The 136,212-nt window shown below is 44.7% G+C and overlaps 5 protein-coding genes across 6 annotated transcripts; 2 read left to right on the top strand and 3 right to left on the bottom strand.

Moving 5' to 3' along the window:
* Nucleotides 1–15,329: 15,329 nt before the first annotated feature.
* On the bottom strand, nt 15,330–91,238 carry LOC121879932 (protein groucho-like). The gene is made up of 15 exons (XM_042386750.1): nt 90,895–91,238; nt 81,285–81,326; nt 65,660–65,698; nt 49,172–49,273; nt 44,375–44,410; nt 43,115–43,159; nt 42,173–42,235; nt 41,385–41,460; nt 40,627–40,901; nt 28,049–28,181; nt 27,329–27,456; nt 23,440–23,700; nt 23,085–23,170; nt 22,014–22,887; nt 15,330–20,051 (listed from the first exon to the last, which is right to left on the bottom strand). Exons 1-15 carry the CDS (start codon nt 90,922–90,924, stop codon nt 19,944–19,946), a joined length of 2,298 nt encoding a protein of 765 aa, XP_042242684.1. The 5' UTR covers nt 90,925–91,238; the 3' UTR covers nt 15,330–19,943.
* A 6,965-nt stretch (nt 91,239–98,203) lies between these two features.
* On the top strand, nt 98,204–101,882 carry LOC121879938 (oplophorus-luciferin 2-monooxygenase non-catalytic subunit-like). The gene is made up of 4 exons (XM_042386756.1): nt 98,204–98,925; nt 99,034–99,192; nt 100,659–100,766; nt 101,057–101,882. Exons 1-4 carry the CDS (start codon nt 98,295–98,297, stop codon nt 101,191–101,193), a joined length of 1,035 nt encoding a protein of 344 aa, XP_042242690.1. The 5' UTR covers nt 98,204–98,294; the 3' UTR covers nt 101,194–101,882.
* Nucleotides 101,883–103,254: 1,372 nt separating this feature from the next.
* Nucleotides 103,255–115,338, top strand: LOC121879971 (trifunctional enzyme subunit alpha, mitochondrial-like). Its single transcript, XM_042386845.1, has 8 exons — nt 103,255–103,380; nt 107,587–108,998; nt 109,235–109,357; nt 110,308–110,479; nt 111,042–111,152; nt 111,761–111,867; nt 113,670–113,765; nt 115,038–115,338. The coding sequence occupies exons 1-8, from the start codon at nt 103,314–103,316 to the stop codon at nt 115,236–115,238; spliced, it is 2,289 nt and encodes a 762-aa protein (XP_042242779.1). The 5' UTR covers nt 103,255–103,313; the 3' UTR covers nt 115,239–115,338.
* Nucleotides 115,339–116,802: 1,464 nt separating this feature from the next.
* On the bottom strand, nt 116,803–123,965 carry LOC121879972 (cilia- and flagella-associated protein 298-A-like). 2 transcript variants are annotated; one of them, XM_042386847.1, is made up of 8 exons: nt 123,896–123,965; nt 122,444–122,614; nt 121,767–121,905; nt 120,679–120,775; nt 120,112–120,282; nt 119,321–119,419; nt 118,936–119,052; nt 116,803–118,583 (listed from the first exon to the last, which is right to left on the bottom strand). In XM_042386847.1, the coding sequence occupies exons 2-8, from the start codon at nt 122,580–122,582 to the stop codon at nt 118,473–118,475; spliced, it is 873 nt and encodes a 290-aa protein (XP_042242781.1). In that variant the 5' UTR covers nt 122,583–122,614; nt 123,896–123,965; the 3' UTR covers nt 116,803–118,472. The 2 variants fall into 2 exon arrangements, with proteins under 2 accessions (XP_042242781.1, XP_042242780.1); XM_042386846.1 differs by having other exon boundaries at nt 123,837–123,957.
* Nucleotides 123,966–126,292: 2,327 nt separating this feature from the next.
* Nucleotides 126,293–135,620, bottom strand: LOC121879939 (acidic mammalian chitinase-like). The gene is made up of 10 exons (XM_042386757.1): nt 135,498–135,620; nt 133,872–134,050; nt 133,265–133,451; nt 132,688–132,824; nt 131,660–131,809; nt 130,602–130,757; nt 130,306–130,401; nt 129,564–129,952; nt 128,509–129,153; nt 126,293–128,110 (listed from the first exon to the last, which is right to left on the bottom strand). The coding sequence occupies exons 1-10, from the start codon at nt 135,553–135,555 to the stop codon at nt 127,975–127,977; spliced, it is 2,133 nt and encodes a 710-aa protein (XP_042242691.1). The 5' UTR covers nt 135,556–135,620; the 3' UTR covers nt 126,293–127,974.
* Between the last annotated feature and the right edge of the window lie 592 nt (nt 135,621–136,212).

Genomic DNA, 136,212 nt, shown 5'->3' with positions numbered 1-136,212 from the left:
GTCGTTGTAGTGCTTTTATTTACCCATTACACATCTCACCATACTTAATAATATTAACTATCTTCATGACATTATTATTGTTATCAGTGATTGTGGAATTCACGATGTTATGCTCCACCTACACAGCCTGTTACTAGACTGACCCCCCCCACACACACTACAGTGGGCGACATCTCATACGACCATAGCATTTCCCCCAGCTGTTTCGAAACTTCAGACTCAAGGCAATTCAAACCCTCACTGTGGCTGGGTAGTGGACACGACTTTGGTGCACGATAGTACAGTTAGCCAAGGAGCTGCTGTAGTGCCGCAGATAACGTTACTCGTCCTCCATGTTCGAGTGTCACCTTAGCGCTGGAGTTATCATTATGGTTTGTGTCTTATGGTCGTCCTACATGTGGCAGGAACTTTATCAACCATCTCCATCACTCTTATCATACATCTGGCCTTAACACAAAAGATTATCATACATTTGGCAATATGACAACAAGGTCGTCATCATCTTGCACCTGACAACAGGATCATCGTGTTATCGGACATTTGGCAACCACGTCGACACAGTTGCCTCTGAAGATGTCTTGAATAAAGACGAAAGCTAAGGTGCTCCGTTGTTTCCCTTTTCCCGTGTGATTCTATCAAGATTTATCTTATCCACGTTTTCATTGTGGATCTACATCCCTGAAGATGTGAATTACACGAAAGCGCTTGGGAACTTCGTGTTTTCTTCTTTCCTTGTGGTTATAAGCATATCCCTGGATCACGCGCACCTACAGTGATTTACTTGCATATATATATATATATATATATATATATATATATATATATATATATATATATATATATATATATATATATATATATATATATATATGTGTGTGTGTGTGTGTGTGTGTGTATATATGTATATGTATGTATAAATAAATAAATAAATAAATAAATAATAAAATAAATAAATATTGAAGTTATAACCGCGTAACATTATGAGATGTTCTTATTACCACCATGCTATTGTACTATTCCAGATGATACTAAATGTTACATAATACTTCCTTGAGATAAATGTACAGTATGTATCAGGTGCAGCTCAGGTTCTCAGCCATGTTAATATTGTTATTATTATCCACTATGTATCTGGGTTTTTCTGGCTAAATAAAATGTTTCAATGTTTCAATCAGTTCGAATTATCTTGCCTCTGACAACACGGTCCTCGTCACAAGTGGGTGGTTACATGGCCTTACACCCCGGCACCACCATGGCCGGCCCTGGACACCACAATGGCTGGCCCTGGACTGATATTTTCCCTTGAGTGGATTAAGGTGATTATGTTGTTGATGTTAAAGACCAGAGCAAGAGTGTGTGCCCTCACCTGTGTCTGCCGCTGTCTGCCTACCTATTCCTCCCTCCTACCCATCCCTCCCCCCTACCTGTCCCTTACCTTCCTTCTCCATGACCCTTACCTACTTCCTACCTGCCCGCTATCTTCTTCCACCCTTACCCGCCTCCCTGCCTCCTCCCAGCCCTCCTCCCTGCTCCCTCACGCGAATAATTCACCGCTGACAGGACGCTCTAACAACTTGGAGGCAGCCCGTCTCGTCGTCAACCAGGTGTGTGCAGAATGTGGCCTGAGAATGTGACGATGAGGGTGTTAATGTCCACGATACTACACACTTAACCACGTCGACTACACAACCTGTATTTACCACCAGATTCTAATAAAAACTGGTTCTTAAGTGTAATCAGTTACATTAATTTTGTATTTTGTTATGATCTTGTGGAATTTTATTACTGCACTTAATACAATAGTACTTTTATAACAGTCGATCCTGCTGGTAATTGTATTTATTGAAAGAAACACTTGTAGTACCTTCTTATACTTATTTAAGTAGGTGGGGACGAGAGACAAGTAAGTCGACAGTGATAAGTGTTACTGAGGCCATTATTAATGTTTGTACTGCTACTTAATAACAGTCATGTGTGTGTGTGTGTGTGTGTGTGTACGTTAACTGGGTTAGTTGGCTGTGAGGATGAAGGGAAGGGAGGAAAGATGGAGGGAGGGAGGGAGAGAAGGAAGGTTAGAAGGAGGGAAGGAAGGCTAGAAGGAGGGAAGGAAGGAAGGAGAGAGGGAGGTAAGGAAGGAAGGAGAGAGAGAAAACGTGGGGGAAGAAGGGGAGGTGTGAAAGTTAAAAAAAAAGTGTACAGGGAGGAGAGACAGAGAGAGAAGGGGGGGGGGGGCAGAACAATGTGAATGGAGTGAACAATAAGATAAACAGATGACAAACAACACGGAAAAAAGATTGAGGCTATGAGTCTACTGATGGTGTAATTATTTACCTTCCTTCCTTCCTTCCTTCCTTCTTTCCTTCTTTCCTTCCTTTCCTGCTTCTTTCCTCATTGTTCCCTTCTTTATTTCCCTTCTTCATTCTTTTTCCTTCCTTCCCTCCTCTCTATCCATTCCCTCTGCTCCTCAACCCCCCCTCTCTCCAACCCCTCCCCACCTCCTCACCCCACCACACATCCTCCTTCACCACAGCACCTCCCCCTCCCCCACACACCTGCCCCCAATAACCTAACCCACCACACCCCTAGCACCTCCCTGCGGCTGGTGGTGGCTGCGGCTGCGGTTTGCGGTCATTGTGGTGTAGCTCAACTTGACTATTTTTTTTGGCCCCCGCACTGAAGATCCACATTTTTTTGTATCATTTAGACTAAAGCCGAGATTTTTTGCTCTCTCTCTCTCTCTCTCTCTCTCTCTCTCTCTCTCTCACGAACGAAAGCAAAACGAGAATAAGAGATAAAGAGAATAGTGATATCTTCTTTCTCCTCACCTCTTCTTCTTCTTCTTCTCTCCTATTCTCCCTTCTCTATTCTCATTTTCCTTCAATTACTCCTTTCTGTCACTTCAGAAATAGTGTTACAGGTACACATCAGTACACACACATGTACACTCAGGTAGAGATACAGGTACAGACACACAGTAACCTACCTATACCACGTCAACTCTTACACAACACCAATTATCATTTTCTTAAGGATAATATGACTTATTTACTTCTATTTGTATTTTAGTTTTTAGTTTTAATTTTAGTTTTTTGGTTTTATTTTTATTTATTTTTTATTTTCATTTATTTTTTTTTATTCTTTTTTTTTACTTTTATTTTTTTTACTTTTTTTATTGTTTGTTTACGTTTATTCTTAGTTTCCACTCTACCTATTTTGTTTATATTTCTTTCCCTAGTTTTTTTCCTATTTTTTCCCTCTGGTTCAGGGTTTTTTCCCCTGGTATTCATCATCCTCTCGTTTTCTCTATCGTACCCAGACCGCAGGAGACGACCGCAACCGCAAGATGTGGTTAAGTGAGGCTAGGGATGGAGGAGGAGGAGAGGGAACAGGAAAAGAGGGATGGATGGAGGGAGGGAGTGGGAAGGAGGGAGGGAGTGGGAAGGAGGGAGGGAGTGGGAAGGGGGGAGTGGGAGAGAGGGAAGATCCATAATGTCTCAGGGGTTGTGTGTGGACGATTTTTTTGCGGTTTAAACCATTCTCCCTTTTTTTTTACCCTCCCTCTCCCAACCTACCCACCCTCCCTCCCTCCCTCCCTACCCACCCCTCCCTCCCTACCCTTCCCTCCTTCCCCCTGGCTCTCCATTCGTTCACGGGCCGCGTGTGGCTGTTTATGACGGGGGAAATATGCACGTCCAAGTGGTTTCCGGATTGTTTGACTGCCTGCATGACGACTCTGGCGGCCGCTCAGGTTTGGCTCAGTTTTACGGGATCACAATTTTCAGGCGCTCTTGTTATACGGGGAAGATATGGGGGTGAGGGGTTAAGGGGGGGTGAAATAACCTGTGAGTGATGAAGAGGAACAGGGGAAATCTTGACAGCGTGATGGATGTAGTATTAAGGGAGGTGGTGGTGGTGGATGGAACACAAGAGTGACTGTGTAGCTCACGGGAAGGGGGGAGGGGGTGCTGGGATTGTCAACAAGACTCTTCAAGGGGGAGTTTTGTAGCTCATAGTGAACATATCTTGTGGTGTTATCATGAGGGTGGTAGTAGACAAGTGGCAGCAAGGGCGGAGTGGCTGTGGTTGGAAGCTGTGGTGACGGGGTGGGCCTCTGTGGTCTGGTCCCCTCCCGCCAAAACCCTACCCGCGCAAACCACAGCCGCTCATCGGTGGGTGTGGGGTGGACCTGCCAGCCAACCAACCTGCATTCCTTCCTTTACGTAACTGAGAATTTCCACCTTCGTTATCGTTATACAGTAAATGTCTTTGTTTACTTTAGTGTATTATAAAACACATCAAGCCTCAATAATGTTCTGTGTTTTGTTATGAATGTACACAGACGTTAAGTGGTGTTTGTATACTATTGTGTTATATAGTTCGACATAATGGAGTGAATTGATCTGTTTTATGAGTGACCGGAGTTGTGCCCCTCTTAATACATTCTTACAGCATGTTATTGGAATACTTTACCACAGTATGAGTTATGAGAATTATTCCCAACTTGTAAAGAAAACAAATAATGTGTAATGATTTTCAGTAACTTTGTCAGAATAACTTGTATTTGTTCCTATGTTTGTCGAGTCAATTTTCAAGTTGATAATAACTTTTGTTGTCTTTCTCGACTCGTGGCTCGTTCTAGTACAACTTCCCCCTACACTGTGACCCCTACACCATGACCCCACCCCCACAACATGACCCCCCCCACACACTGTTCATGTCTTGTGACTGTATCTTGCTCTTGTGAGACCACACCTGGATTACGCAGTTCAGTTCTGGTCACCGTATTACAGAATGGATATAGAATCCTTGGAAAGAATTCAGAGGAGAATGACAAGACTAATCCCGGGCATTAGGAACCTTGAGTACAGAGACAGGTTAAAGCATCTTAATTTGTACTCCCTCGAGAGACGTAGAGCGAGGGGCGACCTGATAGAGGTGTATAAATGGAAGTCAGGGCTAAACAAAGGGGACATTACAAAGGTACTCAAATTATCCAACCAGGAGCGAACTCGTAACAATGGTTTTAAATTAGACAAATTTAGATTTAGGCGTGAAATAGGTAAACACTGGTTTGGAAACAGAGTAGTGGATGAATGGAACAAGTTACCAAATATCATCATTAACTCGAATACGCTGAATTGCTTCAAACATAGGTTGGATGCTCATATGAGCAATAGGGGTTGGGTGTAAACGGACTGCCCAGTATGGGCCAATAGGCCCGCTGCAGTTTCCTCCATTCTTATGTTCTTATGTCAACCGTACACAGAGTTGTTGAGTATTACTGTAAACATCATGACAGTAAAGTATACATGCAGTGTCTCAGCTTGACTCTCCCACCAGGGGGCAGCTACCGTGTGTGTGTGTGTGTGTGTGTGTTAGAGGTGTCACAACAGGGAAGGCGTCTGTGATAGTTTGGATCACATGAAGATTAGCACCCCCAGCATATTTCACCTGATGATGAAACACCCTCACATTACCTGGGGTGGTTAGGTTAGGTTGGCGTTATGGTGTTAATTATCACCTGAAATAACCCGGAGGTGTTAATTTTCAGGTGATCCAGTGAATGTGAAGTTTCTCTCTGTTCAACAAGACCGACTGCTATAAACAAAACATCAAGAATCAGTCATTAAAGTACAGTAGACGTATTTACTGTTCTATATTAAAACGGTAAAGTTAATTATGAAGGAAAAAACAAAAGATAGAAACGAGAAAATGTTAGCGTGACCTTATGAGTTATCTTACCTAACATACGAGGCGTTTAATGTATTGTTAGTCCCAGTGAATAGCCAGGTGTGTGTCATGCAAGGAGGGGTAATTACTACAGCCAGGGAATAGGGTTGTCAGAAGGAGATTATACCTCTCACCTTTTTACACACCTGTGAGTAATTGTAGCTTATCGTGATGCAGGTGTTCCGTCTTAAGGCAGGTATAGAGAGGATGAGAGGTGAGGGAAGGTAAGTCGCCAGGTTAGCGTGTTGATATTGGATATATTTCAAGGGTTGGTTGTAAGAGCAGTGTTTAACAGGTGTCTCGAGTAACCACCAGTCCGGTTCGGCCCTCTACCACTGATTGGAAAGGTGACTGAGGGAGTTAAATCTTACCGACAGTCTAGTTAGTTATCTAGAAACGTAAATTAGGGTGAAGTATTGTCTACCATACATGTTCTGCCTGGTGACGCCTACACACACACACACTGAGATTAACTGAAGGTTTGGTTTGTCGACAGATGTGAGATAAATGCTTAATTAAACGTGTATCTTCAGTTTGTTGTATTTCTCAGGCGAATCAGGTGAAATCTAAGGAATAAGTGAGACATAAAATCATCAGCGGGATTTTATTGGCTCATGAGACATCAAGAAAACACGTAACCTGGTGCTGGAATTGAGACATTTTTCCTTAACTGACTGAGGAACATAGTCGGGAGAACCCAGATAACATGCCACTGAGGATTCTTTGTTTAACACTCACTAAATCACTCCAGGTTATGTGATTTATTGACAGGTAGGTGAAGGAGTGTTTGTACGTGAGCCAGCTGTCATTAATTAGTTGGTCTTTGCCACAACCAGCTGACAGGTGGTGTTTACTTACCTGTGTGGGATTTGTTCGTATCGTGTTAAAAATGTCATGTTAATTTGTTTACGTTTACTAATTTAACTTTATTTTTAACTTTGAGAAGAATATTAAGATGGAAATAAAAGTCAGGTTTGGTATTGGATAAAGTTCAAGGTCAAAGGTCATTATTGAAGGTCATCCCAAGCCATCGAATTATGACACGCGAAAAAGAATTAAACTTCCCCCAGTGACCTGATGACTCCACTGACCTGAGCTCAAGGTCATTGGAAGTTATCACGCTTTAAGGTTCAACAATTATTATACCATCTTTGCTAAATTTCACACTGTATTGTTTTTTCGGGGTCAACATGGGTCAAAGGTCTTAGGGTCCCAAGTGTGGGGACTGGGGTCGGGGGGAGGGGGCACATAATGGCTAGTGGGTCAACGTTAACATAATCGAGTGTTGTTGGTGTCTGTCTGTCCGTCCTGTACTCATAATTAAAACAAAATCATAAAATTTGTGACTTAACCTCAAAAGGCACATAAAACCTTCTTGTTTTTACACTATAACAATTTATCTGTATACCTGCTGTAATACCTGTAACTCAGTATATACCTGTATTCTCAATTAAAGGGAGTGAGGTGGTTACGTGTACAGGTGTTGTGGAGTACCTCTGTTGGTCTGTTACCTGTGATGTACAACCTTAATATATTGTCCTGTTTGCATGTGTGTGTGTGTGTGTGTGTGTGTGTGTGTTTTATTACTTGGCACACCAAATATATATTAAGTTATCTATATACTAAGACCTCTCCTTCTTTACCACAGAAATAGCAGTGTATCAGTCCAGTCCGAGACACACACACGGATAATGTATTTTGTAGTTATATCGTCAAATACATTATACATTATACAACATACAGTACTCTCATATTAATACAGTTTTAGACCGTATATTTTCATTCCTCAATACACTATTAAAATTGACCAATGATATACCAACATTACCTATTCATTGACCTAACTCTTGTCAATAGCCTCGACCTAAGTCCTTGTCTCGTCTTGCTCTGCGTATACAATTTTCATGACCCAAACGCGAATTCGACCTTATGCTACAGGTACAGAAGCTAATAGTAGTGAGTTGCTTCCACCCCACCCTTAACCCTACCTCCCCACCCCCCTACTCTCCCACTCCCTCGCCCCCCCTTTACACACAGGGCGCTAGGGGCAATACAGTGCTATACTCAGGGTAGGAGGGGGGGGGGGCGTCAACATACCTCTGGGCATAATATGTTTAGGGAAGGTGTGTCGTGTTGACCTTTATTTCGACTAATCAATGAAGAGCTGTGTGTGTGTGTGTGTGTTAAAGGAAGAAAAATAATACGTTACCTCTAAACTTACCCCCACCACACACACTGTACTAAACCTAAACTGCTAAGGGGACTTAACCAGGTCAGGTTTCTCCCAGGGGTCAAAGGTCACAAGGGGGAGGGGGGAAAGAGTGAAAGGGGAGGACCCAGCAGTCATAAAAAGAGGGAAGGGGAGAGGGGGAAGGGGGCAGAGGGGAGGGGGCAGAGGGAGGGGGTGGTAGGGTTAGGTAATAATAATAATAATAATAATAATAATATCTAAACCTTTGGAGGGAATTTTTGAAAACATTTTGCAAACAAATTTTTTTAGGTGGGGCGAATTTTAAAAGTTTTAAAGAGATTATTACTTAAGTTTGTTTTTGTTTATTCTGAATCATTAGTAATTAAAATCTTTCTAATTAGAGGGCGGGCTGGGTCAATGGTTGTTCCAGACACCTGTTATATACCGCTCTCCTGTTATGACGTCATCAAGCTTACCTGAGAGTTCTTCCAGCTGTACCTGTACCTGCCCTAAGATGGAACACCTGCATCACGATAAGCCCTAATTTACCCACAAGTGTGTAGAAAGTTTTGGGGATTTTTTTTTATTTTTTATTTATTGAAGTATTGGAAAATATTCGTATATATATATATATATATATATATATATATATATATATATATATATATATATATATATATATATATATATATATATATATATATATATATATATATATATATATATATATATATATATATATATATTTTTTTTTTTTTTTTTTTTTTTTTAAGTGGTGAATCTGTCCTGGGAACTCGGAATTTTTTACTTGGGTACGGAAAAGTCTCTCTCTCTCTCATATAATGGAATACGACCTCTTTACCCTCTCACCCCCCACCTCCACTCCACTATTTATTTACAAACTATTCCATCTGGGTTATGTTTAGGTTGGTTACCCGAGATCTCTCACCTTTGACCTGACCTCCTCCTCACTCCCTCCTCCCTCTCCACACACCACACATCCTCCACCTCCCTCCTCCACCTCCCCTCACCTCCACCCTCCCTCACCTCACCTACCTCCACCTCCCTCACTCTCCTCCCTCCTCCCTCCCTCCACCTCCCCTCACTCACCTCCCTCCACCTCCCTCACTCTCCCTCCCCCACCCACCTCCCCTCCCTCCCTCACCTCCTCCCTCCACCTCCTCACCTCCTCCCTCCTCCCTCCACCTCATTTTACCTCCCTCACTCCTCACTCTACCTCCCCCTCACTCTCCCTCCCTCCACCTCCCTCACTCTCCCTCCCTCCCTCTACCTCCCCCTCACCTCCTCCCTCCACCTCCCCTCACCTCACCTCCTCCACCTCATTTTACCTCCCTCACTCTCTCCCTCACCTCAATCTCACTCCCTCCCTCCCTCCACCTCCCTCACTCTACCTCCCTCTACCTCCCCTCACTCTCCCTCCTTCCCTCCACCTCCCCTCACTCTCACTCTACCTCCCTCCACCTCCCGTCACTCTCCCTCCTTCCCTCCACCTCCCCTCACTCTCCCTCCACCTTCCCTCACCTTTTCATAACTCACCAGAACCAAGAACAAGAAACAGTGGCCATAAGAATGGACTCGCTCTGTAAATCAGTGGAATATAATGCAACATAACGTCCTTCACTGGAGAACTAATAAAATCAATTTGTCCAGCCAATACAACCAAGTTGACGCAGATATTATACTCATAAACTCACACGGCCAAAAGGCGGCTGAGGAACTGAAATTATTTGGTTACAGGATCTATAAATTCAATCTATCAGAGGAGCCAAATGACGGGGTAGCCATCGCCGTAAAAAGAGATGTCCACCACAGAACCATAGACGACTTCACCTCTGAAACTCTCGCTGTTCAAATCAACTTGACCACAGGGCCAATTACAATAGCCATAACCTACCTCCCACCACTACCTGCCTTACGGGAACTTCCACAGACTCCTATCATACCACCACCCGACCTACATCATTGGAGACATGAACGCCAGACATCCTCTACTAGATGGTAAGAGGACAACTAACAATGTTGGAAGAGGCCCAGCTAATAGGCCCAGACTTCCCCACGTTCTACAGAAGGAACTCAGCCACTACTCCAGATATAGTAATAACAAACGGCAGATGCTTCCACAACTATCTCTTTGAACAAGGCCCTGTAACCTCCAGCGACCACCAACCTTCTGGAGGAAGAGACACGAGGATGGCAGGGAAGGGAAGGAGTCAAACACTAAATATACAGACTCTAATATATCCTAACTAGCTCTCAGATGATCAATGACGTCAGTAAAATAAGAGAAACTTGTTAGACAAATACAAGGTTGAGGTATACATACAGGTGTGATGTATACTGTATCCATACAAGTGTTCCGCTCAAGACCCCAGCACAGGTGTTCCCGTTTACCTGTCAGCACCACACCTGTATCGTCCGGGCAGGTTCGACTATGTTCCGTCCATTTGCTGTCAACTTTGTTAATTCATTAATATTCGCTGTCAGGAAACCATATTGGCGAATACATTATTTACCCTCATCACCGATATTTTGTTTTTCAATATAAAATAGTTTTCACCTGAATTTGAGTCTAATTAACACCAGGAGGAAAAACATAACAGTAAATTTGTCGGTGTGGCAGTGACTCGCCTGACACACGAGCGACCAATCAACGTGTGGGGATTAGAGTGGTTGTTAAGGGCGTCACTTGTTCGCTGGAGAGTTAAGGATGAGCTGAATCACGTGATCATCAGAAGAGACAAGGTTCTCAGTGTAGGAACCACGGTAGTTTGTATTTACATTCTAAAATTTATGTAACAGAGAAATACGAGAAACTATATTATAATTAATATACAGAAATGGTCCCTCAGCTCTGACAGGGGGTCTAGTGGTCTGGAAAACCTGGAAAAGGTCAGGGAATTATACAAAGAAGCTTGAAATTTTATTGAATTCAGTTCAACTTAAAAATAGTTATTTTAACAGCAATCTCACCATAAATTAATGATGTACTGTATAATAGGTAAATAATTAAACTTTTACGAACAAATTCCAGTAAATAGTCTACTCCAATAACTGAATTGACATAAGAACCTGTCATATTTATGTTAGTGATCAAATAACAAAATATTACAGGTTATTACTACTAATTCTGTAATGAGTATTGTCAGAGATGAATTGTTCTTATAATTAAGTGACTTTATTTAAGTGGATTATTCCACATATTTATCACGAATCATATAGGTGGATCAGGAGTGTGATTTTTCGGTTTTCGTCGGATTTCCGGCTTTTTTGGAACGTCCAGGTCGACCCACGTGAATTGCGCCAATCCGAGGAGAAAAATATGGAGGAGGTGTTTACCGAGATTCATCACGAGGGTCTTCATTAATATCATTTATATCATTAAATTTCCCACATAATTGAAAACCTCTGATTTTGTTATTCGGTCGTAATAAAAACCGGATTATTGTTCCTGGAATTTTTTTAATTTACACCTGGAATAGTAAGGGAATTTTTTGTTTGGCCAGTAGAAACCCTGACTGAAGGGGTGTGTTGGTTCCTCACAGCACTGAAGGGGTGTGTTGGTTCCTCACAGCACTGAAGGGGTGTGTTGGTTCCTCACAGCACTGAAGGGGTGTGTTGGTTCCTCACAGCACTGAAGGGGTGTGTTGGTTCCTCACAGCACTGAAGGGGTGTGCTGGTGGTTCTCACAGCACTGAAGGTGTGTTGGTTCTCACAGCACTGAAGGGGTGTGCTTGGTTCCCTCACAGCACTGAAGGGTAAAAGGTCCCCAGCACTGAAGGGGTGTGTTGGGTCCTCACAGCACTGAAGGGTGTGTGTGTCCCTCACAGCACTGAAGGGGTGTGCTGGTTCTCACAGCACTGAAGGGGTGTGCTGGTTCACAGCACTGAAGGGCAAAGGGTTCTCACAGCACACAGCACTGAAGGGGTGTGTTGGTTCCTCACAGCACTGAAGGTGTGCTGGTTCCTCACAGCACTGGAAGGGGTGGGGCATTCTCTGGCACTGAAGGGGTGTGTTGGTCCCTCACAGCACTGAAGGGGTGCTGGTCCTCACAGCACTGGAAGGGGGGTGGTTCCTGCCACTGAAGGGGTAAAAGGTTCCTCACAGCACTGAAGGGGTGTGCTGGTCTCAGCAGCACTGAAGGGGTGTGTTGGTTGCTCACAGCACTGAACTGAAGGGTGCTGGGTCCTCACAGCACTGAAGGTGTGCTGGCTCCAGCACTGAAGGGGTGCTGGTCCTCACAGCACTGAAGTGCGTGTAAGGTCCTCACAGCACTGAAGGGTGTGTTGGTTCCTCACAGCACTGTGCTGGTTCCTCACAGCACTGAAGGTGTGTTGGTCTCACTGAAGGGGTGCTACACACTGAAGGGGTGTGGAAGGGGTGTGCTGGTCCCTCACAGCACTGAAGCACTGTGTTGGTCCCTCACAGCACTGAAGGGGTGTGTTGGTTCCTCACAGCACTGAAGGGGTGTGTTGGTTCCTCACAGCACTGAAGGGGTGTGTTGGTTCCTCACAGCACTGAAGGGGTGTGTTGGTTCCTCACAGCACTGAAGGGGTGTGTTGGTTCCTCACAGCCCAAGATGGTCGAGGCCTTGTTACGTACGCTAAGAAATCATGTTGTTAGAAGCCGCGTCCCTCGTTGAACTGGCAGGAAGACTCACGTGAAAATAACCACACTTGTTAAGTCATTATCGAAGCTACCAGAGAGCGCCAAGTAAAGTTAACGATATATACACACACGCGCACACACCACTTCATATACTTTCATCGCCAGGAAGATCTTCAATTTAACATGATAATTTACATCATTTGTAGGTGAAGAACATAAATGTATATAAATTACGAGACAAAATGATAACTTTTAAAGAAAGAAATTGAACACTTGAGGTTTGGGTAATATTTCCCTTCATGACGATTCAATAAGAACAAGTTGACGGTGTGGGAATGCGTTTATTTCAGCACCCTTAGCCGCCCAGGACAAGGAAGGAATGGTGAGGTAATACTGGCATTTTTACCATTTTTTTCTCTCAATTCTACGTATTATTTGTGATATATTGTGGGAAATGTAGAACTCTATATCGGAACGTTGATATAATATATTCACTGGTGGAGACAACAGGTTTATGAGGTGTGGATACAATCAGACAAAAAAAGAGAACAGCCAAGCGTTAAGAATCTGAGACCTTAACATAGGCATTAATGGATTAAAGTTGTGAGCAGAGTAAATAACCAGAAGAAGACTGCCAACAACTGGTTATTACAGTCCAGAGTTACAGTGGCTTGTGAATCAACGACAGTCCTCACCCAGCACAGCACCTTGACAAATTTACCTTCTGACCATAATAAAGATCTAATCTTATCAATAATTGGATATCTGTATAATTACTTATCCCAAATAACATCTCAATAATTTTACTTTTATTGGCTCATTATTTTCTAACGCTAATCAGTCGCCGCCTTTGGTAGTCAGGGTCACTTTTTGGTGAATAGTTTGACATTAAATTTCTTATCACGCCGATTTTGTTCCCAAATCTCAATACTGTATTGTATTATGTACTTCTGAGTATGTTGGGAAGACTGAGACAAACGGTGATAACTAGGCAATAGGGATAACATACAATAACTTAAGCAAAAGTAAAATATATGATAGTTATGTTGTTATTCATGGTTCACTGTATAACGGAGACACGATGAATATTTTACTCACGACAGAGAGAGGGAATTGATGACGCCTTAACGGTTCTTTATTGAACACTGAGATATTATCTGCTTGCTTCATTATTTGTGACCTGGCCAAACATTTTAAGATTATTTGAAGTATAAAATTTTCTTGTGAATGAATCAACATAAAACATTGATAACAGTTGCGTTATTTATACACTTGCATTTGTAATTCATTTTATTGTACATGAGAATAGTGGCTCTGTTATATAAATTATGACGAGGCTAACTTAACTCAGGTAACAAATATAGACATAACTTGTACACAACATCCTTTTGTCTTCTTCTTTGGTCACCACATTACTAAAGTGACCCAAACTATTGCTTACACATACAGTACTCAACAAAGAAATTAATTATTAAAACTACTTAAGCCGTGGATGAAAACCTCCCTTCCTTTAAATCATCGCTTAAAAAATATCTATTGTCTAAGTATTAATATTTCTTGTATTACCTACTATATTTACAGTACCTGCTTTTATTTTACCATCAAAGCCGTTTTATCGGCTGGTCACCTGACACAGCCAAGACTAACACCCTGGTCACCTGACACAGCCAAGACTAACACCTTGGTCACCTGACACAGCCAAGACTAACACCCTGGTCACCTCTAACATTGTCTAACACCTTGGTCACCTTGACACAGCCAAGACTAACACCCTGGTTTAAGACTTGTCACCTAGTACCTCACCTACTAACACCCTGGTCACCTGACACAGCCAAGACTAACACCCTGGTCACCTGACACAGCCAAGACTAACACCCTGGTCACCTGACACAGCCAAGACTAACACCCTGGTCACCTGACACAGCCAAGACTAACACCTTGGTCACCTGACACAGCCAAGACTAACACCCTGGTCACCTGACACAGCCAAGACTAACACCCTGGTCACCTGACACAGCCAAGACTAACACCCTGGTCACCTGACACAGCCAAGACTAACACCCTGGTCACCTGACACAGCCAAGACTAACACCTTGGTCACCTGACACAGCCAAGACTAACACCCTGGTCACCTGACACAGCCAAGACTAACACCCTGGTCACCTGACAGCAAGACTAACACCCTGGTCACCTGACACAGCCAAGACTAACACCCTGGTCACCTGACACAGCCCACCCTGGTCACCTGACACAGCCAAGACTAACACCCCTGGTCACCTGACACAGCCAAGACTAACACCCTGGTCACCTGACACAGCCAAGACTAACACCCTGGTCACCTGACACAGCCAAGACTAACACCCTGGTCACCTGACACAGCCAAGACTAACACCCTGGTCACCTGACACAGCCAAGACTAACACCTTGGTCACCTGACACAGCCAAGACTAACACCCTGGTCACCTGACACAGCCAAGACTAACACCCTGGTCACCTGACACACCCAAGACTAACACCTTGGTCACCTGACACACCCAAGACTTACCTGAACAGATGGTGTGGTGAAGGCCAAGTGTGTGGCCACCATCATCATGTTCACCTCCCGGGTGTTGAGGACACTGTGGGTGGCTCCTACCAAGCACGACAGGCAGGCTTTACCACCCACCTCGTTCACCGCTGCCACGGCCTCACTGTCTGCCAGGCAGATGTAATGGAGGAGGAGATGGAGCGCAGGGATATTATGAACATAAATACAGTGATTGAAGGTTAATAAAGTTGTTAATGTCTTTTATGTTTTATTGCAAATCTCTTACACATTGGTGTTGCACTATTCATTGTTGAGAAAAGGGCATAATACATTCACTAATTGTACACTTCTGCGAGACTCTTGTTGGTGTATGTGTTGTGTACACAGCTGGGCCTGTTACGGCAACAAGCAAACCACAACAATTCTTGGCTTCCTACTATGCAATGTAGTTTTGCAATTACAAATAAGACCAATTGGTGCTTCATTACACCTGTACATAACAGTACTCAGTCAACATGAGAACTATGCCCCGTGGATGATGATTCTTCTAATATAGAAGAAAAAGACCCCTCGTGTGTTTGGGCAGAGACCTCTTGTTTTAATGCCCCAGCCTGGGCCCACAGCTGTAGTAAACAAACACCAACACGACAATGTTACGTGTACAGTCTCGCCGCCATCAGGGTGAAGAGGCCATCACAGACAAGGGTCCCTGGAGAACAAGGCTTACCAGGGACCACCAGCCACGTCACACATGAACCCCACAACTCAACACCTCACAAAAATACACAAATAAAATAACTACATCTTAATTATTTTGTTTCAACTATTACAAAAAGGATTATTATAAAATTGAAGAGATCAGGTTTCTGCTGAAAAATGGTCAATTGGTTTTAAAATAAGATCAGTTATAAACTAAATGGTCATGGGGAATAAGTTGAAGTGTGTTCCTGCCAAGACACTTTACCTGAAGCTGTCTACAGCCTGGAGTTTTAAGGTTTACCTACATAATGCCTCAAAGATAACCGCCACGGCAAGACAAAATGACCATTAAACCATACCTCCACTCGGCTCATTCTCTTAAACCTGAGGTAGCGTTTTGTGGGCCATTCTTACTCGCAGTGCCGCAAAAATGTGTGCATCTGAGTCTATGAGGAATTCCATTGGAGAAATACTACCGTTTATTTATATACCCGTTTTGTAGATCCAACCTATGCTACAAGGTTCCTCGCAACAAGGAGGTGTTAAGTATATGGTAACTGTCGTGAGGTCAACGTGTCCACCTGACCTGGCCCGACCTGATCAGCTTTACAAGTATCACGGGCAGCGGGCCACGGCGCCTCCACCTCCAGGCGGCCATCGGTTATCACAATGTACGTCCACTTACCACCCACCACAGCTTCCTACACATTTTCTCAAGCGGCATATTTCTGCATGATTTTAAATTCCACGTTTTGTTTTATTAACACCTGTTATAGAACACTGGCCCAAGACAACGTTATAATGTACAGTAGAGATGTATTAAGCGAGGCACGCTACACCCGGAACACCTTACAAGGACTGAAGTGTCCTTATGCTCATGGAAATGTCTGTCATCGTTATAAAGACCTTACAGAGATACTAGTCAACATGTCTTGATGATGAGACATACTTAGGCGGAGGTAAACATAAGTCCGTCTCGGTGAGAAAGACTATTTGGGGGGGAAATGTTAACGATTTCTTAAAACAAACAGCCAATAATTCCCGCTGAGGATGACTTCATTAATATCCTGCAAGAAGCCCCGAGTCGCGTGGGGGACGTCTCGTGTAGCTGGCGGAAGTCTCAGTAGTTACGTATATAACACGTGATAATAAAAATAAGTGTTCTGGCCAGGTACACGAGACGCGCCCCGCCCCGCCCAGGCTGTCACCCTCACCAGCAGTAGTGAGAGCTCAAACTTGTATAATTTTAACCAGTTGTGCAATTTAAAATTTATAGACCAGTAAAAAAAAAAGATATTGCTGTATGGCAAACTCACATCAAGGAAACTTGTAAAACACTGTTCGGGTAACGTTGGTGTGAAGCGGAGGTCAAGCACCCTTAACGCCCACACACAACGCCACATGTACTTTGAGAGTCTAACACCCACACGCCACTTTCCCCACACTACATTGAACATGTGGGGAGAGCAACAGGTGGGGGCTTTCTTCACATCTGTCCTAGTTGTGAGCTCATCATACGGCGGCCGGCCTCCCTGCAACAAATACTGAACACTTCACTCGTCTTGACATAAACAAACGATTACAATAACCAAACACTTGTTGCTTCTCGGCTGTGTTCAAAACTCCCAACATTCTCAATTTGTTACACTAAACCATAATATAATACTGTATACTCAAGACAACTCTATACAACGCTACACAGAACAGTGACGCCTAGTAAACCATTATCTTCCTTAGTACTTCAGGCATCCACTAAACATAACCATGCTTTGTACTTTATGATATTTCTCGTGTTAAACAACATTAATCCCCACTCTTGACCAGCCAACCACAACACCCAGCCTCACCTACACCACAACACCCAACTACAGGCGCCGTCTGACAACATCATAAATTACGGCTTTAAATTCCTTGCCCCCCCACAAAATTAAAAGAACAATTTCTCGTTTAATAAAAACATTTGCAAGGTCTGTACATGACAACGTGCGCCAGGTGTTAGGTGTGGTAGTGTTGACCGAGGGGCTGTAATCAGCTTCACTGCCAGCTCCGACACGCTACATACTGCACTGCACATAATACTAAACCAAACTTTTCTTGCACTTTTCTGTTAAGGCATAGCAGCGAGTATCTCTATCACGTCAAAGTTTTCACAATAGTAATGAAAAAAATCATCTGCCTGACCAGGAATACACAACACCTAACCTCCCAGACGCCTCAGTGCGCATTACCTGCATCCATTCCTTTGTACGTGTTAAGGAGCTTACGCTGAGGCAACACCCAGTGACAGCAACTCTGGCCGAGTGACGACCTTAATACTGTTCATAATTCACATATGGTTCCTTGCTCCTCGCCACATCTCAGAGAGATCAGGTTGATCTTCCACAGATGACTTGTTAATCGTGCTGCCCCAAAACGGAAGGAAAACTTGAAATAAAAGTATATAACCGGCAGTCATTCCTATTGTGGTGTCAGGCCAACAACCAGTGTAAAGTTACTCAGGCATATTAACACGACAAGACATTTATAGTACCATTATGCAACTTAACTGGTGGTGTAAAGGCGCGAGCATCAAGCTCCTAGCTGACAATAAAGGCCACGGCCCGGCCGGGTCAACACCACTAACCACAAAAAACAACTTGATGGTTTACGGAATTACTGAGTCTCCTTTGTATGTTAAAACAGCACCACAAGAAAAAATACTGGAATAATAATATTTCCGAAGCACAAGTGAGGGACGCGTGTCGCAGCTGTGTCTCAGGGGGCCACCTCTCTCACCCGGGCCACACCAAGCCAACGAGCAGTCTCTCTCTCACCCGGGCCACACCAGGCCAACGAGCAGTCTCTCTCTCACCCGGGCCACACCAGGCCAACGAGCAGTCTCTCTCTCTCACCCGGCCCTCATGTTACACAAGTGACCAATAAATTATCATAATTTTACTTTGACTGGGTAACTGACCATTCAAATTACACCTTCTTTAGGGGACTTGGACCTTCGTTTGAGTTAACTAATGACAGTAAGTGTACACCCTCTCCCCATTAACTACTGTAGGGGGGGGGGGAGACTAACGACGTAGCAAGATGACAAGATAAAGAAGAGACATTGATAAAGAGGAACAGGAGATAAGAGGAGATAAGGATACCTGGAAGTGTTACAAGAGGTAAAATTTGGGCGATTTACTTATTTTTATCCCAATGTACGAAAATATATATCTTAATCTTTCTCATCATGCCATCTTACAAGGAAATATCTCCAGCAACATAATTTATATCCCTGGACCGTAAAAAGAACCACGTTACCCACTTAAAGATGCCGCCATACCCCCCGTCATAGTGATTTAATTATTTCTCTAATGTTCCAAAGATCAATATAGATTTATAGTATTCAGTATCCAGTAAGTCCAAGACAGTATTAGTAAACACGGCCCACGGGAGAGAACGTTAGTCGCCCGCCAACAAGAGAAGGAGGAGAGAGAGAGAGAGCTGGCTACTATGACCAACAGGACAGCCAAAGTTACGAGTGGAAAGAGTTAAAAACGCGACCTTCAGGATTCTCACAGCCTCGGTCAAGTTATGAATCGGCAACTATCCGCTGCCTTTTTATGAGCAAGACCTTGGGAATAATACTTTACACAGGATATCTCTTATTAATCGAGACAAATTAACTATAGAACCTAAAATGGCTCTAAAACGGACAAGGACAACTAAAATAGGTGACTTAAGAGACCTACTAAAATTATCCACCGAGGCTGTCCGGCTATACTTCACACTACAGTACCTCCCTAACACCATCACGCCTCACTCACTACTCGAGGCGGACCAAGTTTTTGCTGCTGGCCATTATCCAAGGAGGAGGTCTTAATCCGGCCACGAGCCACTTCTTACCCCCCTGTCCGCAACACAAACTCAAATGGCAGTTTCTTCCACCACCTGACTCGCTCTTTCATCGCATACTTTGCTTCCTTTTATACATATTAATATTGATGCTTATCACTTGGGACACGCCCGGCACCTGTACACGCACCATGTCCTGCACAGCTACCCAACACATCCTCTTGACATGCATGTGTGTCCTAATTCGGTGTCAGTTGTCAAGCATTTGCTCATGACACCACTTGACACTGTCACTCAGAATAGTGGGGTTAGTTCAACAATTTCAAGACATTGCCATTTTTAGTAGATGACCTCGTAGACGGTAGCCTTCTTGTCCCCTGAACCCGTCACGATGTACTTGTCGTCGGCAGAGATGTCACAGCTCAGCACCGACGACGACTCCTTCGACTGTTGGGAAGAAGACCACATGTGTTATGGTGTGTTACCTTACTGTGTTACGTGTTACCTTACTGTGTTACGTGTGTTACCTAACTGTGTTACGTGTGTTACCTTACTGTGTTACGTGTTACCTTACTGTGTTACGTGTGTTACCTTACTGTGTTACGTGTGTTACCTTACTGTGTTACGTGTGTTACCTGTGTTACCTTACTGTGTTACGTGTGTTACCTGTGTTACCTTACTGTGTTACGTGTGTTACTGTGTTACCTTACTGTGTTACGTGTGTTACCTTACTGTGTTACGTGTGTTATCTTACTGTGTTACGTGTTTACCTTACTGTGTTACGTGTTTACTCATTTACTGTGTTACCTTGTGTTACGTGTTTACTTACTGTGTTACGTGTGTTTACCTTACTGTGTTACTTGTTACCTTACTGTGTTATGTTACCTTACTGTGTTACCCTTACTGTTTTACGTGTTACCTTACTGTGTTACCTGTACCTTACTGTGTTACTTACTGTTTTACGTGTTACCTTACTGTGTTACCTGTGTGTGTTACCTTGTTACTGTGTTACGTGTGTTACTGTGTTACTTGTTAATTTTACCTTACTGTGTTACGTTACTCCACTGTGTTACCCTTACTGTGTTATGTTACCTTACTGTGTGTTACCTTACTGTTACATGTTACCTGTGTTACGTGTTACCTTACGTGTGTTACTGTGTTACGTGTATCCTTACTGTGTTACATTGTTACCTTACTGTGTTACGTGTGTGTTTACCTTACTGTGTTTACCTTACTGTGTTACTTGTATCCTTACTGTGTTACGTGTTACCTTGTGTTACGTGTGTTACCTTACTGTGTGCATGTGTGTTACCTTACTGTGTTAACGTGTGTTACCTTACTGTGTAACGTGTGTACCTTACTGTGCAGTTACCTGTGTTACCTTACTGTGTACGTGTGTTACTTTACTGTGTAGTGGTGTAGGGAAGGAGACATGTTATGGTGTGTTTACCTTACTGTGTAACGTGTTACTTACTGTTACGTGTGTTTACCTGTGTTTACCTTACTGTGTTACGTGTTACTTACTGTGTAGTGGTGTAGGGAAGACCTGTGTTATGGTGTGTTACCTTACTGTGTAACGTGTGTTACCTTACTGTTACGTGTGTTACCTGTTTACCTTACTGTGTTACGTGTGTTACTTTACTGTAGTGGTGTAGGAAGGAGAGACCTGTTATGGTGTGTTACCTTACTGTGTAACGTGTGTTACTTACTGTTACGTGTGTTACTTGTTACCACTGTGTTATGTGTTACTTTACTGTGTAGTGGTGTAGGGAAGGAGACCTGTGTTATGGTGTGTTACCTTACTGTGTAACGTGTGTTACCTTACTGTGTTACGTGTGTTACTTTACTGTGTAGTGGTGTAGGGAAGGAGACCTGTGTTATGGTGTATTACCTTACTGTGTTACCTGTGTTACCTTACTGTGTTACCTGTGTTACCTTACTGTCTTACGTGTGTTACCTTACTGTGTTACGTGTGTTACCTTAATGTTACGTGTGTTACCTGTGTTACCTTACTGTGTTACGTGTGCTACCTTACTGTGTTACGTGTGTTACCTTACTGTGTTACGTGTGTTACCTTAATGTTACGTGTGTTACCTGTGTTACCTTACTGTGTTACGTGTGCTACCTTACTGTGTTACGTGTGTTATCTTACTGTGTAGTGGTGTAGGGAAGGAGACCTGTGTTACGTGTGTTACCTTACTGTGTTATCTTACTGTGTAGTGGTGTAGGGAGACCACCTGTGTTAATGTGTACTTATATTACAGGACCTATTACTGGGGAGAGGAAGCCGCTTCTGTTGAACGTTTACTGATGTATTAAGTCAGTGGCATCATGATAAGTGAGAGTACAAGTTTATATATACATGTTGAAAGGTAGAGAGGCTATTGCTACAACATGGTGATGAATTACCTGGAAGATGGAGGCGCCGTAAGGTGTGCGCCAGGCGTTGAGCAAGTTGTCCTTGCCAGTAGACACGAACCACTTCCCCGCGTTGGCAAACTTGAGGGAGAGAACACAAGACTCGTGCAGGTGGAGCTGATACTTGTCTGGTTTGTTGACGTGCAGAACTTCCACGTTGGAGCTCTCCATACCCACGGCGAGCCACTCCCCGGTGGGGCAGTAACCCAGCGAGAAGATCTGACTCGTGAAGTCGTGTTGTTGCAGCTGACGACCCTCGCGTAGGTCCCATGACCTGACGGTGTTGTCGAGGCCGCCCGTCCACAACTTGGTGCCGTCGGGAGAGATGTCGATGCAGGAGGCGCCGTCGGTGTGTCCCTGGAACTGTCGCACCAGAGTCTGGTTGTGCAGGTCCCACACGGCAATGTTGCCATCACTGCAACAGCTGAAGCACACCTTTGAGTCCGGGCTTATGGCTAGGGCGTAACACGCTGGCGCAGAAGATATCAACTCAGCCTTGATCCTGGGAGTAGGTGTAGCCAGATCCCAAATGCTAAGGGTGGACGCCTCCCCGCCCACAATAAGGGTGCGCATGTCCGGCAGAAGTTTGACAGATCGGATATAGTTGTCTCGCTGTAAGCAGTCTAGTTGGGAAACGGGGGACTTAGACCCAGGCTGGCTGATGTCCCACACCTTGACACAGCCCTTGCCACCCGTGTAGACGTACTTGGTGGGGTTGCTGATGGTGACGGCACACACCACCTCGCCGTGGTGCAGCGTGTTGATCTGTCGCGCGTGCCGCGGGATCCCCGGCGCCAGCAACGCATCCGAGGGGAACGGCACCGGCGCTAGCTGACCCTCGCCGTTTACATGAAAGCTGTAGGCCCTAGATAAACGGAAAAAAGTATTAACGTGACATAATTGTATGGACAGTATATATCAGGTGCCACTAAGAGAGTTGAGGCTCTCAATTGTCTCAGCCACGTTAATATTGTTATTATTGTCCACTATCTATTTTTCTGACGGAATAAACTGTTTACACATCAATATAGGGTCATGCACTTGAGGAGCAGAAATACTTACGGCTTGCCAGCAGAACCATTAGTGGGAATGCCATTGGAGGCGAGCGGCGGAACCCTGACACCGCTGTGGGGGTCGTAGCCAGTGACCTGCGGGGAGACCAATGTAGCATTGTCACTCACTACCAACTAGGGAGTGGACACAACTAACATACACACACACTGTACTATCACACAAGCAGTTAGTGGTGCAGTATACAAAACAAGCAAGAAGCTAAAATATAGAGTATAAGCTGTGCAGGTGAGGAGGTGCTTCTTATGGCCACTATAGAGACGAGGGAAGGTACGGCAACAGAGGCTATTGTGGGTGTAGGTGTGAACAAGTGGCGGGGGTCTGGGCGAGGGTGTGCTACACTTACCGGCGGCCGGAGGTAGTTGTTAGCGTGTCCTGGGGGGTAGGCGGCAGAGGGCGGGAGGTCAGGACGGGGCGGGCCCGGGGGCAGGTCAGGTCGGGGCCCAGCAGCGCCGGGGGGCAGGTAGGGGGAAGGGGGAAAGTGAGGGGACGGCCCGGCACCCCCAGGGAGGACCCCGGGGGGCTTCACACCGGAGGAGCCAGGGGGCGCGGAGGGGGCGCCGCTCCCCCCACCAGACTTGGACGTGGGGGTGGAACGAGGGTCACCCTGCAAAACACAGAACAAAAACAAACAAAACAAAATGAGGGGCGGATCCACAACAACACAGGCAGAGAAAAAAAAAATAAACATCGACACTCAGCGGTGGGCACCTGATTCCCTCACGCACGAGGTCTACACAAACACACACACAACATTATTCACCATATCTCTAGCTTATACAGTATAATGTTTGGGTGGTTAAGATCAATCAAGACAAGTCCAGCGATAAGTTTGTAACACACCATGCAGGTCACACTGTTACAAGGACCAACCAAACATCTGGGTGAGGTGAGGAGTACAAGACAGTGTGGTGGGGGGGGCAGGCAGGCATAATGAGACAAGGAATTTAAATGCCGACGGTAAAACTATACAAGTGCCCCAGCGAGATGCTCTCTACCTACACCCGCCCAGCCCTCACACCCAGCCCTCACCAGCCCCCAACACAGCCCTCAGTCCTAATACAGAAAATGATAAGGCTGTAAAACACACAAAGGCCAAAAGTAAACAATAAACGAGACTTTTGTGTGTGTGTGTTTTTTTCCCCATCAAACAGATAAGATTATTGGTGAGTGATGGAAGAAGAGGTGGGTCGAGTCGGGGCATGACAGGCACTACCATCAAGGTGCCCCCCCCCCCTCAACTACCCTCACTGATAAGGGAGGTTGTCTGGCTGGGTGGGTATCTCATCAGGCTGTCTCTCGTCCTCCTCACCAGCCGGCAGTAACACCCACCACCTAGTTCATCTTAGTTATTTCCACGCTAACTACCATGACGTGTAAGGTCGTTAATCACTTGAGAATGATCCACACACAACACACCGGGTATTGTAGTGTGCCCCAGGATGAAAAATATATTGAGTTAGTTATTCTTGAGTAAAGATGCGAGGATGGGTGTCCTCTTGGGTAACTAATGACTGCCGGCTCCCACACCTCCCCTCCTCCACCTCCCTCCTCCCTCCCTCCACCTCCCTCCCTACCTCCACCTTCCCTCCCTCCCTCCCACCTCCCCACCTCCCCTACCTCCACCCTCCCACACTCCCCTACCTCCCTCCCATACTCCCTCCCTCCACCTCCCATACTCCCCTACCTCCACCCACCCCTCCCTCCCTCCCTCCCTCCACCTCCCTCCCTCCCTCCCACCTCCTACTCCCCTCCCTCCCTCCACCTCCCATACTCCCTACCTCCACCTCCCCCTCCTCCCTCCCACCCCTCCCTCCCTCCACCTCCCACCTCCACCCTTCATTCTCAATTCCTCCAAAGTCTTCTGCCTAAACTCTCTTCCTCCTTATTCTCGTCCCCAACCTTACTATCCTCTACCCACCCCCTAGTCTAGCCAGCCACACCCCCTCACCCCCCCATCAATTTCTCTCTCCTAACTCATAATAATACAAACAATACTCCTACCCACCCCACCTCTCCCTGCCCCGCCCTCCTCACTCACAAGCGAGGGGGGGGGGGGCGGACACCTTCCAAAAACCCCCCTCACCATGAACCACCAAGCGACTTAATCTACAATAGAAGCGGATGGGTGGGTGGGTGGGCGGCGTGGGCGTGCGGGAGGAGTTACTACTGTAGTGAAGAGAACAACTGCAGGTGCCAATAACATTCTCCCACCACCAACATTCTACCATTGATGTCTACAACTCAACAGTGTGTGGTCTTATAAATAGCAGAAGCTTACTAATAGCATAACTTACTAGCACTACTACTCCCACTATTGTCATTTTAAACCCTGCTGCTATTTTGTTTTTACTAGGGAACGATGCAGTGATAAAAGGAAAGTCTTTAAATAGGGTTAATACCATCAGTTTAACCCCCTTCCCCATGGTTGGTCAGGTCGTGGGGTGAGTAACCATTATTCAACAAGTTTAGACCAGACAATGAGTGGTTGCTGCTTACAGTAGTGTGGTGTGGTAGTTTAGGTGACACAGCTTAACTCCTTGACTGACACACACAGACACAGACAGACCTCTCTCTTCTCTCGTCTCCAAACCACTAAATTGTGTGCAGTTCTAACCAGCTTTGTGGGTGACGGTCTAGATATATGTGGATAGATGTGGGTAGTGGATGTGTGTGTGGTAGATGTGGATATGTGTGGGTGGGTGGTGTGAAGTGGATGTAGGTGGTGTGTGAAGTGGGTGGTGTGTGGTAGGTTTTGGGTGACAAGGATGGATGGCGGTAACTGTGGTGGTAGTAGGGGGTCGGACAGAGGCAGACAGGTGGACAGGTGTTGGGTGACGGGAAGTGGGTGGTGGTTCGTGGGTGAGTGTAGGTGTTGTTAAGCAGCAGGTGTTGAGCAAAGGTGGTTACTGCCCCCCCCCCCTCCCAGTTTTATACAATACCAACATAATGACGAAACCTACTAAGTGCCTGTAGTAGTAGTAGTAGTCGTGATGGTGAGGTGTAGTAGTCGTGATGGTGAGGTGTAGCAAGAAAATAGTGTAGGTGTAGCAAGAAGAGAGAGAGTGTGTGTGTGTGTGTGTGTGTGTAATGGGGGGAGGCGGGGGAGTGTTGGAAGGGTGTATCAAAGGAAACCAGGAGGTGGAGAGGAAGGGAAGGGAGAAGGTAGGGAGGGTAGGGAGAGAGTAGGGAGGTTGTGTGAGGGAGCTGTGAGGGGTTAAGGCTTGACCAACTGTCGGCTCGAGCAGTAGGTTACCGGTACAGGGATACATATATATATTTGACGCAACTAGAGGTGTAGTGTATGGTGTAGTGTAGTGTATGGTGTAGTGTAGTGTATGGTGTAGTATAGTGTAGTGCTTTGGTGTAGTGAGGTAAGAGAAGGCCGTTTCCTGCCACTATGATAAACTGTATAGTGTTCACCTGGCGAGGAACGTAAGGTACAGTACAGGTAAATAGAATTCTAATTAGCCTGAGGCGCTGGATGTTGATGGGAAGACTGCTGTTGTTTATGGCAAAATATTGTTGTTGTTTATGGCAAAATATTGTTTACTCACTTCGTTATCGTTTTTAATATTATTTTTTCTCCAGGTAAATAAACGGTTTCAATTTCACCTGTGTAAATAAACAATGCGGTGAAGAAATGAGATAAACTTTGAGGAGCATTGCGTCTTTAGGTGGCTGACTATCACACACACACACACACACACACACACACACACACACACACACACACACACACACACACCAAATTGCATCGACTGACCACGTGGGATGTTAGGGAGCGGTGTGTACGTGTGTGTATGTATGTGTGTGTGTGTGTGTGTGTGTGTTACCGAAGGCCTTAGGTGCATCTAGTACATATTATTACACACTTACATTGCGTATCACCACCCACTACATAATCACTACACCTCTACCTCACACACCTGTAGATCACCACACAAGAGAAACCTTTAACACTAAAACATCATATGGTACTAAGATTAACCTGTGTGTTAAGTTTATAAGCATGTAAGGTATATTCACACACACACACACACACACACACACACACACACACAGGCTTGGGTAGGTACCATTCCCATAAAGAAGCAAGCGTGTGTGCAAACGTGCGTGAGGAGCGAGGTAATAAGTAAAACTAACACCAGCAGGAGGAGCGGCAGTGTGGGTGAGGCAACACGAGGAAGCAGCAAGAGGTGGAGGTGTAGGAAGGAGTGGCCAAGGGAACGTACCTTCTCGTGTTTAAGCTGAGGCGTGGAGCGGGAGGAGGAGGATTGAGAAGGCGGCAGTCCGGTTTCTTCTCGCCGTTCTCTCGCACATCCCGGTGGTCCCCGTTGGCTTGTGGCGGAGTGTTGGGGTCCTGCAGGAGACACAAGGAGGAGACGTATTATTACACCAAAGTACTGTACATAACACAAGTCTAACCTAACCTCAAACGCCTCTTAAAAAGATATTCTCCAACACCTACACATGAAGATAACAGTAATATAACTTCTAAATACGATGGTAAGTCTTCAATAACTCCTTCAACTGTCCCCTATAAAGGTAACTGACGGAAGAACTAGACAGGTGAACAGTTACAGTTAACCTACACGAGGACACCATCCTCCCTCCACTCAGTAACAAGGGGGAGGGGGGAGGCACTGCACACATACCGGTAACACAACTGGTAGAGTCACTGACATTCCCACCCCTGACACACAAGATGGCTCTACAATGACAATCACCACGGGAAAAATTTATATACACGACTGAACAAGGCAGGGGGGATGATGGAGGAAGATGGGGGGGAAGAATGATGATGGAGGGATAGATGGGGAGGAGAGGGCCGGCGGCAAGGTGATGGTGGGATAGATGGGGGGGTTGAGAGAAGAATGGAGGAGAAAAATGGCTGAATGAAACGGGAATAAGGAGAGAGGGGAGAAGGGAGAAGGAGAGTTGAAGCACAAGACCCACCTCATTAGCCACGTCCACAAGGTCTTGACCACCTTCCCGACCAAAGTTCTGCCTCCTTCCGGCGCTTGGCATCGTGGTCGTCCGGGGTTCGGGAACGCGGCCGACTTCCCCCGGGGAACTACTATTCCGCTGTAAACAAAAAGACAAAACAAAAACACGTCCGTTAGTCATCCACAGTACACAACACTACTATAGTAAACAAGATTCATATAACCAGTTGACACAAACTAATCAACAGGTAGCCCATACATTAATTAATACTTTCATTTGGCAGCCAACACCAAGATAACATTATTTACCTCCATCTGAGACTACCCCCCACCAACCACAGGTGAGAGATAAACACCTGGACAGGTAACGTGGCCACAACCACTGACCTCCTGACCCCCGGGAAAAACACGCTAATTACACCAACCAACACAACAACTCGACACACACACACGGGAGGTTATAAACGAATATATTAACCCACCATTAAACTCACATAAAGTGGAATGTCACCTAACCTCACCTATTAAGTTTTAGTAGCGCGCACACACACACACACACACACACACACATAACATGGACGCAACATACCAATTGAGGGAAGAGCGACGCACACACACACCAATAACAGAGGCGTGGTAAAGCTCACATGAGAGGGTGGAGTGGTGAGCGTGTATGAGGGGTGCTGACCCTCTTGTTGACATACTGCCCTGCCTGGCCTCTCTCTCACACACACACACACACACACACACACACACACACACACACACACACACACACCACTCTTAATATATCACCCCACACACACAAAGGGTCAAATGCAACTACAAATAAACATATATATATATATATATATATTTTCAAAACACAAAATGAATTTCACTCTGTGTGTGTGTGTGTGTGTGTGTGTGTGTGTGTGTGTGTGTGTGTGTGTGTGTGTTTGTTTTAAAAGTGAAGCCGAAATATACTCCACGCGTACCCGGGAAAACTCTCCTTTTTGTCGAGTATGGAGAGAGGGGGAGAGAATGGGGAAGGGAAGGGACGAAAAAGAAAATGGGGTTAGGGAAAGGAGAAAGAAGGACAAAGGTAGGACAATTATTCGTGGAGAGAGAAGCGCCCTCAGTTCAGTATAAATGTTCCCCCACTAGACTGTAAACTGAAGCAAATTTGTTTAAAATGCTTAACCACTTACATTGTTGGAGGTGACAGTCTCTCTCTCTCCCTCTTTTCCTCTCTCTCTCTCTCTCTCTCTCTCTCTCTCTCTCTCTCTAAGCCTCCTAATAACCGCGACAATTGATTAAGGCCTGTGTAATATACGAGGCGGCTATAAAAAGGGAACCAGAAGAGGGAGGCGAGGCAAGAGGGAAGTGAGGAGGAGGGAGAAGTGAGGAGGAGAAGTGAGGGGGAAGAAGTGAGGGAGGAGTTACGAGTTAAAGTCACAAGTGAGGGTAAAGTGGACACCCAGATCGATCACTGCATGAATAAGATGAGGGAAAATCAGTGGGGAGGAGGGGAGAGGGGAGGGAGGGTAAGAAAGGGAGAGTAAAAGATGGAGGGGGAGGAGAGGGAAGAAGAGACAGCAAGAACACAGGGTGGGTGTGAGGGGAGGGGAAGGAGAGAGGAGAGGGAGAGGGGAGAATTGATTACAGTCTATAAAGGGGAGGAAACAAGAAAGGGGACACGGGTCGATGAATGAACCGGGAAATATTAACGCAGGCGAGGAGAGGGAGCCAGAGAGGGGAAACGTATTCTAACTATTACACGCGGCGACTGTGGGGGAAATTATTCATTGGTACCAAGGGGAGAGGAAAGGGGAGATGGGGAGAGGAAAGGGAGATGGGGAGAGAAAGGGGAGATGGAGAAGGGGGGACGGGAGAGAAAGGGGAGACGGGGAGAGGAAAGGGGAGACGGGGAGAGGGGAGACGGGGAGAGGAAAGGGGAGACGGGGAGAGGAAAGGGGAGACGGGGAGGGAGAAAGGGAGACGGGGAGAGGAAAGGGGAGACGGGGAGAGGGAAAGGGAAATGGAGAGAAGAAAGGGGAGACGGGAGAGGAAAGGGGAGACGGGGAGAGGAAAGGGGAGGTATGGGAGAGGGGGGGGGTATGGGAGAGAAGAAGCGGGAAAGGGGAGAGGGGAGAACGGAGGAGAGGGGGAGAAAGAGGAGGTACACCCCATATATTCATCATGCTCCCCCTGACCTCAACACAACAAAGTATTCAAAGCTCATCCAACAACTGACTTCACCGCCAGACAGTCACGTGTGTGTGTGGCCGGGCTATAAACCATGTGTACACGTCTGTAAGTATGTACTATATGTGCGTAGTGGAGGCCTCTGTACACCAACACAGTGTAAATAAAAATATGTACAGTAACACACACACACCAAGAGGCAATACAGACTGAACATCGTTAAACATCACACCTCCCCTCTCACCCTCCCTCTCACCTTCCCTCTCACCCTCCCTCTCACCGACCACGCTAATAATTCACCCTCACTCGCCACGCCTCATTACGTCTCCTCTCAAACGGTCTCCCCATATGGCGATACTCACACACGGCAAAAATCTGATTCACCCTCAACCCTTGTGTGTAAAGCTTCCCTCTGTCCCCTCACCCTTCCCCGTGCCCTCAACCATGGACCTACACCCCTGGATTCCCTGCCTGTCCCACCGCTGCCACCAATAACGTCCACAAATGCATTACCTCTCCCTGGCCACCCTCCCTACTCCTCCTGCAGGTGCGGTACGTGACTTATGATAAAACCATCATTAGAACTTAATCTTCTTTCAAGTCATCCCTCCCTCTCTCTCTCTATCTGTCTATCTGTCTACCTCCTCTTTTTCCTCCTCGTATCTGTCTATCTGGTTCTCTTCCCCCCTGTCTTGTCTGTCAAATCATCCCCCCCAGCTCCAGCCCCCCCATGTTGATCCTTACCCATCCCAGCGACTCTACATTATCCACGCTCGCTTCACTGACCCTCTGTTACAACGGCTGCCTCCTCCCCACACACACAGTATCCCCCTAGTTAACCCCACCACTACCAATCTCATTCTTACACCAATATGACACCCTGACCCATCATCTAATCCACTTCAACCCCCTCTTACACCCCACTGACCCACCTCTATCCCATTACACCAAAAATGCACCGTGACCCACCGCTACCCTGGCCCACCCTATGTTTTATAAGCCCTTTAACCCACCCCCACTTTCATATAACCCACCTAATGTTGATCCAATACTACTTGACCCACCCACTCTGACCTCCTCCCCACCTAGGGAAAGAGTAGAGATGATGAAGATTTTACAGACCCCCACCTACCCCCACCTCTCCTCCCCAGACACCTCCACGTTTATGTCGTAAAATAACAAAAAAAAGAGGGTGGAAGTGATCCTGAGTTCTACCAGGGATTAGCCAAATGGCGTCCGTCCGTTCATCTAACCGTGAACCCCTCACAGCACTTCGCCCTCCTCCCTTCCCTTCCTCCCTTCCCAGCCACCATTCTGTTCCATCACCCCTCCCTACCCTCCCCAACTACCCCTCTGTTCCATCACCCTACCCAACCACCCTTCTGTTCCATAATCTGCCTCCTCACCCTACACCTTCTGTTCCATAACTCCTACACCCTTTCCCAACTCCTCCCATCCTCCCTCCCTCTCATCACCCAGGAATGTCACCATCTCTCTGTCTATTTTCAATTACCCCATTATCGATTACCAGAAGGTCGCCGGTCATACAAGTGATTTCAACTCACTACCTTCATCTCAACCCCCACTCATCCCAATTCCCAAACTTCCACTCACCCTTCAACCCCTTCCCAAATCCTCACCCCACTTAACTCCTCTCAACTCAACTCACCCCATCCTGCCCGAGTGTCCCCTCTGTCCATCGACGGTGCTGGTTGCTGTACATCACCACTACAGACGAAATACAGACACATGTACTTTATACACACACACATATGTACTTTAAACACACACACATATGTGACTTTAAACACACACATATGTACTTTATATCAATTCATTTATAGTTCATCACACATTATAAACTACAATACACTGATATGTTTTTTTTCATTATAAAATTTGTTTATAATCAAACCAAAAACAGCATATATTTTGGGTCTTCATAAGTCAATGTATACTGGATGACAAGGACAGATGGGTGGGTGTGGTGGGTGGGTGGGGTGGGTGTGGTGTGGTGGGTGAGTACACTGTGGGGTTGGAGGCTAAGGAGGGAGGGGGGGGTCATAAGTACACTTGACTTGTGTGTGTGTGTTAATTTTTAAGTCACCACTAGTTTATGGGTCTAGAATCGGTATAATAATGTGTGTGTGTGTGTGTGTGTAAAGGAGACGATTTTAATATGTTTCTATAGCACACATTATTATAAAACTGTGAACTAACCTTTAAAACACACACACACACACCACCACTATATATATTAACACGTGTAATTAAATAAAACAGTGATTGGATAAAAATAATATATAATGACGTTAAACAGTGATGGCGGTACAGTAAGAGTGTGTGTTGTGGCGGCGAGGCGGATGACTGCACCGGTAAATTATTCATAACATAATAGAGTGCTGTGAACACCGCGCCCCTCTCTCCCCTCTCGGTGCATATCATTTATCCATTTAATACAACGTTATCCTCGGATTTGTACACCCTTCCCCCTCCTAAAGCCCCTGTCCCTTTCTCCTTTTCACTGCTTACAATCAACACTGCCCATCTGGTCATGAGTGGACAACGCACAATAAAATTATTAAAGGAAAAAAATGGTGAATATCATATTATCGTACACGTTCTCCACACACACACACACACACCACACACACACACACACACACACACACCACACACACACGCCCACACACACACACCCCAAGACGAGAGCCAGAGTCAAACAGTCCCTCCTCCAGGCCTGAGACCATACCCCATCAGCCTCCTGCACGACCCATGACCACCCCAGGTAAACAAAGTAGCTTGAGAGGTTTCACTTCCACCCACATTGGATTAGAGAGGGGAGAGGGAGGGAAAGGAGGAGGGAAGGAAGGGAGGAGGGGAGGAGGGAGGGGGAAAGGGAGGGAGGGAGGAGGGTTATCTCCACACCACTACTCAATCCTGGTTCTCCTCCCTCCTACCCCACCCTAACCCCTCCTTCCCTCCTCCATTAACGCCATTATCCTTCGTCTGTCTTCCACACACCACAATCATCAGCCATTTTATATATATTCTTCACTTCATCTCTTACCTCTCCCTCCTTATTTCCCTTCCCCGCCACTACTCATAGAAACAAGTAGGGGAGAGAGAGAGAGAGAGAGAGAGAGAGAGAGAGAGAGAGAGAGAGGGTGAGCGGGGTGAGAGGCAGGAGGGGCGGGTTGAGAGGCAGAGTGGGCGGGGCTGAGAGGCAGGAGTGGCGGGGTTGAGAGGGAGGAGTGGGCGGGGTTGAGAGGCAGGAGTGGGCGGGTTGAGAGCCACGCCCATCACGTGCGGGTGTTTACAAAGGGACAACAAACACACACGCCACAACTTACTGCCTCACCCCCTTATACTCTGATTATCCACCTCACCCCTCATCCTCACTCTCCTTCCAGCCCTCACCCTATTCAGCTCCTCCCTATCCATCCCTTTCATTCCTTTTCCTGCCCGCCACCCCCTCAGGAGGAAGCAAAGGGGAGCAGGGTAAGGGGGATGAGGATAGGAGGATGAGGGGTAATGAAGTGTGAGAGTCGAAATAAAGGAGAGAGTGGAGAGGGAGGGAGGACTGAGGAAGAGTGTGTGTGTGTGTGTGTGTGTGTGTGGAGAGAGGTTTCAGGTACTTGAGAAGGTGAAAAGTGCTTGGGGTAAGGAAATGAGGGAGAACGAGGAAAGGGGGGGGGGAAGGGGAGGGAAGGGGTGGGGAGGGAAAGGGAAGGGGGGAAGGAGCAACAACAGTAATGGTAGTAGAATCGACTACACACACACACACACACACACACACACACACACACACAACACACACACACTCCACTAACCTAACTTAATCAATGTGTGGAGGGAAAGAGGGAAAGGGCGGTAAGGAGGGTAAATATCCTAGCTAGGAAAACTTTAAGGAGAGAGAGAGAGAGAGAGGAGAAAGAGGAGGAGAGCGAGGAGGGTATTGTAGCCGCCTCTCTTTGATCCAGCCAACTCTACATCACATCAGGCCACTAACCCTGACGCAGAGAGAGAGAGAGAGAGAGAGAGAGAGAGAGAGAGAGAGAGAGAGACCCACCCACCAAACTCAACCAGAGTTTACACCAAGTTTACTTCTTAGGACTCACCCCCTCCCACCAAGATGTAGCGGGCGTGAGGTGATGTCCTGGGTGTGAGGAGTGGATGGCGGGTGGATGGATGGGGCAGCCACACTGAGATACGGGAGGTGGAGGAAGGGGTGGAGGAGGTGAGAGGGGGTGGAGAAGGTGGAGGAAGGAGGAGAAGGTGGAGGAAAGAGGGAGAAGGGAGGAAGGGGTGGAGAAGATGGAGAGAATTGAGGAAGAAGAAGGAGGGGAGGAAAGAGGGTAGCCAAAAGTGGAAGAGGGGAAGGTGATGAAATGAAGAGGATGGCAAAGGAGAAAGATGGAAGAAGAAGAAGAAGGAAACTATCGCGAAGATGAAGACAATAAGAAGAAGAATGAGGAGAGGAGGAGGAGGAGAGAAGAATAAAGAAAGGAGGAGGAAGATGAGAAATGAATAAGAGAGGAGGAGGAGGAGAGAAAAGAGGAAGAAGAGGGTAGGGAGGAGAGAAGAAAGGAATAAGGGGGAGGAGGAGAGAAGAATCAGTGAACAACTTAATAAGCGAGGAAGGAAGGAAGGCGAGCGGAACAGGAATGTGCGGTCAAGGGGAGAGAGAAGTGGAAGAGGGAGATAGAGAAGAGAAGAGAGGTAAGCGTGATGGACAGAGGGAGAGGGGCGGAGTGAAGGAGAGGCCACAAAGGAGACGTAAAAGGTAAAGCATAAAAGGTAACGATGGGAGGGAAGGAAGGAAGGGAGAGAGGAAGAATACTAACTAGACATGAGAGAGAGAGAGAGAGAGAGAGAGGTAGGAGGAAAAAAAGGAGGGGGGTGGGGGGGGGGTATTAGCAAAGTCATCCGCAGGGGTCCTGAGCCAAACCACCAGGGCTAACTACCCAGGGACGGCTAACGACCAGCGGCTAACAATTAGTGAGGCACAGATCGATTAAGAGCGCCTCCATTACACCCCTCCTTCCTACTCCACTCTCCTTAACCTCTGAATTTGTGTGCACGATTAAATGCTCAGGTGTTCTGCCATGGTAATTACGCAAGTTTTTTTTAGTCACACTCACATCGCTCCCTCTCCCTTCCTCTCCCTTTCAACACCAAACCACGTCTACACTCCCTTCCTCTGTCTCACTTCCTCCCTCTCACCTTACATTACCGTCCCTCACCCATATCCCCCCTCCCACACCCCCCACCTCCCATCCATACAAACCAGGTGAGATCCGGGCTTAGACACCCAGGCGATGGTGCCAACACCCCCACCCATGACAGCCTCACCCCCACCTCCAACGCGCACGATCCGCCTCCCACGTCACCGCCTAGTCACGTGACCGACACGCTCGTCACGTGACCGGGAGACGTTGCTCTAGTACCGAGGAGGGGGGGGGGGGGAGGAGGAGGGGAGAGGGGAGAGGAGGAGGGGGGGGAGGAAGAGGAAGCAAGGAGGAACTGGAGGAGGAGGAGTACATCGACACAGCTGCCATATGGTCACTCCAGCGTGCAAACAGGGGGGGGAAGGGGAAGGAAAGGGGTGGAGGAGGGGAAGGAAGGGGAGGAGGAGGAGGAAGGGACCATGAAAGGCGAGGTGCACACAGACAGACACACACATGTACAAGATACACATACACACAGTGAGAGAGAGAGAGAGAGAGAGAGAGAGAAGGCTTAGCTACGGATACAAGTGATAAGAGTTATCTCTCTCTCCTTTATCAACATTGCCAACAGGTCATTTTCTCGCCTCCTCTCTCATGTCCCCAGTGACCCGTAATACTGAACTCTGTACCGTTATTACCGTTGATCCCACCTGTTGTCCCGTTAACCCACTGATCCGTCTCCCGTTTAACCTACTACCCTATAAAACAGTCGAACACCCCCGTTGTCATGATTCCGTTGCCCCCGTTAACATGATCCCGTTTGCCCCAAGCTCCTCACACCTTGTGGTCATGGGAACCTGGAGAGAGAGAGAGAGAGAGAGAGAGAGAGAGAGAGAGAGAGAGATAATTGGGTTAGTTCGCCCTCACACGACCTAATGACCATCCAACCGACGGGGACTGTGTGTGTGTAGTCCGCCATACATAAAATTTGTCGTGAGGTCATAACGGCATATTTTACGTGTCGTCTCAACCATGATCATAATTATTCACACACACACACACACATACACACACACACACAGAGTCATCACAGGCCACCAGCACTTGTTGACAAAAAACAGCTGATACCGACGTGTTTACATACAACAGCTGTTTCTCACTTGTTTACATGTAACAGCTGACTGTCACTACTCACAGTGGACAAGATCTACCACTACTACCACCATCAACTAACCAACCTACCACTACTACCACCATCAACTAACCAACCTACCACTACTACCACCACCATCAACTAACCAACCTACCACTACTACCACCACCATCAACTAACCAACCTACCACTACTACCACCATCAACCACCTAACCAAACTACCCTCTGTACTCCCCCACGCCCACAGCCACCTCCCTACGCCCACAACCACAACCACTCCTCCCAAACAAGATCACTGAGGGAGGGAAGGAAGGAAGGAGGGAGGGAGGGAGGAGGGAGGAGGAGGAGGGAACACTACACCACCAGTATCATGAGGGGCCTGTAGTGTCACCTGGTGGAGGGAGGAAGGGAGGAGGGGGGGTGAGGAGGAAATTGACACAGAAGGAAACAGCTACTCCACTTCCTCTCTCATCACCTCCGGGAGGGAGAGGAAGAGGGAGACGAGGACGGGAGAGGAAAGAGGGTCGTCCGCATCAGTGAACACACCAGTCTCTCGTTATGAGGACAACTAATATGGAGGAGGGGAGGGGGTGAGAAGGGAGAGGGCGAGGGGGAGGAGGAGGGCGAGTGGGGAGGAGGAGGGCGAGGGGAAGAGAGAGGACGAGTGGGAGGGAGGGCGAGGGGAGGGAGATGCGAGGGGAGGGAGAGGGCGAGTGGGGGAGGGAGAGGGCGAGGGGGAGGGAGAGGAGGGAAGGGAGAGGGCGAGGGAAGGGAAGGAGAGGGCGAGGGAAGGGAGAGGGCGAGGGGAGGGAGAGGGCGAGGGGAGGAGAGGCGAGTGGGGGAGGAGAGGAGAGGAGGAGTGTAAGGTAGCAACACATTACGGTGATGAAGGAATGGAATTTGATATGGGTGGAGACGTCACACCATCATACTGTCCCACCATACTGGCTCACCATACTGGCCAATTATACTCTCTTACTATGATAACACCATACTAGCTTCACTATATCACTATAACCGTCACCATACTCTCTACCATGACAACACCATACTAGCTTCACTATACTTACCACCATAACTTTACCACAGTAACATTAAAATTAACATAACTGACAAAATTGTTAATAAAATAATAACCTACTAACCTAACCTAACCTAACCTGACCTAACCTGACCTGACCTAACCTAACCTAACCTGACTTAAACCAAAATGTTATCACTAACATTAAAACAAACATAAAAAACATTAAACCAACAGGAAAAAAAAAACCTTAATATCTAAGAGTAAAAATTGGAAGAAAAAATCAGGGAAAAATGTTTTTTTGCAAGGCAAAATAAAAGCTTTGGTCCGAGAAGTAAACATAAAAATCTCTGGGGGGAAAAAAGTATATATATATATATATATCAGACGGGAATTAATCTTTGGTACGAGTTCTTCCAAGGTAAATGACGGAGGGAGGAGGGGGGAGGCGAAGGAAAAAGATTAAAAGAATTAATTTAAGCTACCTGGGAAAAAAGTCTGAGGGGAAATAAAGTAAAGGAAAGAAAGTCATAGATTACTTTAAATTACTCAGAAAGTCTGGTTCTGAGATACTTGCCACAGAGAGAGAGAGGAGGGGGGCACGACAGGACAGACATCCGGTCGGACGATAGAGGCCAACCGTCTTATCTGTTTACTGAGACAGGGAGAGAAAACACACACACACACACACACACACACACACACACACACACACACACACACACACTGAGGACGGGGAGGGAAAAGAACGGGAGAAAAATGGAGAGGGAGAAGAGGGGAGGTGGGGGGGGTGGAATGGGAGGAGAGAGGGTTAGTGGGAGAGGAGAGGGAGGAAGGGGAGGGAAGAAAGGAAGGAGGAAAGCCCCCCCACATGACAGGTCAAATGGGTCCCTAGCGTATTCTTAAACTGGGTCCTATAGTCCTGTGGGCCCATTAGATCTGGGGGGCCCACAGATCTGGGGGGTTCTCTTTGATTTAGCGTTACATATAGTCTGCCTAGAGGTGATAATTTTATTCTCTCCTCCCTTCCTCCTCCCTCCTTTCTCCCCCTTCCTCTCCTTCCTCCCCCTCCTTCCTCCTCCTCCCTTCCTCTCCTTCCCTGAGATAAATGACAGTATGTATCAGGTGCAGCTCAGGTTCTCAGCCATGTTAAATTTGTTATTATTATCCACTCTGTGTCGGGGTTTTTTTAACGCTAAATAAACTGTTTCAATTCAATTCTCCTCCTCTTCCCTATTCCTTCCTTCTTCAAACTCTCTCCCCTTGCTCACTATCCCTTCCTTTCATCCGTAGAGCCTCTCTCTCTGCCTGCTATTAAAACACTCATAAAATTCCTCAGTAGCTCTCACCCTCACCCGTCGCTCTCACCCGTCACCCTCCACCTCACCCTACACAACACCTCTACTAAACGTCATCACTACGCCCCTCGTTCCCCCTTCCTCCTCATTTCTTCCTTTCCCACCACCGCCAGTCTCACACCCCACCCTCCCCCCCGCCCTCTTCCCCACCCCCCTAACGACCAAGAAATCGGAGCGGGCGCGTAATTGTCAATGAATGGCCAGAGATGACTTCATGGACCACCTAGGCAGCCGGTAATCCAACTGGGTGGGCGGGCGTGGGTGGGGGGGAGTGGGGTGGTGTGAGGTGGGAAACAGGCCGCCCTACCACCCACACCCTAACAAACAGTCCCCCGAACGCCCACTGCCAGCACTCCAGATAATATACAGAGCTCTAAAACACCCCACCCACCCACACCCACCCAGTCACACCCACACGTTCCACATCATAATTCCCGACAATCGACTTCTGTTCGCTTGTTATTTACAGACTAACTAGAGCATCGTTTATAAGGTAGACTGAGCATTATTTATGTGGCAGAGGGAGCATTATTTATGTGGCAGAGGGAGCATTATATATGTGGCTGAGGGAGCATTATATATGTGGCAGGGGGAGCATTATCTATGTGGCAGAGGGAGCATTATATATGTGGCAGAGGGAGCATTATATATGTGGCAGAGGGAGCATTATTTATGTGGCTGAGGAGCATTATATATGTGGCAGAGGGAGCATTATTTCTGTGGCAGAGGGAGCATTTATATATGTGGCTGAGAGCATTATTATACGCAAAAGACTTGATATACAAAGCTTGATATACAAAGCTTGATATACAAAGCTTGGTGTACAAAGCTTGATATACAAAGCTTGGTGTACAAAGCTTGATATACAAAGCTTGGTGTACAAAGCTTGATATACAAAGCTTGGTGTACAAAGCTTGATATACAAAGCTTGGTGTACAAAGCTTGATATACAAAGCTTGGTGTACAAAGCTTGATATACAAAGCTTGGTGTACAAAGCTTGATATACAAAGCCTTCAATCTAGACATTTAAAAAGATAAGCCTCTGTTCTTTCATCATACTCAAACTGACACGGGTATGATGTAGGAAGCTGATACCACTATAAAATCTAAGCTTAAATCACTAAAAATTTAAGCTGAAACCACTGTAAAGATTCAAGCTGACACCACTGGAGAAATGTAATTATCATGGTAATAGGAAATAAGGAGAGACACTTCAGGTCCTGTTCCCATGAGGCCGAGTGACCTACCTTGCCCTCACCACCTCCCTCCTCACTACCTCTCCCCACCTCCTCACTACCTTCCTCCTCACCCTCCTCACCACCTTCCTCCTCACCACCTTCCTCCTCACCACCTCCCTCACTACCTCCCTCCCTCACCTCCTCCTTCCTTCCCTCCTCCCTCACCCCCTGGCTATACCACCACAACCCACACCTGCGAGATCACCACACCCTTACTATAGCTGAAGGGATGAGGGAGGGTATGTGAGACAAGGCACGTGAGACAAAGGGGGGTACGTGAGACAAGGAGGGGGAATGGAGGTACAACCAAGCAGGGGCAGGTAAGGGAAAAGAGATAGAGAGATATATATACATTTTGAGATGGTAGTCGCCTGTGTCTTGAAGTCGAGGCAAGAGACAATGTAGAGTTATGTGAGACTAAGGGAGAGAGAGAGAGGAGGGTGTTAGTACTCACGGCCTGCTCATCCAGGAGGGCAGCGGCGCGGTCCTCGGCTCTCTCCCGCTTCTCGTCAGATCGTCCCAGGTCAGGTTTACCCAGCACGGAGAGGGGTGTGGGGAGGCCCATGATGGAGGCGGACGACACAGCGGACAGAAGGCCAGGCGGAGCTGCGGTGGACGGAGGCAAACCCGGCATGCCAGCCAAGGACGGGTGGGGCGCCATGGGCAACGTCGGGGCGTGGGCACCATGGGGAATGCCTGCCTGGGCGTGCATCTGTTGCTGCAACCAAAAACCACCACCAACCATCATCAATCAGTACTCGCCTTGACCACCAGTAAAACCTAACACTCAAATCACAGTAACCAGGCTACAGTTACTCTATTTCAATCCACTACAGAATTTATTAAGACAACCATTAAGCTGTAGTTATTACTGTCTGATGGCTTAACAGCTTAACTCTTGAATCACTACATTAAGACGTTAAAAGTGTTCAGTTAATGCTAAGATTATGGTAAACAAAGTAACTAAAAGAGGAACAAGTGGATAAAGGAGGAGAAGAGGAGGAAGAAAGGGAGGAGCAGGAGGAAATAAGATAGAGGGAAGAAGATAAAGGAGGAGGAAGAGAACATGAGAGAGAAGGAAGAGAACATGAGAGAGAAGGAAGAGAACATGATAGAGAAGGAAGAGAACATGATAGAGAAGGAAGAGAACATGATAGAGAAGGAAGAGAACATGATAGAGGGAGGAAGAGAAGAGAAGAAGGACTAACTCACCCCTGATGATGGCGTTCAACCCGTCATGGTGACCTGCTTGGCCTGCTCCACCGCCGTCGACTTCCTGCTGCTGGTGCTGTAACAACAACAACACCACCTAACCCACTTACCTACACCCACACACACACCTCACCACACCCCCCCCACCCACCCACACACACACCCCCACCTCCCCCACACACACCTCCTCCCTCCTACCCTCACCACCACCAACCCTCCTCCCCCACACCTGTAATTAATCTACCCCATTCACCAAATCCTCCAACAAACACACAAACAAACACAAACAAAACAAACACAAACAAAACAAACACACAAAACAAACACAAACAAAACAAACACACAAAAACAAACACAAAACAAAACAAAAACAAACAAAACAAACACAAACAAAACAAACACAAACAAACAAACACACAAACAAACACACAAAACAAAATACAAACAAACAAACACAAACAAAACAAACACACAAACAAAACAATAACAAACAAAAACAAAACACAAAACAAAACAAAACACAAAACAAAATAAACACAAACAAAACAAACACAAACAAAACAAACACAAACAAAACACAAAACAAACACAAACAAAAACAAACACAAACAAAAACAAACACAAACAAAACAAACACGCAAAACAAAAACTCTCCTTGTGATGTCAAAATTAATTACAACTAACTTCAAAGGGGAAAAATAAACCCTAAGTATATAGAGGTACCATTAACAATATAACTACACCACAGTACACCTGACCTGACCTGACCTGACCTGACTTTTACTCACCTCCTGGGACAAGAAGGGAAGGACCTGACCAATGATGGCGTTGAGCCGCTTGGCGATTTCTGTCTGTTGGCGAGAGAGAGAAAGAGAGAGAGTTGGATTATTTTCTTTAATTGTGGATATGAGAGAGAGAGAGAGAGAGAGAGAGAGAGAGAGAGAGAATTTGATTAACTTTCATTCTTATTTTCTCATTCTATTTTGGACTGTAGAGGAAAATGGAACAGCATTTAATAAAACTCACTGAAAATAATAATAATAATAATAAATTCACTTAACGTAAGACTTATTAAAACTTCCTAATATACACGAGGAATTTATTTCATTTTTGTTCAACCTTTAATGTAGAAAAGCTGTTTAGGTTAGTTGTTTTATTAAAGCCTCTGAAGAAAGCATTAACTGTCAGCTTCACACACACACAGTTTTAACCACCATGAAGTAAACAGTAAAAGCTTAAGCTGAGAGAGAGAGAGAGAGAAGGTGAGGGAGAAGGGGAGGAGAAGGTGAGGGAGAAGGGGAGGGAGAGAAGGTGAGGGAGAAGGGAGAGGAAGGAGAGGCGGGGAGGAGACGCACGCCATCTTCATATTAATAATGTTTTTCATCGTAGAGTCATTCTTGCTTCGTAATTACGTGTGTGTGTGTACGTGTGTGTGTGTGTGTGTGTGTGTGTGTGTACGTGTGTGTGTGTGTGTGTGGTACTCAGTCACACTCACTAACCTAATCAAATCTGTCTGTCTTAACTTGACAACAACACAAGGGAGAAAACATCAAATAACAGGGAGAGAAATGAGGGTGAATAAGGCAGAGAAGGGAGAGGCCAGGGGGAGGATAAGCGAGACGGAACATACCCAGGGCGAAGGGTGAAACAAGGGAGAATAAGGGTGAAATAAGGGAGAAACTGTAAAACAAGGGAGAATAAAGGGTGAAACAAGGGTGTACAGTACTAACCTGCTTGTGCATCTCCACGTTAAGTCCATACGACATCTCATAGTACTGAAAGACAAAAACAAGATTAATATTATCAAGAGTAACACACACTAACTATCTCCCTCCCCTTCACCCCTCTCATCACCCCTCTCACCTCCTCCACCTTAACACTCATTATTATTTACCTCACAACTTATCATGGCCAACTTGTCTTTAACACCCACCCCTACACCCCTTCTCCCCCACCCCTACCCCTCCTCCCCCACCCCTACTCCCCTTCTCCCCATCCCTCATCCCCATCCCTACACCCCTTCTCCCACCCCACTCCCCACCTCCCCCATCCCTACACCCTTCTCCCCATCCCTACAATCCTTCTCCCACCTCCTCCTCATCCCTACCCCCTCCCCAACCCCTACTCCTCATCCCTACCCTCTCCCCACCCCTACCCCACCCCTCACACCTCCCTCCCACCCTACCCTCCTCCCATCCCCACACCCCTCCCCACCCCCCTACTCCTCCCTCCCCATCCCACACACCCCACCCCTACTCCTCCCCATACCCAACCCTCCTCCCCACCCCTACACCCCTCCTCCCCACCCCCATTCTCTCTCCCATCCCCTACACCCCTTCCCATCCCTCCTCATCCCTACTCCCCTTCTCCTCCTCCCATCCCTACACCCCTACCCTCCCTCCTCCCCATCCCTACCCTCCTCCCATCCCTACTCTCCTCCCCACCCCCCTTCTCCCCATCCCTACTCCCCATTTAACCTCCCCCAACACTCACTATTAAGATATCACCACTAATGCTCATAAGTCAACCTCGTCTCTCCTTCCTTCCCTCCCCCCTTCCCTCCTCCCTCCCCGTGTCGCCCTCTTCCTTCCTTCCCATCCTTCTTCCCCTTACCAGCTCCGTTCTTCCTCCACCACCTCCCTGACCATCCTCCCATCCCTTGCCCCCTCACAGAATCGAGGGAGGGGTGAGAGGGATGATGGTGAGAGGGATGAAGGTGAGGATGATGGTGAGAGGGATGATGGAGAGAGGATGAAGGTGAGAGGGAGGGGTGAGAGGTATGATGGTGAGAGGGATGATGGGTCGAGGGAGGGGTGAGGAGGGTATGAAGGTGAGAGGGATGATGGTGAGAGGGATGAAGGTGAGAGGGGATGAAGGTGAGAGGGATGATGGTGAGGAGGGATGATGGTGAGAGGGATGAAGGTGAGGGGGACGAAGATGAGAGAGGGATGATGGTGAGAGGGATGATGGTGAGAGGTGTGTCAGCTCACCATAACGTAGTGACACTGCATTCCGTCTCTCACTGGCTAGCTTCACACTCCAGCCTTCAACCTGTGATGAAGAAAAACGTCCCTGTGTTAGTTGATGGTGAGAGACACTATACCCTGGCCTGGTGTGGTGTTGTGTGGTGTGGTGGGGGGTGTGGTAGTAAAGGTGTGGTGTGGGGGTGTGGGGTGTGTGTGTGGTGGGGTGTGGTGTGGTGTGGTGTGTGTGGGTAGTAAAGGTGTGTGGGGGTGTGGGTAGTGTGTGTGTGTGTGTGGTGTGTGGTGGGTGTGTGTGTGTGTGTGGGGTGTGGTGTGGTGTGGTGTGGTGGTGTGGTGTGGTGGTGGGGGTGGGTAGTAAGGTGTGTGTGGGGGTGGTGGTGTGTGGTAGTAAGGTGTGGTGTGGGGGTGGTGGGTGTGGTGGGGTGGTGTGGTGGGGGTGTGGTAGTAAAGGTGTGGTGTGGTGGTGGGTGTGGTAGAACATAATAAAAGAAAGATGGGACGGTAACCCAGCGTATATAGAAATATCAAGAGGGAAGAGGGGTAGGGGGGAGGTGGGGTGGGGAGGGGTGGGGGAGGTGGGGGAGGGTGGGGAGGTGGGGTGTGGGGAGGGGGAGAAGTTAGATAGAGGAAGGGAGTGTAGGAAAGGGAGGAGAGAGAGAGAGAGAGAGAGAGAGAAAAAAATAATGTATAGTATAATCTGGTACTAAAATAACAAGTCATTATTATTATTATTATTATTATTATTATTATTATTATTATAGACACAATCGCATACAGACAGCCACAGACAGACAGACAGACAGAGACGATAGGGTAGACGGTAAAAACTTCACAAATAAAAGCAAGAATAATAATATTATCCTCAGTTAAATTGTACATGACGCAGAAAAGTGTACATGACGCAATAAAGTGTACATGACGCAGTAAAGTGTACATGTGGCACGGACAGGTGTACAGTACATGATCGTAGCAGTGTACATGTGACAAGGGAGAGGTGTACAGTACAGTCGTGTGATGCAGGAGGTGTACATGTGGTCCAGAAGAGACGTACAGACATGTGTACAAGATGTATATAGGGCAGGTGTACACGTTCCATTGGAGGTGTACATGTGATCCAAGAAAGGTGTACACATTGGATTGGATGGTGTACATATCCCAGGAGAGGTGTACATAGGTAATGCATTGAGGTGTACATGAGATCGGAGAAAGGTGTACATAGGTAATGCATTGAAGGTGTACATGAGATCGGAGAAAAGTACATATTGGATTGGTGCACATATCCCGGGAGAAAGGTGTGTACACGATGCATTTGAGGTGCACATAATGCCAGGTAGAAAGAGGTGTACACATGACTTAAGAGGCGATGACCATAGTGACCACGACACCTGGACCGGGGGGGAGAGGGAAGGGAGAGGGGAAGGGGAGAGGGGAAGGTGCCTTACGCCACACTTAACAACAAAACATCTCTCTATGACTTCCTCCCTCTCCCCTCTCCTTCCCTCCCTCTCCCCCTCCTTCCCTCCCTCTCCCCCTCCTTCCTCCTCTACCCCTCCCCTTCTCCCCTACCCCCTTCCCTCCCTCTACCCCTCTCCTTCCTCCCTCTACCCCTCCTTCCCTCCCTCTACCCCTCCCTTCTCTACCCTCTCCTTCCCTCCCTCTACCCTCTCCTTCCCTCCCTCTACCCTCTCCCTCCTCTACCCTCTCCTCCCTCCCTCTACCCTCCCTCACCCCTCCCTTCCCTCCCTCTACCCCTCCCTTCTCTACCCTCTCCTTCCCTCCCTCTCCCCTTCCCTCCTTCCTCCCTCTCCCCCCTCTCCTTCCTCCCTCCCCCTCTCCCTTCTCCCTCTCCCCTCTCCTTCCTCCCTCCCCTCTCCTTCCCTCCCTCTCCCCCTCCCCTCCTTCCCCCTCCTCTACCTCCTTCCTCCCTCCTACCTCTCCTTCCCTCCCTCTACCCCTCCCCCTCCCCTACCCCTCTCCCCTCCTCCCTTCCCTCCCTCTCCCCTCCCCCTCTCCTTCCCTCCCTCTCCCCCTCTCCTTCCCTCCTCTCCCCCCTCTCCCCTCTCCCTCTCCCCTCTCCTTCCCTCCCTCCCCTCCTTCCCTCCCTCTACCCCTCTCTTCCCTCCCTCCCCCTCCCCTCCCTCCCCCTCTCCTTCCCTCCCTCTACCCCTCTCCTTCCCCTCCCCTCTACCCCTCCCCTCCCTCTCCCCTCTCCTGTTATGCACACCTTGTAAACTCACAAAAGCTACACTATGAGGCAATGTGCCGTGTTCTCTCTCTTCGTCGGTGTTCAGTAGGTGGGGAAGGAGGGAGTAGAAGAGAAGGGAGTGGAAAAAGGAGAAGGAAGGAAAAAGGGAAGAGAAAGAAAGGGGAAATAAAAGAACCAGTCAATTCACATCACAAAAACAAGATGACTCGATCGTGGAAGAAAGGAATCCTCTCACTGCTTATCATGGCTCCCCAGGGGTTCCTACGTTCCCTTGGCAGGATTGTGTTGCTCTCTCTCTCTCTCTCTACCTAGCCGTCCCCTCCCTCGCACCGCACACCCTCTTCATATACTCTTTTTAAAACAACGCCCTAAGTGTGAGTGATCTTCAAAAGGGGCGCTCCCGAGTTCTACCCGCTGTTGAATTGAGAGGTTCGTATGTAATTCCCAGTATAAACCTTAAACCTTATCTTGTTTTATGGTGAGGAGGAGAATAATAGGTAGCTACACGTCTTAAACCTTAAACCCTTACATATGTGTGCGTGTGTGTGTGTGTGTGTCAGTACTAAGGGGGGTCCCAATCCACACACGTCCTCCTTACACACCATAAGACCTAGGTGTCATGACACTTCTATACGACACACACCCAACTCAGGCATCTTCCACTAATATATGACACACTGGCGCCTGATAAAGCGCCTTGTAACTGGGTATATGACACGGTGGTGAGGTGTGACACTGGTACATGACACACACACACACGGGGCCACATCCTTCACTGGTCGATGTGTTTGTATATATCACCATCAATAGGGTGATTCAGCTCAGACGACGGCGACTAACACACACACACACACACACACACACACACACACACACACACACACACACACACACACACACACCTCAACACGTGACAGGTGGCCTTAATCACCAGGTAGACCACCCCCCAACACACTGTACTATAACGCCCCACAACTGCACTACACGGCAAAATTTCAACTTAATGACTCCTTCCCTGCACTAATGACCCACAACTGCTGTAAGACTTGCGATATAAACTACCGTCTCTGTGTGAGGGGGAACTACTGCCCAAACTAGTTTATTCCTCGTGTGCGCCGGAGCTCCCCCCACCATGCTTGTCACCCTCCACACCTCCCATGTGTGTGTGAAAGGGGTGATATCGCCTCCTATCACCCTCCCCCCCCTCATCACCCCTCACCCCCCTCATCCACCCCTCTTAGCCTGGGTGGCAGTTCAGACATCTTCTACAGTCTAGGGGATAATAACTCAGAACGTTAAAGTACACCCAGTTAATCTAATTATAGATCCATTGATCGTCGGAGGGGCGGTGGCTCACCCCCACTATCATCCTCTCCAATTATCATCATTATCACTCTCCGTTCCCCCCTCTCTCCATCCCCCTCCTCCCTCTCCCCCCTCCACAATAACAGTAATGGGAGCATCACATGTGGCCAGAATATCATTTAGCGTGGTGGATGATGCCAGGAGTAGTGGCCATGTGACGAATGGTGTTAGTGGACCTGAGGGACACCACCATCACCATCCATCACCATCCTCCACCACTACCATCACCATCCTCCACCACTACCATCACCATCCTCCACCACCACTACCATCACCATCCTCCAACCACTACCATCACCATCCTCCAACCACCACCTTTACACCATTAAGTTAGGACCAAATTAACTCCTTAAAAATTTCCTCTCGGTTCCTCTCCTTCCTTCCCTCCTCTCCTCTCTTCACCTTCCCTCCTCTCTTCACCCTTCCCTCTCTTCCTCCTCACTACCCAAGCCCAGCAGCAGCTTGTTATATCACCCTCCATAAAACGGCCCCTCCCCTCTCTCCCCACGCCTGGCTCAATAATCCCCCACAGCACTCTACCCCTTCCCCCCCCCTTCATAATCTTACTTTTTTCCCCTCTCCCCCTTCCATAATGAGCCTCATAGTTCGTGGAGTGTACCGGAGAGGGGTGAAAGGAGAGAGGGAGAGAGAGAAAGAAAGTGAGAGGGGAGGTTGGGAGAATGGGGTGAAGACGAGAGAGGAATAATGAGAACAGGAGAAAAAACGGTAAGGGAAGGGGAAGGAGAGAGAGAGAGAGAGAGAGAGATCCCGGGAGTTATTTGTCAGTAATCAGATTAAGTCAGACAGCGCCATCACCTCCAACACTACCTCCACCCAACCCCACACCACACCATCCCAACACTACCTCACCACCATCTCCAACACTACCTCCACCACCATCTCCAACACTACCTCCACCACCATCTCCAACACTACCTCCACCACCACACCACCATCTCCAACACTCCCTACACCACACGCCACCACTACTACCTCCTCCACCCACAACCACCACCACCCACCAAACGCCACTACACCACCACCATTCCCTCCACCTCACCACCACTCAGGCGGACACCACCTGCCAAACACGACAATGGTCTTTCAAAGAGGGGAAAAGGACACAGCCAGCACGTGAGAGGATTACTAAGAAAGGCGGGAAAGCACATATATACAGTATACATTAATAATTGCACACACACACACACACACACACACACAGGTACTCACGCATGATACTGGGACTGTAGAAAGTTGAACTCTTCCTTGATACGGTCACAGGTCTCGGCGATGGTGAATTTAAGCTGACCAGGACCGGCAGGCGCCTGGGGACCCTGTAAACACAAAACAAACACGCTATAAACTCCACTTGTTTACGTCACTCTTGCTTACACATAAACAAAAATATGCCCTGACAGTTGTTTGCTTTCTTATAAATGCAATAGAGACTAAAACAGGATGAATCACACTGTTTATGTCTCACACACTCGACTACAAACAATGAATCAATTTGTTTGCCACTTTACAATTTCGATAAACATAAAAAAAAAAACATTATTACTTTTGGGATTATATAGTATTAAGCTTGACCACCTGAAGAATCTCCACCCCAGCTTATTTCACCTAAATATTAACCTAACTTAAACTAACACTAACCTACCCTCCCTCCCAAATAGTGTTACGTTAGGTTAAGGTCAGGTAAGGTAAGGTAAGGTAAGGTCACGTAAGGTCAGGTAAGGTAAGGTAAGGTTAGGTAAGGTCAGGTCAGGTCAGGTCAGGTCAGGTCAGGTTAGGTTATTCTTCAGGTGATTCCATTGACTTCCTGGAATCAAATATTTTTCAACTCTTAAATTAAAGATAAAATTACCAAACAAAACATAGGTAAGTAAACAACAAACAAAAACAAGCAAACAAACAAACAACTACTACCTACTTACCATAGCATTACAAAAAAATTAATCCCACCTTCACCTCAATAAATCAAAATACATTATTTCCCGTCCGTGTTGTATTAATAAATCACAATACATTTACCTGTCAGTCACCTCATGCCCTGTCAACTGGCCTAATTAACCTGTAAATCCCACCTGTCCATTAATGTCACCTGAGCCATTTATTTCCCTACCGTAGAATGGAATGGGGGAGAGGAGAAGACAGAGGAGGAGGAGGAGGAGGAGGGAGCAAAGAAAGAGGAGAAGAAAAGAACAAAGAAGAGGAGAACAACACGAGGAGGAGGGAGAAAATGATGATTATCCCGGTAGCTGTTTCTCTCTCTCTCTCTCTCTCTCTTAATTATCCCAGCACGAGGAGTAAAGGATAAGAGGAAGACGGAAGAATAAAAATAGTGAGAAATTATTGTAGGCGAGAAGGAGGGGAGAGGGCACACACACACACACACACACACACACACACACACACACACAGTACAAAGGAGAAGAGGGAGGAAGGACAAAGGAAGAGAATAAGTAGATGGAAGAGTGAAGAACAGGTAAGAGGAGAGGTAAAACGGGATAAATGAGGGAAAATAGAGCAACAAGAAGAGAAAGGAGAAGAAAGAAAGGAGGAGGAGGAGGGAAAGTGATGATATATAAGACAAAGGAAAAAGAGTTAAACTAGGAATAATGAATAAAATAGAATCAGAAAATTGAAAGAAATACGACGTCCCTCTCTCCACCAATCACCACCATCACCGTCTCTCACACACCACCAATCACCACCTCTCTCCATCACCCACTCTCTCCACCACACCACCAATCACCACCTCTCTCCATCACCGCCTCTCCATCACCACCTCTCTCCATCACCACCTCTCTCCATCACCGCCTCTCCACCACACCACCTCCAACAATCACCACCATACCTTCCCCACCCACACTACCAAGAGAGAGAGAGAGAGTAAACACGGAAAGATAGGAAGGGAAGATAAAGGGGAACAAGGAAAAAAGGGTGATTGAGATGGAAGGGGAAGAGAGAGAGAGAGAGAGAGAGATAGAGGCAGGTAGCGGGGCTGTGTTGATTAAGAGGTAAAGGGCGGAAGAAGGAGATTAACACGGCATATGAAGGGAGGATAACAGGGAGTAATAAGGGAGATTAACACGTAGTTAAGAGAGAGAGAGAGAGAGAGAGAGAGACTAAATTAACACTTACTAACACCAGTCTTATACAGCGAAGTGGGTTAGCGCTATCATGACCTTCCTTCCCTCCTTACACACACACCTCAGCTGTCTGCGTGTCTGTCTATCTGTCTGTCTGTCAACCCACTCACCAGACCAGGCACGACCCCCTTCCCTACTGTCATCTCTTATCACTGTCATAAATCAAAGAGTTTGAATGAGCGTTTCACCACCTCACGGTTTACCCTGGTGTGTGTGTGTGTGTGTGTGTGTGTGTGTGTGTGTGTGTGTGTGTGTGTGTGTGTATGAGGCTGGAGTCAGTATCAGGGAGGGGAGAGAATAGGGCGAGTGAGAGGGAGAGTAAAGGGAGGAGGAAGAAGGGTGAGAATAGCCTCTCTCTCTCTCCCTCCTCTCTCTCTCTCTCTCTCTCTTTAAAGGAGAATTAAAAAACCATCAAACACCAGTAAAAATGTTCCCCTTGTCGGCCAGCAGCGGTCATTGTGTAAGTGGACGGAGGAGAGAGAGAGAGAGAGAGAGAGAGAGAGAGAGAGAGAGAGAGAGAGGGTGTGGGGAAGAGGGTAATAATCGGAGGAAGAAAAGGAATGGGAAAAGGGTTGATAAATATAGGGAGAAGGATGGAGAGGAGGGAAGGGAGGAGGAGGAGGAGGAAAGAGTGGGAAAAGGAAGAGATTAAGAGGAGGGTGAGAAAGGAAGGAAAGGGAGGAGAATGACAAGGGAAAGGAAAAAGGGTTAAAAGAAGGAGGATAGAGACGGAATGATAATAACAACAACAACCATAACCACAACAACCACAACCACCACAACAACCCACCACCATCACCACCACCACCACAACCACCACCACCACCACCACAACCACCACCACCACCACCACAACACCCCAGGAACAACACGCGCCGCAACACAGAACCAAAATGAAAAAGTTCACCCAGTCAGAAAGTTTGGGCCACACATTGTATATATTATATATATTTATGATATTAATACACATACGACCCACCTCTTTGGTACACCCAGTTTGACATTTACAGCGACAAACAAACAAAATATTAAAATAACTGGGAGGGAAGGAGGGAGGAGGGGGTGGGGAGGGTGGGGAGGGGTGGGGAGGGTTTATACGGCATATTCATATACTGTGTAATATACTGTATGCTGGTATACACACACACACACACACACACACACACACACACACGGGTCAACAAAGTCAGTACATAACAGTATGATACGGCCCGCACTTTAGGGAGGAGGGGGTGGGAGAGAAGGGGATGGAAGGGGAAGGCATCAGCTGCTAACGCCATCCGAAGCACCTGACCATTACACCAACACAGGTGAGAGTCTTTCATTAACTCTCTCTCTCTCTCTCTCTCTCTCTCTCTCTCTCTCTCTCTCTCTCTCCACCTACATCACACACCTGCTGCTACCTGCTCTTGCTACCACCACTACTACCTCACACACCTGCTACCACCACTACTACCTCCCACACCTGCTCCCACCACTATAATCAGCTGCTATCATCACTACATAACTAACAATCACCAAACATTTGTATATAATCTTAAAAACACTCATCCTATCCTATCTAACCTAAACCAACCTAACCTAACCACTCCCCTCCACCAACCACCCCCTCCCTCAACCACAACTACCACCACCAAGAACATTCCTTTGGTTAATAATAAAAATAAAACAAAAAAAACTCGACCCACAATGAAATATTAAACCCAACACGAATAAAACACACACACACAGGCCCGGGTTTAACATGATACAGGAACACAGTAGTGAAGATATATAATATAAACACAATAAACCAATCGGGTTTATAGTCTTTCCTGTTAATAAATAAATAGACGTAAATAAAAAAATTAATGGTAGAGGCGAAGTTAAGACAGGGGAGGGGAGGAAGGGAAGGAAGAGGAGGGAAGTCAGTAAGGGTGAAGACAAGTTACCCCCCTCACCTCACCTCCAACCGTACCCACAGAAGGACCACAACTCAACACCTGGTCCATGTTCCCCGACACCCACCCCTCTCCCTCCCTCCCTTCCCCCCTCCCCACCAGTCTCCCCCCCCTCTCTGTTAAACTTCATCAGCCCTCCATCAACACCCTTTCCCCTCCTTCTTAACCTCGTCTCCACCTCCCTCCCTCCCTCCTCACCTGGTCTCCCATCCTATCAATTACCATATTAGCCCACCTTGTCCTAACACCGACAGTTACTTTAATGGACGGTAGCGGTGTTCCTAGGTACTACCCGTCTATTCTAGCACCCACCCGTCCAAACACCCCCCCCCCGGCCGTCGTTTTAATTCTAGTCTTTTCAATTTATTTTTTATATATTTATCTGTAAATCTGCATAAACTCACTCTCTCTCTCTCTCTGCTAAAGTACACACACACACACACAGTCCCTCCCCCCCCTCCCCCCCCCACCTCACCCCTCCCCTATTGTTACGACCACAATGAGAACCACAGCTCACCACCAAGCTTCTTACGCTCACTGGATAAAACAAAAGGCCGCTGAGGCATAAAAAAAGAAAAAAGATCGTATTTTCCTCTCGTCACATCTACCGGAAACGTGGAGTGGGGTGAGGGTGGGAGGTGGGTGTGGGGTGGAGTGTGGGGTGGTGGAGTGGGTTGGGTGTGGGGGTAGGTTAGAGGTGGGTTGGAGTGGTATGTATGTTTGAATGCATGTATATCTATGAATGTATGTATGTATGACAATATGTCTATGTATGTATGTATGTATGTATGTATGTATGTATGTATGTATGTATGTATGTATGTATCAGGTCCCCCACCACATCCAATATAACAGTTCACAATGGATCAACTAACCCTGACAAAAATTACCCCGTGTATCCAACAAATTGGGAGAATGACATCCTGAAGCGCGCGTGTGTGTGTGTGTGTGATACGTGGTGGCGGTAACAGCCTGGATGATCCCACAGGTGAAGGGGAGGGGACGGAGGGAGGGGAGGAGGGAGGGGAGGAGGGAAGAGGAGGGAGGAGGGAAGAGGAGGGAGGGAAGAAGAGGAAGGAGAGGACACTAGGGTGGAGTGTTAGCGTCCACAACAGTCAGCTGATCTCATGTCAACAAGTCTGGTTACTACTGCCCGGATACCTACCTCACCACCACCCCAGACCCCCATCTATACAACTTTCCCACAAACACACACACACACTTACACAGAGTACACACACACACACACACTTACAAACGAGGGAGGGAGGGAGGGAGGGCAGGGCCGCCTTAACTTGCTCAGCTATTGAGATACCACATTTGTCTATTGACGTTAATGACCTTGAGAAACAAGTTGAGACCACCCATCACGACCACTCTCCTCCTCCTCCTGGGGTGAGAGGTTATCTAATGGACAGACACTTACTCCATACTCCTGTTACACATAATATCACCCCCCAGAAAAAAAACTTCTCTCTCTCTCTCTCTCTCTCTCGTCTCCCATGACCTTGAACAATAGATCATGGTCACGCATCAGTTATAAGAAACGGGCTCTCTCTCTCTCTCTCTCTCTCTCACCCAGCCTGGAGGGTCGTGTTCCAATCCTGTGATAATACGACATGGCGATAAAGCACAGAAACACAACTTTAACTCCAATACAAGTTTTATTTACCGGTGGTCATTGTCAACCCCACCCACCCCACCCGCCCACCACCCCATCCCACCCCACCAGGCCCGTCCACAGTAACCATTAATGAAGTTATCGAACCAGGACAAATAGCTCACCACTTCTCGTTTTTTGTGTACACGTTTCAACACTCTTAAGAGGAATAAAACAAATTTGTAAAAAAATATATATATATATATATATAAACCGCTCACTGCAAATCCCGGAGAGAGAAATTGTGTAGGAATGTGGGGGAACGAATGTGTGGAGAGTTTTGTGGTGTTGGGTGGGGTGGGTGAGTAATTTCCTCGGCGGGTGTGTGTGTGTGTGTGCGGGTGTGTGTGTGTGTGTGTGTGTGTGTGTGTCCCCCGTCGCCCCCATCCCTCCCTCGCAAATGCCGCCTCCGCTTTACTGTGGGCCCGAGGGGTGTACTGCACTATTTTTATCCAACCCCACCACGGCAAAATGTGTACATGTCCCCCCCCTCCCCCACCACAGCACCGCGGGTTTGTGCCATTTTTGATAACAGTCCAGACAATAACTCACAACACTCCAACAAATTTTATCTTTTCGAATTCATTTATTAACCAATCTGACCCGACCCCTAACACACATCTGGTCATCATCAACAACCAGGTCTGGGCTTGATCTAGTCCTTCTCTCCGCCTCCCGTCGACCCACAATGATGAGAACAACAAGTCAATTTTTTTTCATTATATGATTACTGTGTCGAGTACAATGAACACGGGAGCAGGATGAGAACATTGTAAATTAGGGGTTAGGATAGATGACTGGTGTATAATGTGGGTGTGGCGGGTCGTATAATAACATGTGGGTTGGGTATAAATGATAATAAGTCTCTGGTGAAGTGAGGGCTAGGAGGAGGGGCTACCTAACTACCGCAGGCAACACCACAGGCACGACGATAACACCACACCACCACCAACACCACAAATGTTACATAATGGTGCAGACAAGAGGACTGTGTGGCGACCATAACACCACTAAACACACAACTGGCGCTCACTGGTAGTTACCCAGATCATGATGACCACCCACCCACCCACCTAACCCCTGGGAGGATTGTAAGTGTATGTCACCACTGTTTGTGTCAGTGGTGGTGGTAGTGATGGTGGTGGTAGTGGTGGTGGTGGTTGAGGCGATAATGGTTGCGGTGGTGGTTGACAATTTGAGCTGCTTCCCTGAACAACATTAATAACTACCTCAATATAGTTCCCAGGGTTAAGGTCACTTAACCTCTAGTGGGTATTTATTTCTCCAACAATTCTTGTCTCCGATACATCAGAGTAGAAGACGAGTTAATGGACTGGCTTAGAACACACTAAACGACCACTAAAAGAAGAATTAAATAAACTCTTAATTACATCTACATAAACCATACAAATACCCAACTGATATTACAAGCCGTATGTAGACAAACACAGGCGCTCCAGTATACGAGATGTAAACCAAAACATGACCACGACGCCATAATTACGGTAACTACACTAGATCTCTTCACCTACAAAGAACGCGACTCGTGAAATTACCGTCATATGATAAGTGGTGATTGGTAGCATTTTTACCCCATTCTTTCATGCCCTGCCCACTAACAATTGAAGGATAAACTAAAAAAAAAAATGCAAAAAAAAAATACTACAATATTTTGCTTCCATTATTCAGTATCATCGAAAAAACTGTGAAAAATATATATAAACGCGTCAGGCTATTCACCTTCACACCAAAGTACTTAACTCATTTGAAGACGTGACGAGGTTCTCCAGGTTGATGTGTTCAAACTCATCACACCAAAAAGGTTCCATCAAATAAACTTTATCTTCACCAAAACACAATGACCAAGAGACTCCCCCAAAAATAGCCCACTAGGACCAATAGCCCACTAGGACCAATAGCCCACTAGCACCAATAGCCCACTAGGACCAATAGCCCACTAGGACCAATAGTACACTTGGACATAGCCCAGGACCAATAGCACACCAGGCCAGCCCATGAATGACAGCCCACTAGGACCATGGCCCTAGGACCAGCCAGCACACAGGACAACAGCCCACAGGACCAATAGCCCACTGGACCAGCCCTAGGACCAATAGTACACTTGGACCAATAGCCCCGGGACAATAGCACACCAGGATGACCGCCCTTGGATAGCCCACGGACAATGCCCACTAGGACCAACACCGGGACCAATAGCCCACAGGACCATGGCCCGCCGGACCAGCCTGGGAAATGGCCCACTAGGACAATAGCCCACCAGGACCAGCCCACTAGGACCAATAGCCCACAGGACAATAGCCCACAGGACATAGCCCATGGACCAACAGCCCTGGGACCAATGGCCTGGAAATGGACCAACTAGGGACAATAGCCCTAGGACCATAGCCCACTAGGACCAGCCTAGGATATAGCCCTAGGACCAACAGCCCTAGGACCAACAGCCTGGGACCAATAACAAGTCCCCAAACAAAATGCCTCCTGGCAGTCATGTAAATCTCTAAGACAAATAAAATCTTGTCAGTATAATAATTGAATCCTTGGTTATGAGGGTGTGGTATGTAGCACTGTGAAGAATACAGGAGTTGGGGATTACTGGAGCGTGGTGGGGATTACTGGAGCGTGGTGGGGTTACTGGACGTGGTGGGGGCTGAAGGCTGACTGAGCGTGATGGGGCTGAAGGCTGACTGGGACGTGGTGGGGGCTGAGCTGACTGGGCGTGGTGGGGCTGAAGGCTGACTGGGCGTTGGGGGGCTGAAGGCTGACTGGAGCGTGGTGGGGGCTGAAGGCTGACTGGAGCGTGGTGGGGGGCTGAAGGCTGACTGAGCGTGGTGGGGGCTGAAGGCTGACTGGGCGTGGTGGGGGCTGAGGCTGACTGGAGCGTGGTGGGGGCTGAGGGCTGACTGGGTGGTGGGGCTGAGGCTGACTGGAGCGTGGTGGGGCTGGGCTGACTGGAGCGTGGTGGGGGCTGAGGCTGACTGGGTGGGGGGCTGAAGGTTGACTGGAGCGTGGTGGGGCTGAGGCTGACTGGAGCGTGGTGGGGGCTGAGGGCTGACTGGAGCGTGGTGGGGGCTGAGGCTGACTGGGCGTGGTGGGGGGCTGAGGCTGACTGGAGCGTGGTGGGGGCTGAAGGTTGACTGGAGCGTGGTGGGGGGGGAAGGTTGACTGGAGCGTGGTGGGGGCTGAAGGCACTGGAGCGTGGTGGGGGCTGAAGGCTGACTGGAGCGTGGTGGGGCAAGGCTGACTGGGCGTGGTGGGGGCTGAGGCTGACTGGAGCGTGGTGGGGCTGAAGGCTGACTGGAGCGTGGTGGGGGCTGAAGGCTGACTGGAGCGTGGTGGGGCTGAAGGCTGACTGGAGCGTGGTGGGGCTGAGGCTGACTGGGCGTGGTGGGGCTGAGGGCTGGAGCGTGGTGGGTGACTGTTGGTGACGACTACACCCACAGCAGACACCCACCCCACCCCCACCCACACACACCCATAATAATGAGGTAATACCATATCAGGCGCCGTGGACCATACCTCGGAAGAACAGCCCCACCACCACTTCTGCAGGGGGGGGTGAGGGGGAGGGTTGGTTGCATAGAACGACACGGTGACACTAAGGTTAAGCAGGTGTGATTTATGATCAAGGTGGCTAGTTCCCCCTTCCCCTCGGAACAGGTAATGGTGGGTGACGCACTGGGACACCGAGGCGGGGGTGCGTGTCAGGCCCCTACTGCACATATGGCGTGGGACAGGACCTTCTCACCTCAGTTAAGATACACAGGATATACTCGTCCATGGGGAGACATGAGGGCGAGTAGCTGAGACAGGTTGTGTAACAGGTGGGAAGTATCCTGCCCGTGACAACCTACCACGCCCCGTACACTAAAACCCACCCCCGTCTGCCTACACCCACCCCCTCTGTCTCCACACACCCCACCTCTGTCTCCACCACACCCCCACCTCTGTCTCCACACCCCCCTCTGTCTCCCCCACCTTCTGTCTCCACCACACCCCCACCCTCTGCTCAACCCCACCCCCTGTCTCCCCCCACCCTCTGTCTCCACCACAACCCCCTCTGTCTCCACCACCCCACCTTCCCCACCTCTAACTCACTCAGTACATCACCACCACCTCGTGTCATCCACAACGCTCCTCTTTTGTAACACGACAAACTTCAGGTTCACGTTACACACACCATTCTCGATCATACTTTACTGAGGCAATGAGATACCCCACACAGTATCACCACCTCCACCTCACCTCCCCAGGTAAACACACACACACACACACTTGCCGAGACAGAATAAAACACAATAAACGAGCTGCATCGCCTTATAGTTTATGAGTGGTAAATCAGGGTGTAGGTGTGAAGAGGGGTGTGACAGTAGTAGGGAGGGGTGGGGTGGGTGGAGGTGGGGTGGGTTGAAGTGTCAAAGCGTGGAGTGTCGGTGAGGGTGTGGACAAGGAAGTAGAGTAGGTGTGAACAGGGAGGTGATCGTGGAAGGTGTGAGTGACATTATACGAGACGAGGTTAATATATGGGTGTGTGGGTGGGTGGGTGGGTGGAGTGGTGTGAGACGAAGGAAGAGTAAAACAAACCTCCCTTCCCTCCTCTTCCAGTGATGATGGGGTGGTGGGAAGGGTGAATCGGACTACCTCACCCTAAACTGTCAAGTGCTAAATACCACACACGGGATAGGTTCACACGACGACACCAACACCAAGATGATCTGTCTATAAACATTTAAATCCCAACAGGTGGGCGGCGCCAACACCCGAGTCAATGTAATCCTCTGTGGAATGGAGGGAAGGAGGAGGGAAGGGAGGGTGGTTGGGAGGGAGGGAGAGGAAGGGAGAGAGAATGTCGGCTGCGGTGGCTCCAACCTGTTGTTGTGGTAGTGGTGGTAGTAATGGTTGGTAATGGTGGTAGTAATGGTGGTGGTGGTGGTGGTGGTAGTGGTGGTGGTAGTAATGGTGGTAGTAGTGGTGGTGGTAGTAACGGTGGTGGTGGTAGTAACGGTGGTGGTCGTGGTAATGGTGTGGTGATGGTGAGTAATGGTGGTAGTGAATGGTAGTAGTAATTGATGGTGGTGGTAGGTGGTAGTCAATGGTGGTGGTGGTGGTGGTGGTAGTAATGGTGGGTGGTGGTGTGGTGGTGAGCGGTGGTAGTAATGGTGGTGGTGGACGGTGGTAGTAATGGTGGTAGTCGTGGTGGTGGTGGTGTAATGGTGGTGGTGGTGGTGGTCGTGGTAGTGGTGGTGGTAGTCGTGGTGGTGGTGGTCGTGGTAGTGGTGGTGGTGGTGGTAATGGTGGTGGTGGTAGTAGTAGTGGTGGTAGTGATGGTGGTAGGAGTGGTGGTAGTGGTGGTAGTAATGGTGGTGGTGTACAACATCACAAGTGACCTAAAACACCAACACCAACAACGCCAACCAATGTCATGACAGTAATGAACTAGTACAGTAGGTGAGGCAACAGTAGTAACACGAGACGGCATCAGCAGCTGCGATAACAGTAACGGCAAAAAGCAGCTGTCGTAGGAAAGGGGGGGGCAGGAGGGAGGAGGAGGAGGAGCAGAGGTGAGTTGGGTGGCGGCGTGACGTATGTGAACTTGAGGTAGTGTAGAGCCGTGGCTGCCCAAGCGACACTAACCCACCCACTCCACATCACCACCCACCCACCCACCCACCCCACCTTGTTACTGTACTGCTGGAACCAATGGCACATATATCTGGTCCTGACACAAAACTCCATGTATTATTATTATTACTACGTTATTATCATCACATACTTGACCGCCTCAGCTGGGGAGAGAGACAAAGGAGGGGGAGAGCCTCGGGTGATGATCAAGGGAGGGGGAGGAAGGAGGGGAGGGAGGGGAAGGAGGGAGGAGTGACCATCAAGAACACTAAGGTTGATCCACAAGAAACAGCAAGATATCATAGAGTAGCGAAGCCTTGCGTGAGACACCCTGGACGCCTCAGGTGGTACACACACACACACACACACACACACACACACACACACACACACACACACACACACACACACAGAGCGAGAGATTCTTCTGCTATCTCTCTGGTTTGGGAGGGAGATGGAAGGGTTGGGATAGGTGGGAAAGGTAGAAGAGGTTGGAGGGATAAAGGTGAAGAGAGGGATAGAGTGGGGGAGGAGAGAGGAGGGGGGGGCAGAGGTGGGCGCCGTCACTAAAGTATGTGAGTGACAGGTTGAGTGTGTGTGTGTCTGGACGAGTTACCACTGACGAAGGAGGTGAAGGGGAGGGGTGAAAGGGGAGGGGGAAGGTGGTAAAGGAGGGTGGGACCTAACATTCACACATCCTCACACGAATACACACTTGAAGATGACCATAAAACACACTCACTGTCAACCCTAATGTGTGTATACCGTATAGATATGTCCACCCCCCCCGTCATAGAAATACACCGCCAGGACCCTTCATCATCATCATCATCATCATCATCATCATCATCGTCTGATCCATTACCCTTGTCCACCACCACCACCACCACCACCACCGTCACGGGTTGTCATGGTAACGAAGGATGGCGTCCATAACAAGCCTGGCGTTTAATTAATCAAGCCTGGGTTGCTCTGCACTAACTAATCTCCTCGTTATGGTGTAGTCAGTCAGGCAAGAGAGAGCCAACCCACATGTCCTGTTCCCCTGAGTGTGTCTGGCAGGTTTAATATTACATAAAATCCTAATTTGTTCCAGGTTATAATATAGAGAGAGTTGGTGAAACTGGTGTTGAACAGTATATCACCACCATCACCCCCCACCAGACTTTACACACACACCTCTGACCGGTGTTAATTGGGGGCGTCATACCTGTCCACCACACACTTCAGAGCCTGCTAATTATACCTGCACCACACCTCTACACCTGGTCACCCTCCACTCCTACCAAAACATTCAACACAACAATCTGTTTACACTCAGCACCACACCCTCATGGCTGGACAATACACCTTGATCACTACACCCAAGAACAGTTACACTAAGGCCCACCCCCCCCACCCACCCACGTCTCTCATACTCTAGATGATTCTGTGTTAACTATCCTATCTAGTTCAGGTAAAATCTCTCGGTACAATCCAGACACAATAATAGGGATTGACTCTATCGTAGCCTTTATATATTTTACGAGGATAGGATAAAATAGGATAGGATAAGATAGGATAGGTTGATAGGATAGGATAGGATAAGATAGAGGATAAGATAGGATAAGATAGGATAAGATAGGATAGGGTAGGATAAGATAGGATAAGATAGGATAGGATAGGATAGGATAGGGTAGGGTAGGATAGGGCGGGTCCAGACTACATGAGGTTCCTTGTGCATTGTGTTATATACCTGCAGGAGGCGGTCATAACCACCCCACCTGCTGCTGCCTCCTACATCTGTACCACCTCCTTGGCCTCTCTTACTGGTCCATCAATCATGTCTATACACACCTCATTATGGCTCTATCATGTCTATACACACCTCATTATGGCTCTATCATGTCTATACACACCTCATTCTGGCTCTATCATGTCTATACACACCTCATTATGGCTCTATCATGTCTATACACACCTCATTATGGCTCTATCATGTCTATACACACCTCATTATGGCTCAATCATGTCTATGCACACCTCATTATGGCTCTATCATGTCTATACACACCTCATTATGGCTCTATCATGTCTATACACACCTCATTATGGCTCTATCATGTCTATACACATCTCATTATGGCTCAATCATGTCTATACACACCTCATTATGGCTCTATCATGTCTATACACACCTCATTATGGCTCTATCATGTCTATACACATCTCATTATGACTCAATCATGTCTATACACACCTCATTATGGCTCTATCATGTCTATACACACTTCATTATGGCTCTATCATGTCTATACACACCTCATTCTGGCTCTATCATGTCACACCCAGCTCTATCATGTCTATACACACCTCATTCTGGCTCTATCATGTCTATACACACCTCATTCTGGCTCTATCATGTCTATACACCCTTCATTCTGGCTCTATCATGTCTATACACACCTCATTCTGGCTCTATCATGTCTATACACACCTCATTATGGCTCTATCATGTCTATACACACTTCATTATGGCTCTATCATGTCTATACACACCTCATTATGGCTCAATCATGTCTATACACACTTCATTATGGCTCTATCATGTCTATACACACATCTCTCAATCTGAGGTGAAAGGAGAGGAACGGAAGGCTATTAACTCCGGTTAGTATGAAGGTTGAGCAAAGACCTCGAGCGCCAAACACACACACACACACACACACACACACACACACACACACACACACACACACACACACACACACACACACACACACACGGCATCAAGAGGTCGGTACAACTCACATTAATAGGACAGGTGTTTGAAGGTGGAGAGAGAGAGAGAGAGAGAGAGAGAGAGAGAGAGAGAGAGAGATAAATGAAAGGAGAATAAAACAATAAAGAATAAGATACAATATATATATATATCTTATTCTTTATACAGTATATATACCACACTAAAACCCCACTTAACAAACAAACAAACAAATAAATTAACCAAAATGATGATAATTTTCCATCCACAGAAAACACTAAACAAATTTCACTCTTAATGACAACACACCCTCCTTTCTCCCCCCACCCCCTCTCCCCCACCCCTGCCCCCCTAATAAGCCTTAAGGTCGACGGCGCTACGCTTGAAAAACTCTTCCCACTTTATTAAATCATTTTGCGGACACAATATCGCCCCAGCAGACCGTGACTGAGACCACTAAACGGTGCCGGCCCCCTCTGAAGCTGCTGCCGCCCCCGTCCTCAAAACATTGTGACTCTCTCTCTCGACCAAACTTGGAGGTAAAGAAAAACCAAAACAGTTCTATATTAATTAAGTATATTATGCCAAAACACAAAACCTGGTCCTTCTCAGGCTCCCCATCCCACCCCTCTCACTATTCCGCGACCCCTTTCCTTCTCCAACCCCTCTTCCAGCAATTCGGGTCTCCCCCCCCCTCCCTGTATCCTCCCCCTCTCACAGTCCACTCCCCTCTCCCCCAACCACTCACACACCCTCTCCTCCCCTGCCACTCAGCGCCCCTCACCCCCGACTCATCAACCAACCGCAAGAGAGGGGGAGGAATGAGGGGGAGAGAGTGGGGGAGGAATGAGTGGGGGAGCTAACATGCAGGATATAATTACCTCCGGGGGATAAATCAATGTAATGACAGGGGAGGGGGGGGGAGAGGGACACCTGCCCACTCATCCGCGTAAATAAATCCAGGAGACAATTGGGTGAGAGGGAATGTGTTGGTCAGGAAGGAGAGAGAGATGAGGAGGAGAGAGAGAGAGGGTAGAGAAGGGAGGAGGTGAGGGGAAAGAGGGGTAGGGGGAGGGAGTCGGTAATCGTTGCTCTTGACCAACACCATCCTGATTTATGCTTAAAAAGGGTCGTGTTATCACAGTCATTTGTCATCATAACCACCAATGTTCTTGTGTGTGTATAAATGTGTGTGTGTGTGTGTGTGTGTGTGTCTGGCCAGAACATCAACACACATCACAAACACTATACATAATAAACTACTCATTAGTTCACTTCAGTAAATGTTATTTGTCAAAAGAACAATAAAAAAAAAACACTTAAACAAACAGTAAATAAAGCACAAGAGCAGAGATAAATTAAGAGAAGGGAGAGATAAACAGAGCCATCACCAGTGCAGGCAGGTAACAGGGGCCAGGTGTACACGACCCGCCACACCTCGTAAAGGCCGCCTCCCACAGACTGTTCCCCCTAACACTCTTCTTTTTTTTTTATTGTTTATTGGGCACTCCCCTACATCCTCGTGTAAGGTGAAGCGCAGAAGCGTTTACAGTGCCCAACAGGGAAGCATGCTAAGTTCATGCTTGCCTTTATGTCTCATGAGTCAAGGGCGTAGAAGCCTGAAGAGTCAAGGGCGTGGAAGCCTGAAGAGTCAATGGTGTGGAAGCCTGAAGAGTCAATGGTTTATGTCATCAAGTCATTGGAAGCTCCAACAACTTGTCCCTGAATACGAATTCGCAACTTTCGACTTACAACAGGTACCTACTGTACTGCTAGGTGAACAGGGACTAATGGGGGCTAGGAAGTAAGTCCAAACAACTTCCACCGGCCCGGGAATCGAACCCGTGACATCTCACTTGCGAGGCAAGGTCGGTACGGCTTCTACCACCGATCCCCACCCTAACACTCTCGTTAACAGTATCAACGAGGCCAAGCTGGGTCATGACCTAGTGTACCCCCCCCCCTCCGGCTGTCTCTCTGTGCTCCTCCACCTGATGTATGTTGAACCTTCACCCCCCCCCATCCTCTTCAGGTACACACCCCAGAGTCCCTCCTGGGGTTTAGCAAATCTCAGCCAAGTGTGTAAGTCAAGTGCTATCAGGTGGTACATGGGTGATGGCTGTCTCCACCAGCTGCAACACTTGAGGTCGAGCCAGCAGGGTGAAGCGACGGTGTGTGACGCTCACGCTGTTTAATTAATTCATGACAAAACACACCTGGGTCCTCTCACCCCTCCATGATACGTGCCCAGGCCCCAGCACCCAGGCCCCCCACACCACACAGGCCCACCAGGCCCCACAGCACCCAGGGCCCCCACACCACACACAGGCCACCACACCACCAGGCCCACACCACACAGGCCCCATACCACACAGGCCCCAGCACCCAGGCCCCACAGCACCAGGCCCCACAGCACCCTTTTAGGCCCCACACCACCCAAGCCCCACACCACCCAAGCCCCACACCACCCAAGCCCCACACCACCCAGAAAAAGCCAAGCATTACCCAGGTCCCGAATGGTTACTTGTGTTTAGGAAGAGTTAGTAAGGAAAAGGAACGTGAGGTAACAGTACAGTACTACTCACCGCTGTACTCACATCCCTCGTTGAAGCGACCAGCTGAAACTGATCAATGTGATACAGTATAAGCCCACACACTACAGTATACAGGACATAATGTATTGGTTTGTATTCACACAGTATATAACTACAGTATATCCAGGACAAGCCAAACCACACCACACCACTCCCACCATGATGCAGTTTCACTCTCACCATCAACACTATATCATGTCCTAAAACCCATAATATTTAAACAACAATAAAGTTAAATTATGTATTGTGCTTCAGGACCCAAATCCAAGTATAAAGTATAGTGCTTCTGTAGTGCTTCTCTCAGTGTAATCAATCCTGCTTCATCATACACACCATCCCTTCACTTTAGCTACACAACACATTGAAAATATGTAAATAAATCTGAACTCATCATTAACTGGAACTGACACACACACACACACACACACACACACACACACACACACACACACACACACACACACACAAAGCAACACACACACACACATTCTTGGTGCGTTTAACCAGATAAAGTTACAAGGAGGTGAGAACAAGGTATCATTAATATTGTTACTTCTTAATTTGTTAACTTAAAATATGCCTCTATTGTGTTTTGGCCACCAATTAGTTATTAAAATATGATAAAAAGTGTGTGTGTGTATGTGTATGTGTATGTGTGTGTGTGTGTGTGTGTGTGTGTTGCCAGATGAAGTCCAATAAAACTGCCCCATACACATAATTATAACTCACTCTTGTTCAATAATAATAATAATAATAATAATAATAATAATAATAATAATAATAATAATAATATATTTCAACTCTGCAATACACATCAAGAAGAAGAAGAAGTAGAAACGTGGTCAGTAACAATACCATTAAGAGTGGCATAGAGGTTGAACATGTGGCTATGCAAATTATACCCACCTCTCTCTCCTCCGCCGTAACAGAATCCTGCCCTCCACCACAACTAACCACCTGAGCGTTACATGAAGAGCCCAAATTTGTGGGTTACCTAATTTAGCACGACGCAACAACATAGCCGGCACGCACACACGTAAGTCTCCCTCTTATCGCCTCCCTTGTCAACACAGCTCAGGGGAGGGAGGAGGAGGGTCGCCAACGGGATTTCCAAAACTGTAAAACTTCCTGACAAAAACTATGAACAGGGTGGGTGGGTGGGTGGGTGAGTGGGTGGGTGACACAGGGGCTACTATACTGTATACACTTGATAATGAGCCACTGTTCAACCACCTGTCCAACGTCTTAACCCAGGTAGGTATAAGGTCACCCTCGAAATGAATTTATACTGTCATAAGTCTGGGGGTTAAACACACACTCACACTGTCTCTGTCTATTTCCAGCCCGTCAATTAATTTTAATCGTCTTAGATTTGACCGACATTTTAACGAGCTTGTGAAAACGACAGAGATTATTGCTATACCATGAGCCGTCAACACTGTCACACCGTGTTTACTTTTCACCCCTTGGCCACACTCTTTAAGGGGAGGGGCGAGCCAGGTGCAGGAGTTGTGCTTGCCAAGAGGGGGCGGGGGGGGTGAGAGGTGGGGGGATTGTGGATGGAAGACAGATATGGTGAAGGCAGAAGACGAGGAAGGATAGAAGGATAGAGGAACAGCTGGTTGGGTGTGTTGGTTTAAGAGTCCGGCCGCCAGTTGACGGCGTAAGCTGTCGTTCAGAAGCCTTCAACCCCCCCCACCACCTCCTCACTCTTCCGTTTACAGAATAGAACACACACACACACACACACTGACTCCCCACACACAAAAACCTAACCTAACCCCTCACGTACACCACACCTGTCTTCTCTCATGTATGGTACAAGACACACAACCTTGCCCAGCCACACACCCCCCCACTACGTTATTACTCCCTCTCCTCAACACCCTTCTCGCTACTGTGTTTAGGTTAGGAAAGGGAGACCTGGAGGGGGGGACTAGATATTAAATAAATACGTTCAATGAAAACAACTGATGGTACGGACCCTCCTCCCTCCCCCCAAGGTAAACAAACACCACGTCCTGCTGTCCCTTTAAATACACTTCAATTCTCACTCTCCACTTCACCTCATCACTCCCTCCACCCCCCCCACCTACCTGTCTCCCTCAACAACTTCTATTACCCACCTGTTGTATTTACGTCAATCCATTACGTGATGACTATCTATATATACCAACTGGCGATAACTTACCTACAGCCTTACACGACCCAAACCACCTGGCCCCACACACACACACACACACACACACACACACACACACACATTTTTTTTACACCTCCCTGTTTACACCCTTCGCGTCCCCTCCCCAGCCTTCATTAATGTTAGTGGACCGTGAAAATAATGTCTTTCTATATAATATCAAGTTCCATTCTGTTTTCCTCTCAATTATAAATATATAATTAGTTTTTATTTATCATTACTGAAAACAAACAAACTCACCCACCCAAACACACTACCACAATCGGTACACTAAAACGACCACCACCACCATTAAGGCAACAACAATCACAGCCACTACCTACAACAATCCCTGCCATGTCAATCACCACCATTAACCGGAGAAGTAACCACAATTTCCTAAAGGTATGAACTCCATTGCAGCGGCCACCACCACTAACTACCACTACTACAACCACCATTATCACTACCACACAACCACGAAGAAAAACAACCCAACAAAACCACAATCTACTACGACCACCAACATTATCACCGCCACCACAACAATTATCACCATCATCACCACCATTATCATCATCATCACCACCACTATCACCATCACCACCACCATTATCACCATCATCACCACCACACAGTCGCCATCATCACCACCATTATCACCATCATCACCACCACTATCACCATCATCACCATCATCACCACACAGTCACCACCACTAACCCAACCAACCTTATAGCGAAAAAAAAAATATTTGCCCCACTAGAGATAAAAGAGACATCGGCATTTAATGAGTGAGAACGCTGGCACGGGGTCTCTCCATCAGTCACGGGGTCTCTCCAACAGTCACGGGGTCTCTCCACCAGTCACGGGTCTCCATCAGTCACGGGTTCTCCATCAGGCCGTCTTCCATCAGTCACGGGGTTCTCCATCAGTCACGGGTTCTCCATCAGTCACGGGTCTTCCACGTCACGGGGTTCATCAGTCACGAGGCTCCAACAGTCACGGGTTCTCCATCAGGTACGGGTCTCTCCATCAGTCACGGGTCTTCCATCAGTCACGGGGTCTTCCATCAGGCTCGGGTTCTCCTATCAGTCACAAGTCTTCCATCAGTCACGTAAGTTCTCCATCAGTCACGGGTTCTCCCCAACAGTCACAGTTCCATCAGTCACGGGGCCTCTCCATCAGTCACGGGTTCTCCAACAAAGTCACGGGGTTCTCCACCAGTCAGCCTCCATCAGTCACGGGGTCTCCATCAGTCACGGGCTCTTCACCAGTCACGGGGTCTCCATCAGTCACGGGGTCTCTCCAACAGTCACGGGGTCTCCACCAGTCACGGGGTCTCCACCAGTCAGGCTCCAACAGGTCTTCCACCAGTCACGGGGTCTCCACCAGTCACGGGTTCTCCATCAGTCAAGGGGTCTCTCCACCAGTCACGGGGCTCTCCACCAGTCACGGGGTCTTCCAACAGTCAGGGTCTCCATCAGTCACGGGGTCTCCATCAGTCACGGGGTCTCTCCACGCACGGGGTCTCCACCAGACGGGCCTCCACCAGTGATGAATTGTGTGGCAAACAGGACCCGCCCTCTTAGGACACTTCATTCTCCCTCCCAAGTATGATGGATAAGGAGAGGGGATCGGTGGTGGAGGGGATGAAGGAGGTGGTGAAAAAAGGGGGAAAGGAGGGATGAAGGAGGTGGTGGAGGGGAAAAGGAGGGATGAAGGAGGTGGTGGGGGGGGGAAAGAGGGAGGGGTGGTGGTGTGGGACGAGGGCGATGATGATATAGATAGGGGTAGAGGGAGATAGAGGAAGGAGGTGGAGGGGGGGGGAGGAGAAGGAGGTGGACGGGGAGGAGGAGGAGGGGAGAAGGAAGACGTAAAGAGCCGATAATAAGACGGTAAGAGGAAGTAACTGAGAGGTAATTATTACAGACATAGACCAATCACCTCCCCACTGCCACCCCTGACTCATAACGGCCTCTAGTGACGCTCTGAGGTGGAGGAAGGAGGGAGGAAGGAGAGAGGAGGAAGGAAGGAAGGAGGGAGGAGGAAAAGGAAGGAAGGGGAAAGGAGAGAGGAAGGAAGGAAAGGAATAAGGAAAGAAGGAAGGAAGGAAGAAGGGGAAGAGGAGGGGGAGAGAGGAAGGAAGGAAGGAGGAAGGAGGAGGGGGAAGGGAGGGGGGAAGGAGAGGGAAGGAGGAAACAAAAAATTAAAAAACAGAAGTTAATAAATAATAAAAAATAAAAAATAAAATATCAATAAAAACAGTAAAATAAAGTCAATGAGGCAACGAGACCATCTATACATTAACCCAAAATCCTACAGTAACCATAAAGTGAGATAGAGTCAAGTCCTAAACACAATACAGGATACAGTGAATGGTTTATATAGGTCAACAAATGGTGTATGGTGACGGGTGGTGGAAGGTGTGAGAAGGGATAATGAGTTATTGTGAGTGTGGGATGATCCATAGTGCCTCCCACATTTACAATAACAGGCCTCAACACGCCTTTATACCCACCCACACCCACCCACCCCACACCCACACCCCACATGACGCTGCTGGTGGTGGTGATGGTCGTGGTGCTGCGCCCTGCTACACAATGCATGCGGTGGACTGCGGCCAGGTACAAAGGTTGAGCCATCCGTTCACGCCCCGCCTGCAACATCCGCCTCCTCCCCACCAAGCCACCTCATTTCTTCTGCCCCCGCCGCCACTGTTCAAACACACACACACACACGGGAGAGGGAGAGGGAGGGGGGGGAGGGGAAGGAGAGGGGGAGGGGGAAGGAGAATCACGGTATCAGGTGATGAACTCCTCGTCAACAACACCTTAACCAAACATCACGTCGATAAAAACATAAAACGAGAAGAAAAACACGAGAGGGAGGGGAAGAAGGTGGAGAGAGGAGGGGAAGGGGAGGGAGGGGAAGGGGAATGAAGGAAGGGGAATGAATAAAAGGAAGAAGGGGAGGAATGAAGGGGAAGGGAGGAGGGGAAGAAAGGAGGATGAATGGATCATTACGCGGAGATCAGACACTCCAGCTTATTTCAGTTAGATTAAACCATCTCTAACCTAGGTGGCGTGAGACGTTAATCAGTGAGCAACTGGGGAAGCTCTAATCATCAGGTGAACTAAGCTGGGGGGAGTTAATCATCAAGTGAACTAAGCTGGGGGTGTCTAATCATCAAGTGAAATAAGCTGGGGATGTCTAATCATCAAGTGAACTAAACTGGGGGGTGTCTAATCATCAAGTAATCCAAATCAACAATCACAATAATCAACATGGGCGTGATGAGTTAGGCTGCCCCACTTACACTCACTCCACCCTACCCCCACCCCTACCCACCCAAACTGTAGAGCCCAACACCCAAAACAAACCTCGTGTATATATCCATTATTTTATTTTTTACGCGCATTTCACTTCCATATTTCAACATTAATTCCATTTGGGGAGCGTTCCAAACATTTATACGGAGCGATACATTTATTTTTTTCCCAATTACTTTACATACAAACTTTTATACACATAGCTACACAGATACATACATACTTACACAGATACATACTTACACATAGATACATACTTACACATAGATACATAAATAAATACATATAAAAATCAGGATACTACTACTACTTTCCTGTCATACATACATACATACATACGCAAAGATAGATAGACAGACAGATAGATAATATACATAACTCATTCATACATACACACACGGCTGAGTACAGTGCTGGCTGGTGTAAGTGGGAGCTTGTTGACAGTAGTGGTGAATGTAAACAAACTCTTTGGGTCCATAAAATATCGAATTTGTTCCCAATACTTGAGTAATAGTGGTGACTGGGGGGGGTGTAGTGGTGAGTGAGGGGTGTAGTGGTGACTGAGGGGTGTAGTGGTGACTGAGGGGTGTAGTGGTGACTGAGGGGTGAGGGTGACTGAGGGTGTAGTGGTGACTGAGGGGGTGAGGGTGACTGAGGGGTGGTGGTGACTGGGGGGTGGTGACTGAGGGGTGTAGTGGTGACTGGGGTGTAGTGGTGACTGAGGGGTGTAGTGGTGACTGAGGGGTGTAGTGGTGACTGGGGGATGTAGTGGTGATTAGGGGTGTAGTGGTGATTAGGGGGTGTAGTGGTGACTGAGGGGTGAGTGGTGATTGGGGGTGTAGTGGTGATTGGGGTGAGTGACTGAGGGGTGTAGTGGTGATTGGGGTAGTGGTGACTGAGGGGTGTAGTGGTGACTGAGGGTGTAGGGTGATTAGGTGTAGTGGTGATTAGGGTGTAGTGGTGACTGAGGGGTGTAGTGGTGACTGGGGGGTGGTGGTGATTGGGGTAGGTGACTGAGGGGTGTAGTGGTGATTGGGGGGTGTAGTGGTGACTGGGGGGTGTAGTGGTGACTGGGGGTGAAGTGGTGACTGGGGGTGGTGACTGGGGGTGGTGGTGACTGGGGGGTAGTGGTGACTGGGGGGTGTAGTGGTGACTGGGGGTGTAGTGGTGACTGAGGGGTGTAGTGGTGACTGAGGGGTGTAGTGGTGACTGAGGGTGTAGGTGACTGAGGGGGTGTAGTGGTGACTGGGGGATGTAGTGGTGACTGGGGGGTGTAGTGGTGACTGGGGGGTGTAGTGGTGAGGGGGTGTAGTGGTGACTGAGGGTTGACTGAGGGTGTAGTGGTGACTGAGGGGTGGTGGTGACTGAGGGGTGTAGTGGTGACTGAGGGGTGTAGTGGTGACTGAGGGTGTAGTGGTGACTGAGGGTGGTGTGACTGAGGGGTGGTGGTGACTGAGGGTGTAGTGGTGACTGAGGGGTAGTGGTGACTGAGGGGTGTAGTGGTGACTGAGGGGTAGTGGTGACTGAGGGGTGTAGTGGTGACTGGGGGTGTAGTGGTGACTGAGGGGTGTAGTGGTGACTGAGGGGTGTAGGTGGTGACTGAGGGGTGTAGTGATGATGAGGTGTAGTGGTGACTGAGGGGTGGGGCGGTGACTGAGGGGTGTAGTGGTGACTGAGGGGTGTAGTGGTGACTGAGGGGTGTGGAGTGGTGACTGAGGGGTGGTGATGACTGAGGAGTGTAGTGGTGACTGAGGTGTAGTGGTGACTGAGGTGTAGGGTGACTGGGGTGTAGTGGTGACTGAGGTGTAGTGTGACTGAGGGGTGTAGGGTGACTGAGGGGTGGTGGTGACTGAGGGGTGTAGTGGTGACTGGGGGACTGAGGGGTGTAGTGGTGACTGAGGGGTGTAGTGGTGGTGGGACTGGGGTAGTGGTGACTGAGGGTGGTGGTGACTGGGGGGTGGTGGTGACTGGGGTGTAGTGGTGACTGGGGTGTAGTGGTGACTTGGGGGTGGTGGTGACTGGGGGTGTAGTGGTGACTGGGGGTGTAGTGGTGACTGAGGGGTGTAGTGGTGACTGAGGGGTGTAGTGGTGACTGAGGGGTGAGTGGTGACTGAGGGGTGTAGTGGTGACTGGGGGTGTAGGGTGACTGAGGGTGGTGACAGAACCATATACATGTACAGTAGTTGTGTCAAGAATGCTCAAGGTCGATGACAAGTACACCGTTAACAATGACCCCAAAAGGCTGGCTGGCTGACAGATACATAGACAGACAGACACTCACTCATTCCTCTCACGTACACACACACACACACACGACACACACACGATCAATGGCCAACCAGACTTCATCACAATTCAATCACCGGCCGCCAGTTTCAATCACGTCGGCCAGAATGTTCCATCAAGAGGCAAATGTTCTCATCAACCCCCATCACTCCCCCCACTCTAAGGCACCCCGACCTCCTACCCTCCTCCACCCCCAACATCATCTCTCCTCCCTCCTCTCAATCCCGACCTCCCACCCTCCACCACCCCCCAACATCATCTCCTCCTCTCAATCCCCTACCTCCTACCCTCCTCCACCCCCAACATCATCTCTCCTCCTCCTCTCAACCCTGACCTCCCACCTCCACCCCCCAACATCATCTCCTCCCAATCCCCGACCTCCCACCCTCCTCCACCCCCCAACATCATCTCTCCTCCTCCTCACCCCCCGACCTCCTACCCTCCACCACCCCCCAACATCATCTCCTCCTCTCAATCCCCCTCCTACCTCCTACCCCTCCTCCACCCCCAACATCATCTCCTCCTCCCAACCCCGACCTCCTACCCCTCCTCCACACCCCAACATCATCTCCTCCTCTCACCCCCCTGACCTCCTACCCCTCCACCCCCAACATCATCTCTCAATCCCCCGACCTCCTACCCCTCCACACCCCCCCCAACACCATCTCTCCTCCTCTCAATCCCTCCACAACCCCCGGCCCTCCAGCAATAACAGCGGAACCAGTCCCATAAATCACAGGTCAGTGGAGCCCTCTCGCAATTACATAGTATTACATTACGCATGCTATCAATCACACTACGTCCTTCAATAACCGTCCTGGGGTGGGAGGTGGGAGGTGTCCTTGCCATAGCTCCCCACCCCACTGAAGAGGACTCTTCCGGTGGTGATAATCTACTGACAGAGTTTCCGACCGACTGAGTGTGTACTGTGTTGTGTTGATGGGGGGATAGGGAGGATAGGGAGGATAGGGATGGGGAGGAAGGGAGGCGGCACACTAAGACACAAAGAAGTGGTAAGAGACAGAATTGGTAAGTGGTGAATGAGAACTCTCGTGTGTGTGTGTGTGTGTTGTGTGTGTGTGTTACCTCTCTACACCCATACCACCTCTACACCCATCACCACCTCTCACACCCATCACCACCTCTCTCACCCATTACCACCTCTCCCCACACCCATTACCACCCCCTACACCCATTACCACCTCTCACACCCACACCACCTCTCACACCCATACCACCCTCCACACCCATTACCACCCCCACACCCACACACCTCTACACCCACACCACCTCTCACACCACCACCACCTCCCCCACACCCATTACCACCTCACAGCCATCACCACCACAGCCATCACCACCTCCCAAGCCATCACCACCTCCCCACACCCATACCACCCCCCACACCCATTACCACCCTCTACACCCATTACCACCCCCCACACCCATCACCACCCTCCAACACCCATCACCACCTCTCTACATCCATTACCACCCCTACACCCATACCACCCCCACACCCACCTCTCTACACCATCACCACCTCTCTACATCCACCACCCCCACCAACCCACACCACCTCTCTACAACCCACACCACCCCCACACCCACACACCACCCCCACACCCACCACCCCACACCCACCACCCCCACACCCACACACCACCCCACACCACACCACCCTCCACATCCACACACCCCACCCACACCACCCCCACCCACACCAACCTCCCCACACCCACCACCCCACACCACCACCCCCCACCCACACCACCCTCTCCACACCACCACCACCCCTACACCCATCACCACCCCCACACCCATCACCACCTCTACACCCACCACCCCCACAACCATCACCACCCCCACACCCATCACCACCCCCCACACCCACACCACCCCCACACCCACACACCCCCACACCCATTACCACCCCACACCCATCACCACCTCTACACCCACACCCCCTACACCCATTACCACCTCCACCCATCACCACCCCCCACACCCATCACCACCCCCACACCCATTACCACCTCCCCCACATCCACACCACCCCACACCCACACCACCCCCCCACACCCACCACCACACCCATCACCACCCCACACCCATCACCACCCTCTACACCCATTACCACCCCCACACCCATTACCACCTCTACATCCATTACCACCTCTCTACACCCATTACCACCCCCCAACATCCACACCACCTCCCACACCCATCACCACCTCTACACCCACCACCTCTACACCCATCACCACCTCTACACCCATCACCACCTTCACACCCATCACCACCCTCTACACCCATCACCACCCCCACACCCATTACCACCCTACACCCATTACCACCTCTCTACATCCACACACCCCCCACATCCATTACCACCTCTCTACACCCATCACCACCTCTACACCCAACACCACCTCTACACCCAACACCACCTCTCTACACCCAACACCACCTCTACATCCATTACCACCCCTCTACACCCATTACCACCTCTACATCCATTACCACCTCTCTACATCCATTACCACCTCTCTACACCCATCACCACCTCTACATCCATTACCACCTCTCTACACCCATTACCACCTCTCTACACACACACCCCCACCCACACACCCTCTACACCCATACCACCTCTCACACCCATAACACCCTCTCTACACCCACACACCTCTCTACACCCATTACCACCTCTCTACACCCATTACCACCTCTCTACACCCATTACCACCTCTCTACACCCATTACCACCTCTCACCCATACCACCCCCACCACTGACAAACATCAACACTCCCTATCATTAAACACAGCTCACCAGGAGGGACCTAAAGGACCCAGCCCGACCAGGGAAGGACTAGAGAGGACCCAGCTCGACCAGGAGGGACTCCAGAGGACCGGCCTGACCCAGGAGGGACTGAGAGGACTCAGCCTGACCAGGAGGGACTCAGGAGGACCAGCCTGACCAGGAGGGACCTGAGAGGACCCAGCTCGACCAGGAGGGACTCGAGAGGACCCAGCCTGACCAGGGAGGGACTCAAGAGGACAAAACTCGACCAGGGAGGGACTCAAGAGGACAAAACTCAGCCAGGGAGGGACTCAAGAGGACCCAGCTCGACCAGGGAGGACTCAGAGGACAAACTCGACCAGGAGGGACTCAAGAGGACAAAACTCGACCAGGGAGGGACTCAGAGGACAAAACTCGACCAGGGAGGGACTCAAGAGGACAAAACTCGACCAGGGAGGGACTCAAGAGGACAAAGCCTCGACCAGGGAGGGACTCCAAGAGGACAAAACTCGACCAAGGAGGGACTCAAGAGGACAAAACTCGACCAGGGAGGGACTCAGAGGACCAAGCTCGGCCAGGGAGGGACTCAAGGGACAAAACTCGACCAGGGAGGGACTCCAAGAGGACACAGCTCGGCCAGGACTCAAGAGGACAAAACTCGACCAGGGAGGACTCCAGAGGACACAGCTCGGCCAGGAGGGACTCAAGAGGACCCAGCTCGACCAGGGAGGGACTCAGGACAAAACTCGACCAGGAGGGACTCAAGAGGACCCAGCTCGACCAAGGGAAGGACTCAAGAGGACCCAGCTCGGCCAGGGAGGACTCAAGAGGACACAGCTCGGCCAGGGAGGGACTCAAGAGGACAAAACTCGACCAGGAAGGGACTCAGAGGAAAAACTCGACGGGGAGGACTCGAGGGACCCAGCTCGGCCAGGGAGGGACTCGAGAGGACAAAACTCGGCCAGGGAGGGACTCAGAGACAAACTCGACCAGGGAGGGACTCGGGGAGCCTAGCTCGGCCAGGAGGGACTCAGAGGACAGCTCGGCCAGGGAGGGACTCAGGGGACAAAACTCGACCAGGAGGGGACTCCAGAGGACCCAGCTCGACCAGAGGGACTCAGAGGACAAAACTCGGCCAGGGAGGGACTCAGGGACAAAACTCGACCAGGGAGGACTCCAGAGGACCCAGCTCGGCCAGGGAGGGACTCAGAGGACAAAACTCGACCAGGGAGGGACTCAAGAGGACAAAACTCGACCAGGAGGGACTCCGAGAGGACCCAGCTCGACCAGGAGGGACTCGAGAGGACAAACTCGACCAGGGAGGGACTCAAGAGGACAAAACTCGACCAGGGAGGGACTCAAGAGGACACAGCTTGACCAGGGAGGGCTCAGAGGACAAAACTCGACGGGAGGGACTCAAGAGGACCCAGCTCGACAGGGAGGGACTCAGAGGACCCAGCTCGACCAGGGAGGGACTCAGAGGACAAACTCGACCAGGGAGGGACTCAGGGGACAAAACTCGACCAGGGAGGGACTCCAGAGGACACAGGCTCGACCAGGGAGGGACTCCAGAGAGGACACAGCTCGACCAGGGAGGACTCAAGAGGACCCAGCTCGACCAGGGAAGGACTCAAGAGGACACAGCTCGACCAGGGAGGACTCAGAGGACCCAGCCTCGACCAGGGAGGGACTCAGAGGACACAGCTCGACCAGGGAGGGACTCAAGAGGACACAGCTCGACCAGGGAGGGACTCAAGAGGACCCAGCTCGACCAGGGAGGGACTCAAGCGGACGCCCCTACAAATGGGCCATTAACCTCGTTGAAGGGGATAGTTAGTGGCTCTCCCTTGACATATCCGACCATCACTGTATAATACTGTTGGCATTAGTTTGTATTCCCCTTCCGTATTACACACACACACACACACACACACACGCCGCGCCCTCTCTCATACACAGCTCTCTCTCTCTCTCTCTCTCTCTCTCTCTCTCTCTCTCTCTCTCTCTCTCTCTCTCATGCACACACAAAGTCGATTACGCTACGAATGGAGAGCAAGCAAACAAAGAGAGAGAGAAAGAAAAAAAAAAGTGACGGCGTTAAAAGATCAATGAAGAGAAAGGGAATATTACAAAGAGAGATCCAAGTGGCTAATCCTGTGGGAGGTGGACAGGAGATCTCTCTCTCCCTCTCTCTCTCTCCTCTCACTTCAGACCTGGATCAACTAACAGTTATTTTGAGAAACAATAGAGGGCAGAGCCTTTAAAACTTCCTTAGTGTTATTGACATATATTTAACCCTTTTTTACTTTTATGATTTAACCCTTTGATGATGATTTAACCCTTTGATGATGATTTAACCCTTTGATGATGATTTAACCCTTTGATGATGATTTAACCCTTTGATGATGATTTAACCCTTGATGATGATTTAACCTTTGACCTTGATGATTTAACCTTTTTGATGATTTAACCCTTTGATGATGATTTAACCCTTGATGATGATTTAACCAATGATGATGATTTACCTTTGATGATGATTTAACCCTTAGATGATTATTTTACCCTCTGAAGATGATTTAACCCTTTGATGATGATTTAACCCTTTGATGATGATTTAACCACTGATGATGATTTAACCCTTAGATGATTATGATTTAACCCTCGAAGATGATTCCTTGATGATGATTTAACTTGATAATTGATGATGATTTAACCCTTTGATGATGATTTAACCCTTTGATGATGATTTAACCCTTTGATGATGATTTAACCCTTTGATGATGATTTAACCCTTTGATGATGATTTAACCCTTTGATGATGATTTAACCATCGATGATGATTTAACCGATGATTTAACCCTTTGATGATGATTTAACCTTTGATGATGTTAACCCATTGATGATGATTTAACCCTTTGATGTTTAACCTTTGATGATTTAACCCTTTGATGATGATTTAACCCTTTAATGATGGTTAACCTTTGATGATGATTTAACCCTTTGATGATGATTTAACCCTTAGATGATGATTTAACCCTTAGATGATTTTAACCTGATGATGATTTAACCCTTTGATGATGATTAACCCTGAGATGATTTAACCCTTTGATGATGATTTAACCTTTGATGATGATTAACTTTGATGATGATTAACCTTTGATGATGATTTAACCCTTGATGATGATTTAACCTTTGAGATGATTTAACCTTTATATGATTTAACCTTTGATGATGATTTAACCATGATGATTACCGATGATTTAACCTGATATGATTTAACCCTTTGATATTTAACCTTTGTGATTTAACCTGATATGAAACTTTGATTATTATGATTTAACCTTTGATGATGATTTAACCCTTGATTATTATGATTATCCCTTTGAAGATGATTTAACCCTTTTTACTCTTATGATTTAACCCTTTGATAATTATCTAACCTTTGATGACTGTTTAACCCCTTTTACCATTATAATTTCACCATTTGACGACTGATTCAACCCTTTGACGACGACTTAACCCTTTAACAATGCTGGTTTAACCCTTCAAAGGGATGATTATCAAACCATTCAGGACTACAAGGTGTATTGGGCGAGGGGCCTAATTAACCAAACCTACAACCATTAACCCAGCCATCGGGCCCCAGGTAATGTATTGGACAAGGGTATACAGTATAATACATAAGGTACATGTATATATATAGGGAATTACCTGAATATTAGCAACATTAATTATTTCACCTGATAATTAAACACTTAGTGACACCTGGGGGTTGGGTTAGGTTAGGTTGGGTTGGGTTAGGTTAGGTTGGGTTGGGTTAGGTTAGGTTGGGTTGGGTTGGATTGGGTTAGGTTAGCGTTAATGTATTTAAAGCATCAGGTAAAATAAACTAGGGGTGCTAATCTTCAGTTGATCCGGAACAAAACCGAAAAACAGAAAATTAACACAATTATAATGTTAAAATAATCAAAACAATAAGAAAGAAACTAATGATAAAGAGGATATATTAACACACACACACACACACACACACACACACACACACACACACACACACACACACCCCAAGGATGAAAATATGCTGGGATACTCAAAAACAGGATTGAGTGAAGCCCATTAAACCAAGCAAAATATATAAAACCATTTAAATAAAACATATCCACAAAAAATATACAAAATACAATCAAAACTCTTCAATACATGTAGCAAAATTAAACCTAAAATAATAATAAGAAAAAGTGGCATTTCTAGCAAAGAATAACAATGGAAATAAGATAGGAATTAAAATAAAGCCGACAAAAGATAATGGGATGAAAGGTGGAGAAGCAAGAGTGATGAAGGAGACTAAAATATGAAACATGAGGAAATGCTGTGAATGCCGAGGTGAAGTGAGCAGGTAAATGTGAAGTGAGCAGGTAAATGTGAAATGAGCAGGTAAATGTGAAGTGAGCAGGTAAATGTGAAGTGAGCAGGTAAATGTGAAGTGAACAGGTAAATGTGAAGTGAGCAGGTAAATGTGAAGTGAGCAGGTAAATGTGAAGTGAGCAGGTAAATGTGAAGTGAGCAGGTAAATGTGAAGTGAGCAGGTAAATGTGAAGTGAGCAGGTAAATGTGAAGTGAGCAGGTAAATGTGAAGTGAGTAGGTAAATGTGAAGTGAGCAGGTAAATGTGAAGTGAGCAGGTAAATGTGAAGTGAGCAGGTAAATGTGAAGTGAGCAGGTAAATGTGAAGTGAGCAGGTTAATGTGAAGTGAGCAGGTAAATGTGAAGTGAGCAGGTAAATGTGAAGTGAGTAGGTAAATGTGAAGTGAGCAGGTAAATGTGAAGTGAGGAATGAGGTGGTGAGGGAGGGGGGGTGACTGACTGACTGACACACACACACACACACACACACACACACACAAACAAGTACCCCCACACACACCCACCGCCACACAGACACCCCGAGAGGAGGAAGAGGAGAGAAAAATCATTATAATTTAATCTACAGAGCAGACAACACATCCGGACACTAACTTGAACATTCGGAGGTCGGTGCATCATATGACCTGCAACACCCTGAAAATGGCAAACAATTGAATAGGAGCAAAAGTAACTAAGGTCAAAACTAACTTAACATGCCTCCCCCTTTTGACCCTTGACCCCCTGTGCCAGTCATTAGTCAAGAATCTTACAAAATATAGAGATAAACATGCTAAAACTTGCTTGGTGTGTGTGTGTGTGTGTGTGTGTGTGTGTGTGTGTGTGTGTGTGTGTTAACTGCCTCTTGGATATACTGTACCATATATAACATCAACAACAAATACACACACATACATCAGTGACAGGAAACTAAACTTAAAGTCACTAACAGAAAAAAAAAATTTGGAAAACTAAATTATTTACTGTTAATCACAACAACAATAACAATAACAATACTAATAATGATAAAAATGACGATAATAATAAAGTAGTTTTTTTGCTCGTACATAAAACAAAAACATTCAAAGCTGGACAACGACACAATGACACCCAAGCCGAGCAACAAAGACAGCCCAGACTTCTCTCACCTGTCCCTCATTAGTAGATCAATAGCTACCTGTCATTTACACCAGGTAGCATGACAGGTGTGCCGTCCTTACATCCTCACAACTATAGTAATTCTTCCCTCTATCGGTGCTGGGGGGGAGGGGGAAGCAAGTGTTGTAGGAGGGTAGGGTGATGGCAGGTGTTGAGGGAGGAGGGAAGAGACTGGTGTTGAGGGAGGGGTTGGGGGATTACAGGTGTTGATGGGGGAGGAGGGGGCTTGGGCGGATCCTTTGTGACACCGTTCTTCACACGATCATATATCTCCACGCCTGAGGGTTGGTTACCACCAGTCATTTTAACAGCCAAATAACTTCAAACTAACCTAACCCGTCAACAACCTACATACCGGCACTGATGTTGGTACTCAGTCCATCCCGTGAGTACAGTATGAGTCTAGAAGAATGTACTCGTGTGGATGCAGAGGACGTGTGTGTACAGGTGATCCTCTGTTCATATACATGGGGTAGCAAGTTAAGTTTTTACGACCCACATGATGCAAAAAAAAAACCGCCTGGACTACCGTGCAGATGCTAGAGCCAGTCCGGAAATGTGCAGATGCTAGAGCCAGTCCGGAAATGTGCAGATGCTAGAGCCAGTCCGGGAATGTGCAGATGCTAGAGCCAGTCCGGGAATGTGCAGATGCTAGAGCCAGTCCGGAAATGTGCAGATGCTAGAGCCAGTCCGGGAATTTCTCGGTACACTGTACAGTCAAGACAGGCGCCGTGAACCAGTATGACTAACAAGATCTCTCGCCCAACACTGAGGGCTCTACGACACACAATCTGACTGAAACATAGTGTAAACATCTTCATCGGTTGGTTTAATAGACAAGGAGTAGTCAGAGTAGATGCTATAGTGGTGAGGTGTTATCACAATGGTGTATTAACTGCCCCTGGACACCAATATAAACACACACACACTCTCTGCCCTGTCATGTGATTAGCTGTTATGATCACCCGAAGCACTACCTACAACACTGACCATGAGAGTGGTAGTTGGTACAGTGTAATACTGGCTGTCACCGCCCTACAGTATTTACCAGAGGCCAGTACACGGGGCGACCACTAAGAGAATGAAGTCATTACCTACACGACAAACCTTAACAACCAACAGTGATGAGGCAGCTCCAACACCACCCTACTGCTCTCTTGTTCTTGGTGGAAATCAACTGAAGGTTGACATGTAACCCACCGCCAGAAATAACGCAGGAAGTTCCCAGCACCAGTGTTAACTTAAATATAATGACCAACATGAGAGAGACGTGAACCAGTGATGACCTCGGCAGTGTTGTTATACAGGCCATCAGCAAGTCACTAGATATATCATGGCCGCCAAACAACAGGTTACTTCTTGAACTCCTATTGCCCCGACGGTTAATGGTCAGTCGTCACAGTTGAGAGGGATCCATGGTAGTGAGGATCATCCACGTACAACACCAGACCACACCTTCACCCTGATAAGAGATGGAACAGACAGACGTAGCCCTCAAGTGACTCTCCTCCCTGGGCATTTAGTTACACGGAGAGCTTCAACAAGTACTGTACTCCCTGGCCAGTGCTCAACAATATCTGGCTCAAGTGATCAAACGAGCAACATCCTGCAATATGTTTATCAAGATGACAGGACGTACTATATAGCATGACAGCGACAACATCACCATACACCGGAATGTGACCACATCAAGTGACCCAAGATCTTCAAGATGTTGGAATGTATCGAGAGCCTGAGGAGTTTGTTCCCATCTTGGGGCTGGACTCCTACCTGACAGGAAGACCAACTAAGGCTCTCACTCTGACTTGTGGCTGCAGCTGCACACAGGGCCGCGTATGATCATCAACAAGCGAGATATATATATATAGTAATACTAATAATACTATACACACAAAATATCAAGTTGACGAGAGATGTAAGAGTCCGGCCGCTGAGTGGAGGGTCACTGTGGGTGTTGATCGGTGGCCTGGTGGTAGAGGTTGACAACACACCAACAGTGACTCAGTGTATCTCTTACAGGTAAACAGTCCATCAGTAACACCCCTCCCCAACACTTCAATATACACGACCAACAACTAACATGATATATACGGTATTTAATGGTGGCAACAAGTTACCCATTGTCGGTGTGGTGGCCGCGTAGCACACAGTAAATAATGGACTCTACTATATCGAATTACTCACCCCAAAAGCTGCACTAAAATCCTGACCATCCATCACAGGTTCTGACACACCGGCGCTGGGGAATTATTATATTGTACCGTATCTTTAAATATAACTCGACACTGGGTGAGAGGCAGGATATATTGCACCGCTACTGTCACCCCACACACTGCCCTCGTCTGGGAAGGGGACACAAGGGGCGTGAGGACCAAAAGAAAGAGATGATAGGAGGAAGGGAGAAGAGAACACAACTAAAGAACAAAGACGAGTGTGTTAAGGTTACCAGAGGAGACGTGTCGCTTCCCAGTGTACTGTACCCACACGTTTAACTTTATATAAACACAAACGTTGGTTGAAATAATCGTGTTGCATGAATGAGTGAGGGAACGCCGGGGTAGGGTGCCTTCCCTGACCCCCACCGTGATCAGCTGGCAGGCAGGACAGGAAGCGATACAGCGTGTGGGCCATGTGTGGTGAGGCAGGGTTGACCCTCCTGCCCTCGCACATACCAAGCTGTCTCTCAGCCCTCCTTCTTATCACAGCTCCCCTCCCATCTCGCACCCATACCTGACTAGCCAGCCTAACAAGGTGCTTCCCTTGTCGTGGAGGCACTGGTGAGCAGCGAGTGTGTATGTCAACACGGGTGTGGCGGCCATCTGCCACGTGTCAGTCAGTGTATGAGTGGTGGCCAGGGAGGCAACACCCGCCTGGCTCCTGTTGGCTCACTTGTGGCCCTGTTGACACCCTCCCCTCACCTACACCAGTCATGTACTCGTAACAAACACAATATAACAATGAAATACACACACACACACACACACACACACACACACACACTTTTTACACAAACGAAATTCATATATATTTTTTCGTAGTTAATTTATCTCAACCAAGTAGAACCAGAGCGTATCTCTACCACACACCACGAGAGTATTATTACTGTTCTGAAGAGCTCCTGTAAAATACCCTTGCTCAACTCTGCCAACACAAACGCTCAACACAAAGCCTAGACCAAAACACAACACAAGCCCTCAACATTTCCATAACGCAACATAATGCAACACAAATCCCTAATCCTAATGTAACAAACCAGTAAGCTAACACAATACAACACAACCCCTACTGAAACACAACCTCCCACAACACATTATAAAACCCCTATCACAACGAAACACCATCACACCCCACCACAACACAACCCCCAACTACAACACAACCCCCACTACAACACAACCCCTTCCTATGACGATACAAAGGACAGGCAGTAAACAATGCCCGGCTCAAAATAATCCCCCTTCACACACACACACACACACACACACACACACAGTCCCGTTTACACCCAACCCCTATCGCTCATATATCCACCCAACCTATATTTGCATCTACCCACAACTTCAAACCCACAAGTCGCCTTTTATGCTATACAAAGGTGTAAAATCTCTCTTCTCATTTAGCCAAAGCCATCCCCTAAAATTCGGCCCACCACTTGCCTCAGGTGTGGAGCCCAAGCTTAGAACTAGCCAGGAACGTTACCACTTGACCCCCACCTCCACAGCAAGGCCACGGAAACCACTACAATAATAATTAATCAGAAGCCCCCCACAAACCACTGCAACAGGAACCTCTAAATAAACTGTATATAATTAATGCAACAACGACCAGCCAATACCCGCGAGCGAAGACCATGATAGAGTCTCTCTCTCTCTCTCTCTCTCTCTCTCTCTCTCTCTCTCTCTCTCTCTCTCTCTCACGAACAGAGTTAATTAGAAACCAATTAGTCGAAGCATTAAGGGACCGAGCGAAAGGGATATTAAAGTCGAGTGTGGGACCGAGAAGGGAGAGGGATGAAGAGGGAAGGAGAGGGGGTGGGAGAGGGAGGGAAGGAAGGAGAGAGAGGGATATAGGAAAGAGATAGAGGGGTATGGGAAGAAGAGGGAGATGGGAGGGAAGGGAAGGAGTGCGCAGACAAAAGCCTCGTCCAGGATAACGGGATGAACTCTGCTGTTGAGCTGTCCACCATTAGGCTGCAAATTAGTTCCATCAAAATTGTCCTTAGTCGTCTCTAACTATCTACCTTGTGTGTGTGTGTGTGCGGTGGTTGTTTGCTCTCAATATGCAGATGAGTGACATAAAAAAATCAACTTTCGGGCCCCAAAATTTATGCAAATGATTAGCGAGACGAACATCAACACAGTCTGACCAATGTTGTTTTTTTTTTATAGGGGCATAACTTAAGGAACACCTAAATTCACACTTACTTGGGATACTTAACACTTTACACTACTAAGCCCACATCTCCACACTAAATCCCAAAGATAAAACCTAACCTAACCAAACCCACACAACACACACACACACACACACAGGATTAAGATTACGTACATAAAAAGCCGTGTGGTGTGGATTGAATCGAGTCCACGGGAGCAAGAGGGTTAGTTCCTCAGGGCCCCATATGACGTCTGGCTGCTGGTGTTTGGCAATAAAGACTGGTGTCTGGATGAGAGGGGGAGACAAAAATCACCATGTGGATGAGTGGGGAGACAAAAATCACCAAGTGGATGAGTGGGGAGACTAAAAATCACCAAGTGCATGAGTGGGGAGACAAAAATCACCAAGTGGATGAGCAGACTAAAATCACTGAAGTGGATGAGTGAGACTAAACCACTATGTGGATGAGTGGGGAGACAAAATCACCATGTGGATGAGTGGGGAGCACAAAATCACCAAGGGATGAGTGGGGAGACAAAAATCACCAAGTGGATGAGTGGGGAGACAAAAATCACCATGTGGATGAGTGGGGAAACAAAAATCACCAAGTGGATGAGTGGGGAGACAAAAATCACCAAGTGGATGAGTGGGGAGACAAAAATCACCATGTGGATGAGTGGGGAAACAAAAATCACCAAGTGGATGAGTGGGGAGACAAAAATCACCAAGTGGATAAGTGAGACAAAAAATTACCAAGTGGTTGATGAGTGGGGAGATAAAAACCGTCAATCACCATCAATAACTCGAACTCAATGGGAAGCTTTGAAAATAGATTAGGGCAGATTATTACATAAACACGAGTGGTGATGAAGGTCAGGTTAGGGTGTAAACAGGGCTGTCTAATATGGGGTTAGGGACCGACTGTAATTTCCTTCATTATATTGTTCTTTAGGACCTACAGTTGGGTATAATGAACGGACGGACGGACAGACACACGTACACACATATACTAACAGGGTCAGAGAAGGATCAAGGCCAACAACAAGACCCACCTGTGTGTGTGTGCCCCGCCACCAGTTATATAGTTACAAGTCCCCAACCACTTAATTCCCCCCAGCTATCCCTCATACTTAAGCAATATAAAGATCGTCCTGACAAACTGTGGTTCATCAAACACCTCCATTACTGCACCCGGAGAGGTTAAGTCAGGTCAGGTCAGGTTGAGAAAATCATATTAATCTTGTGTTAATATTACTCCACAATAATCATGATTGAGACCACCTAAATATTAAACATCATAACGTTAGCTTACCCCCCAAGGTAGTGTTAGGGTGTCTAATCTTCAGATGATCCCTCGTTTCTTTGCGTCATAATGATATACAGAAAGGTTGTATTACATCAATATATTCAGCCAAGTGAACGAGTTACACTGACGGGTCATACTACGTTACACTGACGGGTCATACTACGTTACACTGACAACACTGACGGGTCATACTACGTTACACTGACAACACTGACGGGTCATACTACGCTACACTGACAACACTGACGGGTCATACTACGTTACACTGACAACACTGACGGGTCATACTACGTTACACTGACAACACTGACGGGTCATACTACATTACACTGACAACACTGACGGGTCATACTGCACACGACCTTCTAATCTTTTGTCTAGAGGAAGAGAAAATAATGACCAGGTAATAAAAACATCGTAATAAACCGTCAAACAACATTACACCTCCCGTAACCTAACCTAACCTAACCCATGAACAACAGGGAAGAAAAAAGATCTAAAGGTCAACTCAAACAACCCTTATAAAATGCAATTCAATGGCGCTATTGGCCAATCAAAGCTCAGGGTAGCATTGACCAACCAAAAACCCCCGAGGTGTTAGGTTGAGTAATAATGGGGCGGTTGTCAACTGTCCCATACTGGGCCCAGACAGCAAGCCACGCTCTCCCGGCCTGTCAACACGTGGGCCGCCACACACCGAGCAGGGAGGGAGACTGTCAGAGTGGTTGGATGGGAGGGTAAAAACGATGGCTCAGGGTAAGGGTGGGGGGGAGGGGGTGACCAGGAGGGGAGGGAGGGGGGTGACCAGGGAGGGGAGGGCAAAAGTGGCAGGTAAGAGGTAGGAATAAGGTTGGTCCCTGGTGGGGTGACCAGGAGGGCAAGGGGCTAGGGGTATAAGCAGGTCTACATACACACCTGACACACACACACACAGTCACACACCTGACACACACACACACAGTCTTAAAAAGTAATTAGCAATAACCAGACTATCAACACCCCAACAGGTAGCTAGCAAGAGCCTGAGTGTTGACAACTGGCCTCAAGTCAACAACACTGGCCCACACCAACACCTCCCTGACGTTAACGAACCATAAAATAAAATAATCCCAACTCAACAAAGGATTAAAATGAAGCAAAACCTAAACTAACACAACAAAAAGAAAAGTAAATAAAACGAATATTATCAGAAACATCACGAGTTTTGATTTACTGATAAATATAACTAATAAAGTTAAACCCTAATAACCGAACAGTCTTATAACGCTATCAACAACAGTATCAGCCCCCGAGGATAACCATCTGACACGTGATAACAAAAGAGTATCGGTAGAGAGAGAGAGAGAGAGAGAGAGAGAGAGAGAGAGAGAGAGAGAGAGAGAGAGAGAGAGAGAGAGAGCTTCAACAACATGTAAGACAAATCTGAAGAATCCAACAAGTATGAACTGAGACACAAACATCAGGTCACTCACTCACTCTCTCTGGCTAGGTTAGGTTAGGTTAGGTTACACAGGGAAATCAACTTTACCCATCACGAGGACTAAGACTGTCAGTTAAACTAAGATCTTCTAATATATAAAAATAACTAAAACAACAACATCTTGCTCCCCAGGATTCAATGACAGGCTTACAGTACACTACACTACACTTCCCAAACATCCAGCCAGGAATGCCGCTCCATAATCGAAAGCGACTCGATGGTCTGGCAGGGGAGAGGGGCATTGAAAGTCGAGAAGAAGATTAGGGGGCTGGAAGGAGTGTGTGTGGAGGGGAGGGGAGGGAAGACCAGGGTGGGAGGCAGGCAAGGAGAGGGGTGGGGGGGCTGGGAGGGAGGGAGGGGAGGCCGGACATCAATTAGCAACACCCATTACTGAACAAGTGGCCCGCGGAGGTTGGGTCTGGAGGAGGCGCCCTGGGGAGACGGAGGGAGGGTGAGAGAGAGGGGGGGGGATGATCCGTGGATAGTAACCCTGGGGACGGTAATGGATGGGGGCGTGGAGCACCATCCTAGAGCTGGAGGAAGGATGGTATACGACACAGCCGAAGGAGATAATACAACTACATGAACACAGGAGACGGTGTCCTTCATCGGTAATTTATTTATGTACAATGAACTCACAAGCACCCGGGCAGCAGCCTCGTGCGTGTCACTGCTCCGGGGATACACCCATACCTTTTGTTAAGATCACCAGGTATCACCAAGTTGCAAATCCAGGTACAACAACGCCGCCTCCCCCTCCCTCCCTCCCTCCCCCCACAGCCCCTGCCAAAACCACGTGGCCTGACGCAGGTGGGTGGCCGGGGTTGGATGTGGCAAGGGGTGCGTTTAAACGACGCGTGAATAGCTTAGGAATGAAGTAACAGCGTGGAAACGATGAAAAGGGGAAGGTTGAGATGATAACGATAAATCAGACAACCTCCCCAAGCTTATTATCATATTAAATAGCAAGAGACCTAAACACGGCCAGCCACCACCCCAGACCTTTGTCGCTAACTACACTCGTGTCGACCAAGAGAAATAATAAACAATTATTAACTTGATTACGGAATACACTTATGTTCTAAGTAGTGGGACAGCAGACAGAGGCAGCGGTGTTACAGTCCCACTAGTGTGTGGAGGTGACCTCACTACAGGGGGGGGAGGTGAGGTCAACAGGGCCCCAAGGGACGGTCACAGGTCAGGTCATTCTCTACCCTAGGTCACACCACCACCTACATTATTTCCGAGTCAACCTGAGAACTTTAACACGACAATGTCACTGCCACACACAACAGCTCTATAGTCACCTAAGAACTACTGTACTGTACTAGTTTAATACAAGGTGTGTACTGTATAGGCAACAGCAGTTATCTCCACGTGTTAACACCAGGACAACTACTAACATGTCCAGCCGTGTCCGTGGGGGCCCCCAGACACCCCTCATAGTAATGCTAAAAGTCCACATTATGTAACCATATGATAGGTCAGCTAATAATGTTATCCAGCAGTCACCCCCCCCAAACATAAAGCCCCAGCGTGGTGAGAAGAGACAAGAGATGGTGACTGGAGTAGTTACAGTGTAGTAGTGATGATGGTGTTGGCGGGCTGCCGGCTGGAGCCCTACTGAAGGAGTCACACCCGGACCATCCACACACCTCCTTAAACCACTCTACAACCTAACAACACAATTAATACCTCAACAAATCACTACTTCCTACGAATCTACACTAACAGTTTACACATAATAACAACAGAAAAATACATAAGATACATAAGGGAGAATAAATATGGTAATAAAAGACAAACTGGCCACCGCTGTCTACCAGAGAGAACGGGAGAGTGATGGATCAAGCCGGGTACACCTTCACTCTTTTGCCTCTAAAACAATAAACATCAATGATACATACTGCTCCGGGAGGTCTAGGTGCTGGATACATGTCTGATGTGTAGACTGGTGACCTCGTGCCGTTATAAAACAGCTGTGGTAGAGTGGTACATCCTCCAAGAAGCTAACACCACAACACAAGCTCCCCCTCACACCGAGCTGCCTCCACCACCACACCACACACCTTTACACACTATTTCCACAAACACTAAGCATTCTAAGCTTTTTTTAACTCACTACAGATCTTTACCTGATTATCCACTTTCTATATATTATTTTTGTATTAAATTCACTTCCATATATCTAGTAAATATGAAGAAATAGTGATAGGAGCGACACAGACCATTGTTCAACTCAGAGCTTCAAATCCTGTAATGGCGTTCTGCATCCACCACAATAAGGCGCTAGTATTGGCCTGTTTGTTAGCCAATCACCGCGCGGTATTGCTCTAAGCCCCGCCCACCAAAAACAAAATAGCGTCGACTCCACGTGGATTGCTGGCCGCTCTTAGTGTATTGATTACTGTACTTTTAGATACTATGTTAAGATATCTTAGAGTAAGTAGATGTGGAGAGGTAAGATCGTTAACACCTCATATAACTAATGAGAACTTATTTGATGTAACAGAATGACAATATCCAACACATAAACGCAAGAATAATAGATAAACAGAAGTAAAAGACAAGTAACATGAAGTTGTCTGTGCCCAAGCCTGACAAGCACCCCGACATGTCAAGTGTAAACACAACTTGAGAAGAAAGCAACGTGTTTATGTTCATGTTTGTCTGTTTAGCGTTAAAAGATAAATCTAAATATACCGTCCAATTTAACAGGGTCACGTCCTTTGTAGAAAATAATATCACAAAAATAGGTAGTCTTCTCTTATCACCCCTTTCTCCCTCCCTCTCACCCCCCTACCCCCTCCCTCTCCCACTCACCCCTCCTCTCACCCCCTCCTCCCTCTCACCCCCTCCTCCTCTCTCACCACCCCTTCCTCTCACCTCCTCCCCTCACCTCCTCCTCTCACCTCACCCTTCCTCCTCTCACCCCCCCACCTCCTCTCACCCCTTCCCCCTACCAACTTGAACATGGAAGATAATTTATTCCGTGATCTTGGTAGACATCCCATTAGCCCTGTAACTAACTGTCTCCTCGCTCACTGCCTCACTAACCGTGTAAAGTGAGATACTAACCAACAACATAACTACGACACCCTAATAAAAGTGAAGCCAGATTCTTTTTTGTGTATTCTAACAAACTGTAACATTGAGACCACTGTAAGTTACTGTAGCGTATCAGTACAGTTGTGTTTTATATATTACACACATTCACAATTAAACATTAAACTTATGACGCTACTTAAAACACTTTTTGTTACTTATTCACTTAGGTAATAATTAAGCTACTTAAGCACTAAAGAGATTTGCTTATTTATTTACTTAAGCAACGTTACTTAATGCCGGCAATTATTGAATTATTTACTACAATGTTTTGATTCGTATGTGCGTGTGTGTGTGTGCGTGTGACTGTTTATGCTTGTGTACGGTGAGCGTATATATAAACATGTATGAACGTATGTATGTAATTTGTAAGTAAGTACAGTATAAACGTAAATATACATATGTGAGTATATATGAATAGGTGTGTGTGTGTGTGTGTGTGTGTGTGTGTATTTGTGTGTGTGTGTGTGTGTGTGGATCATTTATTACGGCTCATGTTCAGGGCGGCAGGTAAATACGGGGTTATGGATTACTAGCGGCCCCGGTAAATAGAACTTATTATTCCTGTTACCATTGTTCCTGTCTCTCTGTCTCTCTGTCTCTCTATCTCTCTCTCTTATCCACCACACAGAGATTAATCTACTCTTCTCACTCAATTCCCCCCCCACACACACACACGTACACACACACACACACGCACACGTACACACACAAACACTAGATTACATGAATTTTATAAAACGAATAATATTAAGTGACGATGATGGTAACAATAATAACAACAATCATAATAACAACGATAATAACTGTAATGATAAAACTACAACACAAAGATATCAACATTTTCATGACCCGGAAATATGAGGCTTAAAAAATATATCCCCCCCAAAGGATAATTTAATTCACTATACAATAATTTAGGGGAGGTGGAAGGGGGGGATGAGGAGAGGGAAATGGAGGGAGGAAAACGGTGGGGGTGGGGGTGAGAGGGGGAGAAAATTTTACATAACCCGGAATTACAAAGTTTAAATAACTCAAATGGGGAATCCAGTCTAGTCGACAACAAATTTGGAAGGAGGGGAATTTAGGTTGGGATGCTCGCTGAGTCACCAATAACACAGGTGTTTGCAGGTGTCACGGCTTCAAAACACCTGTTAATTGAGTAAACAAAGGTTGGTGTGGGGTGGGCGGTAGAGACAGGGAGACAGAGAAATCCACAAAACTTGTTAATTAAGTAAACAAAGGTTGACGGGGAGACAGACAGACAGAGAAACAGACAGACAACAGCTCTTAATCGAGTCAACACAGAGAGGAACCAAGCACTGGTTGGGTTGGCAACAGTGCCTCGCTGGTGTCACTCTCGACCACTGCCACATGTGAGAGAGAGAGAGGGGCATACAGACAGACAGATAGACAGAAAGAATGAGAGACAGGCTGACAGATAAAGAAATAAGAAAGAGAGAGAGAGAGAGATAATGTTAAATTTCTCCAGCATATTATAAACAGTTCATGTATATTGTAAAAAACTTATATTTATTGAAAAACTCTGTAAATTGATCTGATATATTAACTACCGTGTAAACTTATTTTATTTACAAGGTAGAAAATAATTTACAGATAATTAAAATTTACTTTAATACGTAAGTCAATGTTAATTACTTACAATTACTTACAATACACTTGGCACTTCTACTACTACTACTACTACTACTACTACTACTACTACTAAAATAATAATAATAATAATAACAAAAATTTAAATTAAAACAGCAACAACAACAATAAACACAACACTAAAAATAACAATAACAACAATAATAACAATAACAACAACAATAACAACAATAACAATAACAACAACAATAACAACAATAACAATAACAACAATAACAATAACAACAACAACAATAACAACAACAATAACAACAACAATAACAACAACAATAACAACAATAACAATAACAACAATAACAACAACAATAACAACAACAATAACAACAATAACAATAACAACAACAATAACAACAACAATAACAACAATAACAACAACAATAACAACAACAATAACAACAATAACAACAATAACAACAACAATAACAACAACAACAATAACAACAACACGAAGATTCAACACCATAATAATAAAAATAATAACAATAACATAACTCTTTTAAAAAACCTATAACAAGTTACATATAATTAGTACACCAATTATACGCTGTTTCCCGACCAGATGATTACTAATTACAAACGATTCAACTGCCCAATTAACTCCACCTGACTTAACTACTGGAGTGACTGCTTTGTTTAGGACGCAGTTCAAATGGGTGCCATGGCCTAATTGACCCCCAGTGTAATTTAATGGCACTGCTGGTTAGGTTAGGTCAGGTCAGGTTAGTTTAAGTTAGGTTAAGTAAGGTCAGGTCAGTTTAAGTTAGGTTAAGTAAGGTCAGGTCAGTTTAAGTTAGGTTAAGTTAGGTCAGGTCAGTTTAAGTTAGGTTAGGTTAGCAAGTCAAATTTCATTTCAATCTAAGGGAATTAACCACCGTGTTATACTCACAATATTTCCCCACTAAGTCCCCACAATATACTAAGTCCCCACAATATTTTAAGTCCCCACAATATTCTTAGTCCCCACAATATTCTTAGTCCCCACAATATTCTTAGTCCCCACAATATATTAAGTCCTCACAATATACTAAGGTCTTGCGGCTAGTCTCACAGGTAAAACATTCAGGTGTGTCTCATTAACTCTTGGGTCATAAATGGCTTACCTGAAGATTAGACACTACTGTTTAATTTACCTGAAGCTTTACTACATCTAACATTAACCTAAGCTTATGAACCTTAAGCTAACTTTGTTTAATCTAAGCTTAAACCAACCTTAACCTAACCTAGCTTATACTAAACTAACCTTACCCTAATCTAACCTAACTTATACTAACCTAACCTCCCCCCCCCCCTCTTAGAGTTATGGTTTGTTAATCTTCTGGTAAAATAATTAAGGGTGTCTAATCTTCAAGTGATCCTCAGAATACTTCACAAAAATATTTCACACACCTCTGAGTTTTAAGTCAGTTCAGATTTACAGTATACCACCGATTTTGGCCTCTTTCACCGATTTCCTTAACTATTTGACCTTTTTTCCTCGTATAAAATTCATCTTCGCTACAAAAGAAAATAAAACAATATCATTTTTACCCAAGAGTCTCATGGCAGAACTGAAGCCACATTGTCTGCCATCTTGACGTACCAGTAGGTTTAAGTGAAAGAATTTAACACGTAAATACATCTCACTCTCGTTTTGGTAGCAGGGGATGGGGTGGGGGGAGTGGGTAGGGGATGTGGGAGGGGTAGGTGGTGAGGGAGGGGAGGTGGGGGAAGAGGGGGGGAAGGGATCGGAAGGTGAAAATTATCAAAAGAACATTTGAGACTTTGGGACCGTGACCTCTGGTGCACCGCCGGGATAATAGCGGTAATTATAGCACTAACTTGCCCTCATAAAAGTTGCAGGCATGAAGATCGGTAATAGCATAAACAGCAGTGTTGATAAAAGTGTATTGCGGGGTCATGTAGCTGTCAGATGATCGTGGCGATAATGGGGATGTGGGGAGGAGGAGGAGGAGGGGTTAAGTTACCCTTCCTCAACCTACCTCCCTCGACCTACCGTCTTTCTGTCTATAGTAGTGACGACCTCCTTAACCTCCCTCTTACTGTGTGTGTGTGGCGAGGTGGCGAGGTGGTGGTGGTCGTGGGTGTTCTACTGCTGGAGGTGAATATTATTTTACTTACTCCAACAATCATTCTCCAACACTTACTCCTCCAACAACCAATAAATAACTCACCTACTCCACCACCACCAGAAGAATACCAACGCCATCTATTTATTTATCTTTTATACACCTCAACTAACAACCTCTAAACAGCAAATCATAAGAGATGGTTAATGCATTGATTTTTGAAGATGACGTCATGAGAGAGAGAGAGAGAGAGAGAGAGAGAGAGAGAGAGAGAAGGAATTGGCTGTTTACAGGATTATTGTCCAAGTTGCAAAATTCCTCCTATAGATGACGCCACCTTCCAATGTTACCAAAATAATATACTCGATACGACTTTCTGTTATATATTGTTCTATCCTTTTGTATATTAACTGACGACACACTTATTCATTATTCAAGTTATGCTCACTAAGGTATCATGAAGCACGGATGCAATAAATATACTTGTTCACACAGAGGCTGCTAGACCTACGGAACAGTCTACCAGCCCAATCTGTGGAAACAAGAACAATTCTGGGTTTTAAAATACTGTAACCCTTAATAAAACTATCAAGAACAATGGAAGGATCCTACACAGACCATTGTCCTTCCCTGAATCCCTCGACATGACAACCTTTAACTGGGGTGGCGAGTATGTAGGTAAATAACTAAGTCTACCCGTAATTATATCGTTTTCTCTGTACAGATCAATTCATCGTTCTCTGTGATACATTTTGTGGTAACTAAACTAAATACTGATGACCACACGTAGTCTATTCGATTGGAAATAACCCAGGGGCGGATCCAGGAATATCAAAAGGGGGGTTCAAGAAGTTTTATGTGGGGGGAACATGGTGAGCAAAGGCGAGCCAACCCAGCTGGGGGGTTTTGGGGGGGTGATGTAAGCCTCACAGGTTTTCTTTTTTAATCTGGCCAATATTATGGGCATTTTGAAGTCATTTTGAAGCCATGTGCACTTGATATTAGGAGATATTCTGAGGTAAATAGTATTTACTTTTTACTATACAAAATATATGAGTACAATACTGCATTAAAGAGAAAGTATTGGAATTTTCAGATGAAAAGGCAAGGTCCCCCTGAATCCGCCCTTGTAACTAACAAACTTGGAAAGTTTTTACAGTGGATTTAGTCGCTAAATAAATAAAACTATTATCATTAATATAAATAATCATATAAAATTAATATTACACTTATCACAAAGAGAAAATAATTGACTTTAAGAGTTCTATGATATAACAAAAATTCAATTTTACATTAACACGGAACCAGTCTACTACAGCCGGACCCTCGGGAGTTTGTGCAGGTGTGAAATGGTGAACTAATGTTAAGTTAGGTTGATATTGACCGAGCAGCTTGTACTAACTCCAAATAACTTTTAATAGATAGATTTATGTTATTTGAACAAGGATCAGGTGAGAAATATTGAATTAATTTTTATTTTACCTTGAATTTAGTTAAGAATTAGATTACGTTAAGTTAGGTTAGGTTCCCGTTGCTTGTACTATTATATTGAGTTACGTTACTTAAACAATAGTTAGGTCAAGAATATTAAGAATCAGGTTATGTTATGTTGGCATTAGTGTAGGTTAAAATACATTAATGTTGTATATTTTTTTCCACAAGAGTTTATGTAAGTTGTAGTACATTCACCGTTCTTACTTCATCTATTGAACACTCTAACGCAACCTAGGGGATTAAGTTGCGTTAGTTAAGGTAAGGTTAGATTAGATTAAAGTTGAGATAGGGCAAGTTAGGTTAGGTTAGGTTAGTTTATTTAATGATCAGGTGAAATAAAGCTGGGGTGATATATGTCACTCAGTGGTTGACAGACACACGTACAGTACCAAGCTATGGGAGTTACTGAACGTCCCTACGGATATGTGGAAGTTATCAATACTAAGCCTTCAGGACACCAGCAGGAAGCAGAGTAACTGGCACTTCAACTATAAAATCAAGTATTCCTTTCCAGCTGAGGGTTAGTATGGCGTGGGGACGAACAAACGACTCTTATTACGAGAGGCGAGAGCTGTATCCACTCCCCCACTGTACTACAGGGAAATTGTTCTTAAGGTAAATCAAAATCACTTTAGCAAAGGGACGTGAGTGTGAGGTGTGGGAGTGATGATGTTGCTAGGGGCCACTGCTTAGATATTTCCCATACTAAAACCTGGGATGGTGAGACACTACAGCTGATGACCACCTGTGTGCCCTCGGTCCTTCCCACACACCCTCACCACACCTGACCTGTGAGTGGCGAGGGAGTTTCATCTTGGGTAAAAATCGTTGTGTGGAAGAAGTTGATTGGTCAGTGAGTTACGTGTATAACCCTCGGGTGTTCCCTTGGTGACTCGGCTGTACAATACACAGTATATCTGGTGTGTCTCAGTTCGTCGGCTGCGAGTACCACCACCAGAAGGGTCGTCATGTGTGCTCGTCTTCTACTCACTCTCTTCCTGGCCGTGTCCTGCCATGGCAACAAGTTAAGCCTTCATGACAGAGTTGCCACAGAGGTTGCCTGTCCAAATGCCGAAGATATCTCACCCTGTACTTGTATGTTGTATGACAATGAATACATCGACGTTGACTGTTCTCTTGTAAAAGATGAAGAAGAGCTCAGACACGTGTTCGAGGCCAGCTTCCCCACCACAGCGATCCGTACATTCTTCATGTACCACAACCAAAACGTGCAACAACTACGTAATGGAGTATTTGGGGACGCGACCTTCGTGAACCTCGTCATGGAAAACAACGCGCTGGAGATGGTAGAGGAGGAGGTGTTCACGAAGAGCCTCGATGTCTCAATCCACAGCAGCTTCAAGAGAAACAAACTCAGTGATATACCCCTCGACACCTTGCCCTTGTACACCTCCCTGGAATATATCGACCTGTCCGAAAATTTGCTGGCAGGGAGCCCGGCGCTGTCGTCTCCCACCATAAGACATTTAGACCTCCACGGTAATGCCCTGGGTGACCTCCCTGTCGACACCCTTATCGGCATCCCTAAGCTGACGCACTTCTTCGCTTCCAACTTAGAGCTGACGGATATCCACCCAGGTAAACTTCCCCTTTCCCCCCCAGCTTGATTACCGCCCCTGACACACACACACACTGCCAACATAATCCTTGATGGAGATGTTGAGTGACTTGGTCTTACTCTTACAGGGTTGTTCGAGGGGTTGGTGGACCTGCAGGAGGTGAGTCTCCACCACAACAACGTGTGGATGATAGAGGCAGACACCTTCTCCACCTCCGGCCACAACCTGCAGTACGTCGACCTACACCACAACTCCATCACCACCGTCGCTGCCAATGCCTTCCCTGGTCAGTTGTACACTTTAGCACATCTGAAACATCCCTCGACGTGTATGCTATCATCTGAAACATCCCTCGACGTGTATGCTATCATCTGAAACATCCCTCGACGTGTATGCTATCATCTGAAACATCCCTCGACGTGTATGCTATCATCTGAAACATCCCTCGACGTGTATGCTATCATCTACACATAACCGTATCCTTGGCTTTGTTTACTGTGACTTAGACTTGCAGACATTGAAAGGGAAATGTCACAGCGGATCTGATTAAGAAGATGCTGGAGTACTGTACTGTATACATGCCTCAAGGGACAGTAAACACAAGCCTTAATGGGACTTTGTAAACACCTGTCAAAATTTAACTGGTGTCTGAGAAGGTAGACCGACATAGAGTATGCGGATTACGATACACCCAAGCATACCATCACTCTGTTAGCGTAGTGGGTGTAGACACTGCTGTTAGTTGGTTACAAACATCAGTACATAAACCCACAAGACTTTTCTCTTAAACGACGGGAAGAAATACGGTTCCTGATTTCGTTTCACTACGCTGGTGGTGGTGGTGGCGGCGGGAGTAGGGTGAAGTGTGGCTTATCTGAGTAACGCCATTACAACCTGTCGTCAACATACACCATGTAATCATATTTGGTATATATATATTCATAACCACAACCCCTAGAGCTTTGTGATTTTTGGTGTTGTGGTGTATTGAGAGAGACACGCATGAGGGTGTAGTCAAACAGATGTGATTTAAATAAGGAGTCGCGTGGGCCTGGCGTCACATATCACCCCGCATAGTTTGAGATGACGTATATATATATATATATATATAGCTCTGGCTCCCCCGGTGTAGTGGTCAGAGTGTTGGTGAGGCAACTGAGTTTTTTTTTTACATGCCTGAGGTGATATGATTAATCTACCGGTACTGACTCAAAACCGCTGATCATTAATCATTTACAAATTGTCACGTCAACAAAGATATGAAGTAGCCACAGTTTCCCCCCAAAAGACAAAATCCGACTCGAGTTGATACTCCGAATTATAACTGTTGTGAAATAGAATAAATTATCTAGCAAACTATTAACAAGATAAAAACTTCAATAGTCACTGAAAGGTGGTATAGGTAAGGGTCAACGCCTCGCTATACAGAACTTACGATAACACTGATAAGACTGAATAAAGTTCATTCACCCAAAGATAACCGATGATAACTTGCATCTTCACAGTGAACAAGACTCATACAGGATAACAAAATAATAGACACGTAAATATTAATGATGGGAGAAAATAATCCTGTTACTACACTGCTTTAACTTCTTCTCCACTTCCTCCTGACACAAAAACAACAACATTGGCTCCACACTGATGGATATTTGTGTTAAGAGGAGTATTTTATATGAACCTAGTTATTCTCTTTTACTCACATTTACCTATTTGTACCTTTTATGCTTGATTTTTTCTATGGAACAACAGACATGGACAAGGGAAGCAGCGTTGACCTCGGCAGCAACAACATAACCTTAGTGGAGGAAGGAGTATGGCGACCCTTGTTGGAGGGCCATGTGAGGGTCTTCCTTCAGGGTGAGTTACAAGTACTCTTATGTGTCGCTTTGAGTGGTGATGGTGATGCTATAGTCGGTGGTATTATGACGTGACGATTAGACAACCTCAGCTTATTTCACTTGATTATACACCTTGCAGCTAACCTACCTAATTCTCCAAGATGTAACGTTAGGGTGTTTAAATAATCATGTGAAGGAAGCTGTGAGGTCTATACAGTGTGTCGTGGTGTTGTGTGTTGTACCGCTGCGTCAGTGTTATATGTTGTAGTACTATTTGTGCAGCAAGTAACAGTATTGTGTATGCCGCAGGTAACCCCCTGGAGTGCGGCTGCGACCTGGCCTGGGTGGTGCGGAACAGTACATTACTAGAACAGCTGCCTCACGCCTATTGCAACGACGGTACACCTCTCGACTTCCTCAAACCTGAAGACTTCGACCAATGTTAACCTTCAGTAGGAGCCAGAGAAATACAAAAGGGGGAAACACACCTGCTTACAGTACACCATACAAGAAATACTCAACCCGCTGGTGCATGGAACTAACCCTACCAGCGGAACACATATGATGCTGCCCTGATTTGTCGAACCCATCTTCCCAATTCTTCCTTGTATGGACTTTCCAACTTATTAGACAACATATAAAGTTAAAACACATTTATAATTTATGCTATGATTAACTATCCACACTATACACTCCAGTGAAGCGTAACTTTAAACCTCAATCACAGTAGTTGATCCAGGGTACTCAGAGCTTCCCTGGAGTTCTGCTAAAACGTGTGCCTCTCCTTAACACTGGTTTACGTCTCTGTTGGTGTAGTTTGTGTTTAGTGACATTTAACTTTCTTCCAAGAATTGACACTCTCTCTTTCTATACTGAGGCAATGCTTTAAGTGACACAGTACTTTAAGAAGTGACGCAGAGTTTCAAGAAGTGACAGAAGTTTAATTTAAAAATTAATACTTTACGTATCTTTAAGAACTAAACCTCTACTTTCCATTAAAAAGATTACACCAAAACTGCATGAGTGTACGTATTAGTGGTAACATAACTCTAATCATCAATAGTATTTTTGATTAATTGCCCCTTACTGTATTTGTCACCTGAACTGATGTGCAATTAATAAAATAAAATATGTATCGCTGTATTTCTCTTCCTTAAGAATTGTATTGACACGTAGTTAAGGCCACGATCCCCACGTTACCAACACAGGGAATTAGATTATTAGATGAACAGCATTTCGATCTTAAATCAGCTCGTTACCAAAGATACTGTTGGTCCTCTAAAAGACAAAAACAAAGTGGCTCTGGAAGATAATAAACATGGAGCAGATGCCCTAAATGATAACTGTGTACAAGGATTCAGTACATAATAATTTCTTTGAATTGGTGTTCTCACGCCCTCAAAACATGTGGATAACTGGTGAGTTATCCCTAGGACTAAACGCGTTTTCTCGAGCTTAAATGCAGTTCATTTTCTCTGACTTCCTGAAACCAACCCCCTCTATAAAGTAAATTTTAATGTGTATGAGAATACCGTTGTTTTCCATCAACTTAGATATCGTCTTTGGGGATAGCCATGAGTTTCCAATTGCTCCTGAAGTTAGAGTATTTTGATGCCCAAACATCAGAGAATCTGATGTTTGTAGTTTAGTTATTGTCAGTTGTCTATTTAAGAAAGTCATTAATCTCCTGAAAAGAATGTCACACTCTTATCTCCAAGATCTCAACGTATACCCATAGAGGGCCCTTGTCTAAAAATCCCGCTGATGTGAGAATGACGTTAACAGCGTGTGTATTTGAGGCCCATTTCACTTTTTCCTGGCAAGCTCAATAGCTGATTAGATTATAAAAATGGACATAAGAAATACACCTGACCTATGGCACTGATTTTCATGGGTCATGGGTTGTAGGGAAAAAAACAACAAAACGTGTTTATAGCACTGGAGGGAGTGTGTAGGCAGCGTTAAAGAAACTGTATTGATTGGATCACCTTAACACATCTATGATTTATTATTGTTTATATGGTTTATGTGAATTTTCCCTTCAGTGTATGATGTGATATGTTTTTTTTTCACGTTGGAATTAACTCAATTAAGTATGTCAAAGCAGTAGATCCATTACTATGATGTTACAGGTACCGGTATAATGACATGCTGTTTCATCCCTACATCAGGTGCCCTTTTATATGTGTACACCTCACCCTTGAGCATATATGGGGGTTCAACCTTGCTGCCCCCCCACAAAAAAAAACATATATATATATCCACCAATGATATTATCTACGTAGTTACACATTTAACTAATCTATTTCTAACAACTGCATAAACAGCACAGTCTACCATCAACTTTTGGTCTTTACGTTTTTTCTTATGTTCATCAAAATTAACCCATAATAATCAAAATATAATTGATACTAGATTAAGTTAAATTATTTATAGGTAAATATTTATATATAAAGATACATTAGTTATTTGTAGGTATTTTATATTCAAATGAGGTACACCACAGCCACAGCCACACTCAGTCGGCAGCTGGCCGTCGACAGGGAGGAGGCTTTTGATATTAATAATGGCAAATATTCGTGCTGTCGGGGCCTTGTGCCGGCTCAATGCGAGAAAGTTGACCCAATTCAGAGGTAAGTAATACAGTGTGTTAGGTTGAAAATAACAGTTAGGTCTTAGTTAATAGAGTTCTAGGAGTTAACAAGTGGACTCTATCAGCTGATCACCCCCCCTAGTGTACAACCTTCACCGGTACCAGACATTCTTGGCCTCTTATTATAAATATTACTACACAAGTTCTTATATGATAGGTTAAATCACCGCCTTTGTATATCTCCACCCATATAAGTGGCCACTCGCTGTTATGAGAGGGGTAATTATCGTGAATTAAAGTAACACAGCCATTAATGTGTTACACCTCACATTAATTACCTCATTAATAGCTCAGTAACCACCCTGTTAGATAACGTGGCTCACTGTATGAACCAAGATCGTGGAGGTGTTTTATTAATACTTGTTTTAATCTTGATATTATTCCATCCTTATAAAGGGTTGCCACTTTATATCTTCCAATGCCTTTGTAATCATCACAAATGTTTAATAGGTAATAATTTAGACTTCAGACTCATGGGAAGGAGCCAAGTAGGGAAATTACCTGTAAGAAGACTTGTTTCTTATCGCATGAATAAAAAAAATGGATATATGAATATAATCTTTCCTACTGTTGGGTTTGTCACAGTTATCATCCTCACAGAGCTATCAGAGAGGCTGCTATTACACTACTTGATTATATATACACACCAAGACAACATTTCTGAGATATTAACATGATGAAAAACCAGCAGTAGTTTAAATTATTTATGATATTGTACAAAAAAAAAAACAGATTTATGCTAATTTTTATATTATTGTTTGTTGAGCAATTTTGCCATAGCTTTCCTTAATACCTAAACAGAGTAGACTTCCCACAGCAGCAAAATTAGTTATTGTAAATAAAATAACCTGCCAGACCTACTGTTACCTAATTTGCTATGTTTAACAGGATTTATTTTGTTACCTTACTGTAATGGACGGTTGGGGAGAGAAACATTTGCAAGAAGAACAGTGTGATGGAACTGCTAGAAAATATTTGTCAACTGAAGTGAATCATTTGGTAACAGCACAAGCAGGGACAGTATTTTTATTGGAAATAAGATGAACCAACGGAACCTACCTGAACTACCTTATCCTTGGGTGGAAGTGCGTTATTTTTAATCAGTATAAGGGGACTGAGGTATATATATATAACACCATTTTAAAGGTCTTAGGGAGGAGGGAGAGGTGGTTGGTGTGGTATGGAAAGACCCTTAGGTTTTGACTCAGCCTCTGATCTACCAATAAGCTCTCTGAGGATTTCATTCTTTTTTTTTTAACATTATATAACCTGAATTAAATCACACATTGTACACACACTAAAAAGAGTCCCGTCAGTCCTCCGTCCCAGCCATGAACCCTGAGACTGAACCCGTGACTCCGAGACATTATAGTGTTGGTCCCATTTATGCGTCTTGTCTCAGATCCACAGGTTCATGGAGGGGACGGATGACTGACACGGTTTCTTTTGGTGTGTGTACATTTGCACATGTAAATTTTGTACAATTTTAAAATACAGTAAATGATAAAAGGGAAACCATTTCCAGCATGCATAACAAACAAGCATACTATACTGTACATACCCCTGAAGATGTGAATTACACGAAAGCGCTTGGGAACTTTGTGTTTTCTTTTTTCCTTGTGGTTATCAGCATATACTCTTTTAGGTGAGGTCATTATCAGTTAACTTCTGTGAATGGTTGGGATGAAGATTAAAATGATTGCGGACTCACTTTATATTCAGTGTATAAACGTGATTGATAATTTGAGACATTTTTATGGACTGAACCGTACGAGTAATGTTAATTATAATAACTTTAAAATGTTATGACTGAGTTTTCTGACAAAATAATCAATGGAGATTTGTCTGCGAGGTATTGTGTACATTTTTCTAATGCTTTCTTTGAAGTGTTTCATTGTAGGATGGAAAACTGTGTTCTTTTTTTTTTTTCAGTTTGCTCTGTTATTTGATTATAGAATTGCATATCATGGCTTTTAGTTTTTGTAACTTACAAATTTCTAGTTTTTTGGGTGTAAACTTTTTTCATGTACGTAGCATATGAAAACCAAATACCCTGTATACTGTATGGTAGTTCTTCCAAGAACTTAAAAATAGTGCGAGTCCGTGCTCTATGTTCATTGAGAAAAAAATCTTACACCTGTTTGAGTTTTGGCAGGTGCCTTAAATGTGCTCACACTCTTGTGCTATCACAACATTCTCTGGCTGGAATATTTGTCAAGAGTTTTCTGTACTTGTGGCTTCATTAGTGTAAAATGACCATTAAATGTGTTTTATCTTATTTCTTAGAGAATCAAATAAGTTTCATCAAATTCAGTATTTTTTTTGTTTTGTTTTTTAGGTTTAATATCAAACACAGGCAATTGATCTGAGGAAAACCTAAAGTTTTCCCCACCCTCAGTAGATGGCAGGACTGGCATGTCATCTACTAGCAGCTGCCACCAGTGTGTACGCAGATCACTTTTTTTTAACAGGATTAGCCCACCAGGGCACACGTCAATGATCCACATCAGGGCGTGGGGGCGAAAATATTATAATAATAATAATAATAATAATAATAATAATAATAATAAAAATTAATAAAAAATATAATAAATAAAAATATATAATAATGATAATAATAATAAAGGACCATAAATATATACAAAGCACAAACAAAAGATAAATAATAAGAAACCATATATGTATACTGTATTGTGTTGTCAAAGTAAGAGAAACAATTGAGACCCTGCAATTGTGTGTAAACGAGGCAGAAAGTCAGATCAGCAACCTGGAACTTGGTCAAAATTTTTGTGATGCCATATGGCAGCAGGGTCTACTATTAGACAACACATTATGCTTCCAATATCTAACCAGATGGTAGAACCTCCACTTTTGTTGTAATTTATTAAAAAGTGTTTTGAAATGATTTTTTTTTTTTTTTGCGTACAATTTGGGGCTGCAGTCCCATGCTCAATAATTCTTGCTGAAATTGATAGAACACTTGTCATGTGAGTCACTAATGTGTGATAATTCTTGGTATTATTCTCATTATATACTCTATTGAGAGTTTACTGTTCAATTTTCAACATTTTGGTTGTGTGACTTGACCCAGTGCTACTGTACTAGGTGTGATTGACTTTCTTTACAATTAAAGTACCCGGTACTGTACATGTATGCACTAAAAATGAGGTACAGAAATTTGTTTTGTCCAAACATGATATATTTCATCTAAACATTGTGCTTTTCCTTTTAAATATACAGTATGCCCTGTACAGTACTACACTTTTGTAATTGGTAGAATAGGGTACAGTACAATATGGTAATACCCCAGTAAAAGCTCAGGAGAAGAGAGCTTTTACCAAACTGGCTTTCTATGGTGTCATTATAACAATGTACTGTAAGAGATACTGTACCGGTATGTTCCTAAGTGTTATTTCTTACATATGAGTGATGCATAATGGCTTAATTTGGCTACTGGTACACATAGACAATTGATTAAAGAATAAACAGGGTATATAAACACACATTATACATTACTATAATTTATTAAAGAGCTGAAGACCCCGTTGTTGTAGTGAGTGCCAGTCTGCTTGAGCAATGACAGCAGAGGTTGGTAAATGTTTCCATCACCAATCCTTTGCCTTATTCCTTAAGTTGGTAAAAGATGCTTCATGCTTTCTCCATAATGATAAACTGACTTAAAGGTACTGTATATGGCACCGAGTTAGGTCTTCCACCTACATGCTTTACCTGCACGGCAAGCATAAACAAAAGTGGCGGGTGTGCCCATTGGTTCATTTGAATATGGCATTTTTCTTATTTTATAGAATTAAAAGAAAATGCCTAGAGCTTAAGAGTAAATTAGCTTTAAATGGGATCTTACTGTACTGTATACAGTATACATATTAATGTTACCATAATTATGATATATTCCAAATTGTAGTACAGTACTGTACAATATTCTGAAGTGTGAAATACTGAGACTTGTCACAGTACTGTACAGTAATTTCTGGTTTAGGATCTCCCCTTACCTCATAACTATTTTATTATGTTAGTCTTCTATGTTTATATTGTTGTAAAACAATACATCTACAAGACATCTTGTATTTAATATTTTGAATATTCTTGTTTATGCAGCATGAATATTTGTACAGTTTGTGTACACTGTACTGTACAGATAAAGTGAACAACTTTATTTATTTTCCAGTACCAGTGTTGAGCAGCAGGTATCTGTCAACAACAGCAAGAGCTCTGGGTGTTCATACCAACCTCACTGTAAAAGATGGAGTTGGGGTTGTCACCTTCAACTCTCCTGGGAAGGTCAATGTCCTCAATGAACCGGTAATGGAGGAGATAACAGAAATTGTTAAGGAGCTTGAAAACAATCCTGAAATACAGGCTGCTGTGCTCATTTCTAGCAAGCCTGGATGTTTTATTGCTGGAGCAGATATTGGAATGATAGAGAAATGTTCAACACTGGAAGCCGTGGAAGAGCTCTCTCAAGCCTGTCATGACATTCTTTTCCGCATCGAGAAGAGCAAAAAACCTGTGGTGGCAGCAATTATGGGGTCATGCCTTGGGGGTGGACTGGAAGTTGCTCTATCTTGTCACTACCGTCTGGCTGTAAAGGATAAAGCTGGGCTTGGTTTGCCCGAGGTTATGTTAGGCATTTTACCAGGTGGTGGTGGTACGCAACGTCTTCATAAGCTAGTGGGTGTTCCCAATGCACTGGACATGACCCTCACTGGTAAAACTGTGAAGGCAGACAAAGCAAAGAAGATGGGTTTAGTTGATGCACTGGTGAATCCACTTGGTCCAGGGATGGTAGCAGCAGATGTAAATACATTGACATATTTAGAGGAGATAGCCATAAAGACCGCTAAGGATCTGGCTAGCGGTGACCTACGTGCAAAGCGTGGTCCAAAAAATACCGTGGAAAAGGTAACCGGAATAGCTCTGCAGTATGATTTTGTGAAGGATCTGGTCTTCAACAAGGCAAAGTCAACAGTAATGAAGCAGACAAATGGACTGTATCCTGCACCTCTAAAAATTTTAGAGGTCATTCGTATTGGTTTAGACAAAGGACCAGCAGCAGGTTATGCTGCCGAGAAAAAAGGTTTTGGTGAACTAGCCATGACGAGTGAGTCTAAAGGTTTAATTGGTCTCTTCCATGGTCAAACAGAGTGCAAAAAGAACAGGTTTGGTAAGCCGCAGAAACCAGCCAAAAATTTGGCTGTTCTAGGAGCAGGATTGATGGGTGCTGGTATTGCACAAGTATCTATAGACAAGGGTTACAACACCATCTTAAAGGACATGAATTATCCTGGCCTTGCAAGAGGTATCAAGCAGGTACAAGAAGGCCTTACCAAGGCAGTTAAGCGTAAGAAGTTCAGCAGCTTTGTGGCTGACCAGTATATGTCAAACTTGGAACCAACCACTAGTTATGATGTCTTTAAGGACTGTGATATGGTGATTGAGGCAGTATTTGAAGATTTGGCTCTTAAACATCGTATAATAAAGGAGGTGGAACCCCATCTGCCAGAGCATTGTATATTTGCCACCAACACTTCAGCTTTGCCCATTGGTGATATTGCAAAAGCAAGCAGCCGTCCAGATAAGGTTTGTTAATTATCACATTAAATTTGTCTTGTTCCCTTTAGCTAGAGTCTAGACCGATCATGTAATGCAGTTATCATAGTCAGGAGTTCCATTGCTCAGACAACCACCTCGTTAATTAGCCAGTATTGATTTGTTAATCTGAATTGAAAACTAATTACAGGCTTGATTATTTTACAGTACTACAAAAACTGTGTCCATTGATCTACTGAATACTAATTGTTAACTATCTGCTGCAGGTAATAGGTATGCACTACTTTTCACCAGTGGACAAGATGCAGTTGTTGGAGATCATCACCACAGGCCAAACCTCACAGGATACAATAGCCTCTGCAGTAGATGTTGGATTGAAACAAGGCAAAGTAAGTGTTATTCTTACATTTCTTTGATGCTATTTGAGATTTTGGTAATCAGAGTATATAGGGATATCAAATGTTTACAATGTACCGGTACTTCAGAAGGAACATTATACCACCTTGTACTACTAATGCCTGTACTTGACTAATGTGCAAGTTTAAGTAATTTTAGATTATTAATATTGGTTCCTGGACGAATACAAATGGAGGCTATGAAGTATAAGATGGATATTAATATTGGTTCCTCGACGAATACAAATGGAGGATTTGACTGACTGATGAGAAATAGGAAGGGTTATGAAGTCCGCTACAATAGATGCATGTGTAGAACAATTGTATTTTAAAGATGGGAAAAATTCTATCACAAAGCTGAAATAAAACTACGTACTGTATTTCTGACAAATACAAATGTGTTTATGTACCTAATTGTGGGTAATATTACATTATGAACAGCTAAGAAATTACAAAACATATTGTGTAAATCAGTCATACTGAAGATAAGTGATGCGTGATGGGGTAGAACATGGGAGGAAATGCACCTAATGTATTGTTATGTCTAAGATATGGCAGATACAAGGTCAGGTATTTCTATGATTATTAATGGCAAAGGCTGTTGGTATTATCTGATGGACCAGTCATATTAAGTGATTATTCAGTGCACACTGATTAACAGTTCTTGTTTTGTGTATTTTACATATAGTACTTCTATTGATGAAGACAATATAATTATTATTTTTAATGTTTGGGAAGAGGCAGGTGTTAAAGCACCTTTTTCACATATTTATAGAATTACTCTTTTTGTGGGGGGGTCTGCAACAAAGGACATGAGGAATAAATGGTGCCTGAAATAAATAAGGAACATTCACTGTCACACTTTTATGTTTTGGGAAAGGCCATGTTTGGTGTTTAATGGATAGGTCAGATGTAGAGAATAAAAATCAAATGAAACCCTGCAGGTAGTGATTGTGGTCAAGGATGGTCCAGGGTTCTACACAACAAGAATCGTGGGAACCATGCTTGCCAACGGCCTACTTATGTTCCAAGAAGGTGTTGACCCAAAATGGATGGACAAAGCTACAACGGCCTTTGGTTGGCCTGTGGGAGCTGCCACACTACTGGATGAAGTTGGTGAGTCACGTTTTTGTTATTATTTAGCCGACTGAGAAGGAAAATGGAATCAAATTTGTTTGTTCCTTTTAAAATTAAAGTGCATAATAGGACAAAACCTCTCAAATGTTTTTGTATTAGTGTTTCTCAATGTTTGATGCTGTATTTGTTTTTTTGGGGGGGCCCTCAAGCGAACACCCACAGTTTGAGAAACAAAACATAAAAATGGGTTGACTGGTTCTGATAAAACATGACCCTAGTTGACATTGGTCATTAAAGAATAATATTCTTAAAAGTAGATCAACTGGTTTTGATTTAAGGATAACTGTCAGAGACGGCATCACTGTATCTATACCTGTGTGATGGTGCCGAGGAATGTTGTTTACTGACACCGTCCATCTAGTTTTGTGTTGTCATTGCAAGTATTTGATATAAATTATTACAGCTGTTATTTGTTGAGAAAAAAAAAAAGAATTGCTCTGCTACACAGTAACCTTTTTCCCTACTTTGAATTAGGATTTTATTCTCCAATACAAAATTTCATTGAATGATTAATATTTTATTTATTTTATTTTTTTTCCAGGTTGTGATGTTGGTATGCATGTGGGACAGTACCTAACCAGAGTGCTGGGCTCAAGAATGAAGAGTGGAGATGTTAATGTCTTGAAGGATATGGTGGCTGCTGGGTTCTATGGTTGGTACATTTTAACCTAAGTTGTCATATAAAATGTAATCAAATCTTTATCTATATATGAATCTTTAGTCTCAACAGCGTGTAAGGCCACTGAGCTAGTTTAAAAAGATTGAGTTTTTGATCACTTAAACCTGTTTCATTTCTGCTGTATCAAACCTTGCCCAAGACAAGCACATACATCTAGAATGATTGAAAGTTAACTGAACAAATTTGTCTCCTTCCAGTAATTATCAATTGTTACAAACATTCTATATACTGGTATCATAAAAATCTGAGCAACATAGACATACACTACTTATTATGTGTGAATTATTCAATATCCTTTTTGAATATCGATAAAATTACAACAGATATTATAAGGTAGATGTTTTACAGATTTTCATGTGCATTTCTTTAGGACACTCGGTCGTATTTTGATAACCATGATGATTTTAACTTACTAGCCCACAGCATGCTTCTTTCAGTGACTATTCAGTGTTAACTTCACTGATAAAAGGTTGGCACATTCTTGTCCTGATATTATTAATTAAAGTTATACTGTATTGATGTTTGTTATTTTTACAGTCAGAATGTTTCATGATATTGACCTAATGTTTTTCTTTTTCCAGGTCGCAAGTCTGGCAAAGGTGTTTATGTTTACGAACCAGGAGTGAAGGAACGCAATGTTAATGAAGGTGCACTTGAAATATTGAAGAAGTATAAGGTTACCCCTAAAGTAAGTGATTCCTTACTTTACCAGAAGTAATGAATGATAGTGAATGGTTACACTTAGTTCTGCCTTCCAATAGAATTTATAGTAAGTCACAACATCAGTTACTAGATTCTTTTATTGGATGACGGAGGTGTACTTAGAAGCAGGAGGTGTATTTCAGATTTTTTTTTCATGTTGGATAAGTGAGACCCGACAGGTAAGAACAAGACAAGTGACTGGAGATTACATTTTGTGTGTGTTCGTTCATTTGTTCTATATACATTTCTACAGTTCTGAAAAAAAGGTGATATTTGGTAAGGGACAGTGATGCACTATCTCCTGTCCTTCCACCTGGGTGAAGCTGTGTAACTCAACTAATACCATTATAATTTTCAAACTTCCCCATTTTGAACAGAATACCTGGACACCTAGTTTTTTTTGTGCTTGTCTTCTTGCCTGAGGTGCCTCATAAAACAAGGTCTATGAATTAAACTTCGATCAATGTATCTTCAAGCCCCCCACCCCAGCTCACACCTAGGGCCCCATATCTGTTGAGTCAGTCTACATAATTGCCTTTTAACACTGATCATCATTAATGTATCACGAAGAAAAAATCGTTTCCGCTTTTAATGAATAGAGAATTAATTAAAAAAGCATTGAGTAAGTTTTTTGCGGGTAGATGTCTGGGCACTTATGTGTCTGAGTGTACTGACGTTTATTTTGATTTTATAAAAATAACTTCCATACCCCAACCCCCCGGGCCCCAAAAATCATAAAAAAAAATAAATACATAAAATAATGAAAGTAATATAATTTTGGCAATAAAACTTCCTTAGAGAGCAATGTTTAGATTTCTTGTTTGTTGTGCCATATTGTATGACCCTTGAAGCGTTCGAGAACTTTGTGGCGAGTGTACAATCAAAGACAAAAGTCGTGTTGTCCGAAGATTAAATACTTCTCGTGAAACATTATAAGAGCCCTACCACAAGGAAAGAATGCACCAAAATTTAGCCCTTCGGCATATGTTTTCACCATTTTTCACGACACGACTTTTGTCTTTCGTTGTACAGTACCTACAGAGGGATAAATATATGCTCTCCTAGACCTACTTTAATTTTTAAAAGCCTTCAACTTATGGGAGCCTTGCTTTACCAGCAGCTATCTGAAGGCATTTATAATACAGGTTGACAACCCTTTATCGGAAATTCCGAAAAGCTCTGAAAACCCAAAAAAAAAAATTGTGGAGCAAATTTTTCTTTTTTTATAGGTATTAGCCCACCCGGGCACATGTCACTGACCCACATCAGGGCCTGGGGGGTGAAAATGTAATAGTAATAATAATTATAATAATACAGGTAATAATAATAATGATAATAAAGTAATAATAATAATTATTCATAGTAAATAAAATTTTTAATAAAAAGTACACAAAACTAAAATAAGAATAACAATAATAATAATAATACTGTAATAATGAAATAATAATAAAGAATGAAAAAAAAAGATCAAAAGTGAGAAACATGACCTAGACCTATGAATTATTATAATAATAATTATTATTATTATATTTTAGCCCCCAGGCCCCAATGTGAGTCAGTGACCTGCTGTGCCCGGGTGGGCTGATCCCTGTTAAAAAGAAAAAAAAAAAACTAACCATTCTGAAATCCGGAAAATTCCAAAAACCGAAATGCATCTGGTCCCAAGGATTTCGGATAAGGGATTGTCAACCTGTAATGTAAAGATGGGATTGTATTTCCTCAGAATTAATGGAAGTAATATAGATTAATTGTTATACTTATTATAATACTATTTATTTTTGTCTACAGATTCCCTTGACGGATGAATCAATCCAAATGCGGTTAGCTTGCAGGTTCATCAATGAGGCTGTGATGTGCCTACAGGAAGGAATCCTGAACAGCCCAGTAAGTACCCGTAATGGGAGTACGTGTATTGTAACATTCAGTATTTGAGGGAGTTTGTTTTAATTTATAAAACAATGGTCAAAGATTGTTCTGCAACAATCTGCATGTGGGTTGAGTTTGTATGTGAATGTCTGGAGGGTGTACCTGTCACTATAATGGAGGCTGAGTCTTGTGATCCTTAAGGACAGCCGCTGTCTACTCATTTGAGGCAAATTACGCAGGGACTAAGAAAGAGTGATTTTTATATCCAAAGGGATCAACAGATTAACTTTGGTTAACATTGTAGAGGGCCCTATCCAAGGATTCACCAATCCTCCCAGTAAGTAATTTTATGTGTTACAAGAGCTGCCTGGCTTTGAGGTCCACCAGAAGGTAAGGTGTCTTATAACAAGTTTTGTGTTATTCTGTTAACACAGTGTTTCTATATTTATTTTTTGGAGGTGAAATGCAATTTTGTGAAACATTTACAAAAATTAATTCATAAATGTTGAAACAGTTTTTTATAAAAATAGGTCAGAAAACAAAACTGAGCCATGTGTAGAATATTCTACAGCTAGAAGTGTAATCAGCTTGAGTTACTGTACTTTTTTTCCTGCATGCATCTTCTTTGTCTTTCAAGCATGGGATTGGGATACACCGTGGCTCTCTAACTTTTACTTCCTGTCTTGAATCCTTAACCTCTAAAAATATGAGGGGATGCCAGAAAAAGGTTAGAGAGTGAGAAATTTGGCTCAGGGGTTTGTTAATTAACATTTTACTGTACTGCAAAGGTGTCCAACCCCCACTGGTCAGTTACTCACTTGGCTCCCGCTGTTTGAACTAATCCTAATGAAAACAATGATATCGCTTCTTAACTGGATTGTACATAATCACATTTTATTTATTTGTGAAATGTGCCATAAACAACTAGAAACCGAAACATAATTTTGAAGTAATTAGAGTTTGATGATGTTCTCATAAGTGTTGTTAAATTCATTGTAATCTGTTAGTTGGTCACCTTTGTCCTCTACTATGTAACAAGTGTAAATGTTAGCTTTTTGGTAATACTGTACTGCTGACCCAACAGCTTCTTGGCACAGTGACATTCAACACCAGGTCATGAGGCAGCCCCTTTACTTGATGTCACAACTAAGCCAGTGGTGCTCTCTGTAAAGATCTTTTTGTACTGTTTTTTACTCTTATTTTTATATTTTCCAGAGTATTAGTAAAGTCTCAGATTTTGATGTCTTAGTAAAGGAAATGTGTGTAATTAAAAAAAAAATTCTTCAACAGCTTGATGGAGACATTGGTGCAGTATTTGGCTTGGGCTTCCCTCCATTCACTGGCGGACCATTCCGCTATGCTGACACCTATGGAGCTGACAAACTGGTAGCCAAAATGAGAGAATATGAAGCTGCATATGGAGAACCCTTCACACCTTGCCAGTTGTTATTGGACTATGCTGCAGACCCCTCAAAGAAATTCTTCAAGTAAATTAGATAGTGGTATTTAGACAAAATAGTTTGTCTACAAAGTGTCTTACTTGTTTTTAAGATTGGAAATGTTAGTTATCAAAAATAAATGTTTGAAATTCCTTATTGTATCAGTCGAAGCACTTCCAATACCCTGTATATGAAAACTTCCTGATTTCATACTACTGTATTCCCTCTGCATTTTAACCATACTTTAAATAAATAATTTTATCTGGTAAAAAATAAAGGACCTCCCTTTGTATGTTTTCTGTGCCTTGCATGAGACATTAAAACAAAGTATATTTCTGTAAATATGGCATTGAGGTCTTAACTTCCTACAAGTTTACAATGAATTGTGCAAAGGCATAGAGTTGATCAATGCAATTATTTAGGTTTAGTGTTTTTGTAAACTACATGTAATTATTTTTTCAAAAGGGAACAAGACGATTACATGTTAGTTCTTAAGATTTATGGAATATGAATTTGTCATAAATAAAAATTAACTATTACAAACTTTTTCATTTCCTCGAGTTCTCAAAAGGACAGCATATCTTCCCCCCCCCCCCTTTTTTTTTGTATATTCAAAGGACATAAATTCTTGGGAAAGTAAGTTGGATTAACTTTACTTATGCCTCCATGTTATGTAAAACTATAGTAATATCTTATTTGTGACCCCATTTATTCCCAACCGTTGTTTTGACATCCATATTTGATATTCGAAAAGTGAATTTGAACAAATAATTACGGTACAGCTCTGGCGACCAGTCACCATCAGACATGTTGAAGCAAAGATTTATGACTGGATCCCCCTTCCTAATGCTAGCCTACAGGGTTGTGACTCCGAGGTAGCTAATCAAAGACTAAGTACCTACCCAAGCTGAGGAGAGGTACAATAAAATGATAAAATTAAGAGACACCAACTGCTGCCCGTTGCCATTAATTCATAACTTGTTTGCCTTTGATAAATGATTAGATTTCTGGTTAACAGTTATAAAAATGAAAGAAAATTACATAGAAGAAATCATAAAAATTAGATTAGTTGGCATCTTTGCCGAAAAATAAGTTCAGTCACTACACACGAGAGATGAATGTTCTCGTTCCTATACACAACATTACATCATGTCTCCCACGTAAATAAAACCCATATTCTTCAATACAAACTGATACATTTGTTCATATAACAAATCTTCCTTGCATCTTTGTTATTTAACCCCTCAATATCAATCACTGATATATCTATGATAAACAATAGGAATCTGCTGGCGCCGATCACCGATATATCCATGATGAAATGTTACCAATACAGTGTGACATTACAAGTGGGTTGATTTTTATGCAGTGTTTCAAGCACCTCTAGGCCTATGATTTGGTAAAACTGTCAGCATGGTCACACTTTCAGGAGTATGGAGGGTGACGGCCATCCACATACCTTTGTCAGCCGATTCTGACCTACCTACACCAAATCTCCCACCACACCTCATCACCTCACCTCACCCTCCCACAACTCATTACTGGGTACACCGATTAGTATGAAGTTTCACTTGAAAGCAGAAAACTAGTATAGAATGATGAATAAAATACAGATGATACACTAGATAAATGTAATAAGTGCCATACAAACGCCTGCATACGCCTACAAAACATTGAATATGCTGTGTGTCTCCACGACTTATTGCAAATGTTACATGTTATTGATTGGGAAATGTGATAAATTATAATAATACTGTACAGTATTCAATCATTGATAACAACAAGGGGTGGAAAATCAATATATAGCATTTTACACACCCATATGTACTTTAGTACACCCCAATACAGTACGGGACTCATAAATTTGACATCACTGACCAGCTGACTAACGTATGTTGTTACTTGCCAAATTTTAACAAAAACAATTACGCAGACTTTATGATATACGTACAATAATTATGTATATAACAAGTGTCACCGTGACCACTGCATTATATCATTATGTGTTGTGGGATAAAAACAGATCATTCAGAGTCGCTAAGAGTATATACAATATAAAAAAGGCACTTGGTGTGGCATCAGTGCAATGAATTGTGACAGTCAGTGAGTCATTCTTATGGTGACGGACGAAGGTCACACCCAAGAGGCTCCATTATTTGGATTCCTAGAGCTCAACAAGTAGAATTTTTCTGTTTTACACAGGTTTTTGATCATACTGAGTTGATTTATAGAATAATTTTTTTTACCAGTATTGTTGTAGCGACGTACGAGTTAATAAGAGGTATAAACTGTCTCGGCTCTGCACCTAGCTTATGGAACACTGATGTTTTGATTTATAGAGTACTGGTAACTGAATATTGGTAATCAAGAATGTTGTAAACTGTATTGCATATTTTTACAAAAATACAGTATTTTTTATAATACCGTATAATGTACTGCATTCCACATTTTGAAGTTTGATGTTTTAATGCTACAGTCGTAGCCACAACAAGTGTTCATTGTTTTATAATTTTGTGAGTTCTTAAATCTATAACTTCATGGATAAAAACATCCAGTTAAATGATACGTTAGGGAAGATAAACCACAGTGAAACTTAATACAGGTACAGTGATATCCCCGTTAGCCGGAACAATTGGTGCAGAGCACTTCTGGGAATGAGAGATTTCCGGGTAACGTGACGACTCTCTCGAACCTGGAAAAATATACCTCATCCCCCAAATTTTCCGGGTAATGGAAAAATGTTCTTGGAAGTTCCAGAAACTGCCCATTACATCATATGTCGAACCCGGAGAAATGTCCCCCAATCCCTGAATTTCCGCAAAATGCGCCCGATTTTCATCTCTCAAAACCGGAAAAAAATTCCCCCATCCCTGGAATTTTCCGGGTATTGGGAAATTTTCTCATAATTTTCCAGAAAATTTGCTCCTCGGAAAATTCCGACTGGGAACAATTTTCCGAGAAAATTTCAATTCCGGCTATCAGAGTGTCCCGGATTTGAGGGATTCTGGCTAAAGGAGATATTACTGTGTAAGGTAATTGTCGAGTTAGGGGTTCGTCTTCCACGGTGTTAAGCCTAATACTGTACAGGGTATGTCAGGAAATATGGGAAGTATCCAGTGAACATAAAAACAGTTTAATAAACATTTTACTATGAAAATTAAAATGGAGTTAAAGGGAAGAAAAGAGGACAACAGCAGCTACAGAGTCAGTCAGATATACTTGATAAAATACTAATTTTCACCTGCGGCTCATGTTACTGTTCTCATGTACAGCACGTACTTGGTAGTCAATGGGGCTTCCATGAAATATTGTCGAGTCCTTGGAAGGCTCGGTGGAGCTGGTGGTTGTCCGCCCAAGAAGAATTATGATAAGAATCATCATCATCATCTTGTAATTTCTGTAGGAAAAATAATAGCACTGATCATTCTTCTTCATGTATTGTAATGAGTTATATTTTATTGTTCCCTGAAACATTACCCTTCCTAGAGTAAAATCTGGTAGAGTAAATGTACACAAACCCATGTACAGTGCTGTACAGCTTATAATTAATTTTTAGTGAACTCTCAACTTTCAGAAAGACTGTATTTAATGTATCCCTTTATTGAAAGTACCGTACAGTACTGTATGTCTGCAATGATGCTTTCTTTACTTTTGTATTTTAAAAGTATAACAAACATTAAACTGTTAGGTCTTGGTCCCATGGGTACCAGTTTAGAGGGTCTATACCTGTTCAGTATTATTATTCTCACCTTAAGTTCTTCTCGGTTTTTAAATTCTGCCACCATTAATGCCTGCCTCGCCTCTTCCGTCAGTACTGGTTCTCTGCTTGGAGCTCCTTGACCACGTTTCTGAACTTTTATTATTACCTGCAACATTGAAATTGCATTACTTCTTAGCCTCTCTTTTTCTCTGGTGTGACAAAATATAAATCCTTACTCTATATCCAAAAGATTTAATGAATTGTGAGGCAGACCCTGAACTGAGTAGAGCCCATAACCTGTATAGATGTCAGCCTATCACAGTGTAAGATCAAGGTCAATAGTAAGTTTACTGTTAATCATGTGCCATTACAAAAAGACTTAGAATTCATGCACTAAGAGAATAAACTGAGTTAGTAATGAAAATAATTCTCACCTTAGTCTTTTCATTCTTTCCCAAGTAATCGAGTAATTTCTTTCCACAAAGTATTTCCTTGCCTGCAAACCATAACTGTGTCATAGGAGCCTCTAGTACCTAAAAGAGAAAGAATATAATCATAATTAGGTGACAAGCCATTTTTCTAACTACCTAATAATGTGTTTTGCCTCTAAAAACTAAGATCACAGCAAATGTTTGTTAATACATTTTGATACAATGTTTGAGTAACTTTTTATCTTGTCCCAAATAATCTGTGGACAAGTACTGTAGTAATGTACATGCAGTAAAATCTGTTCACCCCCACTTGGCCATGAGGTGATATTACATGACCAGTGAGTGGGGCAGGGGCCATACTGTTGTCTGCCTTCACTTGGCCATAATAGCAAAGAGTTGTTCATGGACGGAAGTACTTCCCTGTTTTATACTGACGGTCGACAATGAAGCTCAATCTGTGAGTCCAAACTCCTGATCTGAATCCTCTGTGATTCATGAAGTCACCAGTGACTCTAGATATCAAGTTAAGATTCAATGGGTGAGGTGGCTGTTTGTCCCCCATTATCAATGTAAACTTTGCCCACATGGATTGTACATCCTACCATTTAAACTTGTATACACTCTAAACACTAGATGGCTCTACTTTTAGGACACTTACTGGTGGTTCTTAATATCAAAGGTAGTCATTTCACCCCCCAGGCCAATTCTTCACTTCTGTTAACAGTATAAATACCAGCATACATGTATAGTATAGGCAAGTTAGATCATGATGGCAACTTTCAATTTACACTTACATATTTCTGGTCTTGTGTTCCACTTAATGATTCCCGGTTCTCCAATTCTTCTCTGATTGGATCGTGTGTTGGCAGGTTCATCGGGTAGACAATCATGACAGCTCCTCGCAACATATCAAGAGCATCACAAATATGTTGTTCTGTTAGACGAGTGTTGCTCTTCACTTGCTCCTGAAAATTTACAAGGCATAAAAAACTGGTGTAATGAACATCGGTGAGTATACCACCTGTACAACCTCCTGCCCCACTAGAAAAACCAGGCCAAGAGAGGTGAATACAGTACTGAGTAAGAAAAAAATTAAAGGCTATCACAATCAAAAGGGTATGACACCACCTACAGGAGAGTACAGTAAAAAAAAAATGGCTAAAATTTGGAAAAGGACAACTGAGAGGAGCAGAGAATATTGTATCGCATTTAAAAATATCATATTTTTCTCAACCACTGTATAGCAGAATATCAGTCTACATAACACAAATGTTTTCTAATTTATCAACTACAGTATGTGAAGCTACAATAAATGAGGTATACAGTAATTGTACAGTGTATTAATATTCTTCATTACTTACTTTTGATATAATTCCTTTTGCCTCAGCTATCGTCTTCCTTATTACTTCCTGCATTTTTTCTAGTGGTTGACATCCATTTCTTCTTCCACAGGGATCTCTAAAAGGTACTTCTTATACATAAACTGTTATTAAGATTCAAAGAAAAACTACCTGCTAGCTTCTTGTTATCATAAAAATTCTATAAGCTTAGGAAAGACACTGTTTAAGTTTCCCACCCAGAATCAAATACAGTACAGTAATATCTCCGTTAGCCGGGATCCCTCAAACCAGGAACTCTCCGATAGCTGGAATTTTAATTTTCTTGGAAAATCGTTCCCAAAGCCAGAATTTTCCTGAAAATTTCGACTTTGGGAATGATTTTCCGGAATATTCCGGGGATGGGGAGTTTTTCCTGGGTTTGAGAGATGAAAATCAGGTGCATTTTCTGGAAATTCTGAGAAAAATTTTCCGTTAGGGATGAGGGATATTTTTCATGGTTCAAAAGATGATGTAATGGGCAATTTCAGGAACTTCCGAGAATATTTTAATGTTACCCGGAAAATTCCGGGGATGAGCAATTTTTTTTCCGGCTTTCAGAGAGTTGTCTCGTTACCTGGAAATCTCTCATTCCCAGAAGTGCTCTGCACCAATTGTTCTGGCTAACGGGGCGATCACTGTATCCTGGAGCCGTGTAATAATGCCATATGTCACCAAGAGCAACTAGTCCCCTTCAGAAATTTCACTGCTGCTCAATTAGAGTTTTAAAAGATAAATTAATAAACAGTAAAACTGCACCTAAAGTGACAGCAGTCAGTGTGAAATCTCTTGAGTTCAGGCAAGACGAGAATTGGTGTATGTTTAGGTATACCTGTACAGTATTCAAGAGCCTGTATACACACTATCTACAGATAGAAAGAGTCTGAAAAGAGTGACTGTCCAAACAGTTGGTAAGTTAACAAATGAAGAGGAAAAGTAAAGAAAGAAAATTTAGAACTTATACATGAACTACAGGACTGTACTACATAAAGAAAACAACACTGAATTATTACCCTTGAAAAGTATATAACTAAACTATGGATTATGAATGAAAAGCTATAAAGAAAACTTACTTGTTCTCTGTATGGCCTCCACTGGCCACACAGATTTCAGCCCAGTCATCCTTCAGGTGAAGGTCTTGTATTTGATCATCAGTAAGGCCGTGCATCTCAGGTGGCAGTGCTGGGCCATGTTCAGCTAGCAGCTCCATCTCTAGAAGGTAAGGTATCAAACAAGATTTGAAAAGTTAGCTTATAGTAGTAATAAAAACTGAATTTTAATTCATATTATATGTAGTACAGGATAGTTACTCTAAATTAATCTAATATTTTAGTGGCATTATTACCTACAGTACAGTACAATAGTTCAGTCGTCATTTTCACGATAAAACGCACTTACTCAGGAAACTGAAAACTTATGTGTTTAAAGCATAAAGATAGTCTATACTACTGAGAAAACGTATATAAGGGCAATTTAAAATTTACAGGCACTACATAATTGATATTTTAAATATTCTGCATGTATTAAATTATTTCAAAGCTTATTAATTAACACTAAATACTCAAATATTAAAATTCTGAACTGATATCCTTAACCAGCATGTAAAAATAGTACCTTTTATAACTATTCTCAGAAGCAGAAATAATGGTGGATCAGCTTAATTGGTCTTGATACTGAATATATACTGTATAAAAAAATACTGAACTGAATGATTAAAACTGAAGAGAACTGTAAACCTATAAAACCTTACCACTACAGATCCTTTGTACCTTCAGTCTACCATTATGAATCATCACCACTCTGTTCAACACTTCTTCCACCGGTGACTGTACCGTATCTTCCAGTAAGAAGTGGCTCTCATCCCCACGTTTTATATGAAGGATCACCATACTCGACTGTTAACTCACCCGGGCCAACTTATCTGCCAAAACATTATTATTAACTTATATTTATGGAAAAATTTCAAGGTACCTGTAATGTCTAAGGAATATACTGTACTGTATATATAGGTAATTTACATGAACCTTATTTTGTGTGTGAGGTTTGTTTATGTATGAATATAACTTCTGAAATTATGGTACACAGTAAAAATATATCCCACTGTACCATGAATAAATTATATAACACTATAGAACTGTATATTTTACAACCTGAATACCTGGTCTAAGTCTGTATAAAAACTGTATTGTGCTGTGTTTTCTTATGTGATTATTTACTCATTTGTGTTTCTTAATAAAAGTGTTTCAGACAATATAAAAAAAATGACCTAAAATTTCTAACCTTACCAAAAATAACTAAAAATCATTAAGTTTTTGTTTACTTTAAAAAACACTGTTAAGTCATATATGGTCACCTAGAGCCTGACTGTGAAGAGACAAGACCACATACTGGGTGCTATTCTGTCAAGACATTTTGGGATTTTGTTTCTAGAATACAATAGTTATTTGTAGGGTATTATTTTAGTTTTGGTCATCCAGGGAATCTTAGGGATTAGATTAGGTTAGGTTAGGTTAGGTTAGGTTAGATATCCAAACTATGATTCTCCGATGGTTTCTGAATGATTTGGACCTTCATATCTGTCGTAAATCACAGTTTGGTTAGGTTAGGTTAACCAAAACTTAAAATTTTACCATTACTAGTTTACAGATCCAGTGGCAGAAGAGGAAAATAACAATTCTTATTTCTTGGCCTTGAAAATCTATTAAAAACTATTAAACCAAGTTAAACCTAAAATAACTTCCTAACCTAACCAATCAATGTTAGAATATTTTTTTTAGTTAAGTCAAGCAATATCAGGTTAATTTAGGTTCAGTTTGGCTAGAATAAAATGGATTAATTATACTATACTTTTAACCCCCCTAAAACTAACTCCCCCCCCTCCCACCTCTCACTGTAGCATTAGTTTAGTGATTTTGCCCAAGACGTCATTTTAGGTTAAATTAGGTTCGTTTAGTTCATTATATGTAGTTTATGTAGTTTCCATACTTGTAATTAACGACCATTAAACAAGATAACCATTTTCACTTACACAGATACTCCTTACTACCTATGATATAAACTTTCACCAAACTACCATACAAGACGGTAATTAGGTGGTCAATACATGATATAAACTAATAACCACAATTACTGTACTTGTTTACCTTGTCTTCTGATGTGATGGTTGCTAATAATTAATACATAAACAAGATAAACAACTTACAAACCACAGAGAACCACAGCCACTTGTTTACTGTCTGGTTGAGCACACACAAGTAGCGTCATCGTTGTCATGGTAACCAACGTGAAGGTAAACAACAGAAGGTAAACAAGGTAAACAACAGAAGGTAAACAACAGAAGGTAAACAAGGTAAACAACAGAAGGTAAACAACAGAAGGTAAACAAGGTAAACAACAGAAGGTAAACAAGGTAAACAACAGAAGGTAAACAACAGAAGGTAAACAACAGAAGGTAAACAAGGTAAACAACAGAAGGTAAACAAGGTAAACAACAGAAGGTAAACAACAGAAGGTAAACAACAGAAGGTAAAGTTACGTTAATAAACTTAATATTAAAAGCAAAATTTGGATTAAAATAACAGGTAAAGGAATTATCGTTGGGAGAAACTATTGTTATGTGATTGTAAACTTTTGTTGGTTTTTGTGATATTGAGGAGTTAAAAAGTGTGGGTAAATTGGTAACAGTATACTCACAAGCCAATGGTGTTATAGGTAGTGATGTTCCTTCTGCTTAAAAGGTAATATAAATGTCAATCAATAGGCCAGAACTACAAAAATACGTTTATTACCAGGAATTCGGAAAATTTTTAATTGTGAATATTTATGTGGGTTGGTCACAGTCAGAAGATTGATGGGCTGCATTCTGAATCCTGATGGGCCACATTCATGACTGGTGGATCATATTCTAAGTTTGATGGGCCACACTCAAAGCCTGATGGGCCACACTCACAAGCTTGATGGGTCACACTCAGAACAGAAGCCTGATGGGCCACACTCAGAACAGAAGCCTTATGGGCCACACTCAATTCTGATGGGTCATACTCGCAAGTCTGATGTACCACACCAGATTTTGCTTAGCCTAGTCAGACTTGCGAGTATGACCCATCAGAATTGAGTGTGGCCCATAAGGCTTCTGTTCCGAGTGTGACCCATCAAGCTTCTGAGTGTGGCCCATCAGGCTTTGAGTGTGGCCCATCAAGCTTGAGTGGCCCACCAGTCTTCTGAATATTAGTACTGTACAGTACAAGCAGGATTATCTTTACTCTCAAGAACCAAAATTCTTTTTTATAATTATGCTTTTATTTTATTTTTAGTAAGTGGGTGAAAAAATTTTGTTTTTACATTAACCTGTTAGAAGTAGACCTGGGTGAAGGTGGTAAATTGAGGTAAAGGTTACTGCTAGCCACCTCTCTGGTATGTGGTAACAAGTACAGTACAGGGGGTTATATCTCTCATAAGTTGTTGATGGACTCGTGTAATCACAAACCTCATCAAGTGCTTAAAGTCCTTGGTTGTTGAAGCGGGTGACTCGAGAAACGAATTACGTATACATGTTTTATGAGCTATTGAGCGTAATGTGAAGCGTCTGACTTAAAGATAAGTAACATGTATGATTGTGATCAGTACACTCCTATTTTTGACTGACATAAAAGCGAAAGATAATCCAACAAATCATCAAATCTGAATCATTGGTGGACACGTCCCCTCCCTCGGCTGTCTGTGTTTGTTAGGTTCAGGATGTGATGAACCTATTTCAGTGGTTAGGATGAAGTAAAATGTCTTTTGTATCATTATTATTTAATTATATAGACACAATATATATTTTTAATGTTACCCATAGTGTAACAAGTGTGACTCGACCACCTCTACTGCTATACAAAAATGACTTAATGTGATTATAGAGTACAACAGAGGAAATGTTAGAGAGCAAATAAAAGGGACGAGAAATAGAAACACAAAAAACAGTGTACAGGAGGTCCCTGACTTACATACATCCGACTTGTGAATGCCAGTCAATATGAACGAGGTTAAACTTGAAATTTATAGTATTTTGTTTACCTGATGACTTATTTTTTACTTTCAATTTCTGTATTTTGTCATTCTATTTCTTCTTTTGTCTTAAATTAAGTGATTTTAGATGTATCTAAGGACATAGGCTATGATATAGTGGGATTTTAGACACTGTTCTGTAAGTACAGGGGAGTTTTCCGTCGCCTACGGGATGCAGTGCGTAAAAAAGAGACCAGAGTTGTGGGAGGCGGAGGACTGGCAGCTCCACCACGACAGTGCTCCAGCCAGCCCACTCATCATCCCATCTTGTCCAGGATTTTTTGGTCAAACACAGGATCACACAGGTCCGGGAGGCTCCCTACTCTCCTCACATGGCTCCCTGCGACTTTTGGCTGTTTTTTAATATTAACATGCCGCTGAAGGGTTCGAGATTTGAGGACACAAATGAGATAAAGAAAAATGCGATGAAGATCATGCTGGCAATCCCAAAAACTGACTTTACAAAATGTTTCTAGCAATGGAAGGACTGCTGGGCTAAGTGTGTTGAGTCCCAAGGGGCCTACAGTACTTTGAAGGGGACTAAAGTCTGAACTCAGTAAGTAAGCTTGTTTTTTTTTTCTCCTGCTGAAGGTCGGACACTTTTCGATCAGACCTTGTATACATTGTTTCATAAGATTAATCTCTTTCTTCTGAATGACCATATAATAACAATACTGTACTTACTATGGATAAAACAGGAGATCTTGCTAGCAAGTGATATATGGTATATTGCAATATCTATCATCTTTTGGTGTCAGATTGTTTTGTGTTAATGTGCACAGATACTTTTTTATCATGTGTACAGTACTTTCAGTTGGAGAAATGTCTTCATTATGATGGGACATGCAGTATGCCAAGTACAACCTGGGTACCTGTGCAGTCTCTTACATTTTCAGTGTTGAATATCAGCATAAAATTCTGTGACCACACTTGAAACCAATCGGGGTCACTTGTAAAGGCTCACAGTGATAAATTTGTAATTTCTTTGGGTTAAGTTTGCAGCTGAAGCAGCTAACAGGCCGATCAGTGGCAGCTTAGAGTAATTTTGTTGCCCTAGAGAGATGGGGAAACACAGACCATCAACCTCCAGAGGATGTGTATTATTTCTTTGATAAAATTAAGACTGTCAAAAAGAATAAACAGGCTGCAATATCAGACTTCCTTATCCAGAAATAATTGCAATTGTACAGTTCTATTATTTTCATGTCTTGTGAGACATAAGACCACCAGGAACATCCACCGAAATGCTCTAACTAACACCTATTACAGTATAGTGTCATCTGGCAATAAGGCAGCCAGGAACATCAAACACACAGTCATAATACATGATTAAGTTAACAAGTATTTTAAGTACAGTATTTATGTTTACCCAGACATTAATAATACTGTACAGTACAACAATCACCCACATTTAAAACACAAGTGTACTGTTAAAAAAGGTATTAAAACCTTTCTACTTTTTGTCTTAAGACTTAACAAGACCATCATTTCATAACATACTGCACTATAGTACAACATTTCCAAAAGTTTGCTCATGATCAGTAACAGCTCAAATGGTCTTAACTGAAACCTTCCCTTGAAGAACATCAAAACTTAATTTGAAACAGAGAACTTGCTGTCATTGTGCTTAAAATATTTATGACTTCAGGCAAGAGTACGGACATATAGACCCACTGACATACAAACCATGACAGTGGTATTCTTCAACATATACAGTACAGTACAGTTGTCAGTACAGTATTATGAACAATACCACTAATGATCTGTAGTACTTTTATTACTGTACAGCATCTAGAGAGTGTCTACAACTAATAACATAGAAAATCAACAGAATATCTGAAAAATATTTACATTTTCTAAGAACAATATCAGTGAAAAGATGACAATAAAATAATACCAAGAAGGAAATATTCAAAGGCTAACGAGCCAATCAGTGGTGAAGAGGATAAAAATAAAGTCCACGACTGAAGCCATTCTTTTAAACAAAGAACATTGGAATAGGAAGAGAGGTGCAGGAGTAGGGCATCATTCTACAGGAAGAGGTGCACAAGTAACACTTACCATTAAATTAATAAAAATAATGTAAGGACTTACTAGTTGGCTGAGAGTTATAGTTTGAGAAACAAATATCATTGTATTGTATAATATATAGAGCAGTGAATATCATTAGGATATGAACTATCAACAAAATTCCCTAATATTGGCTACAGAGGACAGGGAATGACTTAAGTTTTAAAACCGTGCGTTGTGTGAAGGGAGGAAGTGTTGGATGTCGGGCGGTGTGAGTGGGAGGATACACTGGACAGCGTCGGGCCAGTCACAAGAAGACTGGTCCTGGTGCCATAACAGCCCACCAGGACAGTCAAACCTGCAACCACACAATTTTTACAATACTGTATATGGATTTCTAAACACTTAATTATATTAGTAAAGTCATAATGTAAAAAGGTCTTTGGTAAGGATGCTCAAGTATAAATAATCTTTACTAAATTCATATACCCGGTACTGTACCTGTACTGCACTATACTGTACTGTACTTAAAAATAATCTATATCAGACATTACAAAACATAGTGCAATATACAGTACAGTACAGTACATAATAATTCAAAATGATTGGTTGAACTGGGTGACCAAGGATTCAGATTAACTCTTTGACTAACTGGTGAAGTCATATGGAATTAAAAACTCTTTACTTCGATTTACAATACTATACTTTCCCTGTGAGGTAACGTCCACTGCAATCTGTATAGGTACTGTAACTTACTTGTATGCATAGTTGTTGGTACACCTGTAGAAAGTGTTACAGGAGAGGGGATCAGGAGCAAAGCCCAGAGCGTTGCAGTCTGCGAACCACGAGACTCCTGATGATGACGAGGATGAGGCAGCAAATGATGAATGTGCAGCAGCAGGAGGAGGAGTAGTGGTGGTAAAGATTAACTTGAAATTGGGGTAAGATGAAGAGGATGACTGAGAATTAAACCGAGATGGGGTTGATGGAGGAGGTGTGGTAGTTGTAAATATTGATTTAAAGTCGGGGTAAGGTGAAGAGGACGGCCGAGAAGAGGAAGATGAAGAGGAAGGCCAAGAAGTGAACTTAGAAGGCGAAGATGATAGTGACTGAAAATCAAACCGAGATGGGGATAACGGTGATGTGGTAGTTGTAAATATTGATTTAAAGTCGGGATAAGGTGAAGAGGACGGCCGAGAAGTGAAGCGAGAAGGGGAAAATGAATGAGGTGATTGAAAATTAAAGCGAGATGGAGTTAATGGAGGAGGAGTGGTAGTTGTAAATATTAACTTGAAGTTGGGGTAGGATGAAGAGGACGGCCGAGAAGTGAAACGAGAAACTGCCGTGGGAGAAATTGAGTTGAAGTCTTGTTTCTTCTCATTGGCCTGGCTGAAGAATGGCCTGTGGGGAAAATTCTAAATTAAAAGAAGGCAAATATATTCTGAAGTTTTAATAATTACTTGTGTTGTTATGAATTCTTGTAATCTGGGACATTACTGACTATGATCTGAGGGAATGATTAGGTCTGGGAAGTTGTCTGAGTAATTCCTTTTCCTCCTACAGTGTTTATGATGATTCCTGCATAACTTATTTTGTGAGGTGACATTTTGCAACCTTCTTTTGTACAGATTTTTTTTAATAATTAAGAAGTACAGGAAGAGATCAAACAAGTGTCAGAGATGTTAGTGAATAGTTTTCTGTAATAAATGTAATGAATCTATCACTAAAGCAGATAGAGGAAGAACTAATGGAAGGTGTCACTAGGAGTTGATCGTACAGTAGTAACAGTGTTAAGATACAGACATACATACCACGCTTGCCAAGGGTAGAAGAGTTTTGTCGTGGTTTCAACATTATTTCTGTTATTTTTCACTCTTTCTACATTTGAGTTCTTTCTTCCAGAAGTACCACCACCAATAGTGTTTGTGCCAGCAGTGTTGATGGTATCTTGTTTACCGTGGCTCCCAACACCTTTAGTTTTCTCGTTTCCTGGCGGCAGCTTTTGTGAAGATCCTGCCTGAGGTCTTGAGGGTCTCCTGTCCAGAGATGTGAGTGAAGTGCTGGTTGTGCTGCCATTAAGAGTTTTGGCAATGGCTGTCAGGAGAGGGTTGTGACCAAGACCACAGTAGTTCCCAAAGTCATCGGTCGCTGTGTCCCACACCATAATACCACCTAAGCCTCGAGAGGCCACATATTCTGCCTGTGTCAAGACAGAAGAGTTGAAAGATGTTAAAGACTCTTCTTCATAAAGAGGTCAATGAATCGAGTGAACAGACAATGCATTAGTTATGGTTTGTCTCATGGGTTTATGTCATAATTCTTAGGTATATATTCTCAAAGATTCATTAGATAAATATTCCTCATAACTGATGATTTAAGAGAGCACATAACTGGCTGACTTAAAATATAAAACAAACTTTCAGATTTAGAAATAAAATTCTACGAAGACTATTTCAATTAGATGCTTTCACCTAGCACCAGTCAGGGGACAAAACAAATGTACACAATTTTCAGTTAAAAAGTAAAAAGTAAAAGTTGAGATTTGGGTCTTACTTTTTTCACAACTGCATCAACATCATCATAGCCCACCCACTGATCGCCTTTAGTTATGTAAGGTCCTCCTTCACCAGTCACTTTTGTCCAGCCTTCCTACACACACACAGATGGCAGTAATTACAAAAGAATTAGTGTACATAATATAAGCTATACAGTATAAAAAATTACTGTACTGTAGGAGATTACAAACAAACTTTGAAATACCTGCTATGTATAGTTCAGTATTTAAAATCTTCACTAGTGTACAGTACTTAAAATGTATAATGAATCAGAAGTTTAGATAAAATAAGAACCTTTTGATGAGCCAGACAGCATTCAAAGAAAGCCATGTTGCCAGAGGCCTTGATGTAGCGGCCCTGTTGTCCAGGACCTCTAGCAGCCGCCCCTGGGAAGTTTTCAGCCCCTGCCAGTGTCCATGATCGTCCATACAGAGGCACACCAATAACTATCTGTACACTTCACATTAATATACAGAAGTGATAGTATAGTACAGTACTGCATATAACTAATGGTAGGTTACTGGGGGTACAGCCTAGTCACTCATTTCTTATCTTGGAGTATTATATAAAAATATGTTTAAAAGTGAAATTTACTGGTGATCAGGATGTGGAATTTATACTGTGATCCACGATGTAAATCACAGCTAAAAGGGTATAGAGCAGTCTGTAATTCTCATCCATACAGCTAAACCTACTATGTATTAAGCTTTAATCTTTTACCTTCTTCCACAAACAAATTTAGGGTGTTGTTAAAGTCACACTGTATCAGTTGTTGTCGAGGTACTGTACATTTCCAACCTGTGTTCTGTGGTCTGACTGTTGACATTTCACCTTCTCCTATAATGTTCCCCAGAAGGTTAATACTGTACTGTACTGTATCTCCCCTAACAAGAGAACACACTGCTTGGTGATAAAGCATGTAATTCAAATTTAAACTATACTGTACTGATTGAGGTGTTCTCAAGATCTTTAAAATATAAAAAACAAGACAAAGCCACACAGAATCCTAAACTGACACCTGAGTATAAATGCTTGACCTAAAGAGATCATCAACCTCTACTGCCATAATTTTTCAGATGAAGACAATCAAAACATTATACTGTATACCTTTGTATATCTGTATAAAGGTACCTGGCCTCAAGGTTTCCACTGTAATTCACAGTTGGATAGAAGCTGCCAATGCTATTTCTCTCTCATGTGCATTCACAGTACACCACACACACACATCTGCCATGCCTCCCTTGTCCTCCTAATACCGTACAGTACCCATTCTCAGAACCTGAAAATGTTAACCTCATTCCCACAGTACTGTACTACCTCCAGCCTTTCCCAGATAGTGATGGGAGTATCACCTTGTGAGCTGGAGCACCTTTCTTGATCCAGTAGTTGACGGCGAAGTCAGTACACAGCTCGGGGTTCTGACCAGCCTCAGCGTACAGGGGCGAGTGATGGGCTACCTTGTTCTCCCACGACCCATGGAAGTCATAGGACATCAGGTGGATCTGTGGAAGTGAAGAGTGTCTCAGACTGGACATAAGGTGTGGTTAGGGCTCATATGAAGTGAAGATAAGGTTCTATTGAAGTGTGAAAAGAAATTAAAAGAGGTGAAACTGGAATTCAAATGAGAGTAGGGCTCAGGTGAGAGGAATTTCTATCTAAATATATGTGTCTATTAGAGAACTGGTCTATCTTTGTGGTAGTAAAACAACTGTGCATAAATTTATGGGAAAGAAGATTGGAGTTATGTTGTGTACAAGTATTGTGATTGATGATGGCAATGAAAATTAAGGACCAGTTTAAAATTTAAGTTTGCATGATATTGTTTCTTGAACATGTCTATGAACCCAAAAATCAGGTGACCTCTAAACACTATAAATGTTTCTCTCACACACACACACACACACACAGGTTCTATAAGACTATAACACATTATCAAGCCAACTCTGAGCCACATAAATGGCCACTGAAATACCTGATGGAAGCAAAATACGATGACACTGTACCTGTAGTTCACTGGTAAATCATTAGTGTCTGTGTCCTTAGCCTTTCTGTTTGTGTTGAGAACATTCAGGTATCTTTGTATCAATCAGTTGATCAAGGTGCCATCCTCATGTCTGAGGGCTGGTGACCATGGTCATCCACTCCACACATTGTTTGGCTGTCTTTACTAATCTTCCCAGATTTTGTATCTCTCTGGATGTGCAACTTTTAATTTTGTCCAACCATTCCAGTTTCTGGCTTCCCCTGGCCTTCTACTTTCAGTTTTGCCCATTAATGCAATCTTATTTTTTAGCTATCCTATACTCTGTACTGTATATTGCCATGAAAATACTTGTACCCCTAACTATACAGTGAGAAGTACTGTAAATGTGTTGCTCACCAGGTCCAGCAGCTTAGCAACTTTTGGGATGTCGTAGCCACGGTCAATAGTGCGTCGACCAGCACTGACTGCTGATGTCAGCAGCAAATTATGAGGCCTGAAAGCTGACTTGAGGTCCTCCAGCCAAGCAGTAAATCCTGTATAGGATTGAGAGGAAGAAGAAGGCAATGAGTGACAACAACAGATATACTGTACTGTAGGTCTATTTGTAGATATGATAAATACACTTGACATTTTACACAGAAGCAACGTAACAATATAAATATATATCGGATGACTTATCAACTGAGCTCCACAAATTTTTTGGATCGTTTTAGTATCAAAGATAATAAACACTGAGAAGAATGAATGGCAGTGACTTTGGTGATGTGGTGGCATGACTCACTGAACAACCAGTAATGTATCACCTACAAAGTGTGACTGTTGCCTCTGCCTGACTCAGAACACTTGCCATCATCTCTCATTGTTTTTTTCTTTTACTCTATTAAGTGATAAACCTTAACTATATTTCCTGTTGTTTATAGAAAATTCTTGAAGAGTAGACAAAGCAACTGTGTACAATGTTTCCTCTTGTTACCTTGTTTATCACTGGGGCTTCCCTCATACCCCGGGTACTCCCAGTCCAGGTCAAGACCATCAAAGTTGTACTGGAGCAGCAGCTTGACCACCTCCTCCACGAATTTACGCCGTAGTCCAGCATCTGCCACCAGCCGAGTGTACTTGTTGCTGCGGGAGTCATTCCACCCACCCAAACCCAGCAGCACCTGTCAGTATAGCACAGCATAGCACAGCATAGCACAGCATAGCACAGTACAGTACACTCTTATACCAATTTCCAAAAATTTTTAAACAACACAAATAAACAGTAAACGACTGGACAATACACATCAATGGGGGAATTACTGAAACAAACTATATTGTGTCAGTGAAGAAAGTAGTGTAGTGTTCTTGAGTGTGTTTAATATTTTGTTAATGACATATTCCTTGAGTTTGGAGATGGTGGTGATGAGAGACTAAGAGGAAGAAGATGGTTTATTGTGAAATATATACAGCAATGGTATGGAGAGAGTTGTGGTGTAGTGAGAAAGTGAGCTACAGGACAAGGTTATCCCCCCTGACCACCCACACTCCAGGACTACCCCACACCACTTACAGCAACGTACGTAAATAATTAACACACTCACCTTCAGGTCGGGCTTCTTATTCTTCAGTTGGGTGAATTTCTCATAGTTCTTGAGGTCATTGTCCAGCCATGGGTCGTGTTGTTTAGCCAGGAAGGTCTTGGGGTCGAGGATGGCAAAGGCGTAGACGAGGTGAGTGCACAGGTCCACGGGGATGTCCTCCACTGTGTACTTGGCCTGACCTGTAACCATAAATACTGTACAATATAGGAACTAAAGGAACCACATGAAGATTAAACACCCAAACTTATTTCACCTGATGATTAAGTACCTAATGCTACCTGGGGAGGTGGTTAGGTTGAATTAGGGTAGTTAATCTTCAGGTGAAATAAGCTGGGGTGTCTAATCTTTAGGTGATCCAAACTAAACTTACACTGAGCACCCCTTGTATTTTTGACCGAGTGGTGTACACAGTAACTAAAGCACAATACAACAGTGAAACATTAATCATACACCACTCAACAGGCTGGGACCATGACAATGTTATCTTCACTATGTCATCAAGAGAAAACTCCTCTACTCTTGAGATATTCCTTAACGAGTGAATAAACAGTTTGAGGGAGAAGGATTATGGAGGGAGGCGTTGGATAGTGTCGCCAGCATGGGTCAAGGAGAGGCTGGAAGGGTCACAGCATGTAGTACCCACCCTTGTCCCCTCCTTTCCTCTCCCCACCCTCGTCCCCTCCCCTCCCTTCCTAGACCCCACCTGTCCACCACATACCCGGGGTCAAGAGTCACGGACAATCATGTGTAAGGACCAGCTGGTGCGGGAGGGAGTGGGAGGAGGGAAGGAGTGGGAGGAGGGATTGGTTGGGAGGGAAAGGGAGTGGTTGGAAGAGGGAGGGGGAGAAGAGGGAGTAATTGAAGATGGGAGGGGAAGAAGAAGGAGTGGTTGAAGGTAAGAGGTGGGGGTGAGGAGTGGAGAGGTGAGGTGGGAGGTGGTGTGGGTGAGGGGTGGAGGTGGTGTGGTGGGGTGGGGGGTGGGAGGGGGTGGGGTGGGGGGTGGGGAGGGGGGGGAGGTGTGGGAGGTGGTGAGGGGTGGGGGAGGTGGTGGGGGTGGGGAGGGGGGAGGTGGTGGGGGTGAGGAGTGGGGAGGTGGTGGGGGGGAGGGGTGTACTGTGGTGATAAAAGTCATTTAATAACTGCCTGGTCCACTGAGGGTTGAGAGAGAAACTAAAGGCTGGAACAACCAACTAACAAGACATTGAATATATTCTCTTAGTTATTACTCAGCCATAAAGACATATATTCTCTAAGTTATACTCACCTACTTAATCAAATGTTATCAATAAGCAAAAATAATATACTCGGCTGCAGACATATTTAAGTAGACATTTAAAAGGACTTAACTCCAAGGTAACAATGAATCTTTATAACTGATGACCAACCTAACTTAACCTGACCTAACCTGGCCTGACCTTACCTAAACTAACCTGACCTTTTACCGTGATATCCATAATAATACTTTAGGACAAAATATTATTAATTCTTTCTTTAAATGTTTACCTGAAAAGTATAAATATAGAAATTAATCCAGTGGTCTTACCTATAAGGGATTAGTTAGAAATTGCTTACCCTGGCGTGACCTGGTAATACTGACCTGGCGTGACCATGGCGGTAATGACTGACCTTGGCGGTAGTGTGCCCAGGAGGCGTAGTAACAGATGACATGGTTGGTGCTCGCCATAGTCTCCCGTGATAACACTGACACCACCAATATGGCCGCTACCACCACCAAGCTGGTCCTCAACACCGCCTGCCACCGTCAACAACAACAACAACAACGTCATTTCTAAACCTTTTATTATTTTTATTATTATTATTATTATTATTATTATTATTATTATTATTATTATTATTATTATTGGTAGTAGTAGAGACATTGCTCTAAGGTACGGTCGCCCAGTAGAAGGTTTGCCCTCCCAAGGCGTGTGTGGCTCTTCCTATGACGTCGATCACGCCATGGTGTGTAAGAAGGGGGGCTTCATATGCACGAGGCATGGCGAGGTAAGGGATCTCACAGCAAATATGTTGAAGGAAATCTGCCGGGATGTCATGGTAGAACCGACCCTCCTTCCATTGGATGGTGAGATCTTCCAACACAGGACTTCAAACACATCTAACGAAGCCCGTGTGGACGTCAGTGCTCGAGGATTCTGGACGCGGGGACAGCGAGCTTTCTTCGACATCAGGATTTTTGATCCCATGGCCGCATGTCACCGTAACCTAGCTCTCGACGCTGCACATAGGAGGAACGAGAACGACAAGAGAAGGGCATATGGGGAGAGAATTCAAAATGTCGATCAAGGCAGCTTCACTCCGCTAGTGTTCACAACCTCTGGTG

Source organism: Homarus americanus, unplaced genomic scaffold, assembly GCF_018991925.1.
Source record: "Homarus americanus isolate GMGI-L3 unplaced genomic scaffold, GMGI_Hamer_2.0 scaffold29478, whole genome shotgun sequence".
Taxonomy (NCBI): Eukaryota; Metazoa; Arthropoda; class Malacostraca; order Decapoda; family Nephropidae; genus Homarus; species Homarus americanus.
This window is presented reverse-complemented; position numbering and strand designations above follow the sequence as displayed.

Bases quoted from the DNA above. Each gene is read 5' to 3' on its own strand.
- LOC121879972 (XM_042386847.1), bottom strand. From the start codon at position 122,582: ATGGTGATCCTTCATATAAAACGTGGGGATGAGAGCCACTTCTTACTG. The intron at 121,906-122,443 runs GTAAGGTTTTAT...CTTACCTTCTAG, and splicing joins GGTACAAAGGATCTGTAGTG to AGATGGAGCTGCTAGCTGAA. The intron at 119,420-120,111 runs GTAAGTGTAAAT...TTTCTCTTTTAG, and splicing joins GAACACAAGACCAGAAATAT to GTACTAGAGGCTCCTATGAC.
- LOC121879939 (XM_042386757.1), bottom strand. From the start codon at position 135,555: ATGGCGAGCACCAACCATGTCATCTGTTACTACGCCTCCTGGGCACAC. The intron at 130,402-130,601 runs GTTCTTATTTTA...GTGTGTGTGTAG, and splicing joins GCTGTCTGGCTCATCAAAAG to GAAGGCTGGACAAAAGTGAC. The intron at 129,953-130,305 runs GTAAGACCCAAA...GTCTTGACACAG, and splicing joins TTGATGCAGTTGTGAAAAAA to GCAGAATATGTGGCCTCTCG.
- LOC121879971 (XM_042386845.1), top strand. From the start codon at position 103,314: ATGGCAAATATTCGTGCTGTCGGGGCCTTGTGCCGGCTCAATGCGAGA. The intron at 103,381-107,586 runs GTAAGTAATACA...TTTATTTTCCAG, and splicing joins AAAGTTGACCCAATTCAGAG to TACCAGTGTTGAGCAGCAGG. The intron at 113,766-115,037 runs GTAAGTACCCGT...ATTCTTCAACAG, and splicing joins AAGGAATCCTGAACAGCCCA to CTTGATGGAGACATTGGTGC.
- LOC121879932 (XM_042386750.1), bottom strand. From the start codon at position 90,924: ATGTATCCAGCACCTAGACCTCCCGGAGCA. The intron at 42,236-43,114 runs GTTAGTACTGTA...TCTCGCCAACAG, and splicing joins ACGTGGAGATGCACAAGCAG to ACAGAAATCGCCAAGCGGCT. The intron at 40,902-41,384 runs GTGAGTTAGTCC...TTGGTGGTGGTT, and splicing joins GTTGAACGCCATCATCAGGG to TTTGGTTGCAGCAACAGATG.
- LOC121879938 (XM_042386756.1), top strand. From the start codon at position 98,295: ATGTGTGCTCGTCTTCTACTCACTCTCTTCCTGGCCGTGTCCTGCCAT. The intron at 98,926-99,033 runs GTAAACTTCCCC...TTACTCTTACAG, and splicing joins GCTGACGGATATCCACCCAG to GGTTGTTCGAGGGGTTGGTG. The intron at 100,767-101,056 runs GTGAGTTACAAG...TGTATGCCGCAG, and splicing joins TGTGAGGGTCTTCCTTCAGG to GTAACCCCCTGGAGTGCGGC.